The following is a 144179-nucleotide window of genomic DNA, read 5'->3' as shown; positions in this document are numbered from 1 at the left end:
CCGCTCAAATCTCAAAATTGATTGAGGATCTTGTTCCCTATGTAGTAAGCTTTGTTTTTATACAAAAATTTCGCAGAAAGCTCGCGAAATCGATATGCCCTGTTTTCTGTGCGATTCTGGTCGTCTTCTCTGACAAGTTCGCCGCCTGTTGCTGATGAGCTTAGTATTTAAGCTTGATTTTCAACTTTGTTTTGACAAGTTCGAAGGCTGTCCAACGGTAGAATTTAATCTTTCATAAATAATTCGATTTTCGTCTAAATATCACATTGATATTGATAAATTATTGTATTATTTTTTAGGTTCCAGAGTTAATCGATTTTGAGGTATAACCCAGTGAACCTAGAATTTATTGTTGGATTAATAATACGATAGTCTAAGAAAATTATGATAGTTCGATAACTATTAGAATTTGTTGCAATAATTCAAGCTAATAAAATAATTAAATTCAAATCTTTTGAATTGTTTTAGATAAAATTCAAATTTCGGGAAATTACTAAAATTGGCCGCTTGACTATTAGTTCCGCGTAATTGAAAGCTAAAAATAATATTTGTGATAAATTAAATCATAATGAATGATTTTATGTATTTTTATCGGATATTAGAATATTAAGGATTTAAAATTTCTTAAATAGTTAAAGTTGGAATTTAGTTGAATTTAAATGGTAATAAGATTTTTATATGTTGATAAGAACTTTTAAATTTAATATTCTTGAGATTTATCTGAGTTGACATTTTCAAGATTTTCTTGAGGATTTAAATTACTATTGAGTTGACATTTTCAAGATTTTCTTGAGGATTTAAATTACTATTAGTTGGTTGAAGTATGTAGAGATCAATTATTTTCATCATGTCTGAAAAAGACATCTGATGATCATGTGTGATTTGTTGATTTATGCGATGTTATATGTTAACTTGCATATTATCAGTGGGTAATTGATGTGCAAAATAAAATAAAATATTTCTTTTGTCCACACATATTTTTTATTTTATTAGACATATCAATATCAGTTAACATATCATTTCGAGCATGTCTGTTATTGAGATCAAGTTATATTTCGATTGAGATCCGTTATATATATGATATAATATTGTGTTCTGGAGATGTTTGGCTACCTTGATTCGGTCTGGCTTAAGTAGTTGCTAGCCTCGAGGCTGGACCATATCCCAGGCACGGTCCGCTGAGTCGTGAACTAGTTCGAGCATATTATGTACGCTTGTAGATATCGATCATTTAACTCCTGTTATCATGATATTTTGAACATATTCATACATGAAGTCATTACATTTTTATTTCATGTATCGTGGTTTCTTGATGTTTCGTACTGAGGTTTCTGACCCCCGAGAATTGTGAGTGTACATGACAGGTGGTACAAGTGGTTTGACCTCAGGTGCTCGAGAAGAAGAATCAGTAAGAACCAGAGCTCCTTGAGAGTTGGCTCAGTTGTATTTAGGTATTGCATAGTTTTATCATCTCGCAGATACTATATGTATATATTTGTAGTATTATATTATGTTATTATCGAGCCTTGTCGACTCTATGATATTTTTGTTTTGTATATGCCATGAATCATGATTGTACCTGATCGATACTTGTTTATGTTAGTTATGTAATTGATACCATATTTTGTTTATTTTAAGTATTTAATTTTCTGGAATGTGACAAACCATCAACTATATTATGCTTCTTGATATTATTGATTGACTTGAAGTTAAGGTGATTCAATCTCTTGTGCCAGAGCCAATGTTTATCACTAAGGGAGGCAACTAAACATGTAGGAACATTAACAAGATCTTTGTTCCATGATACTTTGTAAGCATTGCCTTCTCTTTTTCCGGTTAAGACTATAGACTCATTGGCATCTTTAACTGTGCAGGTGTGCTTCTGAAAAGCTACTGAGTATCTATTATCACAAAGTTGACTAATGCTAATCAAATTGTAGCAGAGTTTTTCAACTAAGAGCACATCATTTATAGTTATATTACCATGGATAATCTTACCCTTACCCACGGTTTTATCTTTTGAGTTGTCCCCAAAATTTATCTTTGGTCTAGTACAACTCATTATTTCTGAGAGTAGACTCTTTTGCCTTGTCATATGTCTGGAACATCCACTGTCCAGATACCATGTAGAGCTGCTTATCTTGGCTTCCCTCTCATGTTCCTGCAAGCACAAGTTTTAGTAAATGGTACCCAATCTATTTGGGTCCAAGCCTTATCAGTCCTTTAGGAACTCACATTTGTACAATTCTAGGTGATCTTGTACTTCGGGTATCCACAGAGGTGTGTGCAACATAAGTTTTGTTATTTCTAACAGAATGCATTATAGGATGTTGTTCTTCCCTTCTGTTTTTATCGTTTGGTCTGTATCTCTTCCGAACTGGTATGCAATTATAGTACTGGTAGTTTCTAACCTTCAGAGAGGGTTGTCCTCCTGAGTAGAATCTTCTACTGGATCCAGCACTCTGATGGACTCTTCTCTTAGGTTCAACATAACCCAGACCATAATGCTTACTTCTGTTCGTCTGGTCTACAAACTTTTTGATTTGAACAGTTGGTACTTCTGGTTCATGTACCACACTGGATTTAACAATGTGAATGAATTTCTCTTTGCTCATATCCAGTTTTGACTTTGTACTAGTTTCAGAAGTGCTTTCATCAATACTGAATCCGAGACCACTCCTATCTCCAGATTGCTTATGTAATTCTTGCATATTCTCTAATGAAACAGAAGACTTGTTCCATGAATTTACTAGAACCGATAGCTTCTGATTTTCAGATCTCATCGTCTGGTAATCTGCATTTACTCTTTCATTCTCAGTTCTCAATTTACTTATCTCAACTTTCAGATCACTACAGATGTTCTCTTGCAAGCAAGTGAACTTACTGATTTGACCTTTTAAATTTTGATTTTCAATTTTAACTTTCTCGAATGATTGAGAAAGTCTTGAGTACTCCTCAACCATTTCATGCAGTGCTTTAACCAAATCATTTCGTGTAAATTCATCAGAATCGAAATCAAATACCTTTCCAGATGTCGAGGCTGATTCAGTGTTTGCCATGAGACATTTGACTTCTTCTTCATCACTATCACTGGAATGGTTATCTGAGTCGGAAAACTCAGAGCTAGAATCCGCCCACTTTGATTTACTTTCCTCAGCAATCATTGCTTTGCGGTCTCTTCTGGACTTTTTATCTTTCCACTTGAACTCCTTCTTCTTCTGTTTATCCTTCTTTGGTTTCGGGCAATCAGCAATAAAATGTCCGATTTTTCCACAATTGAAGCATGCCATATCACCAGGTGGTGATTCCTTCTTGAAGTTCCGGTTAGGGCTTTGGTATGCTCGGTGATTCTTCTTCATGAATCTCGAAAATTTCTTCACGAATAAGAACATTGCATCATTGCTGATTTGTTCAGCAGTCTAGTCAGATGTGCTTTCAATAGCAGCAGCAGGTGAAACATTTGAAACAACTGCATCATTAGTAGTAGCAGTAGCAGTGGCAGTAAGAGCCTTGGTAGGTGGATTCGACAAGGGCTCTTCTCCGCTTCTTACTTCCAGTTCAAACTCATAAGCTTTCAAATATGAAACAAGTCACGTAATTTCAACTTGTTGAGATCTTTTGAGAATCTCATCATCATTGTCTTGACGTCTCATTCCCTGGGTAAAGCTCTCATCACTTTCAATGTTATTTCTCTATTGCCATATTAATTTCCCAGAGCTACTAGCTCATTTACTAAGCTGTTGAAATGTTCATCAAACTCGATCAAAGTTTCTCCAGCTTTCCATCTTGAGATTTTCTAACTTTTTCATAGCCACAGACAGCTTGTTTTCTTTTGTCTGTTCATTTCCTTCACAAATCTGGATAAGTTTCTCCCATATTTCTTTGACTGTAGGACACATCTTGATCTTGCTGAAGGTGTTTTTGTTAAGAGTTTGGTAGAGAATATCCTTCGCAACATTGTCTAGATTTGCTTTCTTTTTGTCCTCGCCTGTCCATTCACTTCTATGCTTCTCAAGAATTTGTGGTGCGTCTTCAGTAATAACAGCATCAGTATTAGGCTTTAGAATTTTCAATGGACCATCTGTGATGACAAACCACATGTCATCGTCTTGTGCTGCAAGATGGGCTTTCATCCTGATCTTCCAATCATCGAAATCTTCTTTTGAGAACATAGGGACTTTGCTGAAATGTGCCATTTCTGTTGTAAATTTTCAGAACAAGAAAAATCAACTTTATTATTGTAAGAATGTAATAAAATAGAAACTACTCATAAAAGTCATTATTGTAAGAATGTAATAAAATGAATAGTTCATGCATAGAAAACAAATTCTACTTGGAACATATTTTTTTCCTGTATTTACTATATTTTTAGGGGACATTTTTTTCACCAACTTTCAAAATATCTAGATGTATTCAAGATTTCATCGTGATGAATATATATGCGGTATTATAAAGTTTGAGATAATTAAAGTGACCACTTTAGTATAACATATCATACAAAAAAATATTCCAACATTACTTAATATTTTGTTTAAATAGAGTGATTCACTGAAAATTTAGGGTCCGATTCATGCAACTGACACTAGTCCAGACGCAAGCTTTGAATTTGCCCTGAGCCTGCAAGCACGAAGAAGATCGTTAGAAGGGGGCCGTAAGGGTATCCCGATGTAGCCCATCCGACACTCAAGTCAGAGACTGAGAGTATAAAGGAGAGCAGCTAAGGGTGCTGCTGAAAACAATATAGTGAATGTATTGAATGCCTTGAATTAGACACTCAAACCTAGTATTTACAGGAAAATGCCTGGGCCTGTCTTCCATTTGGGCTAGAGATGGGCCAGGGTAGCAAGCCCATCCACGGGATATCACCAGTCTCCCCCTCCCGAGTCGAACTGAATCTTAGGTTCAAAGTTCGATTAATTGTGTTTTCCTCGGTTTACAACATGTTAGCTGTGTTCTTCCTCTCCTGCTCACTAGTCTCCACAAGTTTGGAAACAAATTAAATCATCTTCCCATCTTGAAAGGTCAGATATGTGTTTGACTCTCCTGTAAAGAGATGTTTCCTCATCATTTCATCCTTATTTTCCCATACTTCATTCATTGATATTCTCTTACGCTCCACCATTGCAGCCCGCACCCTCCTTCCGCGCCAACACCTCCCCTTCCTTCATCACCTCGCCTAGCCCTTCCCCCTCGCCCACGCCAGCCACTCGTCCCGTCGTCTCACCATCGCCTCGCTACAACCCCGCCCTCGCCCATACGCCAACTGCCTCGCCCCTCGCCGCAACCTTCACTCTCATCCAGCCGCTCGTCCCGCCATCTCGCCCTCACCTCGCGCAGGGCTAGTCTTGCCCTGCACAGTGTCTCGCCAGCCTTCCCCTCGCCTTTCATCCACGCCCGCGCACGCCCCTCCTCCTATCGTCTCTCTCTCTCGCCAACGCCCAGCCTCGACCCTCACCCCAGCACTCTCGACCCTCGCTGCAACCCTCACTCTCATCCAACCGCTCGTCCCGCCATCTCGCCATCACCTCGCACAGCGCTAGTCTCGCCCTGCACAGCGCCTCGCCAGCCTTCCCCTCGCCTCTCATCTACGCTCGCGCGCGCCCCTCCTCCCCTCGCCCTATGCAGCGCCTCGCCTCGCCTCGCCAACACCCCGCCCTCGCCCATACGTCAACCTCTCCAAGCTCCATGCCCAAGCACACCCTTGCCCAAGCATGCTCTCGCCCTTCACCTGAGCATGCCATCGCCCTAGCGCGCCAAGCCATCACCCTCACCCAGCCAACATATTGCGCCCAGCTCTGTCCAGCCGCCACGCTCGCCCTCGCCCCTTGCGTTGAGAATTTTATTTCGAATAGGATCTCCATAATTTTTGCAGCGGTAAACATCGTGCGTTATCGACAAACCAAATAAATTTTTCTAACACTGTATGCCCTCGTCGCCCCCATCTTCAAGGTCCTCTAGTAAGCTTTTGAAGGAAGATAATTTCCACTTCCCCGCGCTCTTGACTCCTCTGCTAAAATAGTACTTAGCAGGAAAAATAAAATTTCAAACTCTAACTCCTCTGCTAGACGATTCTTAGCAGGAAAATAAAATTCTCACCTCATCATCTCATAACTTCTATGCTAAGCCGGACCTTAGTAGAAAAATAAAACTATCACCTCATAATCTCGTAACTCTTCTGCTAAGCCGGGCTTTAGCAGGAAAAATCAAACTTCAACCTCCTCACCCTCTGACTCTTCTGCTAGGCGATGCCTGAGCAGGAAAATAAAACTTCTACCTCCTCACATTCTGACTCCTCTGCTATTCGATGGCTCAACAGAAAAATAAAACTTCCACCTCCTTATCATGTGACTCCTCTTCTAGGTGATGCCTCAACAGGAAAAAACTTAATTTCCAACTCCTCACCCTCTGACTCCTCTGCTAAGCGATGTCTCAATAGAAAAATAAAGCTTCCACCTCCTCACCATCTGACTCCTCTGCTAGGCGATGGCTCAACAGGAAAATAAAACTTCCACCTCCTCACCCTATGATTTCTCTGCTAGGTGATGCCTTAGCAGGAAAAAAACTTAATTTCCAACTCATCACCCTCTGACTCTTCTGTTGGGCGATGCCTCAACAGGGAAATAAAAGTTTCACCTCCTCACCCCAGTCTCCTCTGCTAGACGATGCCTTAGCAGGAAAATAAAGGTTTCACCTTCTCACCCCAATCTCCTCTGCTAAGTGATGCCTTAGCAGGAAAATAAAGGTTTCACCTCCTCACCCATGACTCTTCTACAAGGCTCATCCCAAGTAGGTAAAATTTAATTTCTCGTCATCAACTCTTTTCCTCTACTAGGCGCAGCCCAAGTAGGTAAATTTAATTTCTCCTCATCAACTCTTCTCATGTACTAGGTGCAGCCCAAGCAGGTAAATTTAATTTTTCTGCTCCACTCTACTTCTCTACTAGGCGATGCCTTCGTAGAAAAATTTAAAGATGTCTCTACTCCACTCCGCTCCTCTACTAGGCGATGTCTTAGTAGGAAAATAAAATTTTTCTCCTCGACTCTGCTCCTTTACTAGGCGATGCCTTATTAGGAAAATTTAATCTTTCTCCTCTCCAACTCTTCTCCTCTACTAGGCTTAGTTCAAGTATGTAAATTTAAATTTTCTCATCCACTCTGCTCCTCTACTAGGCGATGCCTTAGTAGGAAAATTTAATTATACTCCTCTCCAACTCTTCTTCTCTACTAGGCTCAGTCCAAGTAGGTAAATTTAAGTTTTCTCATTTTCATAATAAAACAACATTCATGAACTGGAAAGAAGAATTTGATTTTATTGAATTCCAACTGTTTACATTAGAAAATTCAAATATGAAATACATCAACGTTAAAATTCAGAATGATATTTTCTAAGGTGGTAAGTATTCCAGAGCCTCTTTAAAGTCTCGATTTTAGCATTCTCCAAGCAATAAGCTCCATAATTAAATTTCTCAATCACTCTGAAAAGACCCTCCCACTCTGGGTCCAACTTTCCTCTCTGCTCTTCTTGTACCTTCAACAGGACCAAGTTACCCACTTTTTCCTTTCTTTATCAAGTTAACTTCCACACGTGCTCTTTTTCCCTCTTCCCTCACTACCCCTTCATAACACCAACGCGAGATTTTTTGGTCCCCACACAAGATTCCAGCTCCTTTTCCCACATGAAATTTAAGCTTCTGATGATAAGTGGAAGCTACGACTCCAAAATCCTTCAGGGCTGGTCGTCCTAGAATTCCATTATACGCTGACGAGGTATCCACCACGGTGAAGGCTATCATTTTTGTTACCCGCAGAGGATCTGTCCCCAAGGATAAGGAAAGAACAATCTGACCCAAAGACGGGATGGCATGTCCTACAAATCCATAAGCGGGGTGGAGATCGGCTCAAACTCAAATCCTTCCACCTTCATCTGATCCAACGTGCTCTTGAACAAGACGTTTACGGAGCTTCCATTATCAATAAATATCCTCACCACCTCATAATTGGCACCACCAAGGTATCGTTATGTGGAGTCACAATGCCTCGGAGGTCTTCCGACCCAAAGCTGATGACGAGGTCTTGTAGTAAGTCTACACTCCTAGATATCTCAAAGTTCTCCAACCTTCTCCCATGTGCCTTTCGAGCTCGCCCAGAGTCTCCATCAATAACACCCCCGAGATCATATGAATAATTCCTTTCATAGGGTGGTTATCATCATTCATTCCCCTCCTCAGTTCGACGGACTCCTGAGGGACATCTTGACCTCAACCTTCCCCTCTCTGCTCCCCGACCCTCTAATTTATCCATGGAGGGCCTTGACCACGCCTAAGGGACGGGCGAGACCTCGGTCGACTCCCGGATGATGATCCTTCTCGTCCATTCTGCGAAGGCAATCTAGCACTGCTCTTAACCCTTTGCGACTTCTCCCACCTCTCCTCAGGATCCTTCACCTCCATCACCTTGTCACGACTCCTATCCAGAGGAACATGGGATGAGAATTGTCCTCTGATCCTATCTTTATCTTCCTCCATCTCGTCCGCACCTCTCTTTCGACCTCCTCTTTCCGCTCCCTCAACTCTACTTCCCCCAGGCCGCTGCTCCATCCTCTTATGCCGCTGGGCATCTTCTAGATTTACATATTTTTCTACCTGAGATAACAGATCATCATAACTTGATGGAAGTTTTTTGACCAACGATTTAAAGAACTCCCATCCTCTCAGTCCTTGGGTAAAGACACTTATCATAATGTCAGGGGAAGCAGCTGGTATATCCAGCGCTACATCGTTGAAACGCCGGATAAATTCTCGCAGAGTTTCAGTTTCTGGCTGCTTCATCACAAACAAGCTCAAATAATTTCTTTGGTGCCTCTTGCTACTAGCGAATCTGGGCAAGAAAGCAGCAGAAAAATCCTCGAAGATTGTGGGGAGTTGGGCTGCAAGGTGTTAAACCATTGCTAAGCTGACCTCACCAACGTGTCCAGAAACACCTTACACTTGACTCCATCCGAATACTGATGCAACAGAGCTGCGTTCTCAAACCTTCCCAAATGTTCTTCTGGGTCAGTATGTCCATCGTACTCTCCCACATTTGATTGTCGAAAATTTGGGGGAAGCCCTTCTTCCCAAATGGTAAGGGAAAAAGGACTTTCTTTCTTGGACGCTGCAGATCTGTTTTACAATTGTTGCCTCAACATCCGTATCTCACTCCACGTCTCTTCCATCTCTGGATTCTCTTCAATTGGGAGGGGTCACGTCTCTTCAACCCTGCTCTGACGACCCTCCACATTCTCCTCTTGTTCCTGGCGAGTGGCTTGTCCTTCAGCAAACATAGACTCTTGGTTGCTCTTCATGGCTTCGTCTACTGTCCTGGTGATGAACTGACCCAATTCCTGGCGAGGTTGTTCGGCTCTCATATCAGGACGGGGTTGTTCTTGTCTCGTCTCAAGACGATATTGTTCGGGTCTCATCTGAGGACGAGACGATACATAGTTATTTCTTCTACTTCCTCTCCGGCCTACCATCTCTATGTCTCAGCTCAAAGTTCCCACAGACGGCGCCAAGTGATACTCACTGAAAATTTAGGGTCTGATTCATGCAAGTGACACTAGTCCAGACGTAGGCTTTGAATTTGTCCTGAGTCTGAAATCACGGAGAAGACCGTTAGAAGGGGTCGGGAAAATGTCCTGGCGTAGGTCCTCTGACGCTCATGTCAGATACTGAGGATATAAAGAGAGAGCAGCTAAGGGTGCTGCTGAAAATAATATAGTGAATGTATCGAATGCCTTGAATTAGACACTCAAACCTGATATTTATAGGAAAATACTTGGGTCTGTCATAGGCTTGCCTTCTGATGATACCCTGGAAAGGGCTCGGGTCATTCTTGGACTCGAGCGGAAAGAGAAAAATTAAAAAAAGTCAAAATCCAATTCGCTATAAAGAGTAGAGCATGAGTAAAATTTAAACAGGGTCCTCCAGCCCGACTAGGGTACTTTCGCCCGACCAGGGTACTTCAGCTCGGACAGGGTTCAGGTCACCCGACCAGTATGGGTCATCATGCATCATTAGCATGATAATCAGTACCCATGACAAGACCCGAACAGTATGGGTCGTCATGCCTATTGACAGATGACAGGGCATGGGCAGTTGTCACAGTACAGGGTATGGGCAGTTGTCAGATGACAAGGCATGTGCAGTTTTCTAATCAGGAACAGTGTCCATGCACTATAATCGATGTCATATTCTACCCTATAAATACCCAGGTTTGCTCATTTAAATAGACTTTGCAATCTACTGCATTCAATAAAATCTCTCTCTACTTGGTGAACCTTGTACTGACTTGAGCGTCGGAGTGGCTACGCCGGAAACCCTTCCGGCGCCCCCCTGACATTATCTTGTTGAGTGTGTGCAGATTGTCTGACCCGCGAGACCAGGCCAGACCATCCGGGCAGACCAATCCAGACCACCCGGACAGACCAGGCCAGACCACTTGGACAGAATAGGACAGATCATCATGGAGATCAGGTCAGGTCATACTCTTATATATTATTTTTAAATTGGCCAAAATATTTGAAAATCAAGAAGAGACCGGAATGTGTTTTATTTGTTTTATATACCAAAAAAACTCGGAATTGATTTTTTTATAAAATAATAATAATAAATTGCTCTTTGCAAATATATATATCTAGAAGTAATAACCACCACGAGATTTCATACAAATCCGAGGGTATTTTGGATAATTCGATCAAGCCCTCGACGCGTCTCCGTGAATTACGTGGCGTCGTGAAGCTGCTAGTTGAGAGCTGAGGGTCCCTAATCGCGCGACAAGTATCCAGAAAACGGATGGGGTTGGTCCCACGTCACGTTCCAGCGTGGCAGAATCTAATCCTAGTCCGCAATTTCTCCTATAAAAAGGGCCTCCCCACCTTCCCGAAATCAGCTACCCACACACTTGTCGTGTTTCTGCGTGTTGTTTCTCTCTCCGGAAAATGGAGTTTCCGGCATTTCATGATCGGGTTTCCGTTTCCGATTGCCGGAGCCGTCACGTTGCTTAGAGGGGGATTATCTTTTTTTTTTTGTTTTTTGGAATTTGAAATCCCTAAGCGAAAGTGAAGCTTTATTTTAAAGAATTATGTAGCAGACTTTAGAAGTTATTCCATGCTTTCTTTTGCAATTAGAGATGGATTATTGTTGAAATTTTGGTAATCCTCGGGTATTGGTATCTGATTGTCAGCAAGCCTTTTTATTTTTTAAGATAAGATTGCTCAGTTTTTAGCTTAACTTTTCTGTTCTTGTGTCGATTGATTTTTTCTTCTTTTTTTTTCCTTTCTGAAATCTTCAATTGGGAGCCAATTTTTAGGCAGGCGAGTTACTGAGAAATGGATGATATGAGGATTAAGGTAGTTAAATATTAGTTTTGAAGTCTTGTAAATTGATTGGATGAAGAAATGGAGACTTGGTATTGAGAAAAGAATAGTTCCAAAATAAAATTAAATAGCATCTTAGAAGTAATGCCTTTCCCCTTGAAAATTCAGCCGATCGATTTGAACGCGCCTCGGGGGAAACAGGGTCCGGCAAATTTCGAGCCGTTGAAGCCAGTGGTGAAGTCCCGGTTCAAACGTCTTTTCGAGAGGCAATTCTCGGGTGTCCTCAAAATATCTGCGCAAGATAAGACGCCCGGCGCTGATGAGCCGCCGAATTATTGCAACAAGGATGCGTCGGAGGAGCTTGAGCTAAGCTCAGTCTGCCTGGCGAAAATGATTCAGAATTTCATCGAAGAGAACAACGAGAAGCCCAAGTGCGGTAGAAACTTGTGCAGTTGTTTCAATGGAAACTGTTCGGACGGCTGTGATGATGAGCATGATTCGTTCAAGCCTTCTTCCTCCGTGGATGCGTGCGAAACCCTTAAGGTAATCAATAATTAGCTATTTAGATTTATATACAGTGATTGGTTTTGTGGGCAGATTTGTTTGCTACGAACGAGTTCATATTCATGGATAATACATCTGAAAAATTTTGCCTTTGTCGAGCAGAGTCTGGTACCCTCTTTATGCGTTTCTGAGAGAAATCTGTTGGCTGACACTGCCAGAATAATCGAGAAAAACAAGATCGGTAAGCGCAAAGATGGATCTTGCAGAAAAATCTTGGAAGATAGCCTGACAGTTCTTGGATACGATGCTTCGATCTGCAAATCGAAATGGGCAAAAACACCCTCTTTCCCCGCAGGTACCGAACAATATTCTGGAAAACTTGGTTCTTTCTGTGATCGTTCCTAGAAAATATCTAGCGTGCTTAGTCATGTATTCTGTGTTCAGGGGAATACGAATACGTAGATGTGATAGTCGAGTCGGAGAGATTTTTGATCGACATTGATTTCAGATCAGAATTCGAAATTGCAAGATCCACCAAGGCATACAAACTGGTCCTTCAAGTACTGCCCAACATATTTGTAGGAAAGGCCGATCGTCTCGAGAAGATCATCGACACCGTATCTGAATCAGCTAAACAGAGCTTGAACAAGAAGGGGATGCCTTTTCCTCCATGGCGCAAAGCAGATTATGTAAAATCCAAATGGCTTTCTCCTTACACTCGCCATAACTCGAAGAACGATGCTGACAAGAAAGAGGGATTGGTTGAGCAAAAATCAAGTTCATGTGATAAAATTGAGTTCATGTTAGGAGAGAACTGCCCCGCCGCCGACGAGAAAATCAACGGTGGTGGTGGTGACGAAAACAAGATCGCAACTCCAATGGTGCTGCCGTGGGAGCCGCCGGAGATTAAGCCTAAGATTTTGCACAAAGGAGGTAAGATTGTTGCTGGTCTAGCTTCAATAATTCAAGATAAATCATAAAATTTTGATGGTTTTTTTGGTTAATTATAGTTTTTAGTGCTCGGCTTGTGTGTAATTCCCCTTCTGTTTTTGTTCGCAAGGGTATGAAGAATTAGTCTGAGTATAAGGTACAGTTTGGTTCATGTATAATACAAATAATATATAGATAAATAATATTTTTTAATAATAAAATATATAAAAATTATAGTTAATATAATATTTGATTTGATAGATTAATTTGATTAAATTTGAGATAATATAATATTATCGTTTTGTCTTTTTGAAAATATTTATAATATTATTTATTAATAATAATATTGTAATTTTAATTCAATGATTTGAGTGATATGAGATAAATGATTGATGATTTGATTGATATAAGATAAATGATTGGTAGATAATATGGTGCATCAAACATGAGATTAGATTTGATAAAAATATGGATAAATAATATAACGAACTAAACGATATCTAAATATATTAAATAATCTTAAAGAAGACCAAGGAGGAAAAACTTATATACCAACATGAATGAATCCAAATTTCCTGTTTGTGGATTAGGCAAAAATTTGTATGAAAATTTCCTGTATCGGTAGGGTTGATCCGTCTCACAGATAAAGATTCGTGATACCGTCTCACAAGAGACATACTCTTGTGATTTTATACTCTGTTTTATCTTATATATCCTTTTAACTTTGTCCAAACAAATTACTCGCTCCGTCCCACTGATTATATTTTATTTTTTTTTTTATATGTCTCAAATTATATTGTTCAATTTCTATATATAATATTATTTTTTTTTACTCTTTTATCAATCTATCTTTATTTAATTTACTTTTTAAATTATTAATTTGTTCATTTAATTTTGAAAATACAAAAATATTAATTTTTTATATTTATTTGTTAATGTTGGAAAACCCGAAAATTTTTTGATTAGATGTCATCATTTATGCGAAAATATGGTAAAAAACAAAATTAAATATCCAAGTTGGAAGATTTTGTATAAATTTTTTATGTTATTAGGCGTGAAAAATTTTGGAGTTAGAAATTATATATAATCGTGGCTTCAAATTCAAATTGCTTCGTTTCCGGTGCAGTTTTGTCACGTTATGATCCCTAACAAGCATAATGGAACGGAAATTTATTAAGAATTAAACAAGACGTTTTGGTAGTACAATTTATGAGTTAATGATACTTGGAATATATCTTTTTTATTGGTAAATAAAATATTTTTAATTATTTATCAAATTATTTTATAATAGTAGCACGTTGTCCGTGCCCAACCGCACTATGGAATAAAGTGTCAGATGGACAGAAATAGGGGTGGGCACGGGTCGGGTTTTTCGGATCAGGTATCTGATTTTTTTGGGTAGCATTTTCATTATCCGAACTCGATCCGATTCTGGACACTTCCCGCCTTTTCGGGTACCCGATAAGGTCGGGTTCGGGTTCGAGGTTTTTTTTTTTTTGGACAAAATAACATTTTATTATTTTGTGCCTACCAAATAATATATGACGAGAAAATAGGTTTATCAAAATAATATTGTCTCGTGAATGTCTATAGAAGTTAAACACAAAATATTTATCTCAAAACTTAGAATGAGTATTATAATTAACAAATATTTAAATCGAACATAAACTATTTAGATGCATATATAAGAAATTAACAAGTCTAATCTTGAAATCCAACTTAAATCTTCATCAAAAAAATCAGAATCAACTTCTTATTTGACTTTCAAAATATCATCTAGAATGTTTCATCACCTACATAAAGATGTAAATATATTAACAAAAAAATGAACCTCATAAAACAAAAATAAAATGTACCAATAATTCTTGTTTTTCTTCAATGCAGGAAACAAAATCTATAATATAAATAATAATAAGATTCACATGCTTAAACTTCCAACCTTGAATTGATTATTTTTTTTCACCTTTATCGTTGAATTAATTATGATAATCAAACATCAATAATAGATGTATCAACACCCAATTTTTTCATTTTTGCAAAATAAACAAAGAAAATAAAATGTTAGTACTTCGAAGTGTTAAGATATATCTAAAGTAAATAAAATAAAATTAAAATACCTTTGTCAATCATTTCAACATCACACAAATCTTCCTCCATATTAATTGGTTTTGAATCACATCGAGTCTTAAGCACAAATGAGAGATTGAAATATCTTGGGCGATAAAGAACTCCTAAATGCATCAAGTACACGCCCTCCGGTGCTAAATGCAGTTTCTAAAGCAACGGTGAAAATTACAACTGCCAATATATCTCGAGCCATTCGAGAAATAATGGGAAACCTGGGACTATTATCTTTCCACCATTGCAATATATTAAAGTTCTTTTTTTCCTCCTCAACATCTTCAACCAAATATTTCTCAAACTCAGACTTTACCACTTCACCTTTTCCTCCAATCTTATACATCTTGAACTCTTGCTTCAACAACAATCTAATAGCCATTTCAAACTCATCGTCCGCCTCACACAAGCGTTTCTTAGACATATCTTGCGAGCCAAGGGTGGAACTATTTGATGAAGAGCATAAACTTTTAGAAGTGTGTGGAAGTTTATTGGAATGTCTTAGTTTATAATCATCAAATAACTCGTAAAGGCCAAGTCTCACTTGTTCTTTCATGGTCTTGTTTTTCCCAGCACTGCCATACATTCTATCAGAAAAAAAAATTCAACAAACTCCAACTTATGTCGCGGATCAAGGATCACAACATAATATAAAATCATATTCATTTTCTCAGTTGATCCCCAATACTTATCATACTTTTCTTTCATTCTTTTTTCATTAAACTTAGTTCAAAGTAAGCACTCTACAACCATTGCTTAAGAAGGATGTCAACATCAATAATTTCATGAAACATAATGTTCGATGTAACATACAAAGAACCAGTAGGTAAATTTAATTTTCAGCCTCCTCATCTCTTCTCATCTACTAGGCTCAGCTCCAGTAGATAAAATTTAATTTTCAATTTCCTCGACGCTTCTCCTCTACTAGGCACAGTTTAAGTAGGTAAAATTTAATTTTCAATCTCCCAACCTCTTCTCCTTTACTAGGCTCGGCCCACTAGATAAAATTTAGTTTTCAGTCTCCTCATCTATTCTCCTCTACTAGGCGATGCTTTGTCAGGAAAATAATAAATTTCAATCTCTCCACCTCTTCTCCTCTACTAGATATAGCCCAAGTAGGTAAAATTTAATTTTCAATCTCCCTACCTCTTCTCCACTACTAGACTCAGCCCAAGTAGGTAAAATTTAATTTTCAGTCTCATCACCTCTTCTCCTCTACTAGGCTTAGCCTCAATAGGTAAAATTTGTCTCATGTCATTCTCATAATACAACAACATCCTTGAACTTAATGCAAGAACTTGGTTTTATTAAATTTCAACCGATTACAGAGGACAAGTAATGAGTATTTTCTGAATCTCTGAGTCAATGTCAAGGGTTATCTTGAGTGTCTTTTTCTCGGACACCAACTCTATGATTTCATGTTCTTCGTTCTCTATCTCCTTTACCTCTAGCTTTAACATCATCTATCTCTCACCCACACCTCTCTTCCTACCCTCTCCCTTCGCTCCCTCAACCCTACTTCCTCCATGTCGTTGCTCCGTCTTTTTGTGCTGTTGTGAATCTTCTAGATTCACGTACCTTTCTGTCCAAGCTAAAAGATCATCATAGCTCAACGGAGGTTTCTTTACTAGGGATTTGAAGAATTCTTTTCCTCTCAATCCTTGGGCAAAGGAACTTATCATAATGTCAGGGGTAGCCGCTGATATTTCCAGCGCTGCATTGTTGAAACGCTGGATAAACTCTCGCAAAGTTTTAGTTTCTTGTTGTTTCATCACGAACATGCTTAGGTAATTTTTCTGGTACATCTTTCTGCTAGCAAATCGATGCCAGAAGCCCTGGAAAAATCATCAAAAGACCGTATGGAGTTGGGTTGCAGTGTATTAAACCACTGTTGGGCTGATCTCACCAACGTACCCAGAAACACCTTGCACCTAACTCCATCTGAGTACTGATGCAACAAAGCCACATTCTCAAATCTTCCCAAGTGTTCTTCTGGGTCTGTACGCTCGTAGACTCTCCCACGCTCGATTGTCGAAAATTTGGGGGAAGCCCTTCTTCTGAAATGGCGGGAGAAAAAAGGAATCTCTCTCTTGGGCACTGGATCCTTGTTTCCCAACCGTTGCCTTAACATTCTTATCTCATTTCACATCTCCTCCATCTCAGGATTCTCCCCACTTGAGAGGGGCTGCGTCTCTTCAACTCTGCTCTGATGGCCCTCAGCATTCTCCTCTCGTTCCTGGCGAGTAGCCTGTTCTTCTACAAACATGGACTCTTGGTTCTTTTTCATGGCCTCATCGACTGTCCTGGTAATGAATTGGCCTAACCGTTCTAGGGTCAAGTTCTTCACATTCTCATTGGGACGAAGTTGTTCAACTTCATCTCAGGATGAGGTTGTTCGGATCTCATCTCAGGACGAGGTTGTTCATGTCTCGTCTCAAGACGAGGTTGTTCGGGTCTCATCTGAGCACGTGACGATATTGAGTTAGTTCTTCTGCTTCCTCTCCGGCCTACCATATCTACGTCTCAGCTCAAGTTTCCCACCTACGTCGCCAAGTGATACTCACTGAAAATTTAGGACTCGGTTCCAACAGGTGATACTAGTCCGAATCTAAGCCTCAAATTTTCTCTAAGCTTGAAATCACGAAAGAAATCGTTAGAAGGGGGCCGGAGGGTGTTTCGGCGTAACCCTTCCGACGCTCAAGTCAGATACTGCGAATAGAGTGAGAGAACAGCTAAAGGTGCTGCTGAAATCAATATAATAAATGAAAAATTAGACTCTCAAACCTGATATTTATAGGAGAGTACCTGAGATTCATCATGGGTCGCCTACCTTGGTTAGGAATGGGCCGGAGCTCGAAGTCATTCATGGGGTATCACACTATTTCAAATATTTTCAGAAAATTCTTTATTTATTTCTTTTAGTTACATTTTAAATTAGTTAGAAAATTGGAAACCCGAGGCCTCTCAAAGAACAAGAACAACGTGCTATTTATTTTACTTCGATCTAATTTAATATATATAAATATAGACTTTAGTACAACACGTTTTCTTGAAAGTCGCAATTGCTTAAGATGCACGATATTGACGTGCGAGAAACGTCGTAGATAAAGGAAATTAAATGCATCGTTCCATTTACATTGCGTCCTTTTGTGACTTTTTTTCCCTCTAAATTACTGGCTTCACTTTGGTTGCTTGTACACTATATATTCCAGAAGAAAGCGACATTCTCAAGCCATCCATTTTTAAACTAAGTGCACTCAATTTGATCCAAAACTATATGGATTAAGTTTGATTGTTATAGTTCGATTGAATCAAAGAAGGCAACAATAAATATCTCTGTTTCGATCTGAGTTCGAGTTACACGGTTAACTTCTATCAAAAAAATAATAATTTGACGAACAACAAATGTTATAAATTTTTATAAATTTATTGAAATTTTTTATCAAAATATATTAAATTTCTAATTTGATATAACTATTTTTCATACCAAAGTTAATTACTATAATTTTCTCAACTTTAATAATATATATGCGTGTGTATATATATATATGTGTGTGTGTGTGTGTGTGTTAGGTGGTTAATTACTATAATTTTCTCAACATTTGATAGCTTTTTCAGAATCCTTCATCCAATTTTTCAACATTAGATAGCTCTTCGAAATCCTTTTTTTCGAATGAAACGTATTTATGAAATTGATAGATTTCTACTTCATTTTGTAAGATCTCACGGAGTTCTGAAATTTTTCACATACTCTTGTATAAATATTTTGCTGAACTTTTATGGCATTTCACAAATTTTTCAAGAATTCTATGAATTAATTGTCATTAATTTATTGAACTAACATTTGAGTGTGGATAACTTCTATTTATTTAAATATTTAGTTAATTAATTAATTTTAAAAACACTACGTAACAATTCTCTTCCGAATAAATAGTAAAATTTAAATAATTTTATTTATTTTAATTAATTTTTTAATTAAAAATATACCAGTTTTGTTTTTGACAACAATATTAAACTAGAAAATAACAAGTTGCAATTAATATAAATTTTAATATATTTATTCCACATAATTATCCATATATGTTTGAGTAAAATTTTAAAAATATGTCAATATATCAAACCAATCACAAATTATATATGTTAACAATTTTATGCACGTGTGTCGTGCTTCATCATAACTTTCATGAATAATATCTTTTGGAGTTAAATATAGTGATTTTTTTTAATAATTTTTATTAATTTATATTCATTTTAAAAAATGATAAAAAAAGGCTAAAAAAAGATATAGGATGGAGAAGTGAAAAAAAATGTAAATTTAAAAAAATTTCATAATTTTCAAATAACGTCAGCCTAGCCCAATAATTGATAACGGAAAATAAATCCATAAAACTTCAAATTTGTCAGCTTCGAATATCAATTGAAGAAAGAATCAATGAACATAAAACATTCTTGCAATTTTAGACAACATAACAGAACCACATATAAAATAATCATAATAACATAAACTTTGTATTAATTTGTTGGACCTATCTTTTAATTAGACCCAAAAGTGGGGTTTTTTTTTTAAAAATAATTTAAATTTAAAAAATTATTTCAAAAGTAATTTTAAAAAAAAAGTTGGACGGAAATACCTCAATCCGCACTTTGTAAGCGTGGACGCTGCTAACGTGGAACAGCGTCCGTGCTTACAGAGCACGGAGCCGCGCCACGGTGGAGCGTCTAAGCTTAGCAAGCGCGGACGCTCCTACGTGGACCAGCGTCCGCGCTTGCAAAGCGCGGACGATGGTCCGCGGACGCTGGTCCATGTATGCAGGGTCCGTGCTTCGTAAGCACGGACCCTGTATATTGTAAATTTTTTTTTTGAGATTATCACCTTCCACATGGCGCTGCTCCATTCGACCGCCTCTTATCTGTTGGATTCCTTCTTCTTTCCTTCTCTTTTCTTTCCCGTCTCATTTTTGCATTTTCAGATTCTCCTTTACGCTCTGAAAAATTTTTGAGAAGAAGTTGAGAAAATCTACAACATATTTCAGAATGGTAGATAATCGAAATCCAGAAGATCCCAGTGTCCTCTATTTACAAGCGACACATATGTCATCAAAAGTTTCTTCGTTGACCGTCGATGATATTGTGAAAGTGAAGAGGTCAGACAATTTGATTTGGAAGTTATATACTGATAATTACTTACACAATCGTGTACTGTTATATTTAAATCATATGGGTTTTTATGGAGTTTTAGAATGTGGCTCTCAAGTGTATGATAATCATTTGATTACTGCTCTTGTTGAAAGTTGGCGACGCGAAACACACACGTTTCATTTTACATGTGGTGAAGCAACAGTCACGTTACAAGATGTTTCAATAATTTGGGGGCTAACAATTGATGGAGAAGCAGTAACTGGAGTAGATGTGTCACATAAAGTTGAGGAATGACAACACATATGTTTGGATATGTTGGGATTTTTGCCAGCATCAAAACATTTGAAAGGTGGTCATCTTTCTATGACTGCACTATACGATTATTGTATGTCTAACCTTGTTAATGATGATACTTCAGAAGTAGATGTTGTGAAATTTTCTCGTTGTGTTGCGCTAATGATTATTGGAGGAATAATGTTCCCTGACTATCAAGGAGGGTCTGCTAGGCTAATATTTTTGCAACTGCTACGAGATTTTGATAACGTGAAGTCTTATAGTTGGGGTAGTGCGGTTTTAGCATTTCTTTACCGTGAATTGTGTAACGCGTCACTTATAGAGAAGACTACAATTGCCGGACCTTTATATATCCTGCAGGTATCTTTAATGTGATGTGATTATGTAACACAATTTTTTTGTTAAATTTGTTGAACTATTTTTATTATTATACGCATACGACCACTTCTTGTCACACGTTCAATGAAATATTGTATGCACCTCAAAAGTGTCAAGTGTACTATGACAGATATAGGAAGTCTACGAACACCTTTTAACACACTGTTTAAACACTCCGACATGTTGTTTGTCATCACACCACGACGCCAACCACCGCCATGAGCCAAACTCCATTTTTCTTTAGCAATTCCGGCAAAATATCGGTGCGCCAGAATGTTTTTTTGTTTGATTGCCTCCATTATTGAATCAAACTTACAGATTTGATTCTGTGTGCCTGCCGCCCAGCATAAATCTTTCAAATGCACGTCTTTGAATTTAGCGTTAAAGTTTGAACACGCATGTCTCAAACAAAAACGATGCACACCGTAAGGAGGTTGAAAATATGGTAGATCTTCCGTTGCTCGCACGATTCCCTTATGCCTGTCAGAAATAAGACACACACCATGTTCACCACGAACAACATGTCTTCCTAGGGTCTCCAAGAACCATTTCCAAGAATCTGTTGTTTCTTCATCAACAATAGCAAATGCTAGCGGTAGAACTTGATTGTTCGCATACAGAGTCACACCAATCAACATTTTGTGCTTGTATTTGGTATACAAGTGTGTACCATCGACACTAATTATTTTCCGACAACGTCGAAACCCATCAACACACGGCCTGAATGCCCAGAAAACATAGTTCAGTGTCTTACAAATATCAGTGTTGGCTCTGAGATGCTTCCACTCCACAACTGTTCCCGGATTATATTGGGACAAAGCACACATATATTTCGGAAGCAATTGAACGGAGCTCTCCCATGTACCACAAGCAATTTCCATAACACGTTTCAAAATTCGCCATGCCTTCTTGTACGAGATTTGATATCCATATTTATCTTTCACATTTTCGATGATATACTTAATCTCGTAAGCAGGATCACAACGAACAACTCCCAATAGCGTATGTGCCACCATCTCACTGTTCAAATTCTTATGGTCTATACCGACAGAGGTAGATATACATGTATGAGGCCCGACGTATTTTGTTATTTTCCAATAACTAGTCTTGGCCTTGAAAGAAGCGCGAAGTCCCCATCGACAAATGACCGTAGAAGAATTATTTTTGCAACGTAACTTCCACAAACTGCGTGTGCTATCCTCGACACGGTACTCACGCCTGACAACTCTGACGGAATAATCCTTCACAGATGCAATAAGATCATTCTTATCTTTAAATAACATATTAACGCATAATTCACCCTTATCCGGATTGTAATAGCTTGATTGCACTTCAGAAGGTACATCGATAGAATCAGCAGGTTCTTCCCCAAAAAATTTGTTGAAAAAAGATGGCATTTAAGAAGTGTTTGAAATAAATGGTACGGTCTGCCTCTGTAATGTGTCACATGGTGGTTGTCGAGATGATGTCCCCTCATCAGGATTTGTAAAAGTATTCACTTCATCATCAACATTCACATCTTCTTCTTCAGACTCGATGTATGACATATCGGGTTCAGAGTCAGTCCTACAAATATCATCATTATTGGCCTGATCCGGACAACGAGCACTCGTATGTAATGTTGGATTCGGCCAATATGGAGCATTAATTTGTTCCGACGAGACATTGATATATTGATCCCAAGACCCACTTACATCATCGAAACTCATATTACCGAGTCCTTTAGTAACCTGTGAAACATAAGATTCTTGCTCCTGGAAACCACCATATGTAGACGTACCGGGTTGGTTATAGAAACCTGATTCGGATACATGTGGAACATATGATTCAGGATCACCAAATCCAACATCATGCTCAATTGAATTTGCTTCCACGTACAGATGCAAAATATGCATATTGTCACAATGTATTACAAACTGTAAAGCATAGTCATCAACAAGATTGACTTGAATTTCATGCCAAGATGCTCTCTCCATTAATGAATACTTTGTTGACATCTTTAGAGAAAAATTCGCTGGATCGATTGATAACATTTTATGCACAACTTCAGCTAACTCCATCAAATTAATAGATCGTAACACTCGTATCGGTCTAACAAATGGAATGCTATATTCAACTGATCCATTATCGTTAACTATATGACCACCAAAATATAAAAGTACGTCGATGTTAGACATTGCTAACGAAATTTGAAAGAAAATTTACGAGAAAATTGATAACTCATTCGTTGCATTTCTTATCAATTATATAGGAGAAAAAAAGCGAAAATTATTCAGATTTACAATATTGTAGTTCACGTGCAAATTCATATCTTCAGCTTTCACGTGAAATGTCGGAGATAGATAAAAAGCTGAAATGGTCAGAGATAAGAGGCGGTCGAATGGAGCAGCGCCATGTGGAAGGAGATAATCTCAACAACCAATAAAAATCGATAAAGATTAAAAAAAAAATTTACAATATACAGGGTCCATGCTTACGAAGCACGGACCATGCATACATGCAAGCGCGGACGCTGGTCCACGTAGGAGAGTCCGCGCTTGCTAAGCGCGGACGCTCCACCGTGGCACGGCTTCCGTGCTCTGTAAGCACGGACGCTGTTCCACGTTATCACCGTCCGCGCTTACTAAACACGGATTGAGGTATTTGCGTCCAACCTTTTTTTTTAAATTACTTTTGAAATAATTTTTAAATTTAAATTATTTTAAAAAAAACCCCAAAAGTGGACATGCCCAAAGTTTAATTAAGCCCAGAAAGATGAATAAAAAAAGCACATTAGATAAGAAAGCTTATTAATTCAAAATTGATTTGAATATATCAAATGACATGCATATAGAAGGAGATCATGAGAAAGAAACATGGGCGGATCGTGATTCATGGAGAGAGTGAAAAAAATCGCATAGTATAGAGAAGAAAATGAGGGCATTGCCCAACACAGGACACACACGCTCTCTCGTACAAATTCTAGCAAACTTCCTGCAGAATTATCATAGTTTTAGTCGATCGTTTTCATAGTTTTCATTCCAGATTTTAGTAGTTCAAGTCATTTTCTTTCATATTTTAGCAACGTTATTTGGTATATGTCAATATTTTGTGAATTCTTACATTTTATTGAAAATATAGATCATGTTAGGAATTTATCTGAAACATCTATCACTATACTACTGAATTTTTTTTCTATTGCTTGACCGAAAATACAAGCACACACACATATATATTTCGAACCCTGTACTAAAATAAATCTAACTCCTGTATAAAATCCATTGCAGTTCAATTCTTGAAAGTGTGACTAACGAAAATGTTTACTGTTTAAATAACCCATCAACAAATTTCCAAAATCTGCTAAACCTTAAGGCATAAAAATCGTGAACGAGTAAAAAAATTGTTTTAAACAATTCTTATAAAAATCATAGACTGTGGTGAAAAATACAAGGTCTTCGGGTTTCTCGTGCGCCACTAGCTCAATCCACTCAGTCCTCAGCACCTCCAGTCTCCTCATCAACATGATCATCTATATCAATCACACCTAGTGAGTCTAAAGAATCAACACACCTGAACTGTTTTAGCAAAGTACGTATAATATCATGCAACAGTGAAAAGTATTGTAATTAAAAGTAACTTTCATGATCTTCAAAAGTATGAACATAAACATATCATATCATGTCATCGTAAACATATACATTTTTCATCTAATGAATTCAGATCATTAGTTGTGACTTTTGTATCAGTTGTTGGTTGATGGATCCATCTACGTATAACCATGGTACCAGGCGGCGGGGACATCAGCGACACTCTCACCCGTCAACTGAGCCTTGACCTTACATGTTTTGTGTTCGTGTTCGCATTTGTCACAATCGAGTCAATTCCTTCAAACATGTCATCATATTCATTACTTCTAAAAAGAGTTATTCAAATTTTGAAGGATCTACTCTGAGCTTGTGTGTTCGATTTCTCCTGGACCTTACAACTCTCCCCCCTAAAAACAAAATTTCGTCCTCGATATTTAAAACATACTGAATAGTTTCGGATAGCGACTCCTCATCTCGGCTTCATTCTCCCAAGTATCCTCCTCCTCAGAATGATTCAGCCACTTGAATTTAACCATGTGGATCACTTTGTTCCGGATCCTCCTCTCCTGTCTATTCAGAATCTGAGCGGGTCTCGCCTCAAATGACAGGTTCGGTGTCAGGTGAAGTGGCTCATAGTTTAGTACATGCGAAGGATTTGACATGTACTTCCGCAGCATGGAGACGTGGAACACATTATGAACTCTTGCCAGATTTGGCGGTAATGCAACTCTGTATGCAAGTGTCCCAACTCTCTCCAGTATCTCAAATGGCCCTATGTATCTCGGACTGAGCTTGCCCTTCTTCCCATATCTCATCACACCCTTCATCGGTGCCACCTTCAGGAACACATGGTCTCCTACGGCAAACTCAAGATCTCGGCGCTTCTGATCTGCGTTACTCTTATGCCGGCTTTGAGCGATCTTCATCCTTTCTCGGATCTTGACCACTAACTCTGCAGTATGACTGACGATATCCGGCCCTATCTCTGACCTATCTCCTATCTCGTCCCAATACACTGGAGACCTACACTTTCTCCCGTACAACGCCTTATATGGAGCTATGACAATCGATGCCTGGAAGCTGTTGTTGTATGTGAACTCCACAAGAAGTAACTTCTGCTCCCAGCTGCCCTGGAAGTCAATCATGCAAGCTCTGAGTAGGTCCTCCAGAACCTGAATAACTCTCTCTGACTGTCCATCAGTATGAGGATGGAAGGCAGTACTGAATAGCATCTTAGTATCCAATGCCTGATGTAGACTCTTCCAGAACGCAGACGTGAATCTCGGATCCATGTCTGATATTATGGACACTGGAATCCCATACAGTCTGACTATCTCTCTAATGTACAGCTCTACGTACTGAGTCATGGTGAAGGTTATCTTGATTGGTAAAAAATGAGCTGACTTAGTGAGCCAATCAACGATCACCCATATGGCATTAAATCCATCATTCGTCCTCGGAAGCCTTGTCACAAAGTCAATGGTAATGTTCTCCCATTTCCACTCGGGATTAGAGAGTGGTCTCAACTTCTCTGCAGGTCACTGATGCTCTGCCTTGACCTGCTGACATGTCAAAAACTCGGAGATGAAACGCAGAATATCCTGCTTCATGCCCGGCCACCAATATATGGACTGGAGATCCTTATACATTTTCGTACTCACTGGATGGATAGAGTTCGGGAGAGTTCGGGGTGCTGTGGGCCTCACTCAAGATATCCGTTCTCGGGGAATCACTGTCAGGAACCCACATTCTGTCCCTATATCTGACTATGTCATCCACAACTGTATACAATCTCCAGCCCTTAGAATCGTCCATCTGTCTCCACTTCTGCAATTGCTCGTCAGAATTCTACCATGCCCGAATTCTGACTCTCAGTGTCGGCTGCACTGTCAGGGTAGAAAGATTAGGGGCATCGCCCCTGGCATAAACCGCAAGCTCGAACATCTGAATCTCCACCTACAGCGGTCTCTAAACCGAAAAATGAGCAATCATTGCATGCTTCATGATCAGGGCATCTGCAACGACATTAACCTTACCCGGATGGTAGATAATGTCACAATCATAGTCATTCACTAGCTCTAGCCACCTCCGCTGTCTCATGTTCAACTCTTTTTGTGTGAAGAAGTATTTCAGGCTCTTGTGGTCAGTGAAGATCCTGCACTTCTCCCTATACAGATAATGCCTCCAAATCTTTAGGGCAAAAAACGCTGCTGCTAGCTCGAGGTCATGAGTCACATAATTCTTCTAATAGACCTTCAGTTGTCCGGACGCATAAGCTACAACTTGTTAGGTTGTATCAACACTGTACCCAAACTGAGCCTCAAAGCATCTGTATATACCACAAACTCACCATGCCTCGATGGCATAGCTAGAACTGGCGTTGAGGTCAAAGCCTGTTTCAATCTATCAAAACTCCCATGGCACTCCGGTCCCCAAATAAACTTGACATTCTTCTTCATCAAAGCGTTCAGAGGCACCGCAATAGAAGGGAAGCCCTGAATAAACTTCTTGTAATAACCAGCCAATTCCAAGAAAAATCCACCTCTCTATCTGGTGGAATGCCTGAAACATCGTCAGGGAAAACACTGGAGAAATCTCTGACCACATCAACGTCCTCTAGCCTCTGACAGGCTGGCTCTGACACTGATACAATACTGGGAAAAAACGCCTGGCAGCCCTTCTTCATGAGCTTCATCGCACACATGCAGGAAATGATGTGCGGCATCTGCTGGTGTCTGACTGCCTAAAAAATAAACGACTTACCACTAGGCGGTCGGACAGATACTGACCTCCGTCGAAAATCTATGACAGCTACATTATAAGAAAGCCAGTCAATGCCCAAAATGATGTCGAACTCCGGCAACGACAGTCAGCTGCTTTATGGCCCTCTTTTTTTGCATACGAAGCATCTGAAGGTGCCCACATACACTTGTAATAGTGAAGTTTGTTGCACTGCTTGCATGACGGTGCTCCCTCCGGCTTAGGTGCCCATAGTGCCTGAGGTGGCCGCTGCTGTCCTGTCCTCCTAAACTGTCCCTGGGGCTTCTGCTGCCCCTGATGTCTCGGTAGCCCTATAAACTGTTTCTTCTGCAGCTGGGAGCTGAACTGGTCCTAGGATCTCTTCCGCTGCATCTCCAAATCGATATCCCTCAGGGCCTGCTCCACCTGAAAAGCACGACCTCATCATAACTAGCTGGTCTCATAATCATCACATCCCGGCGCAAAGTAGGCCTGAGGCCATCCATGAAATGCCCCAGCTTCTGAGCAGTGTCTCTCGCAATAAGGGGCACAAAATGATAGCCCCTGTCAAACTTTCTGATAAACTCGGCCACAGATGAGTCTCCCTGTCGGAGATCCCACGTGAGAGTAGCCAAGTCCAATGCATAAGCGGCTCTCTCCCACCATAGAGATGCATCATCTCTCAACAAATATGTGGCGCACCTGACCCGGTCGCCATCCCTCATCTACAGATACTGGCGGATCCATCGCTCTGCTACAAATGGATCAGTAGTACCCCCGAACTCCTGCGGGTTGAGCCGTCTAAACTGCTCGTATATATCAGTCTGTGGTAGGGAACCTGCTGAGCCTGCTCCATAAGTCTAGCCACGCCCTCGAGAACTCGAGTAGCTGAATCCAATGTCGGCGGCGGCGGTGGGTGGTCCCTAACGCCTCCAGGAATATCATCTTGACAGTCTGTACTGGGAGCGCGTCTGGGAGGCATGATATCTGAACACAGTCCAATTCTAAACGTAACCCATCATGCAATTTAATCTAGTTTTCAAAACAGTAAATCCTTAAATCATGAAAGCAACTAAACATGCACCATAAATCATCGTAAAACGTATATCATGTAATCATGCAGTTGATAGCAGTAAAATATTTAAACATTTAAAACATAAAAGCTTACAGACTGAGCTGCAGAAGCTGGCGGTGGTACAACCCTATACAGGACCCTTGCTCTGATACCAACTGAAACATCTACTGCATAAAAATGCTACTAAATTTTTTTTTTTTAAAAAACTAATACACAAAAATCCCATTTAAATGCATGCATGGAGGACTGCTGAAAAATACGCATTTTTTTAAAAATAATCGTGATCTAATGACAAATAAAATACTGCAGTTTAAAATTTGCCAACTCGGCCATCAATAATTAAAACAGGTAAAAAATCTTGGAAATGCCCAACATATCATAACAAGTTAATAAAACTGATCAAGTCTACTCAAAACTCATAAAACGTGATGTGCAGAAAATACGGCCCTCAGGTTCACGTGCACACCTCCAATCCTGCCTACTCAGTTTTCGGCACCTCCAGTCTCCTGATCAAAATGCTCACATGCATCAATCACACCTAGTGAGTCTAAAGACTCAACACACCTGTAACGTTATGACAAATACATATACATAACAGGCAACAGTGAAAAGTGCCGTACTAAAATACAATTCATGATCTTAAAAAGTCGTATGCATAATCGTGACCTGTGAAAGCATAAACATTTACATAACATATAACATCATAATAATGTATACATGTTCGTTTTCTTAATTTGAATTCTGTTCATCAGCTTTGACTTTCGTATTATCATGTCAGTCGATGGATGCATCTACGTATAACCGTGGCACCCGACGACGGGGACATCAGCGACATCATTACCCGTCCACTGAGCCCTGGCCTTACATGTCATCGTATTAGTCACAACCGACTCCCGTCATTCAAAGCATGTCATCATATTCATCACTTAATAAAATCATGCATATACGTTATTTTTCTTGAAATCAAGCATACAACGTATTTTTCATATTTACATAAAAAGACATGTATGTGATACATAAACATTTAAAAACATGATAAATTGTGCTCAGGACGCTCCCATGACTAAAACTCAACCCGGGTGCAAAATGACCATTTTGCTCTTGGAAACCCAAAATGACCATTTTACCCCTGGACTTCAAAATTTCGACCCGAAGCTTACCATACTCTTTAAAATCATTTTGCTCTTGGAAACCCAAAATGACCATTTTACCCGTGGACTTCAAAATTTCGACCCGAAGCTTACCATAATCCTTAAAACACCTCTAAACATATTAAAAGACATTTCTTAGACGTAAACTCGAGCCCGTTTCAAAAACTATACGATTCGTTTTAAAACTTGGACTAGGTTTTGGTTTTAACCTGAATCAACCCAAAACTTAACCAAACTTTTTCCAACTCTAACCATGACTTAAACCTACCTGATCAGCCTCTAAACCACATATTTCAGCCCCTTTATGACCCCCGACACCAGCCCAATGGTTGTTAGAATTTTTCTGCACCCTTTGGACCAATCTCGCAATTTATCGACCCGAGGCCCTTCCGACTCGAATCAACCTTGGACCAGCCCTTCCTAGCCCACCTTAGGACCCTACTGGACCGACCTAAGCTAAGATCCCAGCCCCATGCATGTTGCACACGCCAACAGCCGAGAAACAACCCAAATCACTCACCCGCGACCGCACCCCATACACTTGGTCGATCGGCTTCGAGGACGGTTCCAGCAGCAGGCAAGCCTCCCTAGGTCATGTCTCAGACCCACCCGAGTCTGGTCCATGGCTTGGTTCATCCCTTTCACCACCGTCTCAGCCTCTCACCCGATCCCTACCACAAACGAGACACCCCTTGACAAAACACCTCTCGGCCCTCAACTTAACGCGACCAACCCTTGACACCTGCATCAAGACTCCACCATACCATCGAGTACAGCCCCTTAGTGATCAAAAGCCGGCAGCCCCTTGCACGAAATTCATGAAAGCTTGAGTTATGCACAAGAAAAAATCGTTTTCATGAACCTTCAAAGCAAAAACGTAACAATCATGCAAGGATTATGAAACTTTCATATACGTCACACATAACAACAAGTATATAGCGTGAATGATGCAAAAATAAAGATACACGACGTGCCTTGATGTGTAGATGCTCAAAAACTCGAAGAAACGCGCGTCGGAGAAGCACCGGAGGAGCGGGGAGAAAGCTTGTTTGAAAGAAAAATGGAGGGGGCCGACTTGCAGAAAGTTGCTGCATGTTTTTCACGTGGGAGGGCTGCTGAAGGAGAGTGAGGGGCGGTCACTTTAAACAAAGTAGGTTTAGGGTTTGTTCAGGGTGTATTTAAGTACACTACAAACCATTAATAGGCCCTTAATTATATTTTAAAAGGTTTTAAAAAAGGATCTTGAGCCCATTAAGTAATAAAACCAATCCAAAAAGCCCAAAAACACCCCCGAAAATATTTCGTTTTGATACGTTTTAGAAAATATTGCCCAGACCCTCAGAAAGTTCTTCGAGTCGTTAAAATTTGTGTACCTGTTAAAAATACGATCGGACGAGTAAAATACCCATCAAGGCCCAATTTTCGAAAAATGCCCCTTAAAACATTTCATACTAATTAATTAAAATTAATCATTCAATAAAAATATTTTTCCTGCATATTTCCGATCTCCATTCCTCGTTCGAGCACGAAATGCGAATACCATAATGCATGAAACTTAAAAATAATCATGAAATAAATTCTAACCATGCCATAATCATGCATTAAATGCATAAAAATCATTAAACACATATTTTAAATAAAATCCTAGATCGCATACATTCATGTTACGTCGTTTAAATTTCCTGAACCTTACATAAGTGAACTGAAATCTTAATAATTATTTGACTATTATTTTATTTTCATTTATTTTGTTTGTTTCATATATTTATTTGAATTTTAAGTTATTTCATAATTTAATTAATTTATTGTTTTCGTTAATTAAAGAATCATGTTTGAGGTGAATTTGTCATACATCAGTATTTGTGAGAACGATATTCGTACTTGTTACCTTATATTAAAACTTGACCCCTACACTTGCGGTAATATCGAACAGCTTAGAGAGATTTAATTGTGACAAATTATTCTGTTAGAAAAGCTCGATTACAGAACACAAAAAGAAAAAAAACACATATAGAACCCATAAAAAGGTATCTATAAGAAGTACATGATAGGAGAGTGTGATTAGAGAAGAAATGAGATGGTTCAAAGCAAAAAGACCTATTCCACATCAATCATACTCCACATCCTGATTCCATTAATTCATTACAATACTTAGAATATTTTCATAATGAATTTCTTGAAGACAAGCCCAAACCCCTTTAGTAAACCTCACAGTTTGCGTTGTATCTTCTCAATTGTAAATTGTTACAATTGTCATGCGCTGTGATCTTGACGTCTAGTTTGAGATTATAAATAAAAATAGTAAATGAAAATTTCGGGATTGAATGTGATTCGATAGTGAGGCCTAGAAAAACTTGTGTTTTTGAGTTTATGATTGCGAGAAAAATGTTTAAAATAGCGAGTTTTTAATTTTTGACGTGACAATAGACATAACAAAAATAACTAAAAAAAAATGTTCATGATTGGAGATGCCCTTGCTGGGCTAATTAAATATTTTTAATATCTTTCTAATTTATTATTTAAGGATAACGAGTGTGCCAAAACGTCACGACGACATAAAAGATGAAAATCTGACTTGTAATTTATACTATTTTATTAAGAGTGAGACACTTAGAGTAATTAACTTTGGTGTCGTAGTCTGTTTTAATAATTATATATATTAATAAAATGTTAAAATTTTAATGCAAGTTATATGTAGTTCAGCGGATAGAGTCATTGTTTCTATGAATTTAGATTATAGGTTCAATTTTTACTGAGATCATTTTTTATTTCTTTTAATTTTCAATTTATTTTTAATTTATATATCAAAATTACAATGTAATCCTTCACTATTTTTTATAATTATATTTTGATCTTTATTTAAATATAAATCAAATGAATTATAAAAAATATTATACAAACACCCAACGCGTGCGTTGGAGTAGTCTAAATGAAACCAAAGGACTTGGGTTTGGGGTTGGATATCAAAATCGCTAGTAGTAGGTGGTGCGACTATTATGTTGAAGCATGTAGGAAAGCGAGAGGTCATTTGACAAACGGAGGGGGTCAGAATCTCCTGCTTTGCGGCCCGTTGTGGTCTTCCTCCCACTTTCAAGATCCAAATCCTGCAACAACTGGAAACCGTTTGCTATTGCTTCTCCACGGCGAGTTCACGGTTCTTTACCTGCTCCCTCAGTAATGGCTTCTTGAGATCTCCCCTCAATTCAACATCTTTTTTTTGGTTCCCTTTGTCCACTACACCGATGGTGTCTTCTCCTGCACAATCTTATGCATTTTATTCTCAAGGGAGCTCCGCATTCTTGTTGTAACGGTTTTTTGGTGGATCAGAGATGCGTGTTTTTAATGGGGTCGCGGTTTTTTCATTTTTTGTTGGTTTGTTCGCATCTGGTTCGTTTGGTATTGAAAATTTCCGCCAAGCGTGAGTTCCTTTTTAGATTTTGTTTTTCTGTTACTGTTAATGTGTCGCAGTTACGTGCATTTGCCCTCTGGTTAGGTTTTGTTTTTGTTCGATGCATTGTATTTTTTTATTTCGAAATCTGTTTATTGGTTTATGATTATAATGAAGATGAGTTCGAGGAAAATGCTCATGTTTTTTATTTAAATTATGCATTCTTATGCTAAAGGGATGGAAATAGTGGGTGCCTTTTTTGCTTTTTATTTTTATATTCGTGCTCATCTGTCGTGGTCACGCTAATTTACTTCCTTGATAAGCCTTTTCACGTTTCTTGTCGATGGTGCATGTACTTTTTGATTCGAAGCGCGGGCCTTGGCTTGTTACGAAGATGTGTTGATGGGAAATTCTTGATTTAAATTCCGTTTTATGTAAAAGGGGAGGTCAAAACTCAAAGGTTGGTTCTTGAGTCCAAAAATATTTTCTCCGAGGAAAATCAGAATGTTAGCTATTAATCAATAAATGAAGTGTGTGTGTGTGTCTCTGTGTGTGTGTGTATGTTATATGTAAATAAGTTAATTTGTGTTCACATATTGCCAAAGACATTTTGTCCTATTCATTTAAACTGCTTTATTTTGGCTCTATCTTCTTTCTGTCTCCTTGCTAACTCCCAATGCCCAATCTTACTTGCAGTTGGCTTTCCGTACTTACGGTTTAATTTATGGTGCAATTTATCGGTACAGGTTTCCTATCGTAGAACCCGATCCTGGTCATACAAAACTTCGTCTTTCAAGAGTAGGCTTGGAGGCAATTGAAAGAATCCCAACCCCTATTGCAGCTGTTGCTGTAAGCTCTAGATTAATGACAATCATCATATAAAAAATGATATTGAAACAGTATCTTTATGTGGGTAATGAACAATATGTTACATATTAAGTGGTAGATTGGATGATGGAAAGCAAAATTTGTAGGCAGTTTGTTTTATTGTTGTTCGTGATTGAAGAATGTTTGTTTACTATGGTTTAGTTGGATTTCCACATGCAACTTTCACATCTGTTTGTGTGTTCCACGAAGCTTGTTTTTCATAAAATCTTCTCATCGTGCGGTGTTCTTTTACAGGTTATCGGACCGTATAGATCTGGAAAATCATTTTTACTTAACCAGCTTCTGTCTCTTTCATGTTATGAAGGTCTGCTTCAGTAATTTTATCACATTTTGTAATGCTGCTAATTTCATTTTTCATTTTGTGTTCTAAATCCTAATTGTAAAGTTCGAATTTGGCAGGTTTTGGTGTTGGCCACATGCGTGATACTAAAACTAAAGGTGTATACTGAAATTTCCTTTTTTTATATAATGATCGATGCATTGTTCTTTTTTAATGGTGCTCAGATTTTTTGCTTGTTTATGTAGGTATATGGGTGTGGGGTAATCCAGTTGAAATGGATATCCGTGGAGTTAAAACTTCTGTCATCTATCTTGATACTGAGGGCTTTGAAAGTGTTGGAAAGTCAAATGTATATGATGATAGGTAATTTTGAAGCAGTTGTAATTCATTTTAAACAAATTAACTCGTACACATGTTCTTAACAATTGGTTCTGGGGACAAATTCTGATCGTTTGTTTTACAGGATTTTTGCCCTGGCAACTGTCATGAGTTCTGTGCTTGTGTATAACCTTCCTGAGACGGTTTGTTCTTCTCTCAAATTTTAATATTCGCTTTTACCGCATCATATTAGTATGGAATCAATAGGAATCTTGGCCATTTAAAAGTTCTTAGAAATAAACCACCCACAGTGATCCATTCTGAGACTATACAACTCATGATCTACATATATATTAGGAGGTGATGCTCATGCATATCCTAGTATGAGCAAGATTGTTGGAATTGTCCAATAAATCTGGGTTGTGCATGAAAGCTTTTTTGTGAACTCTATAATGTTATTACATATTTAAGTAATTGAAATCATCAAAGACTTGTCTTTTTAAAAAGCACCAAAGCATCTTTGCTAGATACTTTTAATTGATATAATTCTTTAGGTTATGCTTCTGCTGTGCTTTGGAAGATGCTGTTCACATTCTTCTGTTGTTTGGAAGTCTCACTTACCCTGGCGCCATTCTGCCCCTGTTTTCTCCAAAAACTATTTAGATATTTATATCATTTAACTCTTTTTAGTTATTAATTCTCCATCTTTTTATTTGTCAAACAAGAATAATTTTTCTTGTACACCATTGATTCTATTTCCCTCTTTATTCGTCTGGACACAGTCAAGATTACCTCTGATTTTTATTCCGGATGAAGACCATTCTTTTAGGTATATCGGACAATTTCCCTTTTCCTTTGACACCTGCATCAAGTAGTTGAGAAAAAGTTTTATAGTGATTTAATTATAAAAAAAGATTTTCTGCCATAGATGTACCATTGTATTTTCATTTAATGACCTGCATCTATGCCATAGATGTACCATTGTATTTTCATTGTGTCATAGATGCAGGTCATTATCGTCGAATCGTGTATGTTCTGTGTTTTGTTGTGTTCTATTTCACTATATTTCTACTACTTAAAAACTCAATATTTTTTTTAGAAAAAACAAAAATAACTCGACTCTTTCTCTGCATGCCACCCCTAAATTCCTCGCTATGTCACTCTCTGACTGTTGCTCTGTTCACTTGAAAAAATTACCTGTGACCACTTGTTTTTAGATGTTAAAACTTATTTTCTTTTGCAATTTTTCTTACTTTTTTAAGCTTAGATACGTGAAGCAGATGTGTCTCGGCTGTCATTTGCCGTTGAACTTGCCGAAGAATTCTATGGAAGGTTTATATTGACATCTCACTTGATCAACATTTTGTTTCTATCAGCTTTAACTTTGCATCTCAATTTGATTTATTCTGATGATGTTTCTTTCTCCTCGTTTCTTGCGTATGCATTTGGAGCAGAGTGAAGGTAATTTACCCATCTCTGTTATCTCCTTTCATTATGTTTTAATGAATTTTCACCTAAAAGAAAACAAAAAAGAGAAGATGAGATGCTAAAGGTTTAATACATTATTTCTGCAGGGAGAAGATGTGGCTTTTGAACCTGCTAAGTTGTTATGGTTAATCCAGCGCGATTTTCTTCGTTAGTTTTCTTACAAAACTATGGTATTTATGTATCTAAGTTTTGCGTGAACTTCTTTTTGTCATGGGAAGTGCTTGTAATATTTCTACTCTTCCTACCGTTTTGCCAATTTCTGAACTTGATACTCTTTGTTGGTGCTATTAGAAGGAAAGTCAGTGCAAGAAATGGTTCACGAGGCTCTCCAAAGAGTCCCTAATACTGATGGTCAGTTTTTCTCTGCTTACGTAGGCAAGTCGACACTAATTTGCTAAGCATTTGTTTGATAATATTTTTAATGGCGGGTGTTTAATCTGAACAGGGGACAAGAATATCGATCAGGTACATAAATCCTCTACTTCCAGAATGATAATAATTATTTTATGCTAAATACGTGCATCATGTTTTGGATTTTATTTCAGGTGAATCGAATCCGTGATTCTTTAGGTATCATGGGCGGAAACAGCACTGCCTTCAGCTTACCTCAGGTCTGTGTTTTTTACTATTCTATGTTTCAACTTTGTGTTTCTTGGTGTAAGTTGCTGTTGCAATGTTCACTTGCTACATCTAATACTTTTACTTGCAGAAATATATGCATATATTTTTTTTTAAAATTTAATTTGAGTGAAATAGCATACGAACGAGCTGAAATGGAAAGAAACATGTTGGATGGTCTTCCTTTGTCTACATAACTTTTATCGTCCATTCATTTTGAACTCGATGTATTTTTCTATTTATCTCTGTAAAAGAAATATGTCAAATAGTTTGAGATAGCAAATAACTGACGCAGGCTACTTCAGACTTTTCTGTTCATTTGTACTGTAAACTTTGTTGATATAAATAATTGTTGTTTCGGTGTTCTAGAATCTGTGTTTTCTTTCATGTATATATTCTTGTTTTTCTCAACGATGTGTCAGCATCAGAACTATCTAACTCTGAAACAGGCAATATCCCACACAAGGAAATGTTTTAGATTTATGAGCTATGGAATAACTTTCTTTTTTTAACCGATAGGCAAGATTTTTCACGATGAATTTTTGGTTTGGTTGTACTAAAGATCTTAATAGTATATTTCGTATCACTTAAGTTAGAAATATACCGTGCCTGTATGAAGTAAGCCCTCCTCCTAATTAATTAACATTCCTATGATAGATATTTTTCTCGACAAGACTCTTGTTTACACTTTACTCTCATTGCGCGTGTATTCATATAACATAAATTAGTAGCTCAATCTGTATATTGGTACAGCCTCATCTGCAACGCACAAAGCTTTGTGACATGAAGGATGATGAGCTTGATCCTATTTATGTGAAGAAGAGGGAAAAATTGAAAGAAGTTGTTTCTTCTATCATTCGTCCAAAGATTGTCCAGGGCAAACCTCTCAATGGAAAGGAATTTGTATCTTTTCTTGGACAGGTGAAAATTTACTAATCCATTCATGCTGTTACTCATTTAGCCTCACGGTCTTTCCTGGATTTTAGAGCCAATCTGTGCTAATTTAAGTGTGTAATGGTACAGAAAGACAGCAACATAATCATTTATAAACGTCAAGAGTGTAATATTTTTTCTTCTTTTGATATGGACAATTCAATTTCTTGCTCAAAAGTCCCAACAGTTTTTGGTAAAAATTTCCCCCTAATGGCAAAAGATACCACTGGACGATGTATGGGGTTCAGTTCCATATGCTATGGGATGGGTTTAGATGTCAAATGGATCCAATTTAGGATTTTAGTCGTAGATCAAATGCTAATCCGATGGTCTTGGCTCTTGGAGACTCCTGATTATAAATGATGATTCTATATCCCAGATTCTCGAGGCCATAAATAAAGGGGAGATTCCCTCTACTGGATCCCTTGTGGAGTTCTTTAACAAGGGTATTCTGGAGCGCTGTTTGAGACTTTACCGAAAACGTACGAGTTATCTGGGTTTACCCACATCGGAAGAGTTGTTGCAACAAGCGCACATTGGTTCCAAGAAAGTGGCTATAAAAGCTTTTGATGAGCAACATTTTGGACGCCACTATGCAAAAAGATCTGCTGAGAAATTGGTTGAAGAAATAGAGGAGGTATGATATCTGGAACGAGACTCTGATGGCTGGAGGTTTACAAAATCGTGCTAATTTATCTATCTACTCAGGTGTACAAGAATTTTATATTGTCAAATGAATATCAATCCTCGAAACTCTGTGAGGCTCTTTATACAAGATGCGAGGACAAAATGGACAAACTTCAAGTCCTCAGGCTGCCGACTATGGCTAAATTCAATGCAGGATTCCTTCAATGCAACCAAAGCTTCGAAAGAGAATGTGTTGGACCTTCTAAAAGCAGCTATGAGCTACGGATGACGAAGGTTTGGGATTTTGTTGATATTTTGATATTTAATTTCCTGATGGTATCTTTGTAACATGCAGCCAGCTTGTAAATGCAGATGTTGGGGAAGTCAAAATCTCTATTTATTAAAGAATACAATCACAGGCTCTTCAATTGGCTGGTGGCTTTTGCACTTGTTATGGTGGTGGTTGGCCGATTTATCATTAAATTTATATTGGTTGAGATTGGAGCCTGGATAATGTTTATATTCTTAGAGACATATACAAGGTTGTTTTGGTCCGCGGAATCTCTTTATTACAACCCAGTATGGCATGTTATTGTGGGGACTTGGGAAACTCTGGTGTACAGCCCCATTCTTGATTTAGACAGGTATTGGATTGTGAAATAATGAGCAAGGAGACGATTGAAGGATTGATTTTTATTAAAACTGACTAAAAGGGGCATTCTTACAGTTTTTTTTAATGAGATTTATATATCAATACTCTGTAAACTCTTGTGCTGAATGATGACAGATGGGCGATCCCTCTTGTGGGAATAGCTGCGTTATTGGTACTCTACTGGCGATGTTATGGGAAGAGAAAGCACGGTTCAAGTTGGATGCTACCGCTATACAATAATCAAAAAGACATTCGAAGATCAGAATAGAAGAAATTTATTTATGATACATAAACTCTTGTTCTATCAATCAACCCTCACTGCGCTTTACATTTTTAGACACAAAGCACGCCTGGTACGTTGACTTTGAAGGTTGAAGAGAGACCTTTTATGTTGTAACAATTATATAAATTGTACAGCTATATGCAGTCAATTATAATCACTTTGGGATGCAGGCAGAGTGGTTTTGTTTAATGATACAGTTTTCTCTTAGGTTGTTCAATATTTAGTCTTTAGATTGTAGGGCTGATATTTGTCTTTGGATGTTGAAAAGAGAGTGATTTCCAAAGCTTGGGTGGATTATGAATGTCGAGAAACTATAATAAAAAGTAAAATGTTCGGTCTTCCACCTCTCTATTCATTGTGTACGAGTGCGTTTGAGTAATTTAAAATCATAGATTTTCATTCCAAGATTTCAAATATATTCTAGTTGTTCCATGATTTCAAATATGTCATAGTTAGTTCACGGTATTTCAAATTTATATCTTCCTAAATTCATACTTCAAATCACAAATTTATTATTTCAAATCAAATTATTTCGTCCAAATGCAATGTGATAGTATTTGGAGTTATTGTTATCCACATGAAGCATATATTCTATTCACAAAGACTTTTGTGAGACGGTCTCACAGATCAATTTCGTGGGTCGAATCTCTTATTTGGATCATTCAAGAAAAAGTATTATTTTTTATGCTAAGAGTATTATTTTTTATTTTGAACATCGGTAGGGTTGACCCGTCTCACAAATAAAGATTCGTGAGACCGTCTCATAAAAGATCTAATCTATTCTATTTGATTATGAGAGTATGAAAAGTGATTTTAATAATTAATTGCAATTATTATGTATAATTATAAGCATCAATTTAGATTAAAACAACAGGAGACTCGACAAAATTTTTGTTTGCAAATAGGATAAGGTTTTTGATGGGTTAATTCATTAAAACATCCTTCTAGTTTAAATCGATTCCTCGTTATGTTTCTAAAGATTTTCACGGATCAAAGTTGTCCCTCGTTTGTGAACATTTATCCCCATGGCCAGTACCATCCCTGCCATCGACTCCGTCATTTGATTTCGCGAAAATCAATCTATTGAAATAGCTGGAAGTTTGCCTTTGAAATCAAAGGTAAATTTCGATAATGCAGCCGGTGCGTGCTCCCGGCGTCATCGCAGCCCACGATCGGCGAAAAGTCAGTAGCTTGGAGAGAAAAATTGAGACAAATGAGATTATGCGAATTGGGAATTAGGGCACGGGCATATACAATCGAGTCATTAATTTGGGGACACAAGAATCACGTGCATTTCACTTATGCCGTTAGCCACAAACAACGGAGTTGATAAGAGGGATGGTTAGTATTGGGACAGAAGTCAACAGACAGAAAATTTAGCACGTAAAAATCCAATTCCAATGACAGTCCTTTCAGGAAGATATTGAAACATGGTCGAAGATATTTGCCTTGTTTCTACAGGTTTACGTTGTTCACTTGTCTTCCTATCGTTATCGAGAATTATTTGACATGAATCTCTACATTTTTTTTAAAATTTCTGGGAATGTAAAATTATGCCTTCTGTAAAGATTCTTGGTAGGAGCTAACAAGAATAAGGCAAACATCCCAGTGAATATTCTTCCTTTTTGCTTTGTGAACTGAATGTATTTTAATTATCTGAAAACAGCATAACCACTATCTCGATGAACTAGTTCAACATTTTCTTAATCGGCCAATCCAATTCTTGCTCGATGCTAGAAGGGTTTAAATTAAGGTACACAGGCAGGACTACAACAAACACATCATAACAGTGCAGATTTTAAGTTTTTGGTGAACAATTCCAGTTCTTTTAATCCTTCTTCAGGAGATTTTGCTTCACCCAATAGTTTTACCATAGCACTACCAACAATCACGCCATCTGCTCCCCATCCCGCCACCTGAACAATAAAAATAAAACATGTAAATGCATGAAAATAGATAATAATTGAGGTTAACTAAGGTTTTGACAAAATTCGAACTTGTTTCACATGTTCTGGTTTTGATATGCCAAAACCAACCGCTACCGGCTTGCTTGTTGCCTGTGAAAAAGATGGTCATAAGCATAGAAAAGGCTTTACCATATGAATTCAGGGTAAAAAAACGCGATGATAAGCCATGAAATATTTATGTTCAAATATAAAAAGGTAAGGTAAAACAAAATCTTACCTTTTTAATTTCTTTTAGGAGAGACTCCACCTTCAAACTAACAGACGCTCGTGCTCCAGTGACTCCCACTGTGCTCACCTATTCAAAGATAAGTTTAAAAAGAATGAAAATTATGGCCGCATCTGAATTATTTTTAAAAACCATGTTGACGTTGAACTCGTGGTGGCAATACCCAGTTGCCATTTTTTTATTCAGTGTCTGGATTGAAAGAGAAATGGCTATGTGCTTGAAAGAGAAATGGCTATGTGCTTGAAAGAGAAAAATTGGACCATACTTCGCAAGATTACTCTTTCCACCACCTCACCACCCAAAACTCAAAGAAGACAAAAATTAAAATAAAAAGAAATGAATCTTACAAGGTAGACAAATCCTTCTGAAGCTTCAACGATGGCTTTCATTCGTCCTGTAGGAGTTGTTGGAGTGGTAAGCAGTACCTGAAATTTGCAGGCTCAAATGGATCAACTGATGAGTCCTCAAAAGGATACGACTAACTATAGCCATAAGTGCATTTTTGGAAATTGTTCAATAACTTGATACAGTAATCTGCTGTGATAACTACACATTAGTATTAAGAAAAATTGTTTCCAAAGGTACAGCAAACCAAAAAAAAGGTCCAAGAATTTTGTTGAAACTTTTCTTTGCAGTATTTTTGTTGTGTTTCCATTCCCTCTAGACATTCCTCCAACAACCCCATAATACCCAATTCTACTGTACAGCATCGTGCGACAGGAAACTTCTGAGATAAAAAAAGAACCAGTTGCATTCAAAAATCAAGTCAGGAAGAAATTTGTCGATGGGATAGGTCAACCAGCTCGATATTTTTACAGGCGGTTTCCTTCCTCAATATCTCTGTCTCTTCCAGAGGGACATCTGGAACAACAAGCCCTGAAAACAAAATTCCCATTGTTTACATAAGGCACAGGACTAATGCGAAAGTTTTGGTTACACGACTAGAAGAAAGTTTTCATCTTTGGCAAACAGGATAAATGTGTGTCATGATATGCTGAAACAGAAAAAAAGAAATGGCAAAGTGAACACAATTACCATGTATTCCTGTATCTTGCAATGTAGTCATGAATTTCTCCATACCACGCTTGAGTATTGGGTTATAATACGAGAATAATGCAATTGGACAAGACAATTGAGGTACTACCTGTGATGTACCAAAAAAACTTAAATCAGGAAATGATGTCACCAAGAGTAAGCTAAAAGTTGGCTATGGAATATGGATGCTATGCTGCTAAAAAAATTAAATGTAGTGGGAAAAAATGTCTGGTTTTCCCAAAAATAAAAATAATAGGTTTTACAAGGAAACCATGGGGAAATTACCTTAACGAGATGTCAAAACAAGATATAGTATGCGAAAATCTAAACACAAGCTTAGAAAGGACGTGGCAGAAGGAGCTAGCCTAAATTCATTGGCATATCAAGTTAGCATCACTTGTATTCTCTATTATGGCTTAGTTAAAAGTAAAAAGAACTTACTTCCTTCAACATTGCTATGATTTTCTCAAAGTTGGTTCCTCTAGCTAATGATCGTGTGGCAGCTGCCTGTGAACGAAGATGAAAATGAATGGGCATCAACCACACAGAATAAAACTATCATGTTAAGATTCTTCAAGCTTCACATGAAAGAAATGTTGTACTATGATTACATGGCACCGCATTTTCAAACCTGTATAACAGGACCATCAGCCAAAGGGTCTGAATATGGCATTCCCAATTCAATGATGTCTGAACCACAGGAGTCAAGGACCTTCAGTGCTTCTGCAGTGGTTGAGAGGTCAGGATCAGCGGCTGTAATGTACGGAATTAGCGCCACCTTTCCCACCAAAAGAACGCTAATAAATAAACTATAAAAAATTGGGCATAGACACACATGAACGCACACTCTATTTAAAACCCGAATCTTTAGAAACAACATATGCCTGCACGACCATGAACAAAAACGATTTGAAGATGTCTCACTTCTGCACAATGAAACACCAAGAGATTCAAGAAGGTGAAGAAAGTCCAATAACCATCTCCAACTCAATAAACATTTAATAGTAATCTTGACCCATCAAAAGGTTCAACGGAATCACCAATAATTCGCCATCCAGCAGTAACACAAAACACATTTAACAGTGACCCGATGCAAAAACAAAAAAAACAAGTGAATTGAAAAAAGAACACAAATGCTCACTTTTCCGCGCTCTTTTAATCTTGAAAAAGTTTCGGATATCCCCAACGTTGGTGCAGATACGATGGTGGCCATAATGGGCCTAGGCTTGAGTGATTTCTTGGTTAAAGAAAAGGGAGAAAAGCGGGGGTCGGAGATATTCCGTTCGGTCTTTAGACGGAGGGAGCAAGTTCCAATCGCCGCCGCGGCCATTAGTGTCTCTTCATACAATCCGCAACTGCAACAAGAACGAATTTGTGGTTAAAATCACTGGGATAAACGCTAGGGTTTAAGAGACGAAGCGAGATGGGGAAAAAAAATCAGGCAAACTATTAATAAATCTCTGTGCACAAACTAATTTTTTTCGTAATTTCTATCCTCCCAGATATTTTTTTTTGAGCACCATAATCTTTTAAATTTTCCAAAATTATTCTCATTTTTCATAATTATGATTCGTGACATTATTATATTTATCGAGTATGTTTTTAAAGACATATAATCCAAAAACATACAGTTACACAAAGTTTTTAGCCTATAAACCATGTTTCAGATGATTGATTTTTTTTAAATGACTCATCATGCTTCCGTATATAAATTGAACAGTTTACCTTTTTGACCAGAGTACTGTCGAGTTGTATCCGTTAGGTTTCATAGACTACTCATCATAATCCAATCACACATTCGCAATATATGGTTCTTGACGTAGATTCCTTCAACACCTAATACAACTTTGTTTCGTTTCCTACTTCAGGATGCATAGTAAAGTAGTTCAATTTGAAAATAATACATGAGAGGGGCAGTAAGTTTGATATTTTTATTCAAATATATAATTTATTAATACATAGTAACCTCCTGTAGGGAATGTGAAACTTGTTTATCTACCTATAGTAACCGGGATTACAACACACATAAAAAACCACTACAAGTTATTTTGAGAAAAAAATGAAGAGGTTGAATGATGCAATCATCTTTCTTCCGCCTTGGTATTTATAGAAGTCCTCATGGATTTGAAATCCGAACTTCAAATCTTGTGAATTCTTCTACTAGTCGTGGTCGAAAACATCTTGTGAGTGGTGGGGTCCTTTCAATCACTAGTTACTGGCTTGTCTTTATGAGTGGTTGAGTGGTCCATCTTCCATTAATGGAGTGGTTGTATCACATGCCTGTTTTATCTTTGTCGAGGAATCTTCTGCTTTTGTATGGTCCCAGAGTAAATTGTTTTTTGTGTAGTCCCTCACCACTTGAATTTGTTTTTGCATTATGTGATGGATCGGTTCGGGCACCTTTGAAGGTGCTTCAAACACAATATTTTCCATGAACTTCAATAGCTAGCGTTCTAATAATGTATACACCGATGAATTAAATTGAGTTTGGTGTTAAACCAAACGAAAAATACTCGAAGTAATTATTCGTTAAGAAAGCTGATTAATTTGAAAGCAATTTAATTTGTGTAAACTGATTAACTGAAATAAAGGGAATCAGTTCTTGCGTATATCAGTTCAATTACGGTAAGAACTGAACTGATAACTTGTAACGACCATGGGCTAGTAGCTCGATTGGTACTAGGGTTGCTGCCAAGATCTATATGTCCAGGAGGTATTGGGTTCCAATCCTGGGGAGGTACAAGCTCCAGTGTCTGGGCTGGAGATGTCCTATGAGTAATGGCGCATGAGAAAGCCCGTGAGGGGATCTAAGCCCAAGATCGGGATAGCCCATGGTCGTTACATAACTGCTCGAACTGATCAAATCAGTTTTAAAACAAATGTTAAGCAGTTAAGTATACAAGATATATTTATGGATGTTCGGAGACTTCAACTGCTCCTACGTCACCCCTTCTACCACCTCGGGTAGGATCCACTAGAAAACTTTGACTTATACAACACTTTGTACAAACCTTCTCAACTTAAGACTTATTCTACTACCTAACTGAACTTCTAGTCTAGACTGAAAGCAGCACCTTCCAGTCAATACTTGTTTACTGTCTATGTATCAAAGACTACATACACAAATTTAATGTTTTTGTTCAAGACTCGCTCAACTAATTTATAAGCTCAACTCTCTGATATATGTGAGTGATAGTGTGTGTGTGTGTGAGAACTGAACAATGAATACTACGAGAAAATGTTGTCACACACTGATGGAAATAAGCTGATATAACTTTGGTGTATTCCCTCGACTGGGCTAATTGCTTCCTTGTAAGTTGATATGCAATATGCGTATCCTTTCTTTTCTCTCTTGTTTTCCCCTTTTTTTTTTTACTGAACTTCATCTTCTATTTATTGGCGAGAAGCTTGATCGTACAATGAGACTCAATAATTGTATCCGTTGCAGCTTGAATGCATTCCTTGAAATTTGTGTCTCGACTTTTTCGACAGCCATTCTGGAACATTTTGGCTTTAAGCTTTTCTGCTATGTCCATTATTATACTATTGATAGTACAAATGCTTTTGTATCGTTGTGCGTATATTGATTCCATTAAATAAGCTTGTCGTGTTCTGTAAACTGATTGATTCCTAACTTATGCTTTGAACTGGTCTCGAACTGGTATGGTGAAATCAGTTGACTCGTTAGCTGAGCTGGTTTCACTGATTCAGTTGAACTTGTCAGTTTGGCTCTTCATCAGTTGAACTCTTCATCATCTAACCTAAGCTTCTGAAGGTCTTCTGCTGAACCCCCTATCAACTGAAAAATCAATTGAACTGTTGTTGATGCTTCAGTTGGGCTGGTTCAATTTGAACAATCAGTTGGCACTTTCAATTTGCTTCTTGAAAGCTTCAGTTTTGGCCTGGTTAACTGATCAGTTTGAAGCCTGATCAGTTTCAGCTTCCTGCGCACTTCGATAAATCATTAGAAATAAAATAACAAGTTTTGTTAACATCAAAATCATGATTGTGAACATGAATGTTCCAACATTATGCTTTCAGTCAGATCTTGGTCGAAAATCTTTCCCGAATTCTAGCTCTTTCTGATTCGGGTATTCTGAGCATATGCTTTCTGATTATCTTCCCAATGAGCCATGTTACAGAATATCCGGTGAGTTTCTTTGCTCTCCGATAGCTTGCTATTCCACAAAGATTTCTTTTCTTTCAAATAGTTCTTCTGCAAAACTTGTTGTTTTTCCTCTCATAGTATTTAACTGAAAAGATTCATTTACAACATTTTGATAAAACTTAAATAAAAACTTGACTTTGTCCATCTCGATTAGACAGACCCATAGACCCCACGTTCTTCTGGTAGAGATGTCATATTCAGTTAATGAAGCAACAAAGAGTGTTTCTTTGGTTGAAGGATCTTTGACAAATTTTTGAATATTTGTATCTGGTCTTTGTTGCTTGATAAAATGAAACACTTCATGTAAGACTTTTCTTGCTAGTTTGGTGCTGTACTGAAAAAGTATAGCCCCACAATATATCATCTGGATAAATAGTCATTGTTTGTTCATGCCTCGTGTACTATTTTCTGAATCCACTTAGATAATCCTGAAATTTATGGGATGTTGGGTGATGTAGTATAAACTGAGGCAATAACCCTGAATTTATATCATGTCTCGACCTCCTTTGGATAGAAATTTGGTTTCATCCATATTCTGGGATATTTTCCTACTACATCAATCCGGATTGTGGCTGAATTAATTTCTATTCTTGTTTTCAATCTCTCACAGTTTTGTTGATATAACTGACATGGAAAAACTGCAATTCGTTAGTACCAAACTTATATTTACCTTTGTCTATATGAGGTATAAGGTTGATCTCTCTCTCTTCAATCCTTTGAATGGAGTGTTGACTTGAAAACTCAATATATGGATCTGGAGTTTCAATTTTATTTTGGCCGACTCATCTGGAGATGATGCCGACTAAACACTTGTCATAGGGGTACTTGAATCTCTTGTTACAAGTATAGAGTCATATGCTCTAAAACTCTCCAGTTGCTTCTCAATGCCTTGGAGGATAGGTCTTTGCATTACAAATCATAGTTGTGTATAAGACTGAAACATCCTGTAATTCGATCAGACACAATTCTCTTATCAGCTTTTTGTTGTCTACCCGCAACTTCTGCACTTAGAACAAGTTTGTTAAACTCGTTTTGAAGCATTTCAAGTTGTTCCTTCAAATGCCATTGCATTTTTTGTGATGACATCGCTATCACCGCTGTCCATTTTTTGTTAAGAAACCAGCAAGAATATTTTCATGAGTGATAAGATCGGTCAATGCAGATGGAGTGTTTAGAAGGAGGTTGAATAAACACTTTGGCCTTTTGCAATTTTTGATATGAATCAGTTCTTTAATTGAACTAATCCTGAAATATTTTTTGTAGATATAAATCAGTCAAGTAATGATAGTTCGGAATTAGACTAAAATAAAGATTGAATACTAATGGTTGAGGTATTGTAAAAACCGAATATATAACAAAATAGAACACACGATTTTTATGGATATTTGGAGTCTTCAAATGCTCATATGTGACCCTTCTATCCCAAGTATATATTTTTCACTAAAAGACTTTGATGTATTACAACAGATTGTAATAAATCATATTGTAATAATCCACTTCAGTTCAACTTATATACTGCCAAGCTGAAACTCTTAGTTTTTTTCTACACCTTACAATATATAATTGAATCGCTCTAAATAGTAGCCTGAATGCTACGAGTAAATATAATGAAATAAGAGCTATAGTGTGCGACTTGTAAACTGAAAAATACTTGAGAGTGTATCGCAATTGATTAATGATTGTTGCAAGTTTGTTAAGTGTTTTTCACGAACCTTCTTCAACTGAATCGTTTAGTTATATATAGTCTTTGATTCCAACGGTCACATTGAATGCATTTAATGACTATTATTCATTGAATCGTTGTTTAGTCCAAGCAAATGACTTTATCTGATAGTAGTACGAAGTATCAGACTCTTATGCTCTGTTCCATCTGTTCTGTTTTGATACTATCAGTTTGTCAACTGATACTACAACTGATGACGCGTCTAACTGATCAGGAGTCAACTGGTTGACTGATCAGTTCAGCTGGACAACATCAGTTCTAAGTGATGTCATTTCAGTTTTGAATACTTCAATTGATAAAAGTTTTTCCAGTTCAGTTATGCAAAGTCTTGTTCTAATTAAGAAAATTTTTACTTGTGTGTTTTCAACATTTTAAATAACTTTTTTTGCTAGTAAAAATAGTAGCCATTTTTCAAAAGCCACCTTTTCATTGATATGTCATCGTATGGTGTGAGCTTTGTTAAAACCGCTGCTCACAAATGATCACTGACATCTATATATAATAGCAAATCATCTTCATCTTGAAGAATAACCATTTTTGCAAGTTTTTTACAAATTGTCTTTATTTGGCTGAGCCTTTTTTGTGTTATTCTGTCCATATAAATTTCATCTTTTTTCAATAATTGACTAAACACTTTTCTGTGTTTTGCTAGGTTCTTAATAAACATATCAACATAATTAACAACTCCTAAAAAGCTTTGATATTGTTTCTTTTCTTTTAGTACATTTGGAAAGTTTTGCATCTTTTTTACAATATGTTCTTGCAAAATTATTCCCAACTCATTTATTTCTATTCCGAATAATTCAATATTTCTTGTAACAATGATTGTTTTCTTTTCATATAAAATCAATCCTTCTTTATTAGAAACTTAGAGAAAATATATAAGTGTTTGATATGTTCTTCCATATTATTGATTACAGAAACTGTAATAACCCACTCCAGTTTAGACTTAGACACTGCCAAACTAAAACTCTTAGTTCTCTTTACAAATATATCAGTATACAGCTGATGTTCTTTTCTTAGCACAACTGATCTAAAATATTGAATATAACAAAGTGATGTACTAGAGTTTTAGCTCGAAAGATAGCCTGAAAGCTATGGAATATATCTGTTAAGTGTGAGCTTTTTCGTAACTGATCTTGTGTGCTTTGATTTCAAAATAATCATAATTATAGTGCGTGCAAAGTCTCTCTTTTTTGTCTTAGTTGAACTCCTCGGCTTTAAATGCAAAGTCTCTCTTTTTTGTCTTCCAACGGTAACATTGAATGCATTAAATGACTTATATCCGTTGATTTGTCTTTTCTGAATTTGTTAACATTCTTTTGAAAATAGTACATTGTGGCATTCTGATCTGCGGTGATCCCACTATTTGCTTTGTACAAATTGTCGGGTGATAGCTATGCTTCAACTAATGACGTGTCCAACTGAATATAAGTTGACGTAATATTCGATCAGTTGAGCTGACTGTATAACCGATCAGTTCCAACTGATAGTTCAGTTATCTTCACAGATTCAGTTAGCTTCGATCAGTTTGATTGCCTTCGATTATTTAACTCGTTAATTATCAGTTCGAGCAATTTCAGTTCGGATGGTTTCAGTTTGAATAAGTTCAGTTGAACCGATCATTTCTACAATCTTCAATCGCTTAATTTGTCAAACTCTGAAATTCTATTCCAACACTAACATCATCAACCGTCTCAACTTCTCAGCAGCATTCCCACCAATCACAGGGACAAAGTAACAGCCCCTCTCAAATTTGTGGACATACTCTGCCACAGTCGACACTCATTTCTTGAGAGTCAGGAACTCTCAAGTCAAACCAGATGATCTGCTGTGAAATATTTCTAGTAGAATACCTTCTTGAAATCCTCCTAGGAGAGAGTGGCTGGGTCCACAGTCACCTTAGCACCCTCCCACCAGATCCTCTTGTCATCCCTTAGCATATAAATAGCACATCGTACCCTGTCCAGATCAACCAACTGTAAGTACTTGAAAATTACCTCCAATAATTTGACCACCCACTCCTCATCCTCGAGTGGATCAGAGGTACCAAAAAATTTCTTGGGGTGTTGGCGCATGAAACGCTCCTGTATGTCCTCCTGGGCCTCACCCCTTCCTGACGACTGACCCCCCTGGCTTGTCCAGTCTAGCCCACTAGTTGCCGCAAAAGTTGGGTCATCCTTGCCAAGACTTGTTCCTCGGTATTTTGGCCATTTCCGTTCGGACAGCTTCCCACGGCATTTAAATTAGGGGGTCTCTCCTACCTCGTCCTCTCCCAGCCATTATCTGTTAACATACAGTCCAAATTCCACTCCATGATCGACATGCATGAAGACGTAAATAATTTAAAATAACATAACTTAACTTACAATAACTTCAAATAGATCATTTAATCATTTTATTTAAAAATTATAAACTTAAACTTACAAACTTTGTGGCGAAACTGAACGAGTTCTGCGACGGACTGGAGGTGAGCACTTTTCCTTCAGGACCATTCTCTGATACCAACTGTAACACCTCAGATTCGACGACTGTCCCAATGTACAAAGACAAGTCTTTTCTGCGTGCTTATGTCCTCACTCACACGCACCCTAGGAAATTTCTCAGGGGAGTCACCCATCCCATAATTTCCCTAAGTCAAGTACACTTAAATTTAGAGTTTTTATATGATGAGCTCCCAAAAAAAAGATACACGTTCATGATATGAGTAGCACACATCAAATATTTTAAGCTCTCCTCAAGTGCACAGTCTCATACCTGAACAGTTTTTGGAATCCCTCTCATTCTTGTGCGAGATCGGTTCATTTATATTCCCTTCACCCAGAAGCCTGCCAGGAGCCGCTTATTGTCCATGCAACCTCATGGAACCGACGATTACCCCCTGCCCTCTTCAGCCTCGGGTCTCACATGCCCATCATCTTCAACTTGGTTCGTCCCCGAACCACACCGTACTAAGAGAGGTCGGTTCTGATAGCAATTGTAACACCCTGGGTTCGACGAACCCATTGTACAAAGATGAGTCTTTCTAGCGTGCTTATGTTCTCACTCACACGCACCTTAGGAAAATTCACAGGTTGACGGTCACTCAACCCAGAATTACCCCAAGTCAAGCACGTTTAACTTTGAAATTTTTATGCGATGATCTCCCGAAAAAAAAGTGCACAATGGAGAGACTCGTCTTGGTACAGTGGGGACTGTCGTCGAATCAAGGCATTACAACAACGGGAGAATATGAGCCAATAAACGGTACGATAACAACATGAATAATGCTCAAATAACAACGCACATGGAAGCTATTCATGCAGCTAAAACTCCATGTCAGGTAAGCGAGGTATGTCGTGCTATGTTCAATAAACACCAACGACTCAACCTCCATACAACTAATAACGACACAACAGGAAGGCACAATAATGAACGACGTATGATGTCAATATTTCACATGCATATTACACATAAAATGCATCAAAAAATATCATCATATTTTTTTTTATCTTAGGGAGAACTAGGCTCGAAAGCCACTCGCTGATTCCGAAATAACCACGTGCGTCAGGAATACAATATAACAGAACAACAGTTAACAAGAATGATATGGCTCAACGTGTATGTCATGAATACGAGTAATTTATATACATATAAATCAACGAGACATTTTTATTCCCTGAACTAAATGTTATAATATGTCAAATAAATAAACATATAAATCAACGAGACATTTTTATTCACATAATTTATATAATTCACGTAAATTATGTAAACCACTTAAATACGAGTAAGCATAATTTATAGTTTACCAAAGTATGTTATTGAAATATAACATACCTATAACTTCCATGAATATAAAAATGATCAACTTTAACTTCCAAATTTATCACTTCGGCCTAAAAATTAAATAATATAACAAGTCGAGTAAATTTCTAATTCATCAACAATAATTTTAATAATTCAACTATTATTTCAAAAATCCTTATAGTTGAGTAATATTTCCAAAAACCCAAACTCGACACATTATTATCTAAAATCTTCAAATTTCCACTTACGAAATTTTTCTAACCAAATAATAGTATTTAAAGTCTAAGAATTTCTGTATAGTCAACTTTTCGTCAAAATTTTATATTTCACCTTTTCAGCTTGTACTTAGGCTAGGTTTTAAGGTCATAACACATCACTTATCCAAAATATACTTACAATAAATGGTTGGAATCCTACTCAATTTATCACATTTCATCTGAATATCAAAATGAGATTCAATAATTTCGATAGGCTAATACTCACAAAACAACAGCTCTATGCAGTAAATCCCGAAACAGAATCCAGATTCGTCACTTGGTAGCATAATATTCATATCTCACTCATTATTGACTCAAATAAATATCTGTCAATTTAAAATCAAAGAAAACTTGAATATTTTGTGTAATTGAAATCATATTCCAAATCGCAATCTTTTGTACCCAGAATTTACTAGAACACATGAAAACAAACCAATTAGCGGATATAAATTTGTAACAGATCAGTTCCAGGAAAACGCACATAACTATGTAGATTCTTAATGGAATTTCTCATTTCATTTCGAATATAAGACACAGCTCTAAAAATTTCATTTGAATCAGATATCTAGAATCTTAGTGCACATAGGTCGTATTCTTGAAATACAGTATGTTTTCTTCTCACCTCAATCACATGATACAATTTTGGCAAATTCTAGTAGAAAATTCATATCAAATCCATAACTTTTTGAAATTCCATTATTCCATCGACCAATGAAAGCCAACACAAAGCACTACAAGTTCTATTTGAACAAAACTACCAATTCCCACGGTACAATCAATCGGACAAATTTAACAACAAATCTCAACTTTGAAACAAAAATCGAATTCCTTGAATAAATTTGAAACCTTAGGCTCAGAGATCACCTTCAATCAACTCCTATAAACTGAAATGATGTCAAGATCGAAATCGAAAAGCCTCAAAGAACAAAAAATGGCGAGAAAGAAGAAGCCGGAAAAAGAAAGGCAACAGTAGCAACAACATGGCTTAGATCGAGCTCAACCAAGAGATTCAGACCATGAACAGGGTCGTAAGTACTTGAGCTACCTATTGTTGTGGTTGCAACACAGTTTCCCGAGGGCGAGAGAGGCGGCAATGGTAACTCGGGTTTGTATTTATTTTGTTCTCCTGTGAATTTAAACTTCGGACGTATTTTATATCGTTTAAATTCTCTGATATTCAAAAATACATATTTTTTACACACTTCTTGAATTTATTTGACATAAATAAATATTTTAATTAATCAACTTAATAATTATTCTAATTATGTCAAACTACCACATAATTTATTATTGGGCCTTACTTTTCATGTATCACATGATTCACATCTTAATATTTTCGGATTTGAACCATATTTTAAGAGCTTGTACAATGGGCGAGGTAGTCCTGACGATGAATTGAAATAGGCGAGGAAATCGAGCGAAGATTGCTCCTCACACGATGTTGTAGGTGGGCCTCTTGCACGTTTTCTTCGCATGGTGAAGTGCTCACCTGCATTTTTTTATAAAATAAATAATTTTTTTAAATGATAAAATCCAACTGCCAGATTAATATGTCCATTTTAAATATTTAAAATAGTTAATAAAAATTAATAAAAAAAATTAGAAGAAAATAAAAGAGTGGCTGGGAGATTTGCTTGTTGTATATGAATTAACTAAAAAAATCACAATTTCTTCCACTTTCATCCTAAAAACAATACAATTTCTTTCAAAAAATTAATAAAAATCAGACGCAATTTGTTTCTCATAGCATACAAGAGTTCATCATCATCATAATCATCATCAACACCGACATCATTGGACGATGAAATATCCTATCTCATGATTGATAATTTCTCTTCACGACAATCTATCAATTCTTGGAACACATCGCTCGTTTGCATCAAGTTGGAGTTACATCTCACATGTGAGATCAAATTGATTTAGATTATATAATGAAAACTTGTATCATTTTTCCTAAAATGATCGTGGAGGACTAAAGGAAGGATATCCTCGAAGATCATGATTTCCCAGCCCAAGATGATAGATATGTGCCACCAGATATTCATTCAAGAGATCTTACCGTAGAGTTCAATGCTTTTCTGGAGCAACGTGTCCATATTCGGAACCAAGATTTGCATCCCAGACTTCAAAAGGATTTGATCAAATATATTTGGAGTTTTCATAAAGATAAATAACTAATTATGTGTGTTGTTTTAATTATGTGTGCTATTTTATTTTATTAGATGTGATTTTTAAAAAAATTATGTGTAGTTTTATTTTTTTTCAATTATTTGCAATTTTATTTTATTTGTAAATACCCATTTATTTAATGGAATAAAAAATTAATATTTCAATATAAAAAATTAATTAATTCAACATCATCTCTTAAAAACATCATCTTATTTTCGCAAAACCAAAAGATGAAGTCGTTAATATTGATATATATCACCATCATCCTCACACTATTGAACATTCTCTAAGCTAAGCATACTAACACCAACTATCACACATATTTCGCTGAATAAGAATTTTGTGATACATTACCTACTACACAAATATATGTTGTATGTATATCAATTTCATTTTTATTTACATCATTTGCTTGCAACATAAAGAAAACTAAAAACTAATTATAAAATATGCATCTGTGTATCGGGAAATGTTACATAAAATGAAACATCAAAGTTAATCCATTACAGAGTCATACATCAAAAAATGGAAGGTTTAAATACAAATTCATTTCAGCAGCCAAACTTATAGCCTGTGCTGCTCTCAAATCCAACAAATTTGCATCATTATTATGAACAAATATTGCAAAAAACCAACTTGTTCAGCATGCATCAAGATCCCGGCATGGAGGAGCCTTAGGCTCGCCTAGCAATGTAATGTTCCCACCATCTGGTCCAGAATTGATGCGATTTGGATTTTGCGTGCCACGCTGAACAATTTAAATATTTAAAATTTAATTCGATAAATTTAGAAATTATGTCTCTTCAACTTATTTGTCTTACCGGTGGCTTTTCCCCTCTTCTCAAAGCCTCGACCAGCTCAACAACTCGCTTAGGAGTAACATCTTCCTGTGAGTAAAAGACACACCGGCATAATATCATATGCGGTTCAAATAATTATGTGCCATCATCACATGAAAATGAGAGACAATTGCGCAATAACATTTGAATATACAAATAAGCTTACATAATAATTGTATGCATATCCCTCAGATCCATTAGAGTAATCAGCAACTGTGATCATCGGAGCATTTACACAACATCCCTAGGGAGAGCAATGATATATCCCAGATCACATCGCAATCAAAATACATAAACAAACTTTCAACCGTTTTTTGGTAATTTAGACAACAAAAGTTCAAAATAAAGATGCAGGTATTTGTGAAAATTCATGTTCTACGTAGTTCACTCAAAACGTTAGGGGTAATCCAGGCACTTGCCTCAAGGAAAAAAATATAAATTTTGGACTACCCCTTCATCTTATGTTGTTAAGTCCAAATTAATGTATACAACTACACGCTATTTCTTTCGAGTATGTGGAGACAAATGGAAGTATATATAACCAATACCAAGAAATACAACCTATACCAAGAGTTATTTTGATTCAAGAACAATCATCTCAGGTACTTTAACAAGGGAAAAAATTTGTCATACCAAAACAGGTCTTTTGGGAAAACAGACCAAGAAGTCAAAATTGAAGTCCATAGACACATTACATAAAAGGTGGTTATTCCAGATATAAAATATCATCCGAATAACTCACCATGCATTCCATTTCTCCAACAGAAAATAGGCCATCCTTGGTTACTTCTGAAAAGATTAATTAATGATTCCAAATATGAATCAGACAAGGTTTTGACAAGATCAAAATCACCACATCAAACAAAACAATATTACTGCATATGTCATTCAGAACATTACCATTGCGCTTTACTCCAAGATGTTTCAATAATGCTTCTTCAATTTCCCTAGAACCACGTATCATGCAAGGTGTTGTCCCACATACCAAAAGATGGTATTTGCCAACCTTAGTTCACCAAAAGTAATTTAACCAATTAATTATTAAGTGAGTTTCATATTTAACACTGAAAAATCCTAATTCACAAAATTAATGCAGAATATCTCACCTTTGTTCGGTTGAACATCGAATAGAAGGTTGCAACCTCAAATACGCGAATTGGGGCAACTTCAACAATTTTTGCAACCTTTAAGCAATGCAGAAAAACCATCAGACTATAGAACAATGACAATTATCGCATCTACACCTTTTGCTTAATATGCAACTAACTAATTTTCCCAATATGTACCAGTAACCATTTGTATACGGAAGGATTGAACATGAACACATGCTCCACAAGATATATGTACAATAATCACATTTCATGTCCTAGATGTCCAGTGGTTCAATACATGATACTATGTAAGAGCCCAATAATCATTTTAGGCCCAACCCATTTCACTTTATTAATTAACCCAACCCATTTGATATAAGAGATAGCAGATCGCTTAATCCAGAACAGAAAGAAAAGCTTCTCCCATCTCTACAAACCGACGCCCCTTTCTTCCTGTTTCTCCAATCTTGCGCAGCACTGCCAGTGGTCAGAGAAGTAGCGCAGCAGCCCAGAAACTTTTTTCTCCAGTCTATTAGCCTCTTTCCTGCCATGAATCGGAAGGTGATGAGCTCGATCGGCTTGTTTTCCAGCAACTGTGCGTGTGAATTTTGATTCGGTTTTAGGTAAGGTTTTGGCTTCGATTCTTAGTTATTCTTGGTGGATTAGTTTATATAAGTGAAGCATAAAGTTTTTCCCTGTTATCCAGCTTTTTTCTGACCGTAAACAGTATTTCCGGCAACTTTTCCGGCGAGCCACCTTTGCGAGATCACTGTTGTGCATTTAAGCCTCGATTCTTGAGGTATTAAGCTTGAAATTTCAGATTTTTGAATGGGTTTATAGTCTGCCGAGAATTCGATTTTTAACCGCTCCGATTTAAATTGTTTTAGTCGGTTGGAATGCAGTATATTGAAGGATATAGCGAATTTATATTGTAGGTTATATCAGTGGACGAGTTCATCAGAAAGTCCTTAAGAATTACTATGGTATTGTAAGTTGCAGTTGAGGTACGCTCAAACCTATATTATTATGACGCATATATTGGCGTGTAAGAATATTCAGTGGATGTTGTTTGCTATTATGTGCATTGAATGTTTATTCTGATTATTCATGCATTAATTGTATTGGCATAACATATTGAGCCTTGACTCATTTGACGGCGATTTATGTTGATTTTGTTGAGATATATACTGAGTCATCAGAGGGACAAGTGGGTTAGGATTAGCTATATTTCTAGATGACAAGCTAGGGACGAGCGACTTAGCTACTCGCATTCCCGAATCCCGACGCTACGTGCACGGACGAGCGGCGATTTGATGCTGCATTTCTGGCACGGGTGGCCACTGTTACTGTTGATGATGCTATTCTTTGGACTCCGTTTGGTATCCGTTATTCCATTGTTATCATTCATGCATCGCATATCATTGCATTTACTTGGTATAATTACATGTCTTTTATATACGTCGTAATTTTATTGGTTTGTCGTACTGGGATCCGACCTCTGTTTTCTTTTTATGTTGTGGTTGCTTTTGATGCAATAACAGGTCATTCCAAGGGATTTGACGTGTCTGGTGGAGCGTCAGCGAGTGGTACCCATTCGTAGAGTTGGTTTGTGTCAGAGTTCCCAGAAATCTATATATTATACTGGTTTGATACATTTGCCAGAGAGATTCCCTGTGTAGATGTATTGTGATGTTTTTATGTTGTTTTGGATTGTTTTTGTTATGTTGTGTCTAGTCTTGGCCAGTGCGGCTGTAGGATATTGACTTGTTTGATTATGAACTCGATGTTTTCGAGCTTATATTGTTGTTGTTGTGTTTTGAAATTTTTGGGATGTTCTACTTACGGGGAGGTCATGCCGAAATTTCTTTAAGCTCAAATGAATATTTTAACTCATTTTCGCTGTTTACACTAATTAATTCTTGTTGCTTGGTAATTAAATATTAATTAAAAGCACGGGGCCTCACATACTAGTTCAGCAGCCCTACTTCATTCCAAGGGAAATCATCAAAAGCATTGAGTCCTTGAAGCACCTTATATTTAGATATTCACTTATGCGCACATAAAAGCTAAAGTAAAGTAGATGACTTCATTGCCCTTCTAGAAATTAGATACGTCCCTTCAATAATAACAAGGGAATTCTTCAACAGTTCAAGTAAAAGGAACATTCATCACTGCAAATCATGTTAATGACATGCTACTGAAATTGAATTGCACGAGAATCAAGTTAAGTTGGTTATTTATCTCATAATTTCTAGTTCAGCAAGATGAGAGGCATTAATCTTATTCATGATTTACGTAGATGGTCATTTTCAATCCCATCATCCTCTTCAAATCAGATGAATCAAAATTGCAATGATGCCAACATACATGATTCATGGCTGAAACTGGGAGCCAGCCTCCATGTTGCTGTTGTGCAAGATCCAGTAAAGGAATGACAGCAGATCGCTTATAGTTGGAAGGATAGTGAGATAAAATCTCGTTAACCTGTAAAAAACCAAAGACAATAGTAGGTCAACAGTGAATAGCCTGATCTTAGCTATTGAGAGAACTTTCACACGATTATGGATATCAGCGCGCAAAGCTTTCATGACTAAAAACTAAAGCTCCACTGCATAACAAGGATATAGACATAAAAAACAATTAAGAATGTAACATTTATGATCTTAAGTAGATTCTACAAACAAATTCCCCAAGGCAGATTAGTGAATCTACAAATTAATGACTGGTGAAGTATCCGTAAGAGATCAAAAACAAATATTATCAATTCATGTGCATCGACTTCAGCAAACATACCAGACAGTTGTTATTCTTAGCTGTCATTCAGTCCTTGGATTCCTATGACCATAGATATTAACATAAAGACCACTGGGCGACACCAAATTCCTTTCGAACGAGCCAATTTACATGCTATTTACCGAAGAACCAAAACTAAGATAACCTCACTCCTTCAAACAGATACCAAATCATCAGCCAAATCTATCGTAGTAAAATTTCCAAATACAAAAAATTGACACCAATGCGACAAGTTAAGTTGCAAACTGAATAAAGAAGTGGAATATCAGATCTAGATAGGCCAATATCCAAGTAGTGTAACCAAAATCACACACAAAATCGAGTGTGTTAAATAATCACAAATAATGAATATCACTAGCCTTTTCTTTGTTTGCATCGCTGAATTCCCATGAAATGCCTGGATTATTGTCTGGGCTATCAATATGCTGCATTCCTCGGAAATATATTTTATTTGGATCAAATGCTGACATAATAATATACAGTCGAAAATTTTAACTCTAAGGAAAACAATAATCAACTTACATAGTTCAGGGCAGTCGAAAACGATCGCGATGGCTGCATAAACATCGTTCATAAGCCCGAAATGACAAAACAAAACCAAAAATGAAATTTCGAATTAGATTATAGGTGCGAGAAATACAAAGGAAACCTGGGGGAATTGACGGAAGGCCTGACGGATCTCAGGAATGCGTCGAGAGGCGAGGCGGCTCAACATCTTCCGAATGAACTCGAGGATACTGAGCTATAAAGCTCCGACACCGAGAACAGAGATTTGGGGGCAGAATCCAGATAGTAGAGAAGATCGAGGTCCACGATGTTCAGTCGTAAACGTGAGTTTGTAGTACCTACACCAATAGACACAGAACCAGGTTGAACTGGCCCATTCCATAAATTGGGCTTAAAGTTAACAGACCAAGACACTCATGTTAACAAACATAAATAGGGTTGAGAAAAAATACCAAATTTTCTGTATATCAATATTACCGTTACGAAAAAATATCGAATTTATCGAATTTTCGGTACACCAAAGATTTCGGTACGGTACGGTAAAAATACCGAATTTTTAGGTACGGTAACGGTATGCAATTTGAAAATTTCGGTATATACCAAAATACCGAAAAAATATATAAAAATTTTAAAAAATATAATATTTTAAAACAATAAATTTATAAAAATTTTAAAATGTAAGGTTTTTTTCGGTATAAAACGGTATATGCCGATGTCGTACCGAAATCTCGGTATATCGTACAATTTCGGTATAATCGGTATGCTAGTTATATGTACCGAAATTTTCGGTATATCGAAAATTTCGGTACGGTATCGATATGAATTTTCTTATACCGTAATTTTTGGTATGGTATATGGTATAAGATTTTCGGTATAGTATGTTATGGTATACCACCCCTAAGCATAAACATGCCCAAGTATTTAGATTTTCTTATGCTAAAATGTTATTGGAGCAAGAAATATACTATATGAGGATAAAATAACTTATAACTTGAATATGCACTTAATATTTTATATGATTATTAGACGGAAATAATCATATTACCCGTCTATCAATATTCTCTGAAGACAAACAATCTATCTATGAGTTTATAATAAAGTTGTTAGCAAAAAAAAAGATTTGTTAGTTACTCATTTCAGCTAGTGTCCAATGAATTCGAATTGGCCAATATTATATTTTAGAATAATTTCGGCTACCCAGTACATCTGTGAGTACCGAATATATTTATTGTCGTTGGGGACTAACACCAATAAATAAAAAATGCATCAAGACTGAAGATATCTCGAAAAAACTGCTACTGCTTTATCAATCTTCATCAAGCATTGAAATCATACATCCCTCAAAAGATTCATCTTAAGTTGTTTTTGCACACACTTAGTTTCCCATCAGATCGATTAATGATCAATATCGTGCACTTTGTATTCTCACTTATCCTTACACACGAGGGTTGTTGTATTGTGAGAATTAATTGTAATTGTCAGAAGCATGTTTCAAAACAAATCAAGTTGAAAAAAAGAATGCTAGGAATTTCAGCTCATTAGGGTTGTGGAACCGAGCTGAAATTAGTTTGTATATGTTGTTGCACTGATCAAATCATCTAGTGGAATCCTTATGGAAACAGAAGAAAGGGGGACGTAGAAGCTTAGCCTTCGAACCTCCACAAAAAACCGTTTGCCTCTTTATTTACTATTACTATTTACTTGTGCTCCTAAGACTACAATCTGTGCTGATAAGTCAGCTGACAAAAATTGAATTGTTGCTTTTATATGATACTCACTAAGTAATCTGAGCAGTTTCAACACTTAAAACTTGTTCCTAATAGCTCAAATTACTCAATTTGATTGGAATATTTGCTTGAGTTGTTGACACAGCTTAAGCTTAGCATTATTTGACACACTTTGCGTAACATTTCATTCACCCCTTTAAAATTTTATCTTCGATCCTAACAAGTGGTATCAGAGCGATCTATTCCAATATTTGTACATCTGATATATCAAATGACCTCTTTTAACAAAATCCATATGTTTTCAAAGGAAGAAGATGACAATTGGAAAATCACAATGCAGACATATCTATCAGCTCAAGACGATGACATGTGGTAGGTCATCACAGATGGACCAATGAAGATTATGAAAGTAAGTAGAGTTGTTGCTGTTACAAAATGTGCTCTCAAATAGTAGAGAAACTCATGATGGAATGGACTGCCGAAGATTTTTTTAAAAAAAAAACAAGAATCAAATCTAGACAACGTTGCAAAAGATATCCTTTATAAGACATTAGATAAAAATATGTTTAGTAAAATTAAAATATGTTCAACTGGTAAAGAAATTTGGGAAAACTAAGCTTATTTTGTGAAGAAAATGATCACACAAAGGAGAACAAGCTTATGGAGGCTATTTAGAAGTTTGATAATATCAAGATGAAGGCCGGAGAAACAATGAATAGATTTGATAAAAGATACAACAACATATTAATCGAGCTGGCACTCTTGGGAAGGACTATAGCAACAAGGTAGGTTACACTTAAAGTGATGAGAATCTTACCAAGAGAGTGAGATGTCAAGACTATAGTCATGAGAGAGTCAAAGGATCTGAACAAAACTCTTATAAAAAAAAAACAATTATAAGAAAGAATGACACTCTTCTGATCAAGCTTGTTTTAATTGTGGCAGAACAGATCAATTCATTGCCGATTGCACTAGACCAAAGGAGGATGACAAAAAATCACCTAACAAGAGAAGAACCAAAGACAAGAAGAATTCATTTAGAAGAAAGAGAGAACAAAAGGTGTTGATAGCCGAAGAAAGTAAGAGCAAGTGGCTGAGACAGACTCAAAAACCTCCGGCTCAAATGATGACTCCAGTGATAGTGATGAAGAATCAGTTAAGTGTCTAATGATTAATGAAGATCCGGAATCCAACCTTGATGATGTATTCGATTTCACTTTTGATTAATTCAAATGAGACGACCTCATCAATGCACTAAATGAAATGATAATGGATTACAAAAGACTTTCGCAAATATTTGAGGAAGTCAAAGAAAAAAACAAATGTTGGACGAACAAGTCAAGCACCTCGAGTTGTGAACAGCTCAATGAACTGGACAGTCTTAAGACAAAAGTTAATATGCTCATGACTGAAAATGATAATATGCGATTTGAAATCCAAGTAATAATTATTGAAAATCAAAGGTTGACTAATTAGTCAAAACTTGAACAAAGTCTTCTATTTCACTCGAAAAGATGCATGAAGGTCAAAAGCAAGCTGGTGACAGATAAAACTTATGCTTTATTCATAATGAATGCAACTTTTCTGAAATAAGTAATCAGTTGTGTCTAGAGAGAGGAAAATCTAAAAACATAGATTTTGTCAAATCAATGACAATATATGAATATTTAGAACTTGAAATTCAAGTCAGTAAACATGTCTATCAAAAGAACAATAGAATGCATTTTGGACTTGGATATGTAGAACTTGAGAGTTCAAAGTTAGGTTAGCTCATAAATAGACTAAGTAAGAATGGATATGACCATCATTCCAAGTTAAGTTGGTCTAGTAAGAGTTATACTAGATAGAATTCTGTGAATGTTAGAAATAACCACTATTACAATTGCAAACCAATTCAAAAGAGATATAGTCTAACTGATCAGAAGGAAAAGCCCTAAACAATGGTTTGTAAAGCACAAACCTCGCAACACTAACAAGATTTCAGCATAATCACATAGTCTATTAGTGAAACTCAATGGAAAATTTGTTAGGATAATTCAAGTGTGGGTCTCAAAAAGACTAATCTGTTTTGGACCCAAATAAATGTTGGTACCAAAATCATTTTTAATATGTGATTACAGTTACAATAGATTGAGCTGTTGAAGAAGTCAATCTGATACCTAGACAATGAATGCTCAAGACATATGAGAGAAAATGTCAAGTTCTTATCAGAAATCAATGACTATACTCAAAAAGTAAAATTGTGGGTAATAGTAAGATTATCTATGGTAATATTGTCATAAATCATGTATTATTAGTTGAAAATTTATGTTATAATTTGTTAGGATCGGTTAGGTGTGATAAAGTGTTTAGAAGGGGGGTTGAATAAACACTTGACAATTTTCACAACTTTTCGATGGAGGAATCAGTTTAGTGATAAACTGAATTCGCGAATCTTGTTGTCAATGTCAATCAGTTAACTAATGAAAGAGCGGAAATAAACTGAATGACAGATAGAAAAAAACTAAGAATAAAGAAGGCAAGATTTGTGGATTTTCGGAGACTTCAAACGCTCCTATGTCACCCCTTCTATCTTGAGGATATGATATTTACTAAAAAAGCTTTGATCTATACAACACTTTGTACAAACCCACTTCAGTTTGGACTTAACACTGACAAAACTGAAACTCTTAGTATCAATACGATTTTATCAGTACTCAACTGATATAATTTTTAAGCACAACTGATATCTAAAAGATCGAATATTACCACAAAGAATGTTTGTGCTTAAGCTCAAAAATATAGCCTGAAAGCTATGAATAAATCTAAACAAGCGTGAGCTTCTTATCTATGAAAGTTTTTAACTCAAGGATGAATGTGCGCGCAAAGGTTTTCAAAGTTGTTTCTCAGATGATCTTCTCGGCTATTTGTAGGCTTTGCTTCCAACGGTAATAATGAATGCATTTGAATCTTTTATATCCATTACACACGTCAACATTTTTCTGACAATCGCATACTGTAGCATTTCTGAAATGCGGCATTCCCACTATAGGTTGCAGTCTGCTTATGTACAAATTGTCTCTTGATAGCTATGTTCCTTAACTGATGGCGTGTCAAGCTGATTTATCAGTTGACTCTTTATAACCAATAGGATTAACTAATTGCTATGTAACTTATCAGCCTTAACTTATCGTACAATTGACTACACAGCTTCAGTTATCTTTGAACACTTCAGTTGCCTTTAATAATTTGCATATTAATCTTCAGTTCGGGCAACTATCAGTTGTCTTGATCATTTTTTCAATATTTTCACGCTCAATTTGTCAAACTACGAAATTTTAAATACAACAATTTCTCCCTTTTTGGTGTTTGAAAAAACTTAGAATTTATGAACTGATCAAACTGAACTTTTGTAGATAAAATAATATTTTATTGAGAAATATTTTATTGTACAGATTTGTACAAAGAATAAAAGAATCTTCTACTGACTGAAAATTTGCCAAAACTAATAACTGAATATAGATATTGTCTTCTAACTGATTTGAACTGTTCTTAATTTCTTAGATATTTTATCAGCTGGTTCTTGATCAGTTGGTTGACTAGGTCTCTTCTTAGATAGCTGCTGCTGATGTTCTTCTTATCCCTTTTTCTCAACACCACCAACTTTACTGCTTAATGTACGGACTTCTGAGGTGACAACAGATATAGCATTCATCATTTGTTCCTGCATCAGATTCATTCGCTTTGTCATGCTTGTTTGTATAAAATCAATTCGATTTATCAGCATGTCCTGAGTTTGGAAAAGTGCTGGAACTGTCACTCTGTCTTTCTTCAATTGATCTACTAGAAGGAATAAGGAAGTGATATCCTTAGTAACATGTTGAAGGCTCTTCATAATGCTTTCCTTCGTAGAATCAATCTTCAATGTGTGCAGCAGTTGGTTTGACTTCATGTCAGAAACAGTCGAAATAAGATTGTGGAAGTTGTACTGAATTTCTTCTATCATAATCTTAGCAGCCATTGGTATCTAAGGGGATAAGGCTTCAGATGATTCTGGTTCTTGCTCCTTGTCTTCTTTATTGAAAATTACCAAGGCCCTGTCTGTTGATTCAGTCTCAAGTTGAACTAATGCTGGAACAGTATCTTCAACTGATTTTTGATGGGTGCCTTCAGCAGAGGTGGAAGGTTGAGCAGCAGTTGAGCTGGTAGGCTCTTCAGTTGGTTTCTCAGCTGACACTTCAGTTGGCTTTTCAGTTGGCACTGGCACATTTTATGTTTGGTCTGAGTGCAACTGAGCCATGTCAGCTTGATTTACTTGTTCAGTCATGGCAGCCGACTGAACTAGTTCTTCAGGTTTTTGTAAAACAGCCTCTGAGGCTGATTGTTCAGTTGTGTTCTGGTCTACAACTGGTTCATTAGTTAAAACATTCAGCTGGATTTCAGTGGCAACTGATTGTATTACTTCATCGATATTTGCCAGTGACTACTCAGCATCGGTGTATAGTTGAAGACATGCTGGAGGAGATTTAGGAGTAGAAGATGACGGTTGAGCATCCTTGGAAGAAGAAACAGTTACTTGCTCAGTTTGTTCAGCAACTGCTTCCTTGGATGGCTCTGACTGATTTGTTGAAGGATCAGCCTGCTCCTTTGAGGTTGGAGTTTGGGAATGTACTGAAATATGCAATTGTTGATATATTTCTCAATCTTTGATCTTCATATGCAATGATAAGAGATTCGTGTCCAGCTGGTAAAAAATTTTCGTTAAATAAAGGCAAAATAATAAATTATTTCATAATAAATCATTAACTATTTATATAATTTTTTTATCTTATTAAAATCTTCATTAAATAAAGGCGAAATAATAAATTATTTCATAACGTTTACTTTCCCAATCACTTTCTTAATCTATGTGAAAATACACAAAAGCCTATATGAGTGTGACAGAGGGAGTAATTAATTATTTTAGGATTGTGGATTCATGATAGCCCGATTGAACATCAGATAGCATCGATGTGACATGGGTACAAATCTTATTCATATAATGAAAAACAAAAACTTTGAATATCAAAATTTTTCACTGATTCATTTTTGGAAGCTGCCTATTTTGGAACTTCTTTTACTAAAATAAGCAATTGTACTCTTCTCACTAAATTAACAACTATGCTAATTTCCACAACTTTCATTAATGGAATCTACTTATGAACACATTTATAAGATATATATTTATCTCCATCAAACTAAATCATCAAATTCAGCTCTCCATGAATTCGATTATCTCAATGTGAACACATAATCCAATCCTTGTGTGAACCTCAATGGTTCAGTGATACAGCTAGTCGTAAGTTCACTCTATTCGTGTGATTATTCGATTATCTCAATGTGAACACATAATCCAATACTTGTGTGACCCTCAGTGGTTCAAGAATAAAGCTAGTCGTGAGTTCATTCTATTCGTGTGATTCGAGACAACATGTGTATCTTATATGGGCTTACCTTAATTAGTCTCATTCTTTGCATCGACCTCTTGGTAACTAGAATGTTAAAACTCAAATTCGAAAATACCCATCAGATCATAGTAAGAACCTCTAGTAACATTGTCTTATTATCTCCTATGAATCACTGGTAGTGCCTACAAGAACCAGTAAGTTATTATTAACATACAATACAATCTTTTCATCTCATATATCCCGACCAAATCTGCAACTATTAGTATATCGAGGATTGCATATAAGTTCGATAACGATGACCCTTTTGGAGTTAGTAAAAGAGTCAAATTGCAGTGCTAGTATATAGAGCCTCCACATTATCACGGGTCTAAGGACTAATAGAGAATAATCGTAATAGCATACTTATCCACTAGATAAATGATAACTACTCGAAAATTACGAACGCGGTTTGTTAAGTGATCCATCCTATGATCTCTATCTATATGCTTAGATATCTTCATGGTCATACAAATGGAAAGTGATGTTAACATCACAAATACTATTATCGAGCTCTAGCAACTTTTATCTTTATTTCAGGCAGCCGAATCGACTAGAAATAAGTTTAGAATATACAGTACACTTCTAATAAATTTCATGATCAACCTTGAGAAATTGACTTAATTGTAATATGATATATTCAAATGTTTTATCTATATAAATTGTTTGAGTATAACTTTAAAATAACAAAAAACTATCACTTACAAGTTAAAAATAATTATTTCAATCCAGTACTAAAAAAATCTCTTTTTATTTCAATCCATTATAAAAAAATTCTTTTTAAAATTATTTTTGAATCCTTAAATTTTTATGAAATCAAATCCTTAATTTTAATGTAGCAAAAAAAATACATAAAAATTTTAATTTTTAAAGAATAATATTACACAAATACTAATTCATAACATGTATTGGAGCGCAAAGATAAAATAAATAGGTCACTCAAGAGTTGGGTATGTGTAAAGTTCGACATAATTGAGATTATTTTTATTAAAATTGATGATGAGAAAAAACAATCGGCAATATTCTATGTATTTTTGTAACATTAATGAATGAATTACAATTTTTTTTTACTTTTCACAATCAATCCATATGTTAAGTTCCTATTTATAGTACACAAATTGTTAAAAAAAAGTTATAGGAATATATCCTCACGTGTGATTCAAAGAAAAAAAACTTGTGCAAAAATACCTCGCTATTGACTCAGCAAACCTTAATCGTAATAGCAAGTAATACATATACATTCACAAGCAACATTGATAATACTTTTAAGAAAATAGCTTTTCTTAACATAAACTTTAAACATTTTCCTTTCAACATATCATATCATATTTTATTTCATCATATACGTATATGTTTACCTTTTTATTGAACTCAGATCATCAATTGTGACTTTCGTATTAGCTGTAGGTCAATGGATCCATCTACGTATGACCATTGTACCGGGCGACGGGGACATCAGCGACACTCTCACCCGTCAACTGAGCCTCCGCCTTACATATCATCGTATTAGTCACAATAAATTCACCTCCTTCAATTTTTCATATTTCCATCACTTACAAAATTTCATGCATATATACATCATTTTTCTTTTAAACCATGCACGCAACAAATCTTTTAACATTAACGTTTCGTCATAAAATTTCATAAACATTTGAAATAAACATTTTAACATTTATTATAGCATTAAGGTCATTGCCAGGACGTCTAACATTTTTCAGGTGTAAAATGATCGTTTTGCCCCTGAAACCCTAACTTTTCCAATTTACCCTTAGACCTTAAAATGACGACCCAATTTTCGAAAAGTCCTTATTTTTATCAAAAATCGATTGCCGATTTAAAAACGACTCGTCGTATAAAAACACCTCATTTTTGAAAATTCTATTTAAATTACACCACACATTAAACAATTAAAAATAATTATTTCATAAAAATATTTTCTCTCATATGGTCCCCGTCTCCGTTTCTCGATCACGTCTCGAATAACCTTTAAAACATAGTTTTATGCATTCTAACAGAAAATCTTATTTTGAACATGTAATCATGCACATCATAATTAATTTGTGCCAATAAAATCATTTAATTAGTAATTTCTCATTTTTCCTAGATTTGCTTGCGGTTGGATTACGTTATCGTATTTTGGACCTTACAATTACTCTCTCTCTTAAATGAAAATTCGTCCTCGAAATTAAAACTTATCGAATAACTCTGGGTAACGACTCCTCATGTCCCTCTCGAGTAGCTTCTTCCTCCGAGTAATTTAGCCACTTGACTTTGACCATTTGTATAACCTTGTTTCGGAGTCTTCTTTATTGCCTATCTAGAATTTGTATAGTTCTTTCCTAGTATGACATGTTTGGAGTCAAATGCAGAAGCTCATATTCAGTACATGGGAAGAGTTCGACATGTACTTTCGCAGCATCGAGATATGGAACACGTTGTGTACTCCAGCTAGCATCGGTGGCAACGCCACTCTATAGGCTAATGTTCCAATCTTCTTCAAAATATCAAATGGTCTTATGAACATCGGACTGAGTTTACCATTCTTGCCAAATCACATAGCACCCTTCATAGGTGCTACTTTCACGAATACATGGTCACACACTGCAAACTCTAGTTCTCTTCATCGCTTTTCGGCGTAGCTCTTTTGTCGGCTTTGCGCAATCTTTTCATCCTCTCTCGGATTTTGACTACTAGCTCTGTTGTTTTCTTGATCAAGTCCGGACCAAATTCCCCTCTTTCACCAACCTCGTCCCAATGTATAGGCGATCTACACTTCCTTCCATAAAGTTCCTCGTAAGGAGCCATTCCTATAGACGATTGGTGCCTATTGTTATAGATGAACTCCACTAGAGGTAACTTCTGTTCCCAACTTCCTTGGAAATAAATCACACAGGCTTGGAGTAGATCTTCCAAAATTTGAAATACTCTTTCGGACTGACCATCGGTTTGAGGATGAAACGCTTTAGTGAAAAGTAACTTCGTCCACATTGCTGCATGCAGACTCTTCTAGAAAGATGATGTGAACCTCGTGTCTCGTTCATAAACAATTGACACTGGAATCCCATTCAGTCGGCCTATCTCAAATGTACAGCTCTGCATACTGTGTCATGGTGAATGTCATCTTAATAGGTAGAAAATGTGTTGATTTCGTAAGATGATCAACTATCACCCAAATGGAATTGAAACCTCTAATAGTCCTTGGCAATCCCACAACAAAATCCATCATAATATTTTCCCATTTCTACTCTGGAATAGGAAGTGGCTTAAGCTTTCCGGCTGGCCTCTGATGATCAGTCTTAACTTGCCGACATGTCAAACACTCGGACACAAAACGCAAGATGTCTCGTTTCATGCCCGGCCACCAATACAACAACTGTAGATCCTTGCACATCTTCGTACTTCCAGGATGAATGGAGTACGGGGTATTGTGAGCTTCTTTCATAATATCCTCTCGCAGTTAATCATAGCTAAGAACCCATAGTCGATCTCCATATCGAACTATGTCATCCTCCTCAGAATATAGCTTCCGACCCTTAGCTTCATCTCTCAGTCTCCATTTTTGTAATTGCTCATCAGAAGACTGACCTTCTCGAATTCTATCATTCAGAATCGACTGAACTTCCATAGTAGCAAGATTGGGGGCCTCGCCCCTAGCATATAATGCAAGCTCGAATCACTGAATCTCGGACTGCAGTGGTCTTTGAAGTGATAATTGAGTAATGACCGTTGTCTTTCGACTCAATGCGTCCACTACTACATTAGCCTTTCCTGGATGGTAGCTAATATCGCAGTCGTAGTCCTTTACTAATTCTAGCCATCTTCATTGCCTCATGTTCAATTCTTTTTGGGTGAAGAAGTACTTCAAGCTCTTATGGTCGGTGAAAATCTTGCACTTCTCCCCATATAAGTAATGTCTCCGAATCTTCAATGCAAATACTACCGCTGCAATCTCAATCTTATGAGTCGGGCAATTCTTCTCATGAACCTTCAACTATCTAGACGCATAAGCTATCACTCGGTCATTTTGCATCAGAAATGCGCCTAAACCAAGCTTTGAAGCATCTATATAAAGAACATCCTATCCTTGCCCCGATGGCATCGACAGAACTGGCGCTGAAGTCAAGGCTCGCTTCAGCTTCTCAAAATCCTCTTGGCATTCGGTTCCCCAAATAAATTTTGTATTCTTCTTCGTCAAAGCGGTAAGGGTACCGCGATAGTAGAGAAACCTTGAATGAACTTTCGGTAGTAGCCAGCTAGACCCAAGAAACTACGGATCTCAGTTACGCTCTTCGATACTGGCCATTCTTTAACTGCCTCAACTTTGCTTGGATCAACTTCAACTCCATCTCTAGAAATGATGTGACCTAAGAACGCTACTCTTTGGAGCCAAAACTCACACTTGCTGAACTTAGCGAATAACTTTCTATCTTGCAATATTTGTAGCGCCGTTCTCAAGTGCTGACTATGGTCCTCTCGGCTCTTCGAGCAAATCAGAATGTCATCTACGAAGACTATGATGAATTGATCCAGATACGGCTGAAATACGCGAAACATGAGATCTATGAAGATCGCTGGCGCATTGGTCAACCCAAATGGCATGACCATTAACTCATAGTGCCCATATCGAGTCCTAAAAGCCATCTTATGAACATCAGACTCTTTTACCTTCAGCTGATGACATCCCAAACGAAAATCTATCTTCGAGAAAATCAATGCTCCTTGCAATTGATCAAATAAGTCTTCGATTCTAGGAAACATATACTTATTTTTTATGGTGACTTTATTCAACTCTCGAAAATCAATGCAGAGTCGCATACTACAATCTTTTTTCTTCACGAATAATACCGGTGCATGGAGAACAACTAGGGCAGATAAAACCCTTGTCCAGCAATTCTTGAATTTGATTCTTCAACTCTTTCATTTCAACGGGTACTAGACGATAAGGTGCCTTAAAAATTTGCACAGTTCCCGACATCAACTCAATAGCAAATTCTACTTCTCGGTTTGGTGGAATGCCAGAAACGTCCTCAGAAAGACGTTAGGAAAATCTCTGACGACCTCAACATCCTCTAGCTTCTAACTGTCAGGAACATGTGCTGAAGTAACACATACTAGAAATGCTTGGCAGCCTCACTTAATAAGTTTCATCGCACTGATTTAGGAGATGATGTGCGGCATTTGCTTGTTCCTCGCTGCCTCAAAGATAAAAGATTTCCAGCTAGGTGGTCGAATAGACACTGATCTCTACCGAAAATATATCGAAGCTCCAGTCAATGATAGCCAATCCATGCAGAGTATGATGTCAAATTCAGGCATTGGGAGTACGATAAGATCTGTTCGAACCACATCTTTTTGCAAACAAAGCTCCAGATTCTTCATAATGCTCGAAGTGATCATTTGATCAATGGAAGAAATAGAAACTTTGAATCCCAATCCCATATCCTTGGGTATAATCTTTAGTCGCTTGACGAATGTCTCGGATATGAAAGAGTGTGTAGCTCCCGAATCCAGCAATGCATATGTAGGTACATCTAAAATAAATATCCTTCCTCCGAAAAAATATACCATCAAATCTATTTTTGTTGAAGCTTAAGGAATTTGTATCATTATTTTCCCTTAATTTTCTCGAAAATTTCACATTTTACCCAAGTAATTTTCGAAAATTGCATTTCCATCCCCTAAAATTTTGAATTCTCTTCATTTTAGTCCTAAGTTTTCGAAAATTGCAATGTAGTCCCTAAATTTTTCGAAAATTCCATATTTCCCCTAGAATTTTCGTTCATCTTCGATTTCAGTTCTTGGACTTTTGAAAATTTTGGTTTAGCCCTTTAACTTTTGGTCCTATGCAATTTAGCCCTTAAACTTGTCAGTTTTTGCATTTTGGTCCCCAAACTTTTGAATTATGCAAAAAAACACCCCAAATCTCGATTTCTCCAAATTTTAAAGCCTTAAAATTTATTTTTTGGTTCAATTCATTCCTTTACATCATTAAGGCTTATATTTTATGCTCAATTTCCATCATTTTCAATGTCATCCCTTAAATCCAATTATAGTAGAGCATGCAACCTATTTTCTTATAGGTTCTTCATTATCCCAATCAATTCTCATAACCAATTTATTTCATACAATAAAATCAATATCAAAATGTTTGATAACTAGGTTACCAGTAATTAGAGTCGTGTCTGGCTCTTCCTCAGCTTCTTCAGCAAGCATCACATAAGCTCTGCCCACAGTTGGTCCTTCTTTCTTCGAACAATCAACAGCTTTATGTCCTTCCTCCTTGCATGTGAAGCACCTATATGTTCCCCATATCCACTTGTCATAGTGTAAGCAATTGCATTCTTTGCATAATGACCTCTCTACAGGTTTTGGTGCTCCAGGCTGTGGTGGCTTTTGCTGTCTCGGCTTCTTCCATTGTCCTTGGGGCTTTTGTTGCTCTTGAGCTTTCGGAGGTCCAGTGAATTACCTCTTGACTGGCTAAGAGCTTTGCTGGTGTTACTGCCTCTTGTGCTGCATCTCAAAATCAATATCTCTCAGGGCTTGCTCAACTTGGAATGCACAGGCAGTGGCAGCTGCATAGTTCGTCGGTCGCATAATCATCACATCACGACATATAGTAGGTCGCACGCCATCCATGAAGTGCCTTAGTTTCTCAGCAGCGTCCCTAGCAATAAGGGGCACAAAGTTACAACCCTTATCAAACTTCCTAACGAACTCAGACACAGTCGTGTATCCCTGACAGAGAGTCATAAATTCCCTCTTCAAGCGTCCTCGGACGTCAGTAGTAAAATATTTCTCGTAGAAAATGTTCTTAAATTGCACCCAAGTGAGGGTGGCTAGATCAACTCCATGCTCAGCTCCTTCCCACCAAAGAGAAGTGTCGTCTCGTAGCATATATGTAGCACACCTAACTCGGTCATCATCTCTCATATTCAAATAACTGAAATGCACCTCAAGAGATCGAATCCAACCCTCAGCAGCAAACGGGTCGGTGGTGCCAGAAAATTCCTTCGGACTTAGCCTTCGGAACTGATCATACATGTCGTGATGTGGCCTCGGAGTATGCTGAGCCTGTTGCTCAAAGAAACGTGATATGTCCTCTAGAAGGCATTATATTTGAACGTTTTTCAAATTCTAAACGTAATCAACATGCATTTAAATATAAGTTTCAAATCATGCAGAATATATTAATCACTTTTTGAGCAACTTTAAGCATATATATCATTTAACTTCAAAAAGCTTTTAAACATGTAGCTTAAACGTATAAACCATGTAAACATACAGGTATCATCATAAAAATCATGTAAAGCAATTAAACTTACAGACTTGAGGCTTGACGAATGAGCTTTCTGGAACTGGCGGTGTTACAACTCTTTGCAGGAACATTGCTCTGATACAAACTGAAACGTCTAGTACTCATTTTTCTTTAAAATGTACTAGAAATTTTTTTTCATACCATTCGGCCGAAAATACTATACATATATATATATATATATATATAAATATTTTCGACACCATTTAAAATAAACCAACCAAATATTATTTGAAAATCCAAAAGAACGCATTTAAAACATAAAATCGTAAACGTCAATCGACCCTAAGCTAACATTATTTCAAAAATAAATTTAACTCTAACATCCTCTCAAAAACCTCTCAAAAGCATCATAAGTCATAAAATATTTAAAGTACCTTAAATCTTAATAATTATTTTATTTGCGGAAAACCAGTGACAGTCATCAGGTTGTGTGCACCTTCAGTCTAGTTCGTTCAACTATCAAGACCTCCATCAATATCAACATCATGCTAACCTGTATCGTTCACACCTAGTGAGTCTATTTACTCAGCAAACTTTAATTGTAATAGCAAGTAATACATATATATTCACAACCAACAGTGAAAATATTTTAAAGAAAATAGTTTTTCTTAACATAAACTTTAAAGATTTTCCTTTGAACATATCATATCATATTTCCTTTCATCATATACATATATGTTTCCCTTTTTATTGAATCAGATCCTCAATTGTGACTTTCGTATTAGCTGTAGGACGATGGATCCATCTACATATTACCACGGTACCGGACGGGAGGGACATCAGCGACACTCTCACCCGTCAAATGAGCCTTGACCTTACATATCAACGTATCATCGTATTAGTCACAATCAATTCACCTCCTTCAACTTTTCATATTTCCATCACCTATAAAATTTCATGCATATATACATCATTTTTCTTTTAAACCAAGCATGCAACATATTTTTTAACATTAACGATTTATCATAAAATTCCATAAACATTTGAAATAAACATTTTAACATTTATTACAGCATTCAGGGTACTATCAGGACGTCTAACATTTTTAGGTGTAAAATGACTGTTTTGCCCCTGAAACCCTAACTTTCTCAATTTACCTTTAGACCTTAAAACGACGACCTAAATAATTTCAAACTTAACATGGAACCTTAAAATATGCCCATAAATATTTCTTATATATAAACTTAAGTTTTTCGACTAATTTTCTAATTCGTTTTTAAACTTAGACGTACATCCCGGTTTTGACTCGTATTGACTCGAAACTTAACCAAACTTTACCAAACTTGAACTACAGCCTAATAAAACCTAGCTATACCATATACAATCCAAATCAAGCCAATTAAGACCATTGAACAAGCCTAGACCAGCCGCTGAATTTCTGCCCTATTTTGTTCGAACCTTAGCTTACCCATCCCATGCAACCTTCGACCCTAGCCCTTGGCCAACCCATCCATGCCCTAGTTGACTATCCTAGGACCATGACCAACCCATAGGGACCCTACTGGACGGAACCTAACCAGTCTAGAAGCCGCAGCTCTCAAGTCGTGACAAGAAGCCATGTGCGACTTCATACGTGCGTCTCCTTCCTAGGTTTCGCACCAGCCTCATATTGAGCCGTCTAGGGCCATGACTAGACCCTAATAGGACCCATGATCACTTCCCTACAGCAGCTAACATCCTGCTTCTTCCTAGGGCAAAAAACTCAAGCTTTTGTCCCATGAAAACCTTATTTTCGCTCAAGCCCTCAACCTTACATGTGCAGCTCTTATTTATGCATCTATGGACCCTTAATGTGTTGTAAAAACATCCCTTCAAGTATCCCTACCATGACATCCCATTTGTGCATCATTAGGAAGAGTTTAAAAAAAGAAAAATCTAATTTTATGCATATAAAGCCATAAAAACGAAAATACAAATGGTGCATCATGTTTTTCATTCAAGGATAATCAAATATATATAATATAGTGTGAAAGGTGTTTGAAGGAAGATTAAGACGTGCCTTTGCGTTTATTACGCACAAAATACGGCTTGCGATGCGATGAACGTTGGCGGAGAAGGACCCTTGCTGAATTTTTCTTCAAAATTTCGTGACTTTCCTCTCAAACTCTCGTGTAGTTTGTATTGCTGATGGAGAAGAAGAGTCCGAGTATTATTAGGTGAAGTGTGCGTGCGTTATGTGTGTGTTTGAGGAGGGTTTTTGGCTTTTTATTTTAATTAAAATACATGATACAAGCTTAGGCCCACTAACCTAGTATAATAGACCCATTAAACTCATTAGTTATTATTTAAAATATTTTGTTTAGGAACGTTTGTGAAAATATTAACCGAGTTCTCAAAAAGTCTTTATTTTTATCGAAAATCGATTGCCGGTTTAAAATACGAGTCGACGTATAAAAACACCTCAAAACACATCATTTTCGAAAATTCCATTTAAATTACACCACATATTAAACAATTAAAAATAATTATTTAATAAAAATATTTTCTCTCATATGATCACGGGTCTCCGTTTCTCGATCGCGTATCGAATAACTTTTAAAACAAAGTTTTATGCATTCTAACAGAAAACCCTATTTTGAACATGTAATCATGCACATCATAATTAATTCATGTAATTAAAACTATTTAATTAATCATTTTTCATTTTCCCTAAATTTGCATGCAGTTGGATTACATCATCGAGTTTTAGACCTTACAGTTGCATCATAGCGGAAGATTTTTTTCCCCAGTTATTTAGTCCAAGTCTCCGCAAGTATGCACTAATCTGTCCAACATATGCATGAGGTGGAACACAATTCTTCCAAAATCAAACATGGAGAAACAACGAAACAAGAAGCCATTTCATGATCGAATAATCCACCATTAGAGAAACTCGTACATACAATGTCTCAAAAAACACATCCCAAAACAAAACAAAAGGCATAGCTATAGAGAAAGTGCCAACTCAGTCATCAGCGAGGACCATCGACATATAATGGACTCATAATTTAATATAATATATGTCCACTCCACCCCCAACTAATTTGACACAAGATTTAATCGAGTGGACAATTTTTTTTCCTCTTCAAGTTTTCTTGATCGTAAGAGACATGGAAGAAAACAAAGAGCCAAATTTGTCCCCTCTCATTGAATGATCATGTAATCGAGTGAACCCATTTTTTTCTTCAAGTTTTCTTCTTACCTTTTTGCACTAGTGAAAATTTGAGCATGGTGTATAAATAGCAAGACCAGGCAAGCCATTTCCGCCACCCTCCTCAATGTTCAAGAACCCATCGCCATTATTGCTATTGCGACTCGCCATACCAATTACTTGAGGACCCAAACCATGGTGGCCCTGATCTGGACCTCCGAAATGATCACCCACCGCCAAATTTGACCCGAGGAAATTACCGTACTGCCCACTGGTAGACCCCAGAAGTGAGATGAAACTCCCACTCACATCCATTAAGTTTCCGAATTGCCCAGGCCCGTAGTTGTCTTCTCCCTTGAGGGGCAATAACTCGGAACCTGCAGCAGAATTGTTGCTGTTTCTGTTTCTGTTTCTGTTGTTAGATAACGATGAAGATGCTGCCGGGCGCTTGCTCTGCTGGTTGTTTGAAGAGGAGGAAGAAGCGGAGGAGCTCCGCTTGGCGTTCTTCCGGGAGCCTCCGCCAACGGGGATGTTCCTCAAGGCGCCGCCTTTAGTCCAGTACCTTTTGCAGCTCTTGCAGAAGTGGCGAGGCTGAGACAGATTGTAGTTGTTGTAGTAGCAAAACTTGGTGTTAGGGGAATCACACCTTGGGCACTTCAATTGCTCTTGCTCCGGGAACTGTGGCTGCTGTTGCACTTGTGCTTTGATATGAGAATACATATACGGATCTTGCATTTTTTGAGGTGAAATTAAAAATTGAATTCAATCAGAAAAAGGTTTCTTTTTGATTGGTTTTGTGACATGGGTTTTTGTTAGCTTGTTCTTGACGCTGAAAGACTCGAGTTGTGGGAATCGAACACGTACGAAGGGAAAACAGGTGAAAACTGATCTAAAAAAACCAAAAAATGGAGAAAACTTTTGGAGGAATTTGTGGGAGAGGGATTTGTTGGGAAGTGGAGAAAAGACGAGGAAATCAGGTCTCAGAAGATGACAAAAAGTTGAGTTGAAGGAGATGAATAATAATCAGAAAGGCATCAAGAAAATTACACGCAATTTCTTGGATCAGAGGAAGCAGATGATTGATCCAGCTTTCACCGGCTAATATTAAGTTTCTTTCAGATGCAATTTCCAAAATTTTTCGTAATTAAGAGGTTTGCAAGAAATTGTGATGAAACAGAGAGGAGGAAATGTAGAGGCTAAACATGGAATATGTGGTTTGATCTGAGAAATACATGATCACAAAATTGGTGCCCCAGCGACTGATTACGTGGCAGACTATGTCATCTTCTGAATTTAAAAAAAAAAAAAAAAATAGCCTTACCCTTCTCACACGTCTCCTTTCACCAACAAAGGCGTACTCTAGGTCTCCTCCACACCTGCTACCGCCCGCCGCGTCCGACCACTTAATCTTTGTGGTGATCTAAATAAATTGTCAGATTTTGACTCTAGTTGAAGATCTCAATTGTTGATGTCTGTCAGTACTTCTTATTTTTTCTTATATTGTCGTGCTTTGTGTTGATCGATTGAGCATTGTATTTTAGTTCTTGATGCTTTAATGTTTTTTAAAATGATTTCCAGTTTAAGGATATAAACTTTCGAATTATGCTTCCATTTTTGTCAATGAAAAGTTGCCATTTTCTTGCAATCGAATTGATGCAGCCAGATAATAATATTGTGATATCGTGGAATGCATATAGATTGACATGTAAAAGAGGTCCACGAGGCTAGCAGTTGATAAATGTATTAGAGTAGTTGTTCAGTAAGCTAATTTTTGGTTTAAGTTTTATTGATTTTTATGTAAAAAAAAATTATTTATTTTAATAAAACTTTATGGTTTATCCAATTATGATATCTATACTCGTACAAAATGCATAGATAAAATACTTAAATATACAATAGCTATCATGATGTATGTCCCTCAGTGTAAGATCATTAAATACATTAGAAAGCGTACTGTCAATTCTGAAACGTCCACTACTCGTTTTTCTTTATAATTTACTAGAAGTATTGGATTTTGTGAGACTACAAATTGAAGAAGTTGAATTTGGAGACTACAGTTTGATGAAGATCAAACAGATTGTTTATAAAGAAATTTGTAAATTGATTTCATGTAATGTAAATTTTGGAATTTAGCTTAGCTGTTAGTTAAGTCAGGAGAGTGGAATTGCCCGTTTTAGTGATGGACTTCACAAAACTGGCAGCAACAAAAAATGAACCAATAGAAAATTTTATCCTTCTAAAATTTCATTTTTCATTATGTGAACGAGATTTATACAATTGATACATCGACACTGTCAAATAAATTATCGATCGGGATTTTAATGAGTTCACAATTATTTATTTGGTAAATTTAGGATATACTAATTAAATAGTAAATTAGTAGTCGTAACTACTAAGTGAAAAATTCTCATGGAACATTCTAGAAAAGTTTAGAATAGATTAATTAATTTATAATTAATAGAGTAATTACATAAAAGTTATTTAATTTAAAACATAAATAAATATATATGTATATATATGCGTGTATATGTAAATATATGTATATTTTATTATCAAAGTTGATAATAATTTAATTATGCATGTTATTTTTAAAAATTGATTAATAATAAAAACAATATCTTGATGAAAGGAGAGTTCTTATTAGATTAGGACGAGACTTTTATTAGAAGTGTATACACACACAACTTTTACATATATGTTTTTGTCAACAAAAAATTCTCTCTCCCCCCATCACACAAGAAAATCGATCACCTTTCTCTTGGAAGCACATGGCCACTTCTCCGTAGCACTGTCGTGCCACCGCCTTGATGCCACCATATTTTGAAACTCCGGAAATCAACTTTCGACACAAATTTCGTTTAGTTTTTTCATGTAATCTATATGAGGAATTCAGTTTTTGACTGTGAACCTGATTAGACGATTGAAGAAGATGGAAGATTCGCTCGTTTCTAACTTTTCATGCAACATTAACATCCATGGATCTCCAGTTCTGACATCATCCGTACACAGGAAAACATAGTGTAGCCACACATAGCTTAAAGGAAAGTAAGAAGCAAAGAGAACAAGGCCGTGATCCCCTGCTGAAAATACAAATTTCAGCTTAAAAAAATGGCTGAAATTTGAAAACCTTCAGGTCCAATGTCAGCCAATGAGCGGTAATCACAACCCTAAACAGAAAAATAGCACAAATAAAAGGTCGCAGGGAAAACTACTGCTGGAAATTACAGAACTCGGCATCCAAAGGAACAAAAGATGAGATAGTACAAATATCAAGAGTCAAGAGCAGTCGGACTGCAGCGGGAGCGGGAGCGGGAGCGGCGGTTGGGCGGCGGCGGGTGGATTGTTAAGTGGGAAAGAGAGAAATGGAGGGTAAAATGCAGGAGAAAGAGAGGGTGAATCGATTTTTGTTAAGAATTGATCTATATCTGTGAGACGGGTCAATCTTATCGATATTTACAATAAAAAGTAATATTTTTAGCATGGATGACCTAAATAAGAGATCTGTCTAGCAAAATACGACCCGTGAGAACGTCTCATACAAATTTTTGCTTTTTGTTAATTGTTGGACAAATTTCCTCTAGTTGCTCATAGTTGGACACCAATTTTCCGGTAGATTCTATTTATTGGACAATCCAATACATGATACGTGTGCTGAGAACGAATCATAACCACTGATCCATGTATCATGATTGAATGAGTTATCATAATTTATCCATTTAACACACATGTCATGTGTTCAGTTGGTAACGACATCACTCGTATGTATAACATGAACAAAATCCCAATTTTTTGAGCAAAATTATATATATTCATACAAATATATAATCATGTTTATGCATGTTTGGTCTTGTCGTATAGTAGAATGTATTTATGAAAATAATTTTTCATAAAAGAATATAATATTTTAAAGCTTTGTTTGCATTATTCTAAAGTGCCACTGAACCTCTTTTGTTAATAGAATGACATTTTAAGTAGGAATAATTATTCGGTTAGTTATCTATTAAATAATAGTTAACAAAAAAAAAATAAAATTCTTTCATGCTTTGGATGCTCAGCCGAAATTGTGGAATAATTTATTGAGTAATTAAGATTATTTATATGAAAGTGAGGGACCATTAGAATAATTTTTTTTATTCTCAATTCGGTTTGATATTAATAAATTGTAAAGGAAGTGGCCTAGAGGTCTGTCATTAATTGCTATTCCTAACCTTAAACATGACATCATTAGTCTTAACGAAAACGTTTATCTAATGTCCTGTATGTATATTGTGTTTCATAAATTAAGTTATTTTATTTCTTGGCAATATTTTATCTTATATTATTATATAGATTAATAGATATATGTTCACTATATAACAGTAGTTATCTATACTATTTTGTACAAAATTTATATATATTCTATGGAAAATTTGTGTATAATTATATCATCAACAATTTTTTTCAAGATTTATTATTTTTAAAATGCACTTGAAGAGGTCATTTTCTTAAAAAAAAGAGTTGACCGAGGTTAAAAAAAAATAACTCGATGGATTCATAGATAACTGAAATCGTTGAATTTATTTCTAACCCTATCGATCATATGAGTAGAATGTTGAACAAATAACCACAACTGATTTAAGTAGGTAGTTTAGTATATAAGATCTCTTATTAAAAAACAAAGAACAAATGAAAAACTGCTAAAACGCGTCAGCCATGGCGCCACTCCTTCCCTAAGTGGGTTGCGGGCACCTCTTCCCACCAAATTCAATACAAAATTGGTTTGGCTCGCTGTCTCACATAAAATACACAGGTCGGGTCCGTGATTTTTCTACCCGCCAAAATGGAAAGTCAACCTGATGTGTTGGGTGCAATAATTGTCCCTGCTTGATAGAGCGATCGAACCGTGGTGCTTGAGTTGCTGTGCGTTTTAAAAATATTTGAGTTGCACCATTACCACCAACTATAACTTTTGGTAAAGCGGCAAGCGCTCGGTCCTACAATTGGTATCAGAGCCAAGGTCACGGGTTCGATTCCCATTGATTGCAAGGAGTGCAATTATTGAGAGGGAGATTATTGGGTGCAATAATTGTCCATGTTTGGTAGAACGATCGAACCGTGGTGCTTGAGCTGCTGTGCAGTTTAAAAGATTTGAGTTGCACCATTACCGCCAACTATAGCTTTTAGTAAAACGGCAAGCGCTCGGTCGTTACATGATGCTTCCTGCTGATTTATTTTAATAATGCTATCGTCGATTCAATTATTACAAATAGACCGAACATGCCAAAAGAAACATGAAAATATAAGTCTATAATAATTGCAATTGACACCCAATCACATAAAATCATAATTGAGGTCAAAATTGAAGTAAATGAGAGTTTGTCAAAGGTGTTGCGCCTTAAACGCGTGAAAATCTCAAGTGACTAGATTAATGTTTGGGTGGGTCTCATGTGAGACCGTCTCACGGATCTTAATCTGTGAGACAGATCAACCCTACCCATATTCACAATAAAAAGTAATACTCTTAGCATAAAAAGTAATACTCTTTCATGGATGACCCAAATAAGTGATCCGTCTGACAAATACGACCCGTGAGACCGTCTCACACAAATTTTTGCCTTAATTAATTGTTTTTAATGCACAAATATATTTTAAGTTGGTTTTTTATGATAACAAAATATTCTGATTCTTTGTAACTGTTTCAAAGTTTGTAGTTACTTCACCTACTATTAGGTTCGATCACAAGGGATGTTAGGAAGTTTAGTTTTAGGCCCAATAATGCTTGTCCCGGATCCTCCAGACCCGCTTGCTATAATTTGTACTGCACTGACTGATCCTACTCCAATCCAAAATGTCGTCCTCGAAATCCCTAATTCGATCCGGAATTTCTCTGATGACACGGTTTATCATCACCAACCCGAGCTCATTTCTCTCCAGGACCTCTGATATTGTAGCTGCGCCTCCGAGGATACTTCCGCCTCCGCGGCTACATTTTCCTCGGTATCAAAATGACGCCGATTCTATCAGAAAGCTTTCATCCGACGGCTTCCTTTACCCCTTGGGCCTTCCTTCTCTCCACTTCTTCTTACCCGAAGGTAATTCCAAGAGCCCCAAATTCTCGTTATTGATTTTGTTTTTAAGTTTTGAGTCAGAATTTTCGAGTCCTTGTTTCTTTTTTGGGTCGTCTGTATTTATGCTACAGGTTTTTCTAAGCTCAATTATTGGATCTTAGATGAGATGCACTGTAGGAACTCGTGTAAATCTTGCTTTTATCATACTTGACTTATGGGGAAACTGGATTTCTGCGAAAGTAGTTGTGGGAAATTCCATGATTGCTGCTCTGTAGCCAATGTGTTTGTTTCAATTCTTTGGGATATTGTGTTGGTCTGATATCTTTGGATTTCGGTTGGATGTTATAGAAATGGGATCATTGTGTCCCTGATGAAGGACTGTTTCTTGTGTAGCTGAAGTTGCATTTGAGTTGTGAAGACGTTTTCATTTTGCTTCTTGACTCATTGACCTCCATGAAATATTCCCACCTTTTGAGATTCAGTCCTCAATTTCGGAAGAGATTATTAAAAGTTTATCATTGTTGAGGCATACAAGATTGAAGTGGTTCATTCAATGCCAGTCTTGCAGTAGTTCTTAACATTGTCGAGATTGTAAAAAATGTGCATCAATCAGTAGCCGTTGCGCTGAAGATGAAATCAGTAGTTACTATACTTTTCCTCAATCATCAGTTAATTGGGAATATCAAGCAAACTACTTGTAGCTGTTTGAGCATGGTTCTTCAATTTTTTGTTGACATTGGCGTATAATATTTTCTTTTCGTTTTAATACTTTACACAGGAGATGATTCTTCATCTAGTGAGCCATTGCAATTATTTCCAAAGCGAACTTATCAACCAAGCAACATCAGACGGAAAAGGACTCATGGATTCTTTGCTCGGTACCTCTCTCTTCCTGTACTTGTGCACACTGGTTCCATAATTTTATTTTGATACCTTACATTATTGGTGAATAAAATTTTGAATTCTGAACCATATGATAGTATCCAAGCATGCAAGATTACGATTCAGTGGTCTGTGCTATTTTACGAAAACTAGAAGTCCCCTTTGCTTTTAAACATTCATATCAGAATGTCAAACTTTTCCCCCTCTAAACTTAATCAGTTCTTTATGACAACTGTTTTCTCTATCCATCCTGGCCAGTAAAGCAACAAAAGGCGGGCGCAGGGTTATTGCCGGGCGTAGCCAAGGGTCGATCAAGGATTACTGCATAATGATGTCTCCTGCATTGTCATCCTTTAATCAAATCAAGAATCACATCCTCCAAGGCATTAAAAAGAAAAGAAGATGCACTTCTGAAGTTGGATGTATCTCCAGGTTTTTACAGTTACTACACAGAAGAATGCCGGCCCCGTAATTGTGTGATGAATTTGATCTGTGAACTATTAGGTTTGTTAGATTGGAAAAGAGTTCATTCAATAGTTAGGCCTTTAAAAATTTAATCAGCAAGAGGGAAACCAATATTTTGAAAAAATCACTTAAATTTGAAAGAGTTTAAAAGAATGGTGATTTTATTTGTTCATTGTTAAGTATGTGCTCGACCTTTTTGTGTGATCTAGTCTTTCTCCTACCTTTCTTAGGATGCATCTTTTCGATTATAAAAAACAGAAATTTAATTTTCAAAACTTGAAGTCGAAGCTCCTTAAAACTCCTGTATAAAGTTTCAGTTTGGTACACAAGTGGATCAAAAGTATACGTGTGAGCAATGCTCACACTTCAATGTTAGCAGGGGTGTATGTGTGTGAGCGCGGACAAGTTTAATATGAATGAATTCATTAAAATTGATTGATTTAGTTTGATATTTTTGCAATTATGCTCAAGTTTTCTATATTAGTTCGGAAAAACATAATTCCACTATAAAACTAACTTAATTTAATGTGATTTGTTGGCTTTGCAAGTGTTTCGAAATTTCAGACCCATAATAATTCAAGGCAAAAACGTGTGTGAGACGGTCTAACGGGTCGTATTTTGTGAGACGAGTCTCTTATTTGGGTCATCCATGAAAAAGTATTATTTTTTATGCTAAAAATATTACTTTTTAGTGTGGATATCGGTAGAGATGATCCGTATCACAGATAAAGATTCGTGAGACCGTCTCACAAAAGATCTACTCATAATTCAAAGCGGAAGGAATGGGCTTAAGATGTGAGGGTAGTCATAGAAACATAAAAATGGTATTTAATTTTAAAAGTATCAACTTAAAATTTTTAGTTAGAAAATAAATTTATTCATTAAAAATTATTTTTGAAATCCAACAATTAGGTTGTGGGATTGATGGGACCAACGTGCAAATTTAAAATTGTGTTTTTGAGGATCATGCCTACTTCCGAGTAATGGAACAAAACCAATAAGACACAAATTCTTATAGTGATTTAAAAATGTCAATTTATTAATTCTAAAAAAAATGACTATTTATTAAATTTCTTACATCGCAAAGTTAACTACCCATGTTCTAGTATAATACAATCTTATTGTGAATTCTTAAACTAATATAGTGCTAAGATCATGTTTGGTATGATTGAATGAAATAAGATAATAATGAAATGAATTTTGAAATGAAACGGAGATAAGAATGAAATAATATATCTTTCGGGAACCATCTTGCAGAAATTTCAAGGAAACACTTAATATTTTGATGCAAATCCATTCTTAGGGAATTAAAAATGGGTTTGCTGATCAAATTACGAGAATATTCTGAATTTTACCTGATTATTGATGGAATTGATTAGTTATAGTGGGGTGCAGTAGTTTGCTTGGATTAGCAAGTAGAAATCCGTTGCGAGTTCCATTGCCCACCTGTGACCCCGAGTGCGGCTGTTTCGTGAGTAGGAAGTCCCTCCTCCTCGGGTTCTCCTCGTTTTCTTTAAAACAATTTTGGCAAGAAGTGATAAAGTCTCCATGTTTATAATGGACCGAGATTTATTATTAAGTGTGAGACCTTTAGAGTAACTATTTAGAGTACATCAAAATATTTAATTCCATAATTATCTTTCTTATTCTAATAAAAATCTCCTCAAGTCACTCCATATTTTACATAGAAAAAAATCTAAACAAAACTTCTTTTTTAAATTGAACAACTCTTTTAAATTGAAAATCATTTTGTGTTAATTATTTAGATTTATTTTATCAAATTAAAAATAATAATAACACATGTAGCGTGTGCATCTTTTACTGGTTGTTATAAGCTGAAAGCCATCATATTGGGCTAGATTTTCCGCTTCAAGCCCGATTTAGTGCTTTCTGTTTACAGGCCCACAAAGGGTTCATTACGGGCTTCAGTGCTTAAACCACAGTTTGAAGTAACGTTATACTTTTACCCATTAAAATTATACGTCAACATTGAAAATGCGACTATAGTAATAGGAAACCCTACAAGGAAGAACGATTTAGAAGACGCGATTTACATCTTCTCCACACTTCCACCAGTTCTATCTGCGTTGCAGAGAAGAATTGCGATGGAATCTCTGCAGATTCGACGATGGAACGAGATTCCACCGGCCGAAGAATTCAGTTGTCGGATTGAGAAGAGCAATGTTCCAGCGGTAGCTCTTATGGATAAGCAACACACTCGATCAGCTATCCATACGATTTACTTGTATTTTTGTTTCGTGATTTTTCAGGTTGTCAGTGGATGCGTGAGGCTCTGGAAAGCATTTTCAAAATGGGACGTATCGAATGGCGGCCTGGATTACTTGCAGGTATGTTATTCGGGTCTTGTTTTGGTTAGAATTTGTATGGATAATCAAATGAATATCAGGGGTTCCAAAATCAACTGGTTTTACTACTCGATGTGCAATGAAGGAGTAATATGTGGCATTTTTAGAGCTGGGGGGCTCCCTTTATTTACACGTGTGTACACAAATATTTGAATGTTTTGGGCACCCAGGTGCTCATTCGCCGCCATTGAATATTATATGCTAAGAGCAACAGCCAACATGATCATCCTTTACTGACAAACAAACCATTGATTGAAGGATAAATTTCGGGAAGTGGTGAGTTTGAGGATTTGGTTGGCCACTGAAAGGAGCTGTGCAGGTCTTTAGTTCAGCTTAGTATTGTCTCTTAGGCATTTCTGGGAGAGATGTGAACTCGATTCAGCTGGTCATATACAAAGGCCCTTTCTGAGAGTGTAGCTGGTCGATGAAAGGAGCTAAGCATGTGCCCATCAAAGCTTAGTATGGTCTTCCGTTTTCTCGCACCCAAGGCACAACGGAAGTTTAATTTTTTTTTTCAACATTCGAAACTGTCATTGGGTGTCACATAGTTTAGAATGTTATACCAGCGCTTATGTAATGCTAGCTCCAAACAATTCCGGATTTTAAGCGGAGATAGTTTTTCTTGTAAATCTCTAAAAACAGATCACCCTCTAATTGATTTTAAAATCCGGTCCACGATCGGAGAATGCGTAACTCGCTTAGATTGCACTAGAAACCGTAAGCGATTTGTGCATTGAGACTGTGACGTCCAAATTTCCAAAATCGAGAGTCGGTGCAGTGGCAGAGGCGCGGTGGTGATGGAAAAAAACAAAGGGCTGAAAATTTCTTCGCAAGAAATTGTGATGGCCGAAACTTTTTGGGGAGGTTTTTGATGAATTTTTGTAGGTTTTTGATGGACAAAAATTCGTTCCTATATTATGTCTCCTTATGGTGTGTTATAGAGAAGGACTCCTGATCTCTCCAACAAAGATTCTTAATCCTTGTCCCACCAAGAGGTGGGACTCTATTATTTCATTATATTAAAATTCTCATATATACCATGTATTTATCAACTTTTGATAATACATGATATATTAATAATACATATATACATATATTTTATATCTCCATATAAAATGTATATAAACATTAATACATTTATACATGCACAGTTAATACATGCATACACATATTAATTAAATTAAATAATCATTATTTAATTTATATATTTATATCACTAGTTAATTAATTCTAGACCCCTCTAGAACTTTTTATGAGAATTGTAAATATTAGTAATCGCCACTACTAGTACCATCATTTAATAAGTAGATTTTAAATCCACTAAATAAATGATTCCGAACTTATTATAACTTCGATCGACGATCCGACATCATCGGTGTATCAAAGATGCAAGTCTTGTTCATATAATGAAAAACGAAAATTTCGAAGATCAAAATTTTCGCTTATCATATTGGGTAGCTGCCAGTTTTGTGAACTCTTTCACCAAAACAGGCAGTTCCACTCTCCTTCCTTAATTAGCAGTTAAGCTAACTTCCATTTCTTCTATCTTATAGAATCAACTTATAAACTCTTTTATAAACATTATGTTTGATCTCCATCAAACTATAGTCGCCAAATTCAACTTCTTGAATTTCGACTTTTTCAACGGGAACACAGAGTGATACTTGTGTGACCCTCAATGGTTCAGTGTACAGTTAGCCGTGAGTTCACATTGATTCAGAATAACATTTATTCTTATTCGGTCAACAGATCATGGTAAGAGCGTCTAATAGCATCGCCCCTTGATCTCCTAGGTAACACTGATAGTGCCTGCAAGAACCTTAAGTCATGGTTAGCGTACAGTATGGTCCCTTCAACACATATATCCCGATCGAATCTGCAACCATTGATATATCGAGAGTTGCATATGAATTCGATAACGATGTGATTTATCTTTGAGTACTAATATTTACATTGTATGTGCAAATATGAAAACCCCTTTCCCCAAAGCATATTCATTGCTCTGGCCAGAGACTCCTTGCGCTATTAACTCATCAAATCACATAGGATTTCCTCACCCATAGGCAAACGGTTAATTCCCGACTACAATACATTTGCTCCTACGTATTTCGAAACTATATCCAACCTCGCCACTTGATGACCTTCAATGGAGTCGGTAAACGGATCAAAGTGCATGTTAGTATGTATAGCCCCTACATTGTTGGTCAATGGATTTATAGTGTACAACCATAACCACAGACTATTCCACTCGACAAGTGAGAACCACTCGGACAGTCCGAGGGAGGGTTGTTCAATGCATCATCATATGATCACCCATTTATATGAATGGACATCTCCATTTTCTTGCCAACGAAACATGACGTTTACATAATAGATTCTAGTCTCGAGCTAAAGCGATTTTTATCCTTATTTTAGGAGGTTGATTCGACTAGATACCTGTTTAGAATATACGGTACACTTCCTAATGAGTTTCATGATTTTACGTTGCAAGATAGACCTCATGGTACCTATAGTATATTCACGGACTTTACATATGCGCCTTGCATGAGTATACAGATAAAAGATAATGTCATAATTGAATAAAATCGTATAATATTATTAAAATAAATATCGTTTTACATTAGAGTCAATAAAAGCTCAAGGCAAAAGTTGGCTCGTTGGACACCTACTCTAACAATAAGGACCTGATTTAGCTGGCTGCATGCCATGATCCTTGCCATCTTCACCTTGCTCGTTCATACTCAATCCAGCAGACTATCTGTATAATTGTCTGGTCATTTCATGATGTGATTGAAGTTTCGGACTATATGAATTATTTACTGCAGTTTGGCAGATCCCGAAAATTTAGGAAGAAACATGGTTAACTCTCAATTCTTGAGTGGTTGTCATTACTCATAAAATGTGCTCTTGTAAAATTAGGGGAATCATAGAAAAATAAAAAGACAAAAAAAAGAGAGGAAAATTTTTTGTAGAAAAGACAACTGTTTGATTCATTTCACATCTATGTTTTTATTAAGTTTATATTTAGATGTAACAACATTCACACGTGAAATAGTAAAAAATTGTTACTGAAACTTGATATGAATCAAGAAAATTTCAGTTTCCTATCTACTCAAATACGAGATAATCAGATGACGTAGGGTTAATGAATCTTAATATAAAATTGACAAGATTTTTACTTGCATATATTTATAAACCTGAGGTGGATGTAAGGATCTTGATATTGAAGCGAGGTTAATGAAAATTGATGCCAAGGACCACATAATGATCTTGCCCTGTCAAAATAATGAAGAGATAACACAAGGTTAACAAGTCTTGATATTGGCAATGACATGATCTGCTCTAGCATTTTAAATATAACTAGCTGTAGTGGAATCTCAGTGAAGCTTTATATCAATAGCCTCTGATGACTCCAGTAATGGCCATTGGCTAGCAACTCTGGCAAGTTTCTCTTTTCATTTTTGTAGGCTTTTTTCGGATCGTCACTCTTTTGTTCATGTATCTTAATATTTATTTGTAAATATTTAAATTTAAATTCATATATTTTAAATGAATTTTTTTGTTTATTAATTTATTACACTGGTTTGCAAATTGTTAGGGTTTTATTTGTTGAGATGTTGACTTTAAGACAAATACTTATTGTTGATAATCTTTATTTGGTGGCTTAAATTTTTAATTTGAGATTTATAATCGTAGTTTCTTGCTGAAGTTATATGTTGATGCCTTATGTTTGAACTTGATTCAGAATTATTTAATACAAGCTTTTTCCTTCGATGCGCTCACTTCGTGCTTATGACTCAGGTTCCAAAGCCCCTTATTGCTTTGGTGTGTGCTTTGCACCCTTAATAACTACGAATATCAATACTGACCCATTGTCAGTAGTCCAAGTTTAGAATGTTTCTCCATGCATTAGTGTTATTTAAAATTATTGTAGGAGTGAATCAGTAATTGCAGTATCTGAGAAGAGAGTAATATCCAATTCCTCAATATTAAATTCAAGTTTTGTCAGTTAATGAAATAACTTGTTACATACTTTGATCATTGATGTGATGCATTGAGTCTTAGCCTTGTTGCATCTTTAGCCTACATGTAATATAGTTGTTTAAGATGCAAATCAGTTGATGATATTTTCAAGATTCGGTTTCTCCAGCCCTACAGATAGTTTTAAGTCAAACTTCATATGCCACTACACCGTTGTCCTTGTCATGAAGTTCACCTGTGCATACGCACTCTAAGTTCTCCCCAAGCCTATATCATATATGAGTAGGTTAATGCTTGCATCTAACTTTGTAAAAATAGAAGGATCAGGATGGAAAAACAGTGTGGGGGTTATATAATGTGGTTATGTGTTGAGAATATGAAAAACAAGCATTTACATTAAGGTTTGGCTGAATTGTAGTTGAATTGAGTTAATATTTTCCTGCATTTAACTTAACATGATTGATTATTTTCCTTTATATTAGACGTTAATGGCATTCTACCACCATGGCAAATAGGAAATGGCAGGATCGTCTGTTGTGGAGGCTATGCTATCCAAATCAGCTCCTGTATTTTATGGTGATATAAGAAGTCACGAGAGGGTTGCACTTTTGGTTCTCGATATATTTGTGAATTATATGACACACCTCCTCTCTGATCTTGACTGATATAAATTGTTCTATTATAGGTTCAGTTGCCATTTTCAACCTTCATTGAATACTGCAAGAATCTTTTGCAGTCTAGACATTATGACAACAACTCCTTTTCACAATCAAAGGGGCGTAAGACAGTGGGACTTGGTTCTCAACATGGAGATTCTCCCCTTGAAGACGAAGCTCCACAGCAAATCTATCTAGCCCAGGTCTGAGACTGGGGGAAATTTGATCGGCTGTTCGTGAGATCGGCTTGTTTAAAACGTTCTCACTTGCTGTTTATTTAACTTGCTTATCGTCTGTCCCACACAGACTTAGTTTAGTACACAAAATAATATATAATAAAAAAAATTAACTAGAACAGTAATCCATAAACCATGTGATAACTTGTGGTCATTCCACTTCAGTGATGGAAAATTGACATCCACTGATTTACTCGATCATCCTTTCTTCGTAGTGATGGTATGCACGGATATAACTTTTATGAATTATCATGGTTGAATTTATCGATACGGTCTCCTTTTTCATGTCCTTCACTTACATATGTAATTCTGTTTCTGTAATAACAAAACGGGGAAAATAACTTTTATCCTCATATAAATCTTGGTGAAAAGGCAAAGTTAGCTGATTTTCTGTTGCTTACATGAGTCATATAGTTTTTGCTATTTTTACAAATTTGCAGGGTGCCTTTATTTAATCAATTTTTAGGGTCAATACCTTTTCCTTTTGTAGCTGAAAATTGGTGGCATGTAAATGTTACAGGTACCAATTATGAATATGGGGAAAGATGAAAAGGTTCAGTTGGAATGCCTAAGAGAAGACATTGAAACTGTGTGTGCTGTCTTCTGTCAATTTAACTAGTGCGGAACAGTATAAATCTAAGTTTAACCTTTGTAAATTCTTTCAAGTTTATTTGGTTACATTGAGCAGCCTGCATTTCTGGAGGGTAAAACATTGGCTTCAGTCAATCTGTGGATGAACAATGATAGAACCAGATCTAGCACTCACTATGATCCACACCACAACCTTTTATGCTTAATTTCCGGATGCAAACAAGGTATGCAAATAGAGAGACGCATTTAACATTTTCTTCATCATTACCTTATGTTTTAATGCTGGTTTTGATCAGTTTCCACTGATAACAATTGTGATTATGAGAAAATGAGCACTTCACTCTGAAATGAGGATGGTTTACAATATCTGTTGAGCTGTCCTGTAGTGGAAAGTTTTCAGTGTTTTAGAATAATTAAGCTTATGTTGACAATACGACTGTCTGTCTACAGATGATAGGTGAAGTTAGGTTGAAAATTATACTTGATAATAATCTATTTAAGTATCGTTCACATCGTGTATATGACAATTGAAGTATATAGTATCAAAGTGATAAGTAAATGAAGTATATAGATAATTAATATAATAGGATAACACGTGGTGTTTCGTATGATGTCAATTCAAGTGATTACATTTGTGATTCTTTTGTGTGGACCCTATAGACAAATTTTGACATCTCCATTATATGAAAACAAATATTTAAACCGAGTTTCATTCTTCACGCTGAAACCACTTAAGTTCGTCTGACCATAAAGAGAAAAAATTCTTAAATAAACTATAAAGAGAAACACAAGATAACATTCTTGAATTTATTTTCCCAGGAACAATTCAAACTGGAATAAAACCACAAGCAAGATTCCGCAAATAAAGACTTTAATGTGAAGGAACAGAATAAAGAAAATGAAACTCAATCATAAACTAGACATAACATTTAAAAAACATCTTCTTCCTCTCCCATCTTCACTGAGTTTAGATCAAATAAAATAAGAGTAGATGTTTTATTTAACCCTTGCTTTATTACTATGGTCGAGAGCTCCTATCTGCTGGGTGGTATGGCAACAGAGAGGGTGTGGCCACCCGAAACCCGGGTATGTTAAACTCATAACAAAAGAAAAATCATAATTATATATTTTATAATATAATAAATTATTTAAATACAAATATNTATTAAATGCTGGGATGGTTTAATATGGGTCCAGGTTTAAACCCTGCTCATTGTCATCCCTAGGTAGGATAGAAAAATACCCTAGCATCACTGCCACTCTATTTGTCCTCCCCCTTTTCCTTTCGAGGGTGGGGGGCAAGGCTTGGGATTTTCAATCCCTGTATGAATCACACTTGGCCGATGGAGCAACTCTCGACTTCTTAAAGGTTGCATGCCTTAGACCAATGCACATAAATGCAACAAATAGAGAATTATTGCCTTTATACCATTTGAAGCATTTCTATGCATCTAAGTTGGGTAAAGTGGAGGTAAACTACTACTCTAGTTATTTTATATATGAATGAATGCCATTGGCCATGTTACGTACTGTTTTCGTTTATACGATGTTTGCAAAGATTATGAGTATTCTAACCTCTCTTATGTGTATGCATGCTGCTGTGTGCGCGATCCATTTGGGACTGAAATATTTCGCTCTCAGTCACTATGTGGCCTCCTTCTGCGACCCCCTTCTTATATCCATTTCCTTTATATGGAGAAGCCTCAAATCACTGGTATATTTGTTCGCTCAACAATGTTTTTTTCCTCTTTTGGGTGGAGGGAACTTCAGAGACATGTTGTTGCTCTATTTATCACTTGAAATTTCATGTTGGTGGCAATTAAAATCATTCTTCTTTCCAGTGTTGTTCCTTTAGAAAACCCTGATTTTCGCATCTATCCGCGGGCAAAGAACTTAGACGAGTACTCCCAGAAGGTTATTCTTCATGCAGGGGATGCACTATTCATTCCCGAGGGATGGTAACTGTGTTCTACTTTTGAATTCTTTTAGAAGTTTTAGAAGTACTTATTGTTTCTGAAGTTTTAGAAGTACTTATTGTCTCTTATTTATTTCTTCTCTCTGAAGAAAATTATTCTTTTTGAATATCAAGTTTTTAAAAGCACAAAGCAAGAATTGATTGGAATTGAGAACAAGGTTTACTCATCAAGGATGATGGGTATCTTGAGGGAATTGGCGTGTAATGATGTATTCTCAGTTAAATATGTTCTGTGTTGGTTTATGGTTTGTGGATTTGGGATGAGAAGATATTAAAATTTCTCAGTGGATCTTAGTCATGAGTTTATGGTAACTATTTGATGTCTGATTCTCAAATTTGATGACTCATCATGTGCCCTTATTAAAAATTTCTGCTTTTAAAGTTTATTATGCTTCTTTTGTATCTGCTTTATCGTAGAAAAGATTAAACATGCATAAAATATTTAACTCACTGTACTTTATTGTAAAATATGCAGTTCTCGAGTGATCACATATCTTTTAGTACTTGTCAGACATTTATTTAAGAGATATGCAAAGACCTTTCTTTTGTCTGTGATGAAGTTGGTTTGATAATATGAAATTAGTGTTTATGGATGATGCTTATTTTCTATAATTCCATTTTGTCTATATTTATTCTCTTTTGTTTTCCATGTTTTTCCCACTAGATTGTTGAGATAAAAACGTATTGTGACTTCATCATTTATCTGATATTCTCAATTAAATACTTCCTTTCAATGTTTTTCTAGGTTCCACCAAGTAGACAGTGAGAGTTTAACTATTGCGGTCAATTTTTGGTGGGGGTCTGACATGATATCTGGCATGTTGGAACATATGGACTCATACTATTTACGCAGGATATTGAAGAGGTAATTGCGGTCTGTCTTTTCATTATGCTTTAGTTAATAACTAACACAAAAGTAAACTGACTTTTCTTTCTTTCTCTCATTCTTTCTTGTTTGCGATTCAATTTGAATTCGAAGGTTGACCGATAAAGAAATGGTGAGTAACATCGTCGCTGATTTCTCTCTTGTAAAGGAAATATCCGCGTCCTAATTTTATAAAATGTTGATAAATTGGTGGACGACTGTTATTTATGCTGTTTTTTATATGCTTATCATATTATTTATCTTTTACCTTTGTGGTACACTTTTGTTCTTGTTTGATGGTTGTCAGGTTCAGCAAGTAGATTGAATAATTAAAATGAGAAATCAAACTTCATACAGTCTCAATTACTAATATGTTGTCGTCTGCCTTGGTCTGAGTTACTGAATGTAGGATAAAGTGATTAACCAGAGTTTCTGCTTAAAGCTGTTTTTGAACATCATGATCAAGCTTTAGATATCAACTTTTGATACTCACCATGAATCGTTGCAATAAAATTCTGACAAAAATAGTCTGTTAAACGTGATATTTCCTGGGAAATATGACTTTATTTTCTTAATGTATTTTTCTCATGTTTTAGCCAGGAGGTTGTCATAGAGTACCATAATCTAAATTTTTCCTCATTGTGATCAGGACAGGACCGAATGCTGTGTATATCTACTGATACTGCGGATAGAAAAGTGATCAATAGTTGTGGCCTGTCTACTCATGAGAATTCAGGTCATGCATGATCAAATCCCTTTTATCAAGAAAATCTGTTCAATTCTTTTGCCTAAATTTTTTTTCTCACTTGATGGGATATTTTTGGTGACATTTATATCTGACTTCCGTGATAAAATTTAGATATGAACCATAAGACTGCCAGTTTGAAAGGGAGGAATCCAGAGAAAAGTTTTATGATGAATGAATTGGAGCCACTTGCACTCCAATCTCTTCATGAACTTGTTTCTCTAGTCCATGACTGTGTCAAACCAGAAGGCAACTCCTCAGCAGATCCATCGGTTATCCGAGAGGAAAATGAAGTCAAGAAAATTGTTTATACAAATTTGTTCGACTTGAAAGAAGATCCAATTGCCAATTTCATTCGGACTCTGGAACCTCATACCTTTCGAAGCGTCTTTCTCAGCATGGCAGTGAGTAAACAATTTCTTCCAATTTTTTCGTTTTCAAAAGAAAAAATAGAAAGAAATACATGCTTGGCTTGGTGTGAGCTTCTGAAAATGAACCTTGATCCGTTGAAAGCGTTCTTTCCCCTGGTGATGTTCTTAGATTGATATTGGATCTTCTACGCACAGGTGATAATATAAACGTGCTAACAGTAAAAATATAAAGATCTTTTTGTCATTGACAGGGTATATTTATTGCTTTAATAGACTGATAAGAAACTGACAATTTCTCCCCTCCATCTTCCTCTATTAAGTGCTAACTCTGCATTGTTTAGCACAATTTCCCAAGGACTCTGGAAGCTTTTTTGTTGCATGCACTTTCTCCAGTGGGTTCCGAAGTCCTTACCAAGAAATTTGAGCAGCTGGATCAAATGATAGCGACAAACGAGCAGTACATATTGATTTTATTTTATGGTTTTTCTTGTTCTCTTTGTAGAGAAGGAATATCTATTTGACTTCTATTACTTTTCTAATTTTTAGGGGTCAATTCTACCAGAAATTTTATAGTGTGTTTGATGACCAGTTCTCTGCCATGGATGCCATTCTGAGTCGGAAAGAGTTGTTTGCATGCCAGGTAACTTATTACTGCTCAACCTATTTATACAATTTTACTTTGAATAATTTATGTGTTTCTTTGAAATGGATGAAAAAGTGTTTATAGTTTTTTCATCTTTAATTTTCTCTCTCCCCCGCCTTTTCTCGGTATTTCTCCATTCACATACGCATTAAGTTAGGAATATGTCAATTTTATATCCAGAAAATTAGAAATCCTCAAGGGGTTACTGTCTCTAATGATTATGTTCCCTGCTACATCATCATTCCATACAAGGTGGTGTGCTTGTATAAATTGTGACTAGCTGGACAGACCATCGTGGCCTTCCTTACTCACATGGGCACATTCTATACTTAAAAGTTTCAATGATCGACGCGGCTCTTATTGTAGAAAATGCATTTTCAATGGGGTCTCACAGACACAGAAGATTATTGAAATTACTATCTGTAAGGATATGATCATAGTAATGATCTCAAGCGCTGAAACTTTTGTTATGTTTAATTTAATGATTCAGGAAAGAAAAAGTTGACCTCACCTGTTTTATATAAACAGAGGCTTTTGTAGTTAAATTTTTTGTTTCTTTTTGCTCCTTTCCCTCTCTTTTTTGTTTAAGTGGAAGCAGAAGAGCGTAGACACTTAAGACATTTAACCTGCATAAGCATCTTTACACATTATTTCTAAGATTCAGTCCAGAAGATTTCGGTAATGAGTATGCTGCAGAACAAATATTTGTTCTTTTTTTGATAGAATTTCAAATGGACTTCAATTCCATAATTTTAAAATGTTGAAGGTAAGAGAATTTTTTATGGTTCTTTCTTTCAACAGGCGTTCAAGAATGTGCTATTTCAGTATTTGGGAATAAAGTTTGATGGGCCAAAACCGTCGGTTCAATAGGACATCAATCCCAACTTATTGGTTATACTGGTTAATGACCACTATTGGCTTGCAAATCGCTTCAATGGAGCCTTTCCTTGCTGGTTTCATATCGTACTTGTGAGTCATTTGTGAAAACTTAGAATATGAGTTTTGTAGAGCTCTCAAGTCTCTTACAGTGATACCTGAAATTCAGTAGAGCTGAAACCGATGTTGTGAAAGAAAATAATTAATATTTCAAACTCGTCGTAGTAACATATGATGAGCAAACCATGGACTAATAAACAATTACACTGATTCCTAGAGTCTTAAAACACATTAATTAATGTTTTTATATCTTCAATACAAACTACATGGTGCAATATTCATTGTGTTTGTACTAATGCCGATACAGCTACGAAACACCGCCGTCATCTTCCTTCTTGTTATATGTCAAGATTTTTGATTCACTGAACTAGAAACGTTCGACTTGAATCACAGTGAGAGATACTTTAAACTAATTTTTACAATCTCGGCGTACCTCTATTAATTGCACTCTTTCTGCATATGATTCATTGTTCAGATGCAACTGGCAGAGACGAGGTCTCGAAGTCCTAGTGGTCTTGGGTTCGAATCTCATCGATTGCGTTATATATGTTTAGATAATAGTTACGTGAATCCCTTCCTCTACATTGTATAAAAAAGCCATTTCTTTTGTGAAATAATAATGAAGTGAATTAATGTATAATGCATGAGTGTGTGTGTGTGTGTGTGTGTATGGAATTGGTTCTACAACCAATAAACCAAGTGAGCGCGGCAATCACGTTGTTTGGAAAGTGGTTGCTAACTTTTAACATCTTCTAAATCTGAAACCGCATATATTGATGTGTTCAAAAAAGTTTTAAATTAAACTCATTGGTTTTATGCAGGAATCTCAGTAAGCTATAATGTAATGTGCACATTTCTGTCAAAATCTTTATATATTTTTTAGGAGAAAATCTCTACTTCTGACTAAGCATATTAAGATATTCTTTATACATACTTTCCTATAAAAATTTGTTTTTTTTTCCCTAATTATAAAATAACATTAAGAAGCGTACTCTATGTTAACCATAACCTAAGGTTCTTACAGGTATTATAAGTGATACATCAGTACATCGGCGTTGTCTGATCGTCGATCGAGGTTATAATAAGTTCACAATTATTTATTTAGTAAATTTAGAATCTACAAATTAAATAATAATGTTAGTAGTGATGACTATTATATGTACGTGATTTTAATGAAATATTTTAGGGGAGTTTAGAATTGATTAATTAATCAATTAAGAAATTCACATATATGTACAACATGAGAATTTTAATTAATTAATTAATGAAAATATGAATGCTATGTGATTATGATTATGAATCCTAATATGAGTGTTATTTTTTTTTTATGTGATTAGGAATCGAAACTTATAAATATTTCCTTGAGAATCATATGAAATAACACAAGCTTTTTAACACAGATTTTGGCATAGAAAAATTTTTTGTCCACCAAAATTTTTCCCTCCCTCTCTTCTCAAAAATTCGGCCACCACATATTCACAAGGAAAATTCACTGCCACTTCGATTGCCACATCGTCGTCGGATTTCTGGAATTCAGTCAATCCAGTTTCGACGCAAAGTTCGTTTAGATCTCTAATGTGATCTAAGCGAGGGATTCAGTTTCTGGTCGTGGACTTGATTAGCCGATTAAAGGAGGAAGATCTGTTCGTAGGAATTTACAAAAAAGATCAACTCCGCTAATCTCGAACCGGTTTGGTGTCCATTAGATCCACAATGAAAAATAGTTTTTAAACACCCTATGAATGTTTTAAATCATACAACGCCAAAAGAATGTTTTGAATATCAAAATTAAAATTTTTAAACTTCCGTTGCATCTCGGGTGTGAGAAAACAATACATCAACAGATATATCAATTGTGTCAGAATAATTATTATATTAATCAAACACGAATTCAACATTATATTTAAAGATTTTGCTGAGACATTTGAGTCAAATCAATAAAACCGGATAGCTCGAATGATACTAGCACATGAACAATGTGTACACTTTGATCCAACAACTAAAAGGGAAATCACCTTATCATACAGTTTAGGATGAAACAAACAAAACCTTTTAAAAAAAAGAGGCGAAGCCATGAAATTGTCACCAAAAAATAAAATGCAGGCACTAAAATCTCTTAATATTACAAACTCACACCTGTCATCACTAGTTCTTGCTGGTGGAGCGAACCCCAGAAAAATACAACCTGCGTATACTCGCACGATTTGCATTCGGGGCCTGTAAAACTTGTTCTGAATTCAACATGACAGTTTTCTCTTCAATTTCAAAGACCCTTTGCAATTCAATCAACAGAAAGCAACCAAAATCCTGTTCTATGCCGACCCTTTTGAAATGCATGAGCAACGTCCCAGAAAACAGCGTCTACGGCGGGCCAAAGCCCCAGAACCCCAATCAGCGCGTGACGCTCACTCAGCTGCGCCAGAAGTACAAGAAGGGTGAACCAATAACGATGGTGACGGCTTATGATTACCCGTCGGGCGTGCATTTGGACCAGGCCGGAATTGATATTTGTCTTGTTGGTGATTCTGCTTCTATGGTGGTTCACGGTCACGACACCACCTTGCCCATATCGCTGGACGAGATGCTCGTGCACTGCCGAGCAGTGGCGCGCGGCGCCAAGTCGCCGCTGCTCGCTGGGGACCTGCCTTTTGGCAGTTACGAGTCCAGCACTCGTCAGGTGGTGAAAGTTAAATTATTTATAATCACATTGCTATCTAATGTTATATGGTGTTTAATTTTCTTGTTTTCTAATTTATTTTTTAGCTGTTTTTGTTACAGTAAGGTGATCTTGGTTAATTTGTTGTCTGTGTTGCTTAAATATTGTAAGTTCTGATTAAACGATGATACTTTTGCCACTTGATGGGGGTAGTGCTTGCATTGTGCTTGGTTTTGATCGGCTGGATAAAATGTTCTTATTCTTGTGAAGCAAGAAGAAGTTTCCTTGTCATGTTTGATGTGCTACGTAGTTGAAGCATATAGATGAGCTTGGACTATCTGAATGGCATTCTAAATGTTTTACGGAGACGAAAAATGAATCAGTTATTTTAACATGAAATCTTTTATGAAATAGCATTGTGTGAACAGTGTCTTACTTATCCTGTATATGTAATATGACCGCAAATAGAGCGGAAGTTGTGCTCTACAATGAAGGATGCTTCGGCGGTGAACATAAAATGTTTGCTCATTTGCATTTTGAATTTTGAGCAGGCAGTTGAAACAGCTGTGAGGGTCCTGAAGGAAGGAGGAATGGATGCAATTAAATTGGAAGGAGGAGCACCTTCGAGAATTACAGCAGCTAAAGCTATTGTAGAAGCTGGGATTGCTGTGATGGGGCATGTGGGTCTAACTCCTCAGGCCATAAGTGTTCTTGGAGGATTTAGGCCCCAAGGCAAAAGTGTCGATAGTGCTGTCAAGGTCTTTTTAAATAATTTTGATAGGCTACCATTCTAAATGCAGGGGCAATCCCAGAAATTTGGATGAGGGGGTGAGACCTTGAGGGTGGCAACTCAATGGAGTTTAGATGGATAAAAAATTATGCATAGATTTCAATAGAAATTCTGTTTACTTGTTGAAGTCAATAAATTGAAGCTTTACTGATGAATTTACGTTTTCGCAGGTTGTGGAGACCTCCATAGCTTTGCAAGAAGTAGGATGCTTTGCTGTTGTTTTAGAATGCATCCCTGCACCTGTGGCTGCTGCTGTCACATCAGCTCTTAAGATCCCCACAATTGGCATTGGTGCCGGGCCTTTCTGTAGTGGTCAGGTATGCCTTTAGCTATTGCTACATTTTCCACAAGAGTAATTACACCACTTCTTGTCGGAAACCAACATGATCTCTAATATTGCCTGCTTTTACCAATTTTTTTTGTCCCTGTAAAATCCAGAGACTGAAATTCATTTGGTTATGGCTGACCTCAGATTCTGTCTCAAAGAGGAAAAAGTCACTTTCCGTGTTCTTTTTTTCTCTTTCTTTTCATAGAGTTTGGTGTGGAAGGGGTTAGGGATGGTAGAGAGTGAAGCAGTACTCGAACAGACGGCCAGCAAGAATATTGCGATTGTCATTGGTTAAGTTAATGTTGCAACTTGCACATGTTTTCTTGTCTTGCCTGTCATAATGAGACTTAGTGTTTATCTTACGAGATCCAAATCCACAGTGGCAGTAACACAATCTAATTTACTGGTGCAGGTGCTAGTTTACCACGATCTTCTTGGAATGCTGCAACATCCGCACCATGCCAAGGTTCAGTAGACCCATTATTTGTATCGCGAGAATTTCTTTCTGTATCGAAAAATTGATAGTCAGTAAGTTCTTTGTCCGATGGGCATCACAGGTCACTCCCAAGTTCTGTAAACAGTATGCTCGTGTTGGGGATGTCATCAACAAGGCTCTTCTGGAGTACAAGCAAGAAGTGACAACCGGTGTTTTTCCTAGCTCGACTCACAGCCCCTACAAAATTGCTACTTCAGATGTCGACGGTTTCATGCATGAGCTGCAGAAGATGGGTTTACAAGACGCGGCATCTGCAGCAGCCAATGCAGCTGAAAAGATGGAAGCTACGAAATTATAAGATAAAGTGAGTCTATAAAACGTGCCAGAGTATATGAAGAAAGCTTTGGAAATAAACTGTAGGCTTTTTTACTATGTGAATTACTGAATTCTGAGGTTCATGGTTTGACAGAAGGCATGAAAAATGAACTAACATTCATATTCAAACATATATCCATCGTGTCATAATTAGTTTTGAGTAGGTCTCTAGTGGGACGGCATCACGAATCTTTATGTGTGAGACGAGTCAACTCTATCGATATTTACAATGAAAAGTAATATTAGATATTTAAAATGAAAAGTAATACTCTTAGCATAAAAAATAATATTTTTTCATGGATAACCCAAATAAGATATTCGATCCACGATATTGATCTGTGAGACCGTCTCACAAGAGTTTTTGTGATTAGTTTTTTCATTAAGCTTATAAAACCAATAATTTCTAGACCGTAATTTAACCAATTGGTACAGAAAAGAGAGACCACCACAAATTCTCAATTATTCTATTTTCCTAATTTTGGGCTAGGTTTTTTTAATTATTATTTAATTTCATTGGCTACAGAGTCAACATATATATAATATAGAGAAAAAAAATTAGGCCCACACTTTGGCAGGTGCGGCCGCGTCTCTGGCCTTGTCCAACCTTGCACATCTATAGTTGGAAAATGACAAAAAATGGTCAAAACTTGAAAACACAATAGTTAAATTGAAAATTGATAATAATATATGGAATCAAAATCGCAATATGACAAATATATAAGATAAATGTTATAATTTTTCTTAATTTTATTTGCTTAAAAATTAATTATGTAAGAAATTTCTTAATGAAATATATGGAATCAAAGTCGCGATATGACAAATATATAGGCTAGGACTCGGCTTTATTAATATTATATATTATGTGTGTAATATGATATGTGAATGTTATATATTGCACACAATTTGTTTAATTTTTTTTGATTTAATTAAAATATTATACAAATTAAATTAAATGTAACACGAGATCTATTAAGATTAATTTTTATAATTATAAAATATGAAAATTCAAACACACTCTATTATACTAAATAAATGCATAAACCAATAACAATTCAATAAATACACTATAAAATTTAAATATGATAAGATTTAATTAAAAAAATATTTCTTTCTAAAACATTTATTTTATAATTTTATGAAATTTTATGATGAAACGCTAATGCTAAAAGACATGTTGTATACTTGGTTTAAAAGAAAAATGATTTATATATGCATTAATATTTATAAGTGATGAAAATATGAAAAATTGAAGAAGGTGAACTGATTGTGACTAATACGATGGCACGATGACATGATGATATGTAAGGCCAAGACTCAGTTGACGGGTGAGAGTGTCACTGATGTCCCCGTCTCTTGGTACCATGGTTATACGTAGATGGATCCATCGACTAACAGCTGATACGAAATTCACAATTAAGGATCTGAATTCAATGAAAGGGACACATATATATGATGAAAAGAAATATGATATGATATGATGAAAAGAAATATGATATGATATGGTGAAAGGAAAATGTTTAAGTTTATACATATTCATGAAAATCTATTTTATTAAAAGTAATTTCATTGTAACATGTGATTGTATATGTATTATTTGTTATCATAGTTAAGGTTTGCTGAGTCAATAGACTCATTAGGTGTGATCGATGCAGGTGAGCATGGGCTTGATAATAATGGAAGTCTTGATGGTTGAACTAGTTGGACTGAAGGTGTACACAATCCGAGGACCGCCGTTAGTTTTCCTCAAATAAAATAAGTTTATGATTCCTTAAAGATTTTTATGACTTATGATGCTTTTGAGAGTTTTTTGAGAGAATGTTAGAGTTAAGTTTATTTTTGAAATACTGTTAGTTTAGGTTGGTTGACGTTTTACTACTTTATGCTTTGAATTACTTTCTTTTGGATTTTCAAATAATAGTTGATTGATTTATTTTAAATGGTGCCAAATTATTTTAAAAAAAATATCTGTATGTATATACATAGTAATTTCGGTCGAATGGTTTAGGAAAAAAATTTTTCTAGTATATTTTAAAGAAAAATGTGTAGTGAACGTGTTATCTACGTTGTCCCGGGTTAAAAGAACAATGTTGTACAACCATAAGCTCGAACTATTCCACTCGATAAATGATAACCACTTGGAAAGTTCGAGAAAAATTTGTTCAGTGTATCATTAAATGATCACTCATATATATGAATGGACATCTCTATCGTCTTACCAATGAAACATGACGTTTACATAACGGATACTAGTCTCAATCCCAAGAGACCTTTATCCTTATTTTAGGAGGTTGAATCGACTAGGAAGTTGTTTAGAATATACGGTACGCTTCCTAATGAGTTATATGATTCTACGTTACGGATGCAGACCTTATGGTACCTATTGTATATTCAAGGACTTTATATATATATGCAGCTTGCATGAGTATATATATAAAGTAAATGTTATAATTGGATTAAAATGTAAAATATTATTAAAGTAAAGATTGTTTTTATATAAGAGTCAATAAGAGTCAAGCTACAAACTGGCTCGGTAAGAACCTAATCTAACAATCTCCCACTTACCCTATAACCAACTACTCATAGATTTTAATCCACTACTTCACAAAGCTTCTCAAACGCCGCTGGGTGTGATTCTCCACCAGTGTAAAAGTCTGATTGAGATTCTCTCATATTTATATTCTGAGATCCCACACTTTCTCTTGGTGGTTCCTGCGAAGATGACCAGGTTATGGTGGGTTGTTCGCCTCCAGTTGTGTTCATCTTTAGATCTACAACCTTGAGATTTGGAAAAGATTATGCAAGGTCTTCGAGATCCTCTAGACCAATCTTTTCTAAAGTTGTCATCATATTAATTTTTTTTCTGAGACTGTTTTGATTAGATGAATCATTTTTGCTTCTTTAGTTAAAGGTTTTGGCATCAATTTGGTCTTCCCTCTTTGATGTAATAAGGGTTCAGTACCAAATGATAGTGGTAACCTTCTTTCTTAAGTCTTCTTACTAGAACTTGGTTGTTGTTTTAGGTTTCGAAGTCTTGTTCGAATATCCTTTAATATTTCAAGAATTTCTTCCTGGTTCTCAAGGATTTTCTCCACATTTTGTGGTACATAATACAACATATTGCCATAATTCTGTAATGTCTTTTGAATTTCTCTATGATCATTGGAAAGTTTAGAAGAATCTGGTACAATTTCTAGGAACATATTATTTTGAATTATAAGTTTACCTTAGAACTCTGTTGAGTTCTCCTGTTCTCTTGATATCTAACATTGGTTAGATCTTCCTCCTTCCAATATTCCAAAGATTTGGAATATATCCTGCAAATAATTAATCTCGAACCTGGGTGCATATTCATGTTATTTGAGAAAATTCTCCTCCTCAAACATTTAATTACTTTATAATAATAAATCTGTATGTTTAAAATATTTTTACCTCGCCTCTAATATCATTTTCGGCCCAGTAAAATCAATCATTTGAAATTAACAAATATAAGGGTAATATTGTCTTTTTAATGGTGTAAGGGGTTTAAACAAAGTTTTTTGGATGCATGGAGTTTGAATAAAGTTGAAGTTGGGTTTGGGTATTTATTTACAAATTACCCATAATTTAAACCTTTTTTTTGGTATTTGTCAACTGTAATTTGTAAATTGAAAGTTATATTAATTTGAAGCTACACAAGTTGAGCTTACAGGAGTGAGGACCCTTGAGTGGCTAAATTAAATATTATTCTTCATGCAGAAGTAAGGATATAAACGATTCGAGTCTGACAGTATCAGATTTGAGTTCGGATATTTTAAGGTATATATAGGTTTGATCTCGGTTTGAGCTTGATTCGAGCTTTTATTATGAAGATCGAGATCAGCTCGTTTGAAATTACTTATCGCGTGAATATAGCTCGAGCTCGGTTCGTTAATTGCTCGTTTATCTTGTTTAACGAGTCTGGCTCGAGCTCGTTTCGTTAAACTGACTCTTTTTGGAGCTCTTTAAACAAGCTCATTTTCAAGCTCGTCGAGAATTCTTAGCTAAAAGACTGACTAAAATATGAGAATTTAAAGGGATGTGCTTTTCATTTTATATTCTTTCAATCCTTTTTTTTCCATTCAGATATCTATGTAGGACAATACAAGTTATCTTCCACTACTTTAGTTATCATACACTCACGGCTCAACAAACTAGCTGAGCTCGAACTCGAGCCACATAAACAAGCCAAGCTCGAGCTCGTGATCAGGTTCACGACACTACAAAAAAACGGGCAGAATAGCGACGGTTTTTAATAAACCGTTGCCAATATAGCGACGGTTTTTAGTAAACCGTCGCTTTTGTTGCGACGGTTTTTTATAAACCGTCCCTTTCAAAGCGTAGCGACGGGTTTTAAAAAACCGTCGCTATATTAGCGACATGTTCTGATATACCGTCGCTCATTGAGCGACGGTTATTAAACACCGACGCTATAATAGCGACGGTTATTCATAAACCCGTCGTCTACTAAACTAAGCGACGGTTTATCTAAAACCGTCGCTCTTATAGCGACAGTTCTACAACAACGGTCGCTATATTAGCAACGGTTTCATGACACCGTCGCTATTTTGTGCGACGGGTATCCATGTGCGACCGTATAATGAAAAACTGTCGCATTATGTTGCGACGGTTTATATAATCCGTCGCCTTTTGCGACGGAATTTCTAAACCGTCGCCAATAGCGACAGGTTTACTAACCGTCGCCGATCTAGATCGGCAACGGTTTCTCAAAAACTGTCGCTAATGGCGACAAGTTTTTCGACTACCGTCGCTATAATTCTTTTATATACCGAAGTTCGCGAACACCTTACGGCGATTTCGCCTATTCGGATTTTTTTCTTTTAACGAGACTATAAATTTTTTCGTATTTTCTGTTTTTTTTTACTTGTACTAACATTTTTTTGTATTAATTTCGTAGATTTGCTCGTCGGTGTATTCTTTCAACGTTACGTGGATCTGCATATTTTCGCGCAAGTAAGATTTTTAAAGTTTTTTTTTATCGAAAATTTAATATTTATGGTGTATGTATTTATGAAATTTTGCATAGTATTTTTTGATGCTTTTTAATTTTTTTAACGGAAAACCTAGCTTTATTATGCTACGGTTTTTTAAAAAACCTTCACTTTATATAGCGACGGTATTCCGATAAACCGTCGCTTAATATAGCGACGGGTTTCCAAACACCGTCGCTTAATATAGCGACGAATTTTCAAACACAGTCGCTTATTGTAGCGACGGTGTTTTAGAAACCGTCGCTTTCAGTTAGCGACGGTTATTAAATAAACGTCGCTTATTATTAGCGACGGTCTAATTTACCCCGTCGCTATATTAGCGACGGTCTTGTTAAGAAATACCGTCGCTCAGAGCGACAGTTTTTGATAAACCGTCGCTGCAAAATAGCGACGAGGCCTCCTGTTACGGTTTTCCAAACCGTCGCTAGAACCGTCGCTTAAACCTTTTAGCGACGGTTTTAGCGACGGTTTTGGCTGTCGCTAAACCCTTTTTTTTTTGTAGTGCGAGCTAACGAACCGAATATCATTATGCTTGAGTTCAACTCGATAAAATTGTCGACCTCTAAATCGAGCTCGACTCGATAAACTTAACGAACGATCACGAACGAGCTTTTATTGATGAATAACTAATGAACGAATTGGTTCGTTACATATCTATGCGGAAGAAAAATCTTAATTCATACTCATGGCAAACTTTTTGGTCAAAAAAATGAGCTACGATAATGAATAAATGCAAATAAAACTAACTGCTCATTATTTAATACCTATTAATTACACATCTACATTTTGTCATTTTCGTCTTTATTAATGTTTATTAATTCAGTTGAGTACATTATTTGATTAATTCATTTGAAATTGTTGACATATAATTACATATCCGGATCGATATTCAAATGTTTACTTTCAAAATTAACCTCAGTATTAACTTTTTTTAAAAAAAGCTAAAAACAGTACGTAATTTGGGAAATTAAAAACTTTAAAAAACCTGTACTATAAAATCAACTTCCACTAAAAGTAAATGTATAAGGCATAGTTTTAAAAATCATTTTTATGTACAAAATAATATTCTGCTAAAAATTTAAATTTTAGTTGTACGAAATATTTTACTCTAAAAATTTATATGAAAATAATTTTTTTATGAAAATAATTTTGTAAAAATTATCAATAAGCTATTTCAAAATTTTTTTTATTTTATACTTTTCTGTATATTCGCAACTTACATATTTTATCAACTAGCTGTAACGAGGCATTTGTTGTCAAATCAATTTAAAACTTGACAAAAGACCAATGTGAATTTCGGATTATTAACGTAGGTGACTTCCAAAGTTTAATTTTGAAATGGACATTATTTTCAACTTGAAACATATTCAATGATGCTATTAGTAAGATAGTGATGTTTAAAATATAAAAAAATTTATAGTTCGTTGATAATAAACCAGACTTCGAAAATATATGGTTAGTACAATAGATTTGTCTCCAATAATTTTTTCTGCTAATGAGAAACCGAAATTACCAACAAATTAACAGGTGAAAGGTCTTCATATATTTTCTCGACGAACCCTCCGACGTTCAAGTCGTGCATGTAGTCATGCATGTTCTATCCGAGTTATATGGGAAAATAGGTCCGAGATCTCACAAGTACTCGCGTGGTGTATCATATCATGCATGTCTTGCAGTTAAATTTGCATGTGCATGGGTAACTAATTTCAACTATGAACTGTTATACATCTTTCTTTGTTCAACAATAATTGGACCACAAAAGTTAGAAGCAATGTACGAAAAGTACGTACGATTCAAAACAGGGTGAAATTATATATATATATATATATATATATTTATATTTATAGTAATTGAAGTTTATTGGATTATTCTCGATTTGGTCCTTAATATTTAGGTAATTCTCTATTTGGTCTTTTGTTTTTATTTTCTATTTTTATTTGCTTTTTTTTTTTAATCTGAATACGTAGCATTGTTATATCTATCAAGTCTAACTAAAGACGTAAGGCTATGCAAGGTTTCCAGCATATATATCATAGATCTTTTTATGGCTAATCATGCTTCCGTATAATAAATTAAATTTTACCTCTTTAATTGGAGTGTCATCTGGTCATATCCACCGAGATTTACAGATTACTCAGCACAACTATATATTGTTTCCTACCTTAGGGTGTGAAACAAATAAGTTTAATTTTAAAAATAATATATGAGAGGCCCATAAGTCTTGGTTTTTTTTGTCAAACATACATAATATTATTACATAGTAACATCTTGGAGGAATAGAAACTTTTTTAGCTACTTATCGTAGCTGTAAATACAATACACATAAACTAGAGAGATAAATATTACAGATTTATTTGAAACAACATTGAAGAAATAGTCGATGACTTCAACTTCTTTATCCCTTGTATTCATACAAGTCTCTTTGTATCTGAAACCCGGACTTCAAAACTTGTAGATAACTTTTGTAATTATTCATTGCTAGTTGATACTGACAGTGTCTAGTAGTTAGTGGTTAGGTAGTTCATTCTTCCACTAGCTAATGACCTAATATTTCATTAATTAGTGGACCTGTCTTTTTTGTGGTGGTGAATCACATCCCACCTGTCTTCTTTATTACTTTCAGAGAATCATTTGCTTTTGAGGTTCCTAAGGAAATTTTTTTGTGTGTACTCCCTCACCACTTAGTCCTATTTTGTAAGATGCTTTCAGTCAGTTCTTGGTCGAAACCTTTATTGAATTCTGGCACTTTTTGGTTCGGGCACTCTGGGCAGATACTTTCTGTCCATCTTCCCACATGAGTCATATTAAAGAATTTTCAGTGAGTTTATTTACTCTCCGGAAGCTTGTTGTTCCACAAAAGATTTTTAAATTTTCAAATATCACTTCCGAAAAACTTGTAGGTTTTCATGTCATACTATTTAACAAAAAAAGATTCATTTACAAAATTTTGATATAATTAAATAGAAACTTGACTTTGTCCATCTCTATAAGACAGATTCATAGACCACTATGCCCTCTGTTAGAAGCATGTTCAGTGAATGAAGCAACATGGGTGTTTCTTCAGCTAGAAGATATTTAATAAATTTTTGAATATTTATATCCAGACTCCTTAGCTTGATAAAATGAAAAGTTTCGTGTGAGCTTTTCTCAGCTGGTCCTGGCGCTGTACTGGAAAATTATAGCTACAGAATATTTCCTTTGGAAAAGTAGTCATTGTTTGCCTTTTTTCATGAACAACTTCCTGGATCCACTTTGGTAGTGATGATATTTTTGGAAAGATGGCTGATATAGTGAAAACCGAGGCCATAGCACCAAATTCATATCATTCCTTGACATCTTTAGAATAGGAATTTGGTTTCATCCATACCTTTGGATACTTTCCTGCTATATCAACACGGGTTGTGGCAGGGTCGATCCAATTCTTGTTTTCAATTTCTCTCATTTTTAATATATCTGAAATGGAGAAATTATAAGCCCGTTACTACCAACCATAGATTTACCCTTGTCGGTTTGAGGTTTAAAGTTGATCTCTCCCTCTTCAATCGTCGAGGTGAAGGGTTGACTTGAAGGCTCAAGATAAAGATCCGGATCTTCAATTTTTGCTTGGGCCGACTCATCTAAAGATGATCCTGACTTAGCACTTGTGCTAGGAATACTTGAATCCCCTACTCTAGATATAGAGTCATGTACTTAAAAACTCTCCTTTTTAGAAGCCAGTATTTTCTCAATAGCCTGGAGGTTCGGATTTTGTAATACCGATCGTAGCTAAGTATAAGCATGTAAATAGCTAAGTATAAGCATGTAAACATCATGTTATTCGATCATATACAGTGTCTTATCAATTTGTTGAAGCCTATGCGCAAACTTTGCATTTATGACAAGATTGTTGAACTCTGTTTGAAACATTTCAAGGTGTTCTTTTAAATGCCTCTACTTTTTCATGATGACATCGACATTAGCGTCGTTCATCTCTTATTAAGGAATATGTAAGAATATTTTCATGAGATTTAATAATGACAATATCAAAAATATAATTTTGACATAAAGCCCGCCATCTTGATAATCTTTTTTTCTCAGGTTTAGATTCAATTCTACTTTTCAAGAAATCTTTCACCTGTGCATTATCAACCTTTAAGGTAAATTTCTTTGCAAGTAAAAAATAATGGTCATTTTTCAAAAGTCTTTTCACTGCATAAAATTTATTTCGTTGATATGCCATCATATGGCTTCTGCATCAGAGAATAGTTCACTGCAATACTTATATGGTTGTTCTCAGTCTGGTATGAGCTTTGTAAAAACCGTCATCAACCAATGATCACTGACATCTGTATATAATATCATATCATCTTTATCTTGAGGAATAAACACTTTTGGAACTTTTTTGCAAATCTCTTTTAGTTGGCTAAGTCTCTTTGTCTGTTCTTTTGTCCATATAAATCTTGCATCTTTTTTCAGTAATGGACTAAATAGTTTCTTGTGTTTTGCTAGGTTCTTAATGAACATTTTAGCAAAGTTAATAACTCCTAAGAAACTTTGAAGTTGTTTCTTCTCTTTAGTTCATAAGGAAAATTTTGCACATTTTCCACTATGTGTTCTTGCATAATTATTCATGACTCATCTATTTTTACTCCAAGGAATTCATTCTTCTTTGTAGCCATGACTATCTTTTTTTAGATAGGATTGGTCATTTTGTACAAACTTTAGAGAAAATCTCTAAATGTTTAATATATTTGTCCAAATTTTTAGATACTATTAAAACATAATCAATATAAAAAAAACTTAAAAATAAAATAATATTTAAATATAGAATTAAAGTAATATTTAAATATATTATCCATTTTTCTTTAAAATATTTGGGGTACTGTATTAGCCAAACTCATCAGTAATACTTCTCAAATATAATGATCTTGCGGTATATCAAAAGTTGTGAATTTCTTACTTTCTTTCTTCATCCGAATTTGATAAAATCCAGACTTATAATAAAATTTAGATAACATTTTGTTGTTGTATATATAATTAATTAAATGATTTATACTAGGTATAAAATATTTATCAAAATCCAAAATTTTATTAATTTCTTGATAATTAATTACTAACATGGTTCGTTTATCTTGATTTCACCATGATTTCTTACCAAGAAACCTGGACTGTTGTAGGATGATATTTCTACTTTAATAAAACCAAGATCCAAATATTCTTTGATAATAATTTGCATATCCTTTATATCAATTATGTTCACACCATGTGCTTGCATATAACGAACTCATATTCATTGCCTTCTTTTTCTGTAAAATGCTTCTCTTAATCTATGTACTATGACTTTGTGATCACATGATAGTGTGAACACTAATCACCTAGTCTCATGTTTTTGTGTACATAAATCAAACATTAGCAAAAACTTATTTTCTTAGAAAATTTTGCTTCTCTATCATGAAGATAAATCGGTTGTGTTTTCACCTTATACCAAGGTGTTTGTCCAACACATCCGATTAATATTTCGGTCTTCTTAATCTTTTTACATAAGATCGAGGTTCGTTTGGAAATATCTCATCCAGCGATTTTAGGTAATTCTTCTTCTAATTCTTTTGGAAAAATCCCTCTTTTGTTGTACAAGTTCCAGCTCCTATGTCACGTCCCGAGAACGAAGCGTCGGTGACATCCGGCATTGTTAATCAAATAACAATAAGCCTCGTAGCAATTAGCCAAATACCAGTCTTTTTCATAAAATTCCATCGTCTTTACAAATAAAGAAAAGTACAGAGTTGCGGAAGCGGAAAGTACAAACATTTACAAAGAACGACGAAGGAATGCTAAAGGGCTAGCCTTTCCAATTCTTGCTCTGAATATTTCGAAAATTTAGTGCGTGCTGGTGTGTGTTGTGCGGCTGGAATGAGTGTCCAAGAACCTTAGTTTGGTTCTTTATAATTTTCGAAAATAGGTATTAAAGTTTAGGGTTTTAGCCCTTTTTAATTCAGGCCATTTTATATAAAAATTTTAATAAAGGCTTTTTAATAATAAAATTAGGGTTTTAGCCCATTTAATTATAAAATAAAATTTTAATAAAGGCTTTTTAATAATAACTTTCGGGTCCATAAAAGTCCTTCGTTTGACTAAAACCGGCTTCTCGAATAAAATAAGACTCGCCTCGTAAAAAATTTGGACTTCAGCAATTTAGAAAATTTTAATCCTATTTAATCATATTATCGAGCATTAAAAATAATTATCGAAAAATATTTTCATCTTGGTAGTTCCCGGTCTCCTTTCCCCGGCCTAATATCGAATATCAGGACAAAAATCATTAATTTCATGAAATCATGCAAAGTTATGCAATTAACAATTTAATAATAATAAAATATATCATTTAAGTATTTTAAATCAATCAAATAAAATAAATAAGCAATTTAAATAAATCTCAAAAATGCAGTTTACGTGGACTTATTTTCGAACGTTACAATTTTAGATGAATCCAGGACTATTTCTAGGAGCTTATTACTCATAATCATAAGTTTACCTTATGATTCTGATATGTTCCAATTTGCTACTGATGTCTAACCTTGGTTAAATTTTCTTGTAAATATTTCAAAATATTGGAATAAGTCATGTAAAATATTTACTCTCGAACCTGTATTCGGATCCATAATTTTTTGATAAAATCTCAATCTCAAACATTTAATTACACAATAATAATAATTTGATAATGTTTGAAATAATTTTATATAGGCTCTGATACCATTTTCATGGTCGAGAATAATAATTTCTTAATAAAATATAATCAAAGGTAGTTTGAGCATTTTTTTGAAAACATTTATGCTTTCAAGACGAATTTGGGAAAAATTCTTGAAACAAAAAAACTAATTTGGAGTAGTTGAATGAAAATAAATTGAATTGAGATTTTACTTAACATTAAGGATCAAATTGAATTTTTCGCCCAAGTTTACTTAATGAAGTTTATAAAGATGATTGACCTTATGTAATTTCTAGACTGCCAAATTTTAAGATGGGCTTCAACCGTTGGTACTGTTGAAAAATTATTTTAAAATGTGTTAAATATTTGTGTTGAAAATGTGAATGTTGAATGTTGAAATTAGGTAAAATTAGGTGTTGAATATTGAAAATTAGTGTGTGATGATGTAGGTAATGATGTATTTTATTTTTGGATTATTTGTAAAAATTTTCTATAAATAGATCTCTCATTTGTGAAGAAAATCACAATTGAGTTGAGAAAAAAATATTATAAAGTGTGTAGTGTGATAATTTTGAGAGTTTGAGATTTTTACTTTTTTACCGTAAATTTTTACTTTTTCACAACACGTTATCAGCACGAAGCTCTAAAAGTCCTCCATATTTTTCCAAGCTCCGAACAGAAGAAAAAGGTAATAAAAGTAATAATATTTATTTTACTGTTATTTATTTATTGTTTATATATGTAATATATAATATAATGTTATTGTTAGAAATAATAAAAATAATTTTTTCAAAAACTTGTTATAAATCCTGGGAGGATGTTAAGACGACATCCCACACTCCCGGTAAGGGATACGACAAGTATAAAAGCCTATAAGGTTTTTTTAAACAAAATAACTTATGACACCTAATTATAATAATGTGATATGATATACATAATTATTTAAATATGACTAATATTATATACACCATATTATTACCATAAAATTATACAAATACATACATTTATTTTCTTATACACCAACGGTAATAAACGGTAACAAAACGGCTAGTTTTTGCTCTATAAATACAATCTCACAAATACATTCAATCACTCCAACTTTCTCTTCTTCTCTAAAAATTATTCTTCATCAAATTTTCGAAGAAAAAAAAGAAGATGGCTTTCATGAGGTTATTTTTAATTATTTTGGTTATCATACTCACCAGTCTTGTATTTATCGGAGAATATCCTCCTCGTGTGTTTTCTTTATTTTTACGAATACTTGTACTTGTTGTTTATCCATTACTTTGTATTGAAATATTCATTAACTAATAAAATGCATCGTAATTTTTAGTACCACCATGGCAAACTTTGCAAAGCTCGAATTCATCGCTCTTGATATTACTGGGAAACACTATATGCCATGGACTCTTGATGTAGAAATGCATCTTGAGTCATTGGGTCTAAGCGAGACCATTAAAGAAAATGGTAGATCTTCATCACAAGAAAAAGCAAAAGCTATAATATTTTTACGACGACACCTTGATGAAGGTTTAAAATGTGAATATCTCATCGAAAAAGATCCCATGGCTCTGTGGAAAGGATTAAAAGAGAGATTTGAACATATAAGGGAAGTTATACTTCCGACCGCCCGTGATGAATGGAATATGTTAAGATTCCAAGACTTTAAAAAAGTCAGTGATTACAATTCAGCGATGTATAGAATAATCTCGCAGTTAAAATTTTGTGGACATGAGGTTACAGAATCGGAAATGCTTGAAAAAACATTTTCCACGTTTCACGCATCAAATATAACACTACAGCAACAATATAGAGTGCGTGGATTTGCGAGATATTCTGAACTCATCGCCTGTCTTCTTGTGGCGGAAAAGAACAACGAGCTATTAATGAGAAATCATCAGTCCCGACCCACTGGATCAACAGCATTTCCAGAAGTAAATGCTGTAAGTAAAAATGAATTTAAACCTGGAAACCAAAATCAAATTCAAAGACAAGGTTTTGGTCGAGGTCGAGGTCGAGGTCGAGGTCGTGGACGTGGACGTGGACGAGGAAGTGGTCGTGGTCGTGGACGCGGCCGTGGTTTTGAAAATAATCGAGATAGTTATTTCTATAACTCATCTCAAAATAACGTCCCAAACCATCCACAGAAAAGGCATCAAGAAAACATGAGTGTTAATGAAAATCACTCGAAAAGATTTGAAAGTTCTTGTTTCAGATGCGGTACTCCAGGACATTGGTCTCGTATTTGTCGAGCCCCTGAGCATCTTTGCAAACTTTATAAAGAATCGATAAAGGGGAAAGAAAAGGAGACCAACTTCACTGAGCGAAGTGACCGTTTGAGTGATTCAACTCATTTTGATGCTGCTGATTTTATGAATGATTTCTCTGGAAATGATCAATATGTTGGTGGGATAGAAATGAACAATATTGATGCTGCAGATTTTCTCAATGATTTCTCTGAAAATGAACAATATAGTGGTAGAATATAAATGTACAATAATTTATTTTTCATGTATTTATATGATAATGTTTTATTGTACAATTATGATATGTGTTATATTTAAATATGTATTGTCATTAATTTTTTTTCATTGCATATTTTTTGAAGTTCAAATATGGAAAATGCTATGAGCAAAGCTGAAGTTTGCATACCCGATAGTGGTACAACGCACACTATCCTCCGAGATAAAAGATATTTCTTGGAACTAAAACCAACAAAAACAACGGTGAATACAATATCAGGTCCTGTAGACTTGATTAAAGGATGTGGTAAAGCACAATTTTTGTTACCTAATGGTACAAAATTTTTGATCAATGATGCTTTATATTCACCACAATCGAAAAGAAATTTGTTGAGTTTTAATGATATATATTCCCATGGGTATGATACTCAAACAATGAATGAAGGGAATGAGAAATATATGTGTCTTACCACATATAAATCAGGAAAGAAATATGTGATTGAAAAACTACCAATGCTCCCTACTGGATTGCATTATACACATATACGTCCCATTGAATCAAACATGGTAATTGATAATTCTTCAATATTAACCAATTGGCATGATCGATTAGGACATCCTGGTTCAACAATGATGCGAAGAATTATAGAAAATACACATGGTCATCCATTGAAAGACCAGAAGATCTTTCAGAATAATAAGTTTCAATGTAAAGCATGTTCTCTTGGAAAACTTATTATAAGACCATCACCAGCCAAAATCCAAACTGAATCACCAATGTTTCTTGAACGTATTCAGGGTGATATTTGTGGACCAATCCATCCACCATGTGGACCATTCAGATACTTTATGGTATTGATTGATGCCTCCAGCAGATGGTCACATGTATGTTTATTGTCAACTCGAAATGTTGCATTTGCAAGATTACTTGCTCAAATAATAAAATTGAGGAATCAATTTCCCGATTATACAATCAAGAAAATTAGACTTGATAATGCTGGTGAATTTACTTCCCAGACTTTCAATGATTATTGTATGTCTATGGGAATCATTGTTGAGCATCCTGTTGCTCATGTACATACTCAAAATGGATTGGCTGAATCATTGATTAAACGTCTGCAAATGATTGCTAGACCAATGATTATGAAAACAAAGCTCCCTATTTCTATATGGGGACATGCAATTTTACATGCTGCTTCATTAATTCGCATCAGACCAAGTGCATATCATAAATACTCCCCATTGCAGCTTGCATTTGGTAAAGAACCAGACATTTCTCATCTGAGAATTTTTGGATGTATGGTGTATGTGCCTATTGCACCACCTCAACGAAAGAAAATGGGACCTCAAAGAAAGATTGGAATTTATATTGGTTATGATAGTCCATCGATCATTCGATATCTTGAACCACAGACAGGCGACGTGTTCACAGCACGTTTTGCTGATTGTCATTTTAATGAGGAAATCTTCCCAATGTTAGGGGGAGAACAGAAACATACCGAAAAAGAAATTACATGGTATGTATCATCATTGTTACATCTGGATCCAAGAACAAAACAATGTGAAAAAGATGTACAGCAAATTGTGCACTTGCAAAGAATAGCAAATCAAATACCAGATGCATTTGCAGACACAAAAGGGGTAACTAAATCATATATACATGCTGCAAATGCCCCTGCTCGAATTGAAATTCCGAAGAAACAAATTGAAGATAGTCATGATGTCATTAAACGCCTGAAGCGTGGAAGGCCAGTTGGTTCCAAGGATAAAAATCCTCGAAAAAGAAAATTCATAGAGAAACACAATGATCACAAAATAGAGAATGATGTTCCTGAAGAAACACATAATGATCACAAAATAGAGAATGATGTTCCTGAAGAAACACATGATGATGAAAATGTTTTGTCAGAACCACAAACTGACGAGAATCATGAAATCTCTATCAATTATATTAATACTGGAAAAATATGGAACCGAAAAGATATAGAAGAAATTGATGATATATTTTCTTATAATGTGGCAATCGACATCATAAATGATAATGAAGATCATGAACCAAAATCTTTTGGTGAATGTAAAAATCGGCAGGATTGGATAAAATGGAAAGATGCCATCCAGGTTGAATTGGATTCGCTAAATAAACGTAATGTTTTTGGACCTATAGTCCTTACACCTGAAGGTGTAAAACCTGTTGGATACAAATGGGTTTTTATTCGAAAGCGAAATGAGAAAAATGAAATAGTAAGATATAAAGCTCGACTTGTTGCACAAGGTTTTTCTCAAAGGCCTGGAATTGATTATGAAGAAACGTATTCTCCTGTGATGGATGCAATTACGTTTCGGTATTTGATTAGCTTGGCAGTATCTGAAAATTTAGAAATGCGTCTTATGGATGTTGTTACAGCCTACTTATATGGATCACTTGATAGTAATATATATATGAAAATCCCTGAAGGATTTAAGATGCCTGAAGCACAAAGTTCAAAACCCAGAGAATGTTATTCTGTGAAATTACTAAGATCATTATATGGGTTGAAGCAATCCGGCAGAATGTGGTATAATAGGCTAAGTGATCACTTGATGAAAAAGGGATATGTAAATAATTCAATATGCCCTTGTGTTTTCATTAAGAAAACAACATCCGGATGCGTAATTATTGCTGTATATGTTGATGATTTAAACATCATTGGAACAAATAAGGAAATTCAAGAAGTTGTGTCATACTTGAAAGAAGAATTTGAAATGAAGGATCTTGGAAAAACCAAGTATTGTCTGGGTTTACAAATTGAACAAAAAGAATGTGGAATATTTGTTCACCAGACAAATTATACAGAAAAGATCCTTAAACGTTTTAATATGGACAAATCAAATCCTTTAAGTACTCCAATGGTTGTTAGATCATTAAACATAGAAAAGGATCCATTCCGTCCATGTGAAGATGATGAAGATATTCTTGGTCCAGAAGTACCATATCTAAGTGCTATCGGTGCCCTTATGTATCTTACAAATTGTACAAGGCCTGATATATCTTTTGCCGTAAATTTATTGGCAAGATTTAGCACATATCCAACAAAGAGACATTGGAACGGAATTAAACATATATTCCGTTATCTACGAGGAACGACAGACTTGGGACTTTTGTATTCAAAAGATGCTAATCCAAGTATAATTGGTTATGCCGATGCTGGATACTTATCTGATCCACACAAAGCACGTTCTCAAACTGGATATGTATTTACTCGTGGAGGCACTGCAATTTCTTGGCGTTCACAGAAACAAACACTTGTAACAACTTCATCAAATCATGCCGAGATTATTGCACTACATGAAGCAAGCCGTGAATGTGTGTGGTTAAAATCAATGACTCAACATATCCAAATCTCATGCGGATTATCATTCGACGAGAAGCCTGTGATACTATATGAAGATAATGCTGCATGTGTTGCTCAAATGAAAGAAGGATACATAAAAAGCGACAGAACTAAACATATTCCTCCTAAGTTCTTCGCATTCACCAAGGAGCTTGAGAAGAATAAATGTATTGATGTTCGTCACATTCAATCAAGTGAAAACTCATCAGATCTCTTCACAAAGGCACTTCCTACGACAATATTCAGAAAGCACATATATAATATTGGGATGCGCAATCTACGAAATTTGTGAAGAATTGTTCGTGTCAACATGAGGGGGAGTTTACGTGACTGCACTCTTTTTCCCTTACTATGGTTTTTATCCCAATGGGTTTTTCCTAGTAAGGTTTTTAACGAGGCAGTATAAAAACACGTAATGTATACAATCATTATGATCATCATCACAAGGGGGAGTGTTGAAAAATTATTTAAAAATGTGTTAAATATTTGTGTTGAAAATGTGAATGTTGAATGTTGAAAATTAGGTAAAATTAGGTGTTGAATATTGAAAATTAGTGTGTGATGATGTAGGTAATGATGTATTTTATTTTTGGATTATTTGTAAAAATTTTCTATAAATAGATCTCTCATTTGTGAAGAAAATCACAATTGAGTTGAGAGAAAAATATTATAAAGTGTGTAGTGTGATAATTTTGAGAGTTTGAGATTTTTACTTTTTTACCGTAAATTTTTACTTTTTCACAACAAGTACATTAATATTAATTGGCGCAATAGTCTAGGAATTATTAGCTATGATACAACAGCGTAGGAGGTTTATTTATTTTTATTTTAAAAAAAAAATTAGCTTTTACCTCTGTATATATTATAATTTATTTTTTATGCATCAAATTGTAGGTTCGATTTCTCTCGAGTTTTTTTTATTCTTTTCTTTATCTATTTATTTTGTAATTATATATCAAAATTGCTGTAGTCCCTCGCTATTTCTTACAATTATATTTTAATCATCATTTAAATATAAACCAAATGAATTATAAAAAAATATTGTATAAACACGCAACGCTTGCGTCGGTGCACTGGTATAAATTATTTGAGAACATGTATTTATAATATTTATCTATAATATATAAATGTTGAAGTTTTCAGTAGTTCAATTTTTTGATATTGATTAATTTTGACGAAAATATCTCACTCATTTAGATAAATAATATTTTTTTATATAATTTACTCATGACTACAATAGCTGATATACTTTAAATATTCAAAAATTCACATATTATCTCACAAATCATATATTCATGTGAATCAGCTCCATCTATTAATGATCATGACTATGATTCATATATATTATTTTACACAATCATCGTATGTGCGTTGTTCGCTAGTTAATATTAATAATTTCTGTAGATGATTTCTTATAGAATAATTTATAATTAGTTGTAATAATAATTTGTATGATGGTTTTTTTTTGGCTATTTTAGTGAGTAATAATGTTATAAATTATCATAATTTCGAGTAATTGTTTCAGTAGAGTATGTTTGGCATTTTAAAACTTGTTTATTAATTTTAGTATCTAATATTTGTGAATAAAAATACTTTTTTTGGTGAAATATTTTTGATGTATAAGTAAATATAATTGACGAACTATGATACCAAAATAAATTATTGTACACTTCCCGAACCTTAATAAAATGAGTAAGTCTCTTGTGAGATGGTCTCACGAATCTTTATCTGTGAGACTGGTCAACCCTACCGATATTCACAATAAAAAGTATTACTCTTAGCATTAAAAATAATATTTTTTCATGGATGTCTCAAATAAGAGATTCGACCCAAAAAATTGATCCGTGAGAGCTTCTCACAAGAGTTTTTGTATAATAAAATATGTTAGAATAGTACAGATGATTTACCTTAAAACAATAATTTAAATAATATTTATGATTAATTCGTAATTTTATGATTTATTCACAAAATGAATTACCGATGACTCGTGGTATGGTGGGGCCCACTGTACAGTATGTATGTTAGACACGTAGCTACTTCCTCCCTCGCTTTGCATAAGAACTGGTATCGTTTCAAGCTCACTCCACACTCCAACTTCAACTTGTACGAGCCCTAGATTTCATCGAAATCACGCAAAATGTCTGTGAAGCACAGCAGAATCGGAAGTGTTTCGAGTCCAGTTTCCACGGCGAGCGTCTCCTACGACGGAAAGGCCAAGGTTATTGAGGCTGATGACACCAGCGAGGCGTCACGTCGGAATATCTGGACCGTTCCTTCTCCGGCGAGCGTCGTCGAGCCTGATCAGGTAACAGTTAGTGGATTCCTTGAGCGGTGTCATTATTGTAAGAAGCGGATGGCTCAGAACTCCGAGATCTTCATGTATGGGTAAGGGAGTGGCCTTTTCTGGCTTTTGTTTCTGTACCTTTTGTGATTGTGACATGTGTTTCGATGTTCGATTCTTTGGAGTGATTTCTCGTGTATTGTTCTTTCTTGTTAAAATCGAACGCTTTTCCAAGGTTCATCATAGATATTTTTAGAAAAATCGAAGTTGTACCTCTTGAATGCATCAAATCTCAAAGTTTTGTAAGTTATCATGAATTATTTTTTTCATGTCTTCTATTTTAATTGGCTATTCTGTTGTTAGTCTAAAAATGTTTGTCTTTCATCATATACGAGATGAGTTAGCCTCTCAAAAATTTTATTGATAATTTTACTGCGGTTGGTGGAACCGATGTGATCAAAATATTTCCCATCTGGTGAAGTTAATACCCACTAGCGTAGATACTGAACCAATACTTCTTCTTTTCCATGTCTCCAATTCACTTCGTTACCCGGTCAAAATGGAAAATAGAACATAGTGTGGATAATGCTTTAAGAGTGAGATGGGATCTTCTTACTCCAGCCAGTGCGTGTGATAGTTCCTAAGCAGGAGAGAATCGATGCAGATAAGGTTTCGAGTTTTAAAAACCAATATATTATATATTAAGTGTAAAAGCCTCCCAATCATAAAACTTTCCATATCTGATCATAAAAATATATATTTGTACCAACGTATCTTTCACTTGATTCTTTTATTTGTTATGATTGAACTAAATGGTTGTGCATCTGTTTTCTCTAATCTAATTCTTGATTCCAATTCAACCAGTTATAACGGTGTCTGTGGCTCACCTAGTTTCATTCTGAAGTTCATTTTTATATTATTAGTTATCCATAATTTGCTTCTACCATGTTCTTTTCCTTATATTTTCTTCAGTTCATCCTTTGATTAGTTTTATTTTTTTCTCTGTTGACTGTAATTAAGTTATGACTAGGACTTTTTCTGTTGCATGTAGTTTTTGTTGACTAAGTACCTTCGATTTTGTTGTTTATGATATTTTTGTGGCCTACAATTTCCTAGACATTGTCTTCAAATTTAATTATATCTGTTATCCTTAAACACTCCATTGATTTTTTTGGTTTGATCATAAAAAATGATCTGAAACATGTCTAACTTAACTTTTTCTTTATTCATCATCATGCTGATATTCTCTGCTTCGTGTTTCACTGACGGTTCAAGATCAGATCAAGATTTGGAATAAAAATATATCACATGTATTTCTTGTAATAATTAATAATGACACTGATGATAATTTATATACCAATTATGTTTTAAGTAGTGACTACATTTGAATGTACCATTTGTTGCAGTGATCTCTGCGCATTCTGCTCTGCTGAATGCCGTGGGTTTCAGATTGGATACGACCGATTGGCGGAGAAACAGGCAGCAATAACGAAACAAAGGGCAGTTCAGGGCCAAAAGATTCACAGTTTGAAGGGTTGGCTTGGTTCTTAATTCAGGTGTGGAGACCGTGGAGTGTAGCGTTCGGTTAGCAACTGTTGTTGTCGTCTACACCTCTCAATTTTGGGGTACGAGCTTGCCCAAGAAAAACATGTGATTATGGAATAGTATAGCTCATTAGCAAGATAGGGAATACTTAAAATGGGTCCATTTAGTCCTCTTCCACTTATATTTAGTTTGATATATTGTCTTCCAATACAAATTAATGAACCCGAACTCTTCTCATTATTTGGTGATAACTAGTCCTACGGAAAACCTTGTTTCTTTACATGAGGCTGAAGCATGTTATAGAAATTTTGCATGTGTTTACTGACTGAAATTGGAGTAACATTTAGTGTCCAGATTTTTTTACCAAGTTCAGAAGAAACACCCCCCAATCTCGACCTTAAAAAGGAAACTTATCGTGCATGTGAATATCTGGAGAATTAATAAAATATAATTTAGGACTTATGGCCCCAAGCTCACAAAAAACAAGAGCAAAGATGACACAAGTTTGATCAACAATTTGTTTACAACCTAAGCTGCTTTAGGAAAAAAACTTATGCGACCTACAATGTATTAGAAGTAAACCAATTTACACCAGAGAGTATTTCTGATCATAAATAAAATATTTGTAATAAAACATGTTATTGAAAGTCGCTAAAATATTACCAACAGTTTTGGTAGTATCGTCGCTGCCTGCTTGAATGTTTCAACTTGAGGTAAATGTAGAAGGGAACCCGTTACTTCATAAGGAAGATTTCTATACAATTTGGCGTGGATTCATTATTCATTCGTGTTTAAGAGAGTGCATCAAATTTGCTCTCGTATTGGCTTTAAGTTAGCTTCTTTTACAATTCCAACCTGCAAAGACATCGAGGAACAATTGGATGGGTAAGAGGTAAGTTTGATGTACAAGAGTGAGGAAACCGAAAGAAAAAGACAACTGTGAATCCTTTCCTCATATGAAGCTCAGTTGGACGTATGGTTCATATCCATGTGTGTAAGGAAGCAACTCTTCAACCTCAATTCGGGCACTCATATGACTCGTGCTTTTCTTGATTCGACTATGGTTAATAGACTCAACTTCTGCCAGAAATACACTTTATATACTGGTCTATGATCTGAAAATTTCGACTCCCCACGAACATATGACAGCTGTTGGAGGCCACGACCATGCCATAATATACGATCACACCTTAATGAACATAAGAAATTTAGTCATCTTGAAAAGGTTTCGTTCCGAAAGTATAGATGGTCAGACAATGACATAGTCAAGTGAAGTTTACACGTATTATTTTTTTTGGAGGAGTTACCATGCAGGTGTCCGCCGTTTCTCTCTTGGGTGCCTGTTCTCCCCAGCGTATCTGTCTGAATTATTTGAATACTTGTATGTTGGAGGGAAATATATTTTCCCTTCGTTCCATCCCGGAAAAACACGTCTCTGTCTCTGCTCTATCTGGAGCTGCTTTAAAGAAAGGAGTATAATTATTGACTGTGCCATGGATTTAAATGTAGAAAGAAGCAGAAGCTAGTTTGGTGCAAAGACATGCTGATTGAAATTGAACCCTGAAAATTTCAATACCGGTTTACATACAAGTTTTCCTCTCAACTTGTAAATTCAAATTATACAGAATCATACCTTATTTCCAAGATAGCCCATCAGCCCTCTGCCTACGCAAGATACCTTAATATTTTGAACAGCTTCCTTGAGATCACTCTTTGTCCATGCTGAGAGGAAAATCCCAACCATTTGCTTACTTGCAACTAAACAATACCTCGATTTCCCAGAATATCGGCCTTTATCATCCATGGAAACAGAACCACAGTATGAGAAAGATGAATGGCCCATGTGCACAAGGTAAATCAACTAGCTCATTTTCATCATCATTGAAGCCTTCCCATTGGACAAATGGATCATAATTGTCACATTGTCTATGCATGTAGTTTGCATTATTGCATACACTAAATCGACGATCAACTCTAGGATGTGGCATCAAAATGCCATTTTCGACTAGTCTCTTGCTATGACTTAATGAATGAAAAGATCGACGGTGGAATAAGGTGGAAGCGTTTTCTCTATTCAATCCTTCCAAGTCATAATCAATTTCAGTGGTCGGATAAAGAACCGAGGATGGTGTACAACAACTATCGTTCCTGTCAGAGAGACTGTTCAAGGTTTTTCGAACAAATGTGAGCCATTTCCTAGCAGGGCCATTGTCTTCAGGGGCCAAAACATTACCAGCATTTAAAGGAACAATTTCTTGAAACCTTAAAATTTGATGAAGAGACCAACAATAATCATTAGTATACAAAGATCTAATAGAAGTTTGAAGTTATGATTGATTAACTGACCCAAGAACATAGATATCAGCAGGAGGAGAGGGGTGTAGCCACTCTTCAAGATTTAAATAACTAGGTGGAGATTTTCCTGCTACATTCCATGTTGCTACAAAGATCTATTCCAAATGTGAATTTTAGAATACTGGATAAATTTTAGACTATAAAGTGCAAATGAAGCACAAACCTGTAGTTGGTCAAATCTGTAATATGGGAAGCATCACTGCCGATCTTATTTCGTTTGAATGATTTCCCTGCCATTTCAATTGGGAACATTAGGCATTAGATTTACGAAAATGGAAGGAACCAGACATGCTTAAAGAACTGGTTGATCCAAGCCATTTCGAGACCGGTAAGTCCAAATATGGAACTAGAACCTTTGGTTATGGTTTCGGTTCCAACATTATTTGATTAAATAATGAGTAATGCTACATGTACTACCAAATTTATACAACAATTCTTACAGCACAAAAAATTCAATACAAAAATTCTATTTATCAAAATCTCACGATAAATTCAATACAAAATCTCACGAAATAATAACAAAATCTAACGATATAATAACAAAATATCACGATATTAATGTTTTACATATCGTTGTACGATATTTTGGTTGTACCTATAGCATTATTCTTAAATAATTTGCAAAAAAATTAAATGTATAAACTGAACCTGTTTTGCTCATCTTGATATTGAATGTCCCCCTCTCCGAGGAGATGTTCCTCTGTTCTTCATCAACTCCCCAAAAAGCTGAAACATGAAAGTTCATGAATGCTTTTAAAGCTGTTCCGTTCAATATAGAAGCAGAAGAGCCGTTTTTATCCAACATGAATCATTTGAACAAACCGAGCCCAAAAGCCCCTCCACGACCGCGGTTGTTTCATCATTGTGCGTAGATGAGTCCAACCATTCTAGGACTCTCCCTAGACCTAGGACGCAACCCTCACGAGGTTACGACCCCGCCTGAACGAGCCCCTGTCTAGCTATCACAAAAACCGATCACTACAACCCATACCATGCAAGGAAACCCTAGGGTTTAGCTTCTCCCAAGCGCGACTCCTTATAGCTACTGTACAGCCATCGTTCTTTGCTTAAACGACTACTTTTCCAATCCTTTAATGTCTCCTAATGACAGCATGTCCTTTAGAAATCACAACACATCTCAAGAGAACGTAAAAACTTCAAAACTTCGAAAAATATTCATCCAATCGTCAAATAATTTGATCAATATAATTTTCATGCTTCAAAACATAAAACACACATATTATGATTTGAATTGTACAAAAAGAAGGTTTAGAAACGTGTCTTTGTGTTTAAAATACTCGAAATACGAATACCTAAGCGGTGGAACTTCGGTGACTACCTTGGGATGCAAGGGAGTCGGTGATCGTTGTTGGAAAGAAGAACGAGGAAGAAAATCGAAGGATAAATAAAATCGGAAACTCCTTTGCCAAGGAACCCAAGTTCAGCCGTTGTTCGTTCCTTTCTTTAAATTTGCATTCACGTAATTTGTGTGTGTTTCGGTGTGTGTGGGTGTTTATGTGTGTGTGGGACTCTTTTAAATAGAATTAAATAAGGTTACATAACACTTAATTAATTAGTTTAATTAAGCCTAGCTCTTTAAATAATTAATTAGACCCATTAAGATTATTAAAATCATTAGACCTCAAATTAAAAGATTTAAAAATATCTATTTACAAAAAATCTCATATAAAAAACATAAATTTCTTGCTCCCACTATTTAATTTAAATTTGACCTTAAAAATTCTAAAATTCTTAAATTATTTCAAATAAATATTTTTTTAACTAAAAATAAAATTTAGCTTTTAAATATTTAACACTTTAATCGTCTCTGGTCCTCTGTCCCTGCCCAACCACTAATATTTGTCTGAAAATTTTTAAATTCTACAATCGAACAAAATTACACAAATTAATCATTCAATCACTCAAAATATATCATTCATGTATCTAAAATAATTTAATTAAAATATTTTAGCAATTTAACAGTTTTCATGCATGCGGTTTACGTAGACTGATTTTCGGGCTTTACAAATCCTCATTCCTTAAATAAAATTCCGTCATGCAATTTAATAGTTTTCATGCATGCGTTTTACATGGACTGATTTTCGGGCGTTACAACTATGGTTAAGACTTCCTGAGTCAATAAAATCACTAGGTGCGAATGATGTAGGTGAGGATTTTAATTTTAAGACAGGAGGGTTAAATGACTGAACTGGCTGGGCGGATGGTGCACTAACCCGAGGACCAATGCATTGCTAGATTTTCCGCACAGTTAGACTTTTACTTTACTTTAAAGATTTTGTTGACTTTTGGTAGTAAAAGTGGGTTTTGAGAGGAGTTTGACGTTTATGCTATTTTTTAAAAATGCTATCTTTAGGTTTTGTTTGACGTTTACGATGTTACGACTTTTACTACACTTTTGGATTTTGAGTAAAATAGATGGTGATTTTATTTTAAATGGTACAAAGTATATTTTAAAGGAAAAAAGAGTTAGAGACGTTTTATTTTTAATAAAAAAATGTTATAATATTTTCCGAATTGGAAATTTGTTCGAATGGATTTTTTGGAAATTTATTCGAACATGGAAGGAACATTCTCTTGCTGTAGTACCATTTTTTCACCCAAGGCATAACGAGAGTTTAAAATTTTTAGTTTCGATGTTCGGAACGTTTTTTGGGCGTCATGAGAATTAAACCATGGATGAGTGTCTATAATTGTTTACCTTTGCGTATTTAACTCCGGCTTCGACTATTCCGATTTTTAAACGGATATAACACTTCTTGTAAATCTATTCGAACGGATCTTCCTCTTTTTGATCGCCTAATCAAGTTCACGATCGGAGACTGGATTCTTTGAACAAACTTTGCGTTGAGACTGTATCTCAAGAATTTCAGAGATCCTGCGACGATGATGGCCATAGAAGTAGCCGTGAAATTTATCTTCAAAAATTTCAAATGGCCGAAATTTTTTTGTGGGAGAATAGGAAGAAAAATTTTGGTGAACAAAATTTGTGTATAAAAATAGTCATATTTCATATGACCTTCAATGAAATATTTATAGAATTTGATTCATGATCACATGATATGTGCAACTAAGAAATCACTTTTCCAAAATGCATATGTCTTACTCTGGTAAGAGATTCTTAGTATTATTAACTCATCATATCACATATGATATCTTTACCCGTAGGCAAACGATGAATCCTCGACTACAATAGATCTCAAAACTACACCCAACTCTGCCACCTGATGACCCTCAATAGAGTTAATAAACAGATCAAAGTGTATACTTATACGTCTCGAGTCAAAGGAATAATGATGTACAACCATAAACACAGACTATTTCATTCGATAAATGATAACCACTTAGACACTCCGAGATAGGGTTGTTCAGTGAATCATTAAATGATCACTCATCTGTGTGAATGGACATCTCAATGCTCTTACCAATAAGACATGACATTTACATCACAGATGTTAGTCTCAAGCTGAAGCGGTCTTTATCCTAATTTTATACGGCTGATTCGATTAGAAACCTGTTTAAAATATATGGTACATTTTCTAATAAGTTTCATGATCTTACGTTAAGACACATACATCATGGTACCTATTTTATATTCAAATACTTTATCTATGTTGCTTGCATATGTATACAAATACAGTAAATATCATAATTGAATAAAACCGTAAAATATTATTAAAAAAAATATTTTTTTTACATTAAAGTCAAAAAAACTCAAACCACAAGTTGGTTCGCTCAACACCTACTCTAACATCCCGATCATATCACATGATAATAAATATTATATTACTGATGTATTACAATTATAATATTATTAAATTACTTCACCGGCACAGGATTACGGCAACTGTAATATAAATATATTTTTTTTTTAGAGAAAGTGTAATATAAATATTGATTTACTCCGGTGGGTTACAGTTAGGACAACGTAATATACATTTTTTTTTTTAATTTAACCGAGATTAAAAGAAATCGCACTTCAAATAAAAATAAATAAATAAAATTGCAAAAATTCATTATGGTAAGGCAATGATCATATTGCTAACATTTGATAATATTTCTGAAATATTTTGCATCAACCAGCACTATAAATAACAACAACTAATTGGTAAAAAAAATCATCATTTGCGAGTTCTACTACGTAGATAATCACCTTTTTAAACAACTTTTTGCTCGAAAAATGGTGAAATTTCAAATCTGTTGCATGTTCTTGATCGTTGCCCTTGTATCAGGTATTTGCATTCTTTTTTCTTTTTTTTTTTTTTTTTTTTTTTTTTTCCTTTTTATACAATGAGGCTTAACTAACTAAACAACTCACTCAATCCGATCTTGCATTCTGCTGAAGCAGACCTGCTGATATTTGACAATTTGAGGTTAAGGTTCTGATATTATATCGCATTTGTTATTCTATGCAGTGGGAATGAAGGGTCGGATGGCTGATGCAGAATGCTACGAGATACATCACGAGATCCTGTGCCCAGATATGAACACGGATAAATGTTTGGCATTCTGTAGGAGCAAATTTGGATTTTCAACCACTGTACAATGTATCGAGGCTGTTGGGGTTCCAGGCCCTTTCTGTGTGTGTAACGCGTGTTAATTTGTGTTCTTGAGTTATGAATCAAAAACAAAACACTTTCTAATAGTGATGATTTGCATCCTCCCGGGGTCAGAGTTTGCTTCATTTTCTCGAGTCGAATTGAAATATTTACAAATCTATGAAATGTAAAAGAACAAGAACAGATCTTCTAATGCTTTTTAACAAGACTGAATATCGATCACTTCAAGTGCACGTTTATGGGATGCATAATTTACAGAAGGCGCCCGACAAACCGCGAAAGAGATAAGCTAAGCTAGTGATAATCTAAGTAAAATGGGACAGAACCCTTTCACGTGTTATCAAAAAACTAGCTTTCTGCTGCTCTGAAAAGGCTCAACAAAGATAGAAACAGGTTGATGACATCTAAATACAAAGCGACGGCAGCCCAGATGTATTCATCGTATGTGTAGCGTTTGATCAGATTGTCTGTGTCGTAAATGATGTATCCACAGAAGATGATTGAGGCCAAACAGCCGTAGATCATGACACTCACCCTACCCAGTGGAAAAAGGATCTGCAAGTTAAGCCGGATCCATCCATCAGCGTTTAATTACTAATCACCATCTCTCAATTCTAATGGATCAAAATCAGGGGCCATCTAAACAGGTGGGAAATCAACATACCTGAATCAATGCAAATAGCATAAGCACCACAATAGCTCCGAACAAGAAAGGTCCTAGGAAGTTGAAATCTTGTCCTCTTTTTGCGGCCCAGAATGTATACAGTGTCAGGCTAATGACCACAACGGCGGTCAAGATAGCAGACTCCATAATAACTTTCCCTGTTACCCAGTTCAAATCATCCAAATGATAAAAGAAATTCACATAATTCACAACCAAGAATACTAAAACCACAATATACAGTTATTGTGATAAGCTATTCTATACTCTACCATGTATCATCAGGACCAAAAAATCAATCGGAAGTGTGAATTTTTAGTGAAAAATACAAATCTTTCCAATAAAAACTGGAAATAAAAAAAATACTTATTACCACTAGTATATGCACAAGTTAACCCCACTGCAAAAGCAAGCGCCACTGTAAAGATCCCGAGCAAGAAATAGTTCAAAGGATGCCTCTGATAATAGTAATACAACGGGCACAAAACTGCAAAACCAGAACACAGACCACCAAAAAAATCGAAACTTTAACACAAACCTCAAAACAAATAACTAGTCAAACACCAGAAACATAGAAACAATCAAAAAAAACCCATACCAATAAAGGGCGTGATGATCAGAACTATGTAAAGCGCTAAACCAGCCCCAGTTGTGGCAAAGAAACGTGAAATGGGATGAACAGTCACAACTACAACAGCAACACCTATCGTGAGAAGCAACTGGATACTGACTATTGTGTATATCTTCCTAATAAACGACCAGCGGAGTTCCGGGCTCTCCAGCATCATCGGGTATAACGGCTGCTGGCCCATTTCCTCGTCATCCTTCCGGTAGGGCTGACCCCACATCTTCAACAAAATTGCTCGACGTTCAAGAGTTGTGGTCTTTTTCGCCGAGTGAGGATGCTGAGTTTGTGGGTTTTGGATCACTTGATCGCTCGGTATTGAAGAAAGTTAAAGGGGTTGGATGGAATCCCTAGAGAATGATGGAAACTTCTCGATGTGTCGCGGATAATTTCTCCAGCTTAAGGCATCTCTTTGATCAAAGATGTAGGTTCAAACATCACGCCGCCTATCATATTTTATTGATTTTGTTTTTTGAAATTTTCAAAATTATAATATGTTGTATATATATATATATACTCAAATTAAATTGTAATATATAATAATTTTAAAATAAATATGACACTTAAATATAAATTAAATTTAATTAATTAAAAAAACTATATAAACACATGTGGAAAAGACGTTATTTCTAAATAAACAAGACAACTCCAGAGAGATCTTGTTTTCTTTAATAAAACTTATGTCAATTTCATAAAACCAAATTAATAAATTATTAGAATTGCTTCACGTGCAAATAATAATTACCTTCAATATTGTTGTCACAGCTAGGGATGAATCTATGATTTTATATTAGAGTGAGCTGAATTAAATATAAATTGTAAACTTTCAATGGAAATAAATTATTAAAATTTAATACATCAAGATTAACATTAATAAATCAAATACATTGTAATGTGTATATTTAATTAAACGTACCCAAAAAAAAAAAAGAAATAAAGTTTTAATAGTTTTTTTCTTTTTTGATAGAATTTTAATATCATTTTAGCAATAGTATAATACATATCCATAGTTAGAATAATATTTGAGCCAAAATATTATTAAAAAAAACGTTGAGTCAATACTACCATTTATATATATTTGAAGTTGGGTGATTCTTTTGATTATTGTATACTCAAATATATAATGTCAACAAGATAACAAGATAAAAAAAGTACGGTAGAGTAAATGATACATAATATATGGAAGTTCGAAGACAAAATCTTTCTACGTCTCTCATTCTTCCACTTAGGAAGAAATTCACTAGAAGACTTTGTTTTTACAAATACTTTGTAAAGACCCGCTTCAATTTTAAGCCTTATCAACTGCCTAAGTTGAAACTCCTAATATCTTTCACAGTGGTTGAGACCTTTAGTCAAACAACCAAAGCACCACATATATAATAAAGAATGAATTCTAAGATTCAAAGTGTTTGCAACTTCTCAAACTGTATCTGGTAGAAAACGGTTGAGTAGTTGTTTTTCAAGCTCTGAATGATCCTTGTAAATATGATAATATCTTGAAGAAAAAACTGTTGAGCAGAATATGATATATGAGAAATGTACTCAGAAATCTTTGAGTATGCAAGTTTTTTTTTATTCTTTGCTTTGAGTGTATCTCTTTTTCTCTCTTTCTTGACTTTGAATTCTTTTTTGTATTCTCTATATATATAGTACTGTAGCCTTTTTCCCATTCAACGATTCTTTATACTGTAGCCCGACAATATGGACACATCACTGTCACGTGCTGCAATATTTTATTAAATGCTCTTTAATGTATTTTCTGATTTTGCACTTTTAAAGTACATTTTTAAACAAAAGTTGTCGGACAAAAGACAGTTTGAAATACTTTATGTCAGACGAGAGTTGGTAAGATATGTGCAATATTTCTATTTTATGTTATCGACTTATTTATTGACTTTCAGAAATAACTTTAACTCTGTCAAGTCGAGAGTTTCTTTAATATATATTTGAGCGGTCCAGTCGGGTTACAGCTTAGTCTAGTGCTATTGTTGAATAATCAAATAAGCGGTTGAGTAACTTTACTGGTAGAGAGTTTAAGTAGCTCGTGACCGTTTACTCAGCATTTGAAACCGTTTGCTTGTTGCTCTTTGTATTTGGTAGAACGGTCGATTACCTGTGAATACACGAAAAATGACAGCATGTTCTAATATAATGGATTATTATTTGTTATTACCAAAACTAAGAGATCTAACAATTTCTTTCTTTTTGGTGATGAAAAAATCTAAGTTCCAGCAATATTGGTAAGCTAATGGAAAAATGAATTTCATTGAGAGAATGAATTTAATTATTACAAGAGAATAAAAATAGAAATTTTTTTTAATACACCTAAGTATAGAAATTTAAATCCTATGCTCCTTTTTTAACCAAGAACTACCACCGCCGCTTGATTCTCCATCTTTCCTCAAATAAGCTTCTTTCTTCTTCCTGTCTTCTTTTGCTGCACCATCTTCTGCCCTTTTTTGGCATCTTTCATTTTTGTTTGGTCTCCACCTCTATTCTTAACTGATGTTTTCTATTTTTGGCATCACCTCTTTGGACAAAATCAAGCATTTCTTGGATTTAGGTGCCGAGTAAACTTCGCGTAATTTGACTAGACAAAGTGACTAATGTGTCATTATTGGATCTATTGGAAGATTGAAACTCAATCATGTTTAATTGAATATTTCTCTGAGGATCGAAAATATTTCAATTAACGGATTGGCGGAGGTTGATTGGAGAGAAGAAGAGCATCAAAATCCATCATAAGACTCCAGACTTTCTCAATATAAGATAAGACTTCTGAAAAATAAGCATCGGCCTCAATTTGATCTTTATTGCATGGAGATCTGGTTTCATCATAGTGGACCAACCGGTTGACACCCTCTTCAGTATTTGCTTCCTCATTCATCATATGATCTACCCCAGTTGCACTGGGAGAATGGGGGAGGCATCCTTTGAAATATCAATGTCAACCGGTTAAGAGGAGAGAGCAGGAGAATCTTGATAATGAGTTGGAGAGGATCTCAACGGTTGTTCTTAAAAAATGGTCTAAGGAGACAAACTTTGGAGACTTGCAAATGTAGTATTCTGTTTGGGAGATGCTAAGTCTCCAAAGAATCCCGTCATTGACCGTACCACATCATCCATGGAAGTTAAAGGAACTTCCGGTAGTGGTATCTCTATTTCAATAGTATTGGGGGTAGCACCTGGTTTATCAGTGGGGAGAGAGGAAGGGGTGGGGTATTCAACTCCTGGTATAGTTGCACTCCAGTTGTGTTGGTGTAAGTGGTTGGGTGGTCAGAAGTAAGCTTAGAAGTTGAGTCAGTACTTTAACGACTGGGTTGTTGATCGGTTGAGTCAGTGGCTTTATCCATGAAATCAGCAGTCGAAGGATCACAATCAGGTCTCTTCTTGGGAAAGAAAATAGGATCAGGGATGGTTGTGTTAGCTCCCTTTTAAACTTCATCCTCCATACCCATGTCTGCAATCATAGCATGTGCCGCCTCAACATAGACCTTGAAAGGTTTGGGCAATGGTTGTTCGAGAATTTGAAATTCTTTCCTCTTAGATCGAACTTTAGAGGCGGTGAAGAGGATGTTGAATTCCAAGTGTGATATAAATGTATCATCATCGAGCACTGTACGGCTTTGTGGATTATAGTTTTCTTCTCTTTGAAGAAAGATTCAGCCAATAAGACTCTCCCTCAGCTGATAAGGTAGGAATGGTAGAAGAAGAAGTACCCTCTGATATTTGAATGCCAGCCACCAATCGAATGGGCTGGACTTGTGGTATCGGATCCAATTGAGCAAACTCAGAAACACTCTTGAGTTTCTTCTTATTTGGCTTCTTAGCCTCATCTTACCATTTAGATGAAGCCGCCGGGTCCATGGCTTGGTGAAGACTTGCTTTATAAGGACATCGTCTTCATCGGTCTCTTTGTAGACCATTTTCATTTTCACCGATGTCCTAGCTGGTCTCTTCCTTTTCAACGGTTGAGCCACTTGCTCAGTACCAGGTGAATTCTCAGCAATTGAGGAGGAACAGTTCCTCTTCAGGAAATCTGCAACGGTCGCAGTGTTGAGCCATTTCTTAGGATGCAATGGCTATGTGATTCCAAAATTTACCTTCTTCAAGTTGAGTAGGTAACAAAATTTGCAGAATGAATTCTTCTGATTGGCCTTTTCCTTTGACCATTTCACACAGAGTTTCGAACAGTATATTGGACCAATTGACTCCAATCTTCAATTAAATCAACGCCATATATTGAAATTTCTCGAGAGTAAACTTGTCATAGCCCCTACTTTGACAAGAAGTGCTTTGGTCACAATGTTTGCCAGGAATTTGAATTCTACTTTCAAACTATGCTTTTTATGCTGGAATTGTAATACGATTATCAGAAATAGAGAAATCAATGCTCCAAATGTCAGAGTTGCCACTAAGTATGTCTGAAACTTTACCCAAACCGGTTGAGGGAAATTTCAGCGAGTTCCTGAAGAATTCTTAGGAAATTATGTATTTGGTGCCATCGATGGTGTAAATGATACCAAGGTTCTAAAAAGCGTGAAGCGTCTCGAAGCGCGGATGTCAAGTTCCAAGCTTTTCAAGCTTAAGCGAGATTAGCACAGGCTTAAGCGTGAAAAAGCGTTTTTTATCTTTAGTGTAATTGTAATTATCTCAAACCAATAAATAGATAAAATAATACATAAATATGATAAATTTAAGTCTGATGCATTAATTCTCATATTTATAAAATCATAAAAATATCAAAATTACAATCTTAATTTGTTTTTACAACTAGAACACATTAAAAATGTTAAATATTTGTAAAATCATTATAAGACACGCTTAATCATAATTAAAATTAAAAAACAAACATCTAAATTATAAACCTAATTTATTATTTCAAAATAAAAAAAAATTTAAAATAAATAGATGCGATTAATTGTGCTTAAGCACTATTAATTAAACACATTAATTATGTTGTAGTTTGACCGCTTCTTTCCGCTTTCTTCGAAGCGGGGCGTTTTTGCCGAGCTTCAAGCTTAAGCGCGCTTAAGCGAGGCTTAAGCGGGCTTTTTAGAACACTGAATGATACTACTATGCTCCATTCTTGCAGAGAGAAATAATTGTTTTATGGTAGCCAGACTGAAGATGAATTCGCAAGAGAGAAACTTCCTCAGATCGAAAGCCTCAAGCATTTCAAGAATAGAGGAAATAACTTTATTTTTCATGGAGAGAATAACTTCAAAATCAACTGCTACGCAAGTATTTATGATAGATATCTCAAATCCGTGAAAAACACTTTTGAAGAACAAGTGAAAAGTGCAGGGAAATTTCAAGAGTAAAGATAATTTGAGAACACATACATTTTAAGGCAGATGAAAATAAAATTTCTAGGGTTTAAAGATGATATATTTATATGCTTTAATGGGACATCCCCAATAGTATGCGTGTCAATTATGTCGTGGATTGGAACTTCAAAATTTGAAAAGAATTTAAATAGGCGTCGAAACTCTGGCAAAACTCTGTAAATTTATTACATGTTTAATGAATAAAATATCATTGCGGTCAATATTAAAATATGTCAATCATTTGTCCCTTAAATCTCAGCAGTTGGATAAATGACAATTTTCCAAAGATTACTCAACTATTTTGATTGACAACTTTTGTATTGGTTGAATAATTGTTTTATCAAGCTTCACGACATTCTTCTTCATTATTATGCGATGAAAAAAGAGGAATTATTCCAACTAAATACGGTATTAAGATAAATCTACTAAGCCAATGACATTTCTGAAATAAGAAAACTTAGCGTCTAGTAACGGTCTTGTGAGAATGTATGTTGTCTGTTGATCGTTTGAGATGTATTCTAGTCGAATATCGTTATTCATGACATGATCCCTTATGAAGTGATGTCTGATATCAATATATTTTGTTCTAGAACATATCACTAGATTATGTGTAATAACAATCACGTTTGTGTTGTCACAGAAGATAGGAGTTTCATTCGACCGCAACCCATAACCATATAGATATTAGATGACCTACTCCGAGCATGCGTGATCGATTTTCAAAGGATTTGGGGATCGAAGTTACCTCTAGTGGAGTTCACTTACAATAATAGTTATCAATCATCTATAGAAATGGCTCGATACGAGACACTCTTCGGACGAAAATGTAGATCGTCTATCCATTGGGACGAGGTAGGAGAAAGAGCTACATTAGGACCCGAGATCATTCAGCACACCGCAGAAATGGTAACCAAGATCCGAGAAAGAATGAAAACTGTTCAAAGTCGACAAAAGAGCTACGCGGACCAAAGAAAACGAGATCTTGAGTTTGCAATGGCTGATCACGTGTTCATAAAAATAGCACCTATGAAAGGTGTTATGAGATTTGACAAGAAAAACAAACTTAGTCCAAGATTCATTGGACCATTTCAGATACTCGAAAAAGTGGGAGCATTAGCATATCGAGTGGCGTTGCCACCAAATCTTGCAGGAGTCCACAATGTCTTCCACATATCGATGCTTCGCAAGTACATGTCAAACCCTTCACATGTACTGAACTTTGAGCCACTGCAACTCACACCAAATCTGTCATATGAGGAGAGGCATACTCAAATCTTGGGTAGACAAGAAAGGAAGTTACTGAACAAGGTGATAAAGATGGTCAAAGACAAATGGCTAAATCACTCGGAGGAAGAAGCCACTTGGGAGACAGAGTCAGAGATGAGGAGTCGATATCTCGAATTATTAGGTACGTCTTAATTTCGAGGACGAAATTTTATTTAAGAGGGGAGGATTTATAACGTCCAAAATCAACCTACGTAAACCACATGAATACAAATGAATTAAATTACATAATTGTTTTAATTAATTAATTTTAAATGTTTACTTGATGTATATTATATGATTAAAGGTATGATTGCATGATTAAATTATTATATGGTATGATTTCATGAAATTGAGAGATTTTGCCCGAATATTCGATAATAGGCTGGGGAAAAGAGACCGGGGACGACGGAGATAAAAAAATATTTTTCAATAAATATTTTCAAGGCTTATTAATATGATTAAAAATGATTAAATTTTTCTAAAAATGATAGATTTCAAATTATTTTATGAGATGAGTACGATTTTACCCGGGAAGCCGGTTTTGGGCAAACGAGGGACTTTTAAAATATCAAATGCATTATTTTTTAAAACTAATTTTTTATAAACTTTTATTTTCCAAATAAATAGGTATTACTCGGCCTAATTTACTTAGGATGAATAGACTCAATTGCTCCTAAACATGAAAGCCCAAAACCCAAGCCCATTATCATGCAAATTAAATCTATAAAAATAAAAAGCTAGGGCTTTTTCACACAGTTCAGCCGACTCCAGCACACACAACACACACTAAAATTCGAAATTTTCAAGGAGGAAAATCTAGGGTTCTTCGTCGCCCGTTCGTCCATTTTTGTGCCCCTCGCCGACGATTGTATATTCGAGTGTTTTAAATGCAAAGACACGTTTTCTATACCCTTTGATCATTGAAACAATTATATGCATGTTTTATGTAGTTTTGCATGAAAAATATTGGAGTTCGAATTGCTTATCGTTTGACAATTATTTCCAAAGTTTTGAAGATTTTAACGTGCATATGAACATGTTATGATTTCCAACGAGTACGTTGCCAACATAGGATGGACGATTTAAGGGGAAAATGAGGGCCGGATGGTAAGCAAGAGGGCTGCACGTGGTTAGCTAGATGATGCTAGGGTTCGAGTGGTTTTCCATGGGTGCTAGGGCTCGTGTAAAGGGAGGCAACGCATGGGGCTTGGATCAGGGCTGATGCGTGGCTTGGTAGAGAGACTAGAAGAGACCGTGAGGGGCTGGACGTGGCAACAGCTAAGGAGAAGATTCAACTTGTACAAGGACTCCTCCATGCATGATCGCGGCTGCTATCTTCGGAAAAAGGGTGTGGCTCGGTTGGGGATGGCTGGGGTGGTCCAGTAGGGTCTAGAGGAGGATCTAGGGTTGGCTAGGGTTCGATGGAGTCGGTGGTTTCTGGAGTAAAAGAGTCCTAGTGAGAGCTAGAGTCCTAGTGAAGATAGAAGAGGGTGTCGTAACTTGTGGTTCGTGCGCAGGGACTTCTCGCGTGGGCTGAGGGCTCTGGCATGGTCCAGGGAGAGTCCAAGAGGGTCAAGGTTAGGTTTGGTCCTAGATGGCTCGGTGGTGGCTCGATGGATTTGGGTCGTGGCTCGATGGGGGCGAGCTAGGGTTTGGATTTTCGAGTTTAATGGGAAACTTGTCAAACCATGGCCCACGGGAGTCGAGTCATGGTTCACGAGGGTATTTTGGGTATAAAAAGTCTATGTTTAAAATTTGGAAAGAAAATATTAAAGTTTGAATTAATTCGAGAATAAAACGCTTCATGAATTAGTAATTAAAGAATTAAATCGAAATCCTTGAATTTATGTCAAATAAAAATATTAAAAATTAAATTTAAGCTTAAATAATTATTTGAGATTGTCTAGAGTCTATAGTCAATAAAAGTAAAAAAAAGTCAAAATCGAGAATTTTTACGTCTAGGAACAAAACGATTATTTTACACCTGGATAGTACGAAAAGGCTTGGCAGCGTACCGAAGGGTCATAACGCATGATAAATGATATAAAATGATGAGTTTGATGGAAATATGGAATTTTATGATTTATGGTAAAGTTGTACAATTTTTACTGTTAAAATGCTATTTTTGTAAAGTCATGATATTTTATGCTTTAAAAAGGAAAAATATTTTGAGGGATGTGAATTGACTGTGAGAAAAAGATAGATGATATGTGGGAGATCCGTTTTAAGAAGAAACGATGAACTTACAATTTTATGGGAATGTCGTGAGGGAAAAGGCACTAGAAGGAGCCTGTTTACGGGACAAGGCCCTAGAGGGAACCCGACGATTATATTTTCATATTTCACGGTGGTGCCTAGTGCCTGTTAACATGCGCAATAGTGAGCTAAGACCGATCAGTCGACCAGAGGATAAAATGCTAGTCATTTTCAAGTATCAAACTTCGCCCAAAACGAAAAATGATGCAAAACTTTACGATTTTATGATTTTACGATTTATGATTTATTTATGCTTACAATTATTTTAAATAAAAGTATGATTTTAATGCATGTGCTTATATATGTATTACTTGTTACTCATGTTTAGGACGTGCTGAGTCATTAGACTCACTAGGTTTGAATGCTGCAGGTGATGATATTGAGGGAGGCGCTGACGCTTAAGTGGATCGAGTACAGTAGTAAACTCTCGAGGGATATTTATTTTTCGAGTAGACTAACTAGGTTTGAATCCTAGATTGATAGGCAAAGTTTGAAGGAACGTTGTTAAGAATTTTATTAGAGATTTTATGCTTGACTTTGAAGTTAAATTTTGATCATGTTAAAGGTAGAAGTCGAATTTTGGTAAGTGACGATTTTAGGAATTTTATGCACTTGAGATTTAAATTGTTAAATTATTTTGATTTATGGAAATGTTAAGTTATTTATAAATGGTGATTTTCGAATTAAGAGATACAAAAAAAATTAGTAGAATTTCAAAGTTAAAAATTAAGGGTCGTTTCATCGAAGCTAAAGTACTAGCACCTTACACTGTTGTATTTGATCTTCTAAGATCAATTGTGCTAAGAAAGAAATCAGTTATATACTAATAAATTGTAAAAGGAACTAAGAGTTTCAGTTTGACAGTGTTTAAGTCCAAACTGAAGTGGGTTATTACAGTATCTGTAATTAATCAAAGTCCTTGTAATAGAAGGGGTGATGTAGAAACATTTGAAGTCCCCGAACATCCATAAAATCTTTGTGTTCATTATTTCGATGATTCATTAAGTATTCAATCTATCAGTTGGTTTATTTTCACACTTAATGCGAGTTTTTTGTGTAAAAAAATCAGTTACCAATTTCTATCTAGACTAATTTAATTACACACGAAAAATAGTTGTTAATCTGATTAATTCTGTAATATAATGAAATTTTGTAAAATGAAAGGAAAAGACTAGACCACTGATATGATCTGGGAACAATATGTCAAGTTTCATGGATCAAGAAAATAGTTTCGAACGTGCCTGGGAAAGAAATAAGACTTGCATTCCAACACACTCAAGATTTTATCAGAACTTGAAAACAACAATTCCTATAAAAATCAAAACAAGATAAGGCAGTGAAGCAGTGGATAAATTCGAATCCGATTTCGGGTCGACCACGGGTCTAATACCCGGATTCGCATTTGGAGCTAATGAAAATTCAGGAGGAGATGCCGGCGAGATATCCAATGTGTCTGCTGGCGGTGGCGCATCCGCTGCTGCCGCCTTAGAAGCTGAAACCAAGAAATGAATCCATTGTTTCAGGTGCCCATTTTTTTTACGTAAGACAGATTCATAATAGATAGAATAGATATAGGCCTATTACCATGAGTAGAAGCCCCAGAGGGAGCTGCACTGGGCCCGAATAAAACAGGACCTGCGAGTAATCTATTTTTAGCCGACAACGTTTCTTAGATCACACTAAGCGTAAAATTCAATAGTTTTTCTCATTTGTGAGTATACCTGGAGCCGGTAAGGGATCACCGGAGGCTGCAAAAAATGTAAGAAAGTGCTCAATCTTTAGCAATCCAAGACCAAAATTTCATTAAGAATTGTTCAATATGGAGATTTATTTATTCACCTTTGCACTTCACTGGAACAGAAGTTTTGCATACTCGAGGGAGTGAAATTGCCAAGCTTCTGTTCACAAACGGTACCGAGACAGGGACGTTTCCTGTTATTATAAGGCAGGCACAATCCATGCTGTCAGATACAAGAGATTCCAAGGCATTGCAGCAACCTTGGGTAGGGGAAGAACCCGAGGCGCTACTTCTGGTGACGTAGTTTAAGCAGGGGGTGAAGCTATTGATCATTGAACTGGTACATGGCGTGCTGATCTGTGCATTCGCCTCAAAAAACATACATATTAGCAGAGTTGCAAGCAGTGATTGCGCGTATGAGTGAGCCATCCGTGTTTCTGGGAGAAAATTCAAGAAAATGGAGCGTGGAAACTTATTATCTTGAAGTTGGGGACTCGAGATATGGATGGATATATTTATACATGCCTATGTATTTGATCGTTTTATTCGATTTGGAGGGGAAATGGGTGGATTTGAAATGTTGTTATGGAGCTCAACTACTTTAACTAACATTTTGTTTGAAGAGGTAAGCATGTTCATGTTAGGTGGCCACAGATTGCTTGTATTTCCTACATTGTTGAGCAAAAATTTTCCCGGCAACAATTAGATTCAAAGTAGGCCAACAAAACTGAAACTATCAATGGATATTGTCTTTTCCCCAAGAAAAGTCTTATTTAAACCCGAATACAGCAACTCCTCCATCTTCAAAATTCAGGTCTTCCAAGATCCCATTTCACAAACATCGCTAATTACTAGAAAAATGGCTTTGAAATCATGTCACATAAGCCTAGTTGTGCTAGTCATACTCATGTTTTATGACAGAGCCACAGCACAATCAGGCTGCATGAATGCACTCGTGGGACTTTCCCCATGCCTCAACTACGTGAGTGGAAATTCATCGACCCCATCACGGTCATGCTGTTCCCAGCTTAAGGACGTCGTGCAATCGCAACCATGGTGTCTTTGCACACTCCTGAAAGGCGGATCCAACTCATATCTAGGCATTGTCGTAAATCAAACTCTGGCACTTCAATTACCCGGAGCTTGCAACGTGCAAACGCCTCCGGTGAGCCAGTGTGATGGTAAGATAAACACGCATATTTTACATTTACTCACACTGTTAATCAAAACTAACAAACTGGATTTTGAATTTTCGTTATCATGAAACAGCTTCTAATAACGGGCCCAGTTCTGCATCAACCCCGACAAGTCCACCTTCCTCCGAGTCTCCTGCCAACGAAATCCCCCAGAGCCCAACCTCACCGGAGGAGCCAGATATTCCATTAGGTAACTAACTAACATCAAGTATTTCATCTTCTTCTCCGAGTCGACCCGCTTAATATTTATTCGGGACTGTTTTGTTTATACAGAGACCGGGTCTAAAACAGTTCCTAGAACGGATGGCTCTTCCAATGGAGGAAGCAACACCAGAGAAGCATTCAGCTTTGTAGGAATCCTTCTCCTGACACTCTCGTGTGCTTATTCCGCCGCCGAATTTTGAGATTTTCCGGCACATATAGATACTTGTGCCAATACCATTGTTATCTTGTTTGTTATTCTATGAATTTTGCGTTCGTTGCCACTGCTCCTTAGTATTTTCCCAAGATTTTGAATCTAGAAGCCATTACATTTCAG

General features: G+C 35.8%; 11 protein-coding genes, 1 long non-coding RNA gene and 2 pseudogenes across 15 annotated transcripts; 7 read left to right on the top strand and 7 right to left on the bottom strand.

The window, feature by feature from the left end:
• The first annotated feature begins 10927 nt into the window (after window positions 1–10927).
• LOC140958098 (uncharacterized) lies at window positions 10928–12953 on the top strand. Its single transcript, XM_073415494.1, has 3 exons — window positions 10928–11898; window positions 12022–12214; window positions 12304–12953. Exons 1-3 carry the CDS (start codon window positions 11500–11502, stop codon window positions 12837–12839), a joined length of 1128 nt encoding a protein of 375 aa, XP_073271595.1. The 5' UTR covers window positions 10928–11499; the 3' UTR covers window positions 12840–12953.
• A 4097-nt stretch (window positions 12954–17050) lies between these two features.
• On the bottom strand, window positions 17051–22115 carry LOC140958035 (uncharacterized). The gene is made up of 3 exons (XM_073415437.1): window positions 20821–22115; window positions 19781–19924; window positions 17051–17210 (listed from the first exon to the last, which is right to left on the bottom strand). The coding sequence occupies exons 1-3, from the start codon at window positions 22113–22115 to the stop codon at window positions 17051–17053; spliced, it is 1599 nt and encodes a 532-aa protein (XP_073271538.1).
• Window positions 22116–32193: 10078 nt separating this feature from the next.
• On the top strand, window positions 32194–39076 carry LOC140957079 (uncharacterized). Its single transcript, XM_073414171.1, has 17 exons — window positions 32194–32667; window positions 33384–33486; window positions 33760–33829; window positions 33925–33963; window positions 34051–34168; window positions 34269–34326; window positions 35391–35455; window positions 35578–35584; window positions 35698–35758; window positions 35903–35962; window positions 36057–36076; window positions 36157–36222; window positions 36983–37150; window positions 37542–37799; window positions 37871–38083; window positions 38162–38433; window positions 38577–39076. Exons 1-17 carry the CDS (start codon window positions 32579–32581, stop codon window positions 38707–38709), a joined length of 1800 nt encoding a protein of 599 aa, XP_073270272.1. The 5' UTR covers window positions 32194–32578; the 3' UTR covers window positions 38710–39076.
• A 1240-nt stretch (window positions 39077–40316) lies between these two features.
• LOC140956674 (tryptophan synthase alpha chain-like) lies at window positions 40317–43418 on the bottom strand. Its single transcript, XM_073413522.1, has 9 exons — window positions 43094–43418; window positions 42584–42730; window positions 42394–42459; window positions 41953–42061; window positions 41717–41793; window positions 41265–41342; window positions 40909–40986; window positions 40722–40781; window positions 40317–40640 (listed from the first exon to the last, which is right to left on the bottom strand). Exons 1-9 carry the CDS (start codon window positions 43280–43282, stop codon window positions 40506–40508), a joined length of 939 nt encoding a protein of 312 aa, XP_073269623.1. The 5' UTR covers window positions 43283–43418; the 3' UTR covers window positions 40317–40505.
• An 11065-nt stretch (window positions 43419–54483) lies between these two features.
• Window positions 54484–59655, bottom strand: LOC140957864 (NADH dehydrogenase [ubiquinone] flavoprotein 2, mitochondrial-like). The gene is made up of 10 exons (XM_073415267.1): window positions 59431–59655; window positions 59304–59336; window positions 59141–59206; window positions 58356–58472; window positions 56004–56081; window positions 55798–55903; window positions 55640–55686; window positions 55064–55141; window positions 54880–54945; window positions 54484–54806 (listed from the first exon to the last, which is right to left on the bottom strand). The coding sequence occupies exons 1-10, from the start codon at window positions 59494–59496 to the stop codon at window positions 54699–54701; spliced, it is 765 nt and encodes a 254-aa protein (XP_073271368.1). The 5' UTR covers window positions 59497–59655; the 3' UTR covers window positions 54484–54698.
• A 16963-nt stretch (window positions 59656–76618) lies between these two features.
• Window positions 76619–78429, bottom strand: LOC140956758 (uncharacterized). The gene has a single exon (XM_073413621.1). The coding sequence runs from the start codon at window positions 77655–77657 to the stop codon at window positions 76983–76985; it is 675 nt and encodes a 224-aa protein (XP_073269722.1). The 5' UTR covers window positions 77658–78429; the 3' UTR covers window positions 76619–76982.
• Window positions 78430–82619: 4190 nt separating this feature from the next.
• LOC140957807 (uncharacterized) lies at window positions 82620–84486 on the top strand (annotated as a pseudogene).
• Window positions 84487–86325: 1839 nt separating this feature from the next.
• On the top strand, window positions 86326–98282 carry LOC140956717 (lysine-specific demethylase JMJ31). 4 transcript variants are annotated; one of them, XR_012171516.1, is made up of 16 exons: window positions 86326–86508; window positions 86587–86664; window positions 91179–91262; window positions 91349–91522; window positions 92076–92144; window positions 92244–92370; window positions 93788–93860; window positions 93988–94104; window positions 94867–94986; window positions 95101–95119; window positions 95641–95722; window positions 95840–96135; window positions 96444–96559; window positions 96649–96742; window positions 97547–97714; window positions 98157–98282. XR_012171516.1 is itself a non-coding variant. In XM_073413572.1 (15 exons), the coding sequence occupies exons 1-15, from the start codon at window positions 86422–86424 to the stop codon at window positions 97613–97615; spliced, it is 1605 nt and encodes a 534-aa protein (XP_073269673.1). In that variant the 5' UTR covers window positions 86326–86421; the 3' UTR covers window positions 97616–97937. The 4 variants fall into 4 exon arrangements, 3 of the variants coding, with proteins under 3 accessions (XP_073269673.1, XP_073269674.1, XP_073269675.1); XM_073413572.1 differs by lacking the exon at window positions 98157–98282 and having other exon boundaries at window positions 97547–97937; XM_073413573.1 differs by lacking the exon at window positions 98157–98282 and having other exon boundaries at window positions 95846–96135; window positions 97547–97936.
• Window positions 98283–99756: 1474 nt separating this feature from the next.
• LOC140956737 (3-methyl-2-oxobutanoate hydroxymethyltransferase 1, mitochondrial-like) lies at window positions 99757–102390 on the top strand. Its single transcript, XM_073413604.1, has 5 exons — window positions 99757–100358; window positions 100889–101095; window positions 101298–101444; window positions 101868–101921; window positions 102013–102390. Exons 1-5 carry the CDS (start codon window positions 99924–99926, stop codon window positions 102247–102249), a joined length of 1080 nt encoding a protein of 359 aa, XP_073269705.1. The 5' UTR covers window positions 99757–99923; the 3' UTR covers window positions 102250–102390.
• Window positions 102391–121874: 19484 nt separating this feature from the next.
• LOC140957779 (uncharacterized) lies at window positions 121875–123917 on the top strand. Its single transcript, XR_012171689.1, has 2 exons — window positions 121875–122196; window positions 123499–123917. It is a non-coding gene; the product is annotated as an uncharacterized lncRNA (long non-coding RNA).
• A 398-nt stretch (window positions 123918–124315) lies between these two features.
• On the bottom strand, window positions 124316–126797 carry LOC140958034 (type IV inositol polyphosphate 5-phosphatase 7-like; annotated as a pseudogene).
• Window positions 126798–130741: 3944 nt separating this feature from the next.
• LOC140957388 (protein LIFEGUARD 2-like) lies at window positions 130742–132266 on the bottom strand. Its single transcript, XM_073414620.1, has 4 exons — window positions 131829–132266; window positions 131604–131717; window positions 131234–131391; window positions 130742–131124 (listed from the first exon to the last, which is right to left on the bottom strand). Exons 1-4 carry the CDS (start codon window positions 132076–132078, stop codon window positions 130918–130920), a joined length of 729 nt encoding a protein of 242 aa, XP_073270721.1. The 5' UTR covers window positions 132079–132266; the 3' UTR covers window positions 130742–130917.
• A 9626-nt stretch (window positions 132267–141892) lies between these two features.
• Window positions 141893–142973, bottom strand: LOC140956552 (non-specific lipid transfer protein GPI-anchored 16-like). The gene is made up of 4 exons (XM_073413335.1): window positions 142547–142973; window positions 142429–142455; window positions 142292–142342; window positions 141893–142199 (listed from the first exon to the last, which is right to left on the bottom strand). Exons 1-4 carry the CDS (start codon window positions 142872–142874, stop codon window positions 141994–141996), a joined length of 612 nt encoding a protein of 203 aa, XP_073269436.1. The 5' UTR covers window positions 142875–142973; the 3' UTR covers window positions 141893–141993.
• A 25-nt stretch (window positions 142974–142998) lies between these two features.
• Window positions 142999–144178, top strand: LOC140956551 (non-specific lipid transfer protein GPI-anchored 10-like). The gene is made up of 3 exons (XM_073413333.1): window positions 142999–143626; window positions 143715–143831; window positions 143915–144178. Exons 1-3 carry the CDS (start codon window positions 143185–143187, stop codon window positions 144043–144045), a joined length of 690 nt encoding a protein of 229 aa, XP_073269434.1. The 5' UTR covers window positions 142999–143184; the 3' UTR covers window positions 144046–144178.
• Window position 144179: the final 1 nt, after the last annotated feature.

Source organism: Primulina huaijiensis, chromosome 14 (genome assembly GCF_012295235.1).
Source record: "Primulina huaijiensis isolate GDHJ02 chromosome 14, ASM1229523v2, whole genome shotgun sequence".
Classification (NCBI taxonomy): domain Eukaryota; kingdom Viridiplantae; phylum Streptophyta; class Magnoliopsida; order Lamiales; family Gesneriaceae; genus Primulina; species Primulina huaijiensis.
This window is presented reverse-complemented; position numbering and strand designations above follow the sequence as displayed.

What these genes read in the sequence shown, in the direction of transcription:
- LOC140958098 (XM_073415494.1), top strand. Translation starts at nt 11,500, where the DNA reads ATGCCTTTCCCCTTGAAAATTCAGCCGATCGATTTGAACGCGCCTCGG. An exon ending in ATGCGTGCGAAACCCTTAAG is followed by an intron (nt 11,899 to 12,021) that starts GTAATCAATAAT and finishes TTTGTCGAGCAG; the next exon opens with AGTCTGGTACCCTCTTTATG. An exon ending in AACACCCTCTTTCCCCGCAG is followed by an intron (nt 12,215 to 12,303) that starts GTACCGAACAAT and finishes TTCTGTGTTCAG; the next exon opens with GGGAATACGAATACGTAGAT.
- LOC140958035 (XM_073415437.1), bottom strand. Translation starts at nt 22,115, where the DNA reads ATGCCATCTTTTTTCAACAAATTTTTTGGGGAAGAACCTGCTGATTCT. An exon ending in GTACACTTGACACTTTTGAG is followed by an intron (nt 19,925 to 20,820) that starts GTGCATACAATA and finishes AATATGTTGTAG; the next exon opens with ATTTTCTCAACTTCTTCTCA. An exon ending in GGAGCAGCGCCATGTGGAAG is followed by an intron (nt 17,211 to 19,780) that starts GTGATAATCTCA and finishes ATTCATTACCAG; the next exon opens with GACAGTCGATGAGGCCATGA.
- LOC140957079 (XM_073414171.1), top strand. Translation starts at nt 32,579, where the DNA reads ATGCGTGTTTTTAATGGGGTCGCGGTTTTTTCATTTTTTGTTGGTTTG. An exon ending in CTGCCTTCAGCTTACCTCAG is followed by an intron (nt 36,223 to 36,982) that starts GTCTGTGTTTTT and finishes ATATTGGTACAG; the next exon opens with CCTCATCTGCAACGCACAAA. An exon ending in CCCATTCTTGATTTAGACAG is followed by an intron (nt 38,434 to 38,576) that starts GTATTGGATTGT and finishes GAATGATGACAG; the next exon opens with ATGGGCGATCCCTCTTGTGG.
- LOC140956674 (XM_073413522.1), bottom strand. Translation starts at nt 43,282, where the DNA reads ATGGCCGCGGCGGCGATTGGAACTTGCTCCCTCCGTCTAAAGACCGAA. An exon ending in GCAAGATACAGGAATACATG is followed by an intron (nt 41,794 to 41,952) that starts GTAATTGTGTTC and finishes TTTTGTTTTCAG; the next exon opens with GGCTTGTTGTTCCAGATGTC. An exon ending in AACCAGAACATGTGAAACAA is followed by an intron (nt 40,641 to 40,721) that starts GTTCGAATTTTG and finishes TTTATTGTTCAG; the next exon opens with GTGGCGGGATGGGGAGCAGA.
- LOC140957864 (XM_073415267.1), bottom strand. Translation starts at nt 59,496, where the DNA reads ATGTTGAGCCGCCTCGCCTCTCGACGCATTCCTGAGATCCGTCAGGCC. An exon ending in GCGATGCAAACAAAGAAAAG is followed by an intron (nt 58,473 to 59,140) that starts GCTAGTGATATT and finishes GGTTTTTTACAG; the next exon opens with GTTAACGAGATTTTATCTCA. An exon ending in GATATGCATACAATTATTAT is followed by an intron (nt 54,946 to 55,063) that starts GTAAGCTTATTT and finishes TTTTACTCACAG; the next exon opens with GAAGATGTTACTCCTAAGCG.
- LOC140956758 (XM_073413621.1), bottom strand. Translation starts at nt 77,657, where the DNA reads ATGCAAGATCCGTATATGTATTCTCATATCAAAGCACAAGTGCAACAG.
- LOC140956717 (XM_073413572.1), top strand. Translation starts at nt 86,422, where the DNA reads ATGGAATCTCTGCAGATTCGACGATGGAACGAGATTCCACCGGCCGAA. An exon ending in AGCAAATCTATCTAGCCCAG is followed by an intron (nt 91,523 to 92,075) that starts GTCTGAGACTGG and finishes TAAATGTTACAG; the next exon opens with GTACCAATTATGAATATGGG. An exon ending in GCGTCTTTCTCAGCATGGCA is followed by an intron (nt 96,136 to 96,443) that starts GTGAGTAAACAA and finishes TGCATTGTTTAG; the next exon opens with CACAATTTCCCAAGGACTCT.
- LOC140956737 (XM_073413604.1), top strand. Translation starts at nt 99,924, where the DNA reads ATGACAGTTTTCTCTTCAATTTCAAAGACCCTTTGCAATTCAATCAAC. An exon ending in GGCCTTTCTGTAGTGGTCAG is followed by an intron (nt 101,445 to 101,867) that starts GTATGCCTTTAG and finishes TTACTGGTGCAG; the next exon opens with GTGCTAGTTTACCACGATCT. An exon ending in AACATCCGCACCATGCCAAG is followed by an intron (nt 101,922 to 102,012) that starts GTTCAGTAGACC and finishes TGGGCATCACAG; the next exon opens with GTCACTCCCAAGTTCTGTAA.
- LOC140957388 (XM_073414620.1), bottom strand. Translation starts at nt 132,078, where the DNA reads ATGTGGGGTCAGCCCTACCGGAAGGATGACGAGGAAATGGGCCAGCAG. An exon ending in GATCATCACGCCCTTTATTG is followed by an intron (nt 131,718 to 131,828) that starts GTATGGGTTTTT and finishes CTGGTTTTGCAG; the next exon opens with TTTTGTGCCCGTTGTATTAC. An exon ending in AACTTGTGCATATACTAGTG is followed by an intron (nt 131,392 to 131,603) that starts GTAATAAGTATT and finishes ACTGGGTAACAG; the next exon opens with GGAAAGTTATTATGGAGTCT.
- LOC140956552 (XM_073413335.1), bottom strand. Translation starts at nt 142,874, where the DNA reads ATGGCTCACTCATACGCGCAATCACTGCTTGCAACTCTGCTAATATGT. An exon ending in TGTTCCAGTGAAGTGCAAAG is followed by an intron (nt 142,456 to 142,546) that starts GTGAATAAATAA and finishes CATTTTTTGCAG; the next exon opens with CCTCCGGTGATCCCTTACCG. An exon ending in CTCTGGGGCTTCTACTCATG is followed by an intron (nt 142,200 to 142,291) that starts GTAATAGGCCTA and finishes TCTTGGTTTCAG; the next exon opens with CTTCTAAGGCGGCAGCAGCG.
- LOC140956551 (XM_073413333.1), top strand. Translation starts at nt 143,185, where the DNA reads ATGGATATTGTCTTTTCCCCAAGAAAAGTCTTATTTAAACCCGAATAC. An exon ending in TCCGGTGAGCCAGTGTGATG is followed by an intron (nt 143,627 to 143,714) that starts GTAAGATAAACA and finishes ATCATGAAACAG; the next exon opens with CTTCTAATAACGGGCCCAGT. An exon ending in GGAGCCAGATATTCCATTAG is followed by an intron (nt 143,832 to 143,914) that starts GTAACTAACTAA and finishes TTGTTTATACAG; the next exon opens with AGACCGGGTCTAAAACAGTT.